We start from the raw sequence: 144,179 nt of genomic DNA, 5'->3' as shown, positions 1-144,179 counted from the left end.
CACTTACAAGGGATAGACTTTTCAGACTTACAGGTGAAAGTATTAATGGTGATAGCGGTGTACTGTGTAAACAGTGAGCTTGCTGCATTGTTTCTCAAAACTCGAGCTCTGGAGAAGAAGCTAATAAACAGATAGCAAGTGATTATTTCTGAGAAGTGGTTGGTAAAACAACGGTCATCATACAGTGGGTAAGGTCTTTGGATTCTCATTGCCTATCTGTCACTTAAGTCATGATCTAGGCATACTGTAGTTATTCATCAATTATCCTGTTAGTAACTGTGTACTGTGAGAAAATAACTCAACATTGTATGATCATTTAACAACAGTGTGACAAATTCTTTCTAGATTATTTTTTCATGCCACACATAAAATAATGTGTGTAAATAAATTATTAAAAGGTGACCATTTTCTACATATTAAAGCTAATTACTTAACTGTCAGTTGTAGTTGCACTAAAATTATTTCATAAAGCATTGACAGTAATGTCAGTAGGATCAGTACGGGACGTTGAACAGTCAATACAATTCGTGCCAATAAATTGAAATAAAAATGGTTCCTATTGTTCTACACTGATTCTCTCTGTATATGATGAAGTCCGGGGAAGCAATTAAAATATTTTATACTAACCTAAGGCACGTTACGTGTTTACCCCAAGCGTTACGTCGTGTAGCTGAAACAGTGCGTCTAAAATATGACAATGTGAATATTACAAACAAAGTTAACAGACGCACAGTGTAGAAACGTTTGATAACTCTGTCGTTTTTCCAATTGAAGGTATTCTTGACAGTATCTGTCCGCGTTGCCGCATTTAAAGATATACTGCCAGATTTAGCTTTGTCGCCACAGCCTAGACATTTTAACCAGATTCAGTAATGGATAAATGCTGCCATCTTTTACTGCGATAATTTTTATAAAGTAAGCCGGTAAGAGAGCGTAAATTCCCAAAAATTTACTGAATTTAACATCAGTTCCCTTACTTCTATTTTGAAAAGCCTTAAGCTACTGGCCAGTTTTTAGGTCGTACACATTTGTGAAGCCAGTAATGAAGCTCGCATTAAAGACATGAAAGCCTTACTCAAGAAATCATATTTGAAGAAAGACCTAATTTACATCAAATCAAATTTTCCGCGAAGATGGAAGCCATAGGTAACTTGTGGACTCTCTGAAAATTACTGAAGAAGTTGAAAAGTCTTTGCAATCGTATTATCGAGAAGGTCTGAAGATAGTCAGTCTGAGTTTATCTGTCTGATAAATACATGAAACTTATCACACAAATTTGGAGAAATTGGTTTTTGTGTATTGTTTTAGAATAAGACAGAAATAGATATTGAACTGAATTTTGATACTGTATATTTTTATTGTTTGCCGCCTCATTGTGCATGTTCAACATGATACTCCATGAATGCATGCCTGTTTTATGATATGATAGTGCTTGGAAATCTGGGCTGTACTGATTACGTACAGCCAGCGAAAATCAATGACCTGGATCTGAGTCACATCTAGTCACGTATTTTCATTTGGTCACGTATAATTATACATAATTCGCAAGGTATACAGTTTAGCCACGCAACCTATATCAATCCAGCTACGTACGTTTCTTTATTGTCCCAAAGTATTAAAGTAATGTTTATAAAGAAAAGTGATCGAGCATAAACCCTTGCCGAGATGTGGGAAAATGGCGACAAGAGGAGAAAAATAGTTTTGCAAAATTATGTTTCTTGTCGAACCGCAACGCAGCGTGACGTTCCAGGGTACGCAGTACCCAGGAAACTAAGTGACATGCGGTGGAGGGGCGACACAGTCGCCATGGAACTAGAGGCACTATGTAATCCGCAAGCATATGTTTTTGGATAAAGGGGAGCAATTCAGATTTTATCGTAAAATAGTTGTTCTTTGTTCTGCATTTACCTTAGACTGACGTTCCGGAGATTTACGCCGTACTAGGGATGGAAAGTAGCTACTACCTGTTTAACTATAAGCTGAGTGAAAAACCGTTACTATGTCGGTACTAATCCCCTGAAGATACTCCCGTCCTTATAGAACATTTTAATTCATGGACGAACAACAACGCCATCTGTCTTCTACGAATGAAATGTTTTTCAGTAGGCAACAATGACGTCACTAGAAAACATTCATTATGTTTTCTAGAATACTGCTTGCACCAACAACCAACCAACAGATACTAATAACTGTAAGTAATGCAAAAAAATCGATTTCACAATGTGAAAAATTCTCGCCACACTCAATGCTTACGTGTTTCGTTTATACATCTTGCCACTGCTACACGACTCCCACACTGCTGCAACCAATCAGCAAGTACATGCATTTGATGATGAATCGCTACGCGGTTCGATACGGGTAATGGTGTAATAAAAATTAAAGAACAAAACAAAAACCGACTGGTTCCAGTGATTTCAAGAATCCTTTACTCATCATTGTCGCAGTGATCCTCATTCATTTTGGATAAAAGTTTTATTACACATTTGTTGTGTAGCGGTATGCTTTTGTTCATAGAATAACGTGAACTACGAACAAAATCAGTCGTAACACAACAAATGTGTAGTAATGTAGCTGTAGTGGTTTTCATTAATGATTAAATTGTGCATCTCTCCTGGATAGTCCGTGTCATTTGTCCGATGTACGAACGGCCGCACTCAAAGCGGATCTTGTAAACCCCAGGCTTCCGAAGCACCAAATCATCTTTAATGGAACACAGAGCAGCGCAGGTACACCCGGCTCTTACAACCTAATAAATCTGCTGTGGCCGAGCACTGTGTTGACACTGGGAACTCTATGGTGTACGATGACGTCGAAATCTTAGCCTCCACTTCATCCTTCTGGGACTCAGTAGTGAAGGAAGCAATTGAAATTCGCTCGGCGACGAATTTAATTAATAGAGATAGCGGCTTCAGCTTCGAGAAATATTGGAATCCGACAATTTCTTTAATAAAATTACAAAGAAGTCGCAGGGATGCAGCTCGCAGTGATACATCGATATCACCGTGTGGATAGACTGCGCAGCCATACAGCTATTTCTATCCATATGCCATACGTCTTTCCCGCCGATTAACGTTTCTGTCGCCTTCTGTATCTGTGGCCGCATGCGCAGTGGTGCGGTCCACGGCTTTAAAAGGACGGAGCAAGTGCTGGAGCGTTAGTCACCTCGGCTCACTCTGAAGACGGCTGGACGGTATTCAGCCGAAATATTAGAAGAAGCCAAATTTATGCGGCTGTACGCCTGAAATTTGATGGAGCAGTATTTTGCCTATAAAATATGAAGATGCACACTCTCTTACACTATTTACTCATAAATATGTAAAATACTGCATGCGTTAATCTCTGTATTCAATACACAACTAAATAAACGCATGCAGCTTTTTATGTAAATACTGTATTGCCTCTAACAATTGATTTTGTTCAAATGGTTCAAGTGGCTCTGAGCACTGTGGGACGTAACTTCTTAGAACTGCTTAAACCTAACTAACCTCAGTACATCACACACATCCATGCCCGAGGCAGGATTCGAACCTGCGACAGTAGCAGTCGAGCGGTTCAAGACTGTAGCGCCTAGAACCGATCGTACACACCGGCCGGCCTAACAATTAATTCCCTTCCAAAGTAGTTTCTGATATTCCGACAGCACCTGTGGTGGGTTGGCAGGAGAGCCAACACCCTATTAGAGGAACCCGAAAGGCACGCGTTTCAGCTCACGCAGGCTGGCGTGAGGTATGGAACAGGACAAGGAAATTAGACTTTAGAAAAAACGGACGTAGCTGGTGGAATACTTGACTTTAATCCATTAATGGTGAACGTCGGTCTGACGGTACATGATTAACAAGATCAATAGCAACTGATAATGGCGCCTTGCTAGGTCGTAGCAAACGACGTAGCTGAAGGCTATGCTAAGTATCTTCTCGGCAAATGAGGATGTATTTTGTCAGTGAGCCATTGCTAGCGAAGTCGGTTGTACAACTGGGGCGAGTGCTAGGAAGTCTCTCTAGACCTGCCGTGTGGCGGCGCTCGGTCTGCAATCACTGATAGTGGCGACACGAGGGTCCGACGTATACTAACGGACCGCGGCCGATTTAAAGGCTACCACCTAGCAAGTGTGGTGTCTGGCGGTGACACCACATTCCTCCCCCGCAAATCGGCGTACGGTTGTGGCATAAGGCTTCCGCCCGCCGTGAGGAGGACCCCATGTTGACATATGCGACGAGGTGGGGAGACTAACAACAGGCGAGGCTGTGACACCCGCACCCTGCCATTCGGACCGCGGGGAGCTAGGAAACGCCTGAAAACCTGCTCCAGGGTGCACGCCAACATGTGGTGTATGCGCCCGCAGAGAGGCAGGAGGGGCCGAAGGGTCGACCTCTATCGGGTCGGGGCACCCGACGGGCGAAGACGACATATGATCCGGATCGGGCAAGAGTTCCACGTCGGAGGACAACTGGTCACGGGAAGCGATAGGCGGCGCGTGACCCAGGGAGGCGCCCGGCGGCTGCAGCGACGCGTCCACTGCGGGCGTCGCTGGCGGGAGAACAGGCGGCGGCGCGTCGCCAAGGGGCAAAATGGAAGGCAGCGTCGGTAACACCTGGGGCTGAGCCGAGCCAGTAGATGAGTCCCCAGGGCGCTGACCTGACTGCATCGTCGCTGAAAGCAGACGGCGAGCGGCAGATCCCATGCGACGACAGAGGCGCAGCTGGTTGAGACCTCACCAGAGGTCCCCAAAACCAGATACATAGAGCGTCCGAGGCAGCGAAGAATGCGCCCTTCGAGCCAACGCCGTGAACCTCGGTAGTGACGATAGTAGACAACGTCGCCTGGAGCAATAGCAAGTGTCTGCCGCTGCACAGGTACTTGATGCGGCGGATATAGCAAAGATATCAAGGTTCGATAATGACGACCGTGGAGCAACTCAGCCGGCGAGCGACCATCTCGGAGCTGAGAGCGAAACGAGGACAAAAAGAGCAATAACGCGTCCTCCCGAGAATGCGACTCTTTCAACTTCAACATCTGGGACTTTAAAGTCCTGACCAATCGTTCAGCGGCACCATTTGACTGTGGCGAAAACGGCGCGGACGTCAGATGTTGAATACCATTGGCCTCGCAGAACGACTGAAATTCTGCGGACATGAATTGTGGGCCATTGTCGGAAACAATAGTCTGTGGAAGGCCTTCAATGCAAAAGATAGCAGATAACGCTTGGATGGTAGCAGGTGACATCGTGGAAGACATCCGGACAACAAAAGGAAAATTACTGTATGAATCTACCACAACCAACCATCGAGCATTCCAGAATGGACCAGCAAAATCGATGTGCAAGCGTTGCCAAGGAGAAGTGGCTTTTGGCCATGCAAAGAATTTCCGCGGTGGGGCTGATTGTTGTTCGGCACACACCATGCAAAAAGAGCACATATTCGTAATCGCATCGATTCCGAACCAAGTACAGTGCTGACGAGCAAGTTGTTTCGTGCGCACTATACCCCAATGTCCTTGGTGGAGAAGCTGTAAGACAGAGGACTGTAACGAACGTGGGACCACGACCCTGGACTGATCATTATCAGAACACAACAGCAAAACACCACGTCGAACAAAAAGTCTCTCCTTGTGAGCAAAAAATCGGCGAACCAACGGATCCCCGATCCGTGACCTTGACAAGGGCCATTGCGTAGCAACAAAACGCAGAACAGTAGCAAGGACAGGGTCGGCAGCTGTGGCAGTAGCTACACGACGAAAATCAATCGGAAACGATTCGACCACGTCATCGGTTTCCGCATCAATGAACATGCAAGCAAGTTCGGAGGAATCGAATGCCCTATCCTCAGCAACAGGCAAACAGGACAACGCATCGGCGTTTCCGTGCTGAGCAGTGGACCGATACAAGATATCGTAGCGGTACTACGAGAGGAAAATAGACCAGCGAATGAATTCCTGCGCTGTACGTGGAGGTACAGGCTTGTTCGGATGAAAAAGCGATGTCAAAGGTTTGTGGTCTGTGATGATGGTAAAGTGACGACCATACAAGAAATCATGAAACTTTTAACACCAAATACGAGAGCTAATGCTTCTATATCGATCTGTGAATAATTTCTTTGCGCAGACGAGAGCAATTTGGACGCAAAGGCAATAGGGCAATCGTGCGATACATCTTTGTGCGCAAGCACAGCACCGATCCCGAAATCCGATGCATCCGCCATCAACAAAAGGGGTTTCTGGGGATCGAATGGCGTAAGGCAAGTATTGGAAAGCAACGCCGATTTCAACTGGCGAAAGGCGCGTTCGCATTCCGTCGTCCAGACGAACGGAACACCTTTACGGCGTAAGCGATGAACCGGAGCTGAAATGGAAGAGGCGTGGCGCACATATTTATGGTAATAGTTGATTTATCCCAGCACACTCTGTAGCTGCTTCAAATTCTGCGGCGAAGGCAAGTTTAGTATGGCACGGAGGTGCTCGGGACTGGGATGTATGCCTTGGGCATTGAGTACATGGCCCAGGTGGGGCAAGTCCCGAGCAAAAAACACACATTTGTCCTTCCGCAAACGAAGACCATTTTGTCGCAAGACCCGAAATAATGTTCTGAGATTGGCTAAATGTTCTTCTTCCGTCTTTCCGGAGATCACAATATCGTCCAGATAGTTTGCTGCAGTAGGGACCGACGCACAAACAGTTTGCAGACATTGCTGAAACAATGCAGGGGGGGATGCACACCCGAATGGCAGTCGTTTGAATCGATACAACCCAAGATGCGTGTTAACCACCAAAACGCGCTGGGATTCTTCGTCCACCGGTATTTGCAAATACGCATCTCCTAGGTCCAACTTCAAAAAATATTTACCCGTTCACAGTTTGTCAAAAAGATCTTCCGGGCAGGGTAAAGGAAAAGTTGCAATCACTAGTTGTGGATTCACTGTTGCCTTGAAGTCCACCCAAAGTCTCAATTTTCCGGAAGGTTTTGGCAAAATTACTAAGGGTGATGCCCAGAGAGAAGCCTGCACATGTTCAATCACACCTTGTGATTCCAAATCGTGTAATGGTTTTGCAACCTCATCATGCAATGCATAGGGAACATTGCACGCTCTGAAAAATTTCGGTTGCGCGTTTACTTTCAGTTCCAAATGTACTTTATAGTTCTTGGCGCAACCAAGACCCGGTGCAAAAATGTCTGCAAATTCTTCACATAGACGAGAAACACTGTCTGAAGGCACAGTCTGGTTCACTGATGGGACCTGATTTACTATAGACAAGTTAAACAACTGAAATAAATCGAAACCAAACAAGTTCACTGCAGAAGAAGAACGAAGGACGTAGAATGACACAAGTTTTGTTTGTCCTTTGTATGTTGCAAGAAGGCTGCACTTTCTTAATGCAGGGATAGCTTGTCCGGAGTAACTAGTTAACTTAACAGTTGCGGCACGCAACGGAGGTGTGCCCAGCAGTTTGTACGTGGCTTGATTGATCAGTGAAACTGCAGCTCCGGTATCGAGCTGGAACGGTATCACTTTGCCGTTAATGTCCAAATCTACAAAAAGTTTATTGTCGTGCTGACGACAAGAGCGACTGTCTCGTGCAATGTGAACTGACACTAGTACCGAATCACTTGCGTCTTGACGGGATTTCCGGCGATGTCGACGCACACTATTTGTGGGACGAACACAGTCACTGTTAGAGAGAGTGGCACTGAGCGGAGTGGAATGAACTACATGAATTTCCATGGGCGAAGTTTTGCTAGCCTGAGTATCCTTGGTTCGAATTCGGCGTGAAGCAAAGGGCCTGGAATGGTTGTGAATGTCCGATCTGAGCTTTTTCTTGCAAAAACTCTGAACATGTCCTTTTTTATTACAGAAAAACCAAATAGCATGGCGTGATGGGCAATTCTCACGCGAATGTCTAGTAGCACACCACGGGCATGATTTTAGCACTGCATTTGCTTGCCTGCGCGGTACACGTGGCTGAGAGCCTGGTGGCAGTGGCGCGACCGTGCGCGAGGGCTGTTTACTGTGCCGTGCAGCTCGCCCGGCAGGCTGGTTAACCTGACACACGGGTGGCGAAGTTTCAAATGATTCCTGAGCAAAGTCAAGTGTGTCCTGCCGATCCAATATGTCCATCACTTGTTGAAGGGAGGGATTGACTAGTTTCAAAATCTGTTCCCTTATACGAACATCAGAAATGTTCTGTGCAATTGCATCGCGTACCATAGTATCTGAACAAGGGAGTCCATTGACACTTAAAAGCACAATCCCTAGTAAGGCCTTGCAAGGTTGCAACCCATTCCCTATTAGTCTGACCTGCCGTACGTTTTGTACAAAAGAAGGTATACCTTTTCACAACTACATTAACTGATTCTTTGAAATATGCACCTAATGCAGACAAAATTTCGTCGTAGGACAGAGTTGCTACGTCACGTCGCGGAAATAATTTGACTATCACACGGTACGTGGTCACCACAACGGAGGAAAGGAGAAAAGGCTGCCGCTCATTACCTTGAATTCTGTAGGCGGCGAGATGGAATCCAAATTGGCGTGACCACTCCGTCCAGCTTTCCAGTGCATCATCAAAAGGTCGAAAAGTTGGTACAACTGCGTGTTGTGGCTGTGTTAGCGGTGGAGCGGCGGCTGCCGCGTCGTTTTGCATTGCACGTTGACCCTGGACGAGCTGTCCAAGGGCATCCAGTAAGGCCTGCGTCTGCTGATTCTGTAAGCGATAAAATTCAGACAGTACATCTGGAGATGGTGGCGAAGCCATTACACAAGTAAATCAGGGCAACAGAAACACGGGGGCCTCGTCGCCAAATGTTGTGGGTTGGCAGGAGAGCCAACACCCTATTAGAGGAACCCGAAAGGCACGCGTTTTAGCTCACGCAGGCTGGCGTGAGGTATGGAACAGGACAAGGAAATTAGACTTTAGAAAAAACGGACGTAGCTGGTGGAATACTTGATTTTAATCCATTAATGGTGAACGTCGGTCTGACGGTACATGATTAACAAGATCAATAGCAACTGATAATGGCGCCTTGCTAGGTCGTAGCAAACGACGTAGCTGAAGGCTATGCTAAGTATCTTCTCGGCAAATGAGGACGTATTTTGTCAGTGAGCCATTGCTAGCGAAGTCGGTTGTACAACTGGGGCGAGTGCTAGGAAGTCTCTCTAGACCTGCCGTGTGGCGGCGCTCGGTCTGCAATCACTGATAGTGGCGACACGCGGGTCCGACGTATACTAACGGACCGCGGCCGATTTAAAGGCTACCACCTAGCAAGTGTGGTGTCTGGCGGTGACGCCACAGCAACTATGCAAAATTTCACATTTGAAGTGTATGTGCCTGCATCCCCGTTATTATTATTATTATTTTGGCCTATTTCAACAGACTGTTATTGCAAGGTCCAGTCACATTAATTTGACCGCCTTTGAGAATCCGAATAGCCTCCTTTTGCAGCACAGACCTCTGCGAGACGTACAGGAAGAGACTCACTGAGGTTGCGGAAGGTACTGACAAGTTTCTGGAGCCATGGCGACCAGTGCCACGGCGGAATGCACTAGGTTTCTCGGTTGAGGACCCGTGACAAGGAAGGCCGATAGAGGTGGTCCCACAGATTCTCGGTTGGGCTTAAATCCGGGAGTGTGATGGCCAGGGGAGTATGGTAAACTCTTCCTGGTGCTCTTCGTAACACGCATGGTCACTGCGAGCTGTGTGACACGTTGCATTGTTCTGCTGGTAGGTGTCATCCTGTCGAGGAAAAACGAACTGCATTTAGGGACGGACATAGGTCCAAAGAATAGGTACATACTCGTGTTGATCCACAGTGCTTTCCACAGAGACAAGACTACCCAGGGAATGCCACAGAAAAATTTCCCAGACCGCAACGTTCCCTCCACCGACCTGGACCCTTCCGACGACTGTTGCAGGGTGCTGGCTTTCAGAAGCTTCAGGCTTCACACGTATAAAACGTGGTTCATCCGAAAAGGCCGCCTGTCACCATTCAGTGGACCTCCAGTTGTGATACTGACGTGCAAATTCCAACCTGCGTCGGTGATGAACAGCAGTCAGAATGGGTGCACGAACCAAGTGCCTGTCGTGGAGGCGCACATGCAACAACGTTCACTGAACGGTCGTTGAGGAGACATTTTAGGTAGCACTTGGTTCAGCTGGGCCTTGAACTGCTCAACAGTTGTACGTCTTCGGAGCCATCGCTCACCCCTGTCATCTATGGCCCGCGGTGAATCACTGTTCCCTCGACGCCGGTTTTGCATAGCGATGTTTTGCCATTCACGGTATGCTCTAACCATGGCGAGACGTCAACATTTCACAAACTTAGCGGTTTCGGAAATGCTTCTACCCTTCGCCTTCTAACAATACCACCACTTGCAAAGTAGGTTAGAAACCAGATTAATAATGTTGCTCACGCAGTATATGTTCGCTCTATCGGGCAACAACAAAGTTATTGACTGTGGATGGTATCGTCAGAATGGAAATAGTGAAGTCACTGTAAAAAAGTCATCAATTTTGGCACTTATCTTGAATGGATTCCCACGTAGATTTCGTCGAAGTTGTTATGGCTCAACTCGTTGATTCTAGGGTGATTCCACTTTGACTGCTAGAAGATCCAGATCTATATTTTAGCAGTATTTGAAGACCTAACAAATGCGTTTTTCAGGAAATTCTTAATGGTCAAACAATCCCGGATCAGAACAATAGAATGGTAGAAATAATTTTTGACTTGGTGTTCATGATCCAAATTTTTATCAAACTTCTTGTAAATTCACATATACTTCTTCTTAATTGTCACATCGTCAAGAAAACAGTTTTGTATCAAACTTCATATATTTAATTTCCACTTTAACCAAACACAAGACTTGACTGTTCTTTTAGAAAGTGAAATAACAACTTAACTTCTGCAAAGTGAAACAAAGACTGCTCTGTGCGCATTCGTGCCAAAACGGTTACAAGTAAGTCAAAGATTATGACAGTCTCACAGAAATGAATACACACAAGAACCATATCACTGTAATATATCGATATATCGGAGTACCTATACATTAATAAAACCAAATGTGAATACTGTCACAAAATATATGTCTGTTACTTCGCAGAAAAGTAGTACGATATTACTGGTATCGAAAACTGGGTTGGAGTGCCGTAATGGTCACGTAAATAGAGAACCATTACAGCCTGAAATTCAATGATGACGCCCTTTTTGACGCCACATAAGTAGCTCCGTTTCCGTATCACGGCAACGAGTGCACTTTTTTCCGCTTTATACACTGCACAGTCCTAGTTCTGCCACTAGCTGTCTGTGAGTGGTCACTGCACACTGACGCCGAAAGTAGGTGGTGGTCACATTGATGTTACTGGACCGTGTATAAACTTCTGCCTACGACATTATTTGGGAACAAATCTGAAATCATCAGCAGCCATCATTATCGTCTTAGGGACATGAAATCACTACTGAGCATTCAGCCCCTGCGAAATAATTTATATCTTACAGTAAGTAAATTGATTGGAACAAATACTTTATCTGTACTAGAAAACATGTATACGAGGGGTAGTCATATGTCTTAAATTATCACATTGGAAAACCAAAGACAAGACTATGAAACATGGCAACGTTCTCTACGTATTCACCATTCAACACTGGATGACTTGGTAAAGGCAGTGGTTGCAGAAGTCCACATTTTAGCTGTTTACGAGAAGTCTGACCTCGAAAATCACTTCCTAGTCATTCCGGAAATTCCATTACAGAGAGAATTAATATATTTAAAACACTATTGCATCACACGTCTCTTGTAGTGGCCGCTTTCGCAGCAGCTGTATATAAATTGCAGTTGTCTCAAAGAAAATGTCTTTTTATTTATGCACCCAGACGCGTTTCGCCTTTTTTACAAAACTACATCAGTGGCTGTCCTGAAATATTACATGATTTGTCCATTTTTACACATAGGTTATGGTTTTGCATCTAAGTTATAGATTTAAAAACAGTTCCTTAACATTTTTTTAATGAAATTGAAGGGTACTTACAGGTAACTTCTAATTCATTGCATCTAAGGAAACTGCTTTTTCTCATCTGGCAACCAGGTGGACATCTTACAGTTCATTTTCACTTCAGTGTTTACATTGCACATCACTGTAACTGCCATCTTTTTAACACCGAGATTCATTTGTTTTTCTAAGTGTTACCAACTATCTCACTTTTTTGCATTCAACTGCTTTGTGAATGTGTGTGTGTGTGTGTGTGTGTGTGTATTAGAGAGGGAGAGAGATTTTATTTAATAAAGTAAAAATTATTTATTTTATTTTATTACTATTTTTATTCATTTATTTATTCTTAAAAATAATAATAATTATTATTATTATACTTTTCAACTTTTGCACAACATTTGAGAGAAAATAACCACAAACCTACTACAAGAGAAAATGATATGAAAATAATCAGAATAAATAATGAAATACATCTCCAAACATTACAGGAAAATTATCATATATACAAAAAAATGGCTGAAATGAAAAAACTATTAAATGATGAAGTAAATATGACTAACAAGTCACTGTTTACACTGATCATATAATAGACAACAATCCCAACAAATGATTACACATCTGATTTATCTCATAACTATATACAGGAAAATATAATAATAATAATTATTATTATTATTAAGAATAAATAAATGAATAAAAAATAGCAATAAAAGTAAACTAAATAATTTTTATTCTATTAAAAAATCTCTCTCCCTCTCAAATACACACACACACACACACACACACACACACATACACACACACACACACACAAACACACATTCACAAAACAGTTGAATGCAGAAAACTGAGAATGTTGGTAACATTTAGAAAAACAAACGAATCTCTGTATTAAAAAGATGGCAGTTACAGTGATGTGTAACGTAAACAGTGAAGTGAAAGTGAGCTGTAAGATGTCCACATGGTTGTCAGATGAGAAAAAGCAGTTTGCTTAGATGCAATGAATTAGAAGTTACCTGTAAATACCTTTCCATTTCATAAAAAAATGTTAAAGAACTGTTTTTAAATCTATAACCTAGATGACAAACCATAACATACGTGTAAAAATGGACAAATCATGTAATATTTCAGGGCACCCACTGATGATGCCTTGTAAAGAAAGGCGAAACGCGACTGGTTACATAAATAAAAATAAAAATTTCGATGTGCAGCATGCAAAAAGGCATTTTCTTTTTAACAACTGCAATTTATTGCATAACCGATGAAATGTCATTAAACAGCTTTCGAAATTTTCTTTTGAGTTATAGAAACAATTGTTCGAAATATGATTAATACAAGAAACTGCATGTGCAATATCCTGCATACAGTCACACACACACACACACACACACACACACACACACACACACACACGCACGCACACACACACACACACACACACACACATACACGAACATATGCACATACACACACACAACATATTTAAATAGACCACCGTTAGAAAGAATAGTCAGTCAACTACATCGTGTATAGGTGATGTTGCCACGATACAGTTACATAGAATACCGTTAGGAAGAATAGAAAAAGTCACCTACATTCGTTTAGATGATGTTGAAGCGATACAATCTCTTTGATGACACTCTCATCACAGACGTATCGAATGAAGCTCACGTAAGTTTATTCTCCAAAATCTCGTAAGCTGACGAAGAACTTAAATGAAAAATATAAGATGAAATCTCCATACACACTCTATTACCATATCCGCCTGTTCCACCTCAAATAAAACTAATTAACCCAAATCCGAGCGGAGCTGAGCTGGGGAGCTCTTCTCTCGGCAAAGCGCAGCTAACAAGTCGGACGAACAGCTCGCTAGCAAAAATGTCATGGTTCGCCGGAACAGCCCTTGAAAACGAATGAAACGCTGTACCCAGCTTCTTCATTAAATTTTTAAATCAATAGTTCTCATATCTCGTCACCTTCTAAAGCGGCAGTTCCGATTTGCTCTACACTCCAATTCCTAGCGGCGTTGCAATTTGCGAATATCTGTCGCTTTTAGCTTTCACGAAACAACAGGAGAAAAACAAAGCCAGTGCAGGACGCAGTGTTTCAGTGTCCTGACAGTTAACTGGAGGTTGGACTTCATTCAAACAGCTCTTGAACCGACTCCATGATTGAGCAAGAGCCCTCACTTACTGTTGGCTCAAGGTAATTTTAAGAAATAATGTACGCCAATCAATTCCCTCGGTCAAAAGTTGATAAATTTCTACGTGTGTTCAAGAGCAAATTTGCATTGTCCTCTATCAGACTGAATTACAAATATTTATACAGTATGAGATGCTCCTCAGTATATCACTGTACATTTGTGACTGTTGTGACTGTAAATATAAATAATACAGTGAATACTGCGAACTTGAACTGTACTGGACTGAACTGGTTTCCTATCCTTAACTTTGTGTGTGTCTGTGTTGCAACGTTGAAGAATGAAAGTGGTGTAATCACCGATAGCTTTCTGATAGTAATGAGCAGCGAAACCTATCTCAAACTGTATAGCAGCATTTGAATTAACATTTACAAAGTTAATTATAGAACGTCAAACTGTCTAATAAGCTGTCCTGTAGAATTCTGTATTGCGCAGTACAGTGAGCAATGCTACACAGTGTGACGTCACAACATGTGACTTGCCATAACAATACACAAAACTATCAGACTAAGTGGGCTTCACGAAATTACAAAACGAATTTTGAAAGAACTAATAACCTAACTATTTCTATGCAACTCGCCCTGTAATTTTAAGTACGCAAACGTGACTAAACAGATTTCCAGTCACTGGATGACACACACGCAAATTTAACACTGCGCTGTAAGAATGAGTCTTTCTGAAACAGTCGGTGAACTCTGCACTGAACATTACCTAATCTCAACCTAATAGTAGTTTTGAAACGCAATGATTAACTGATTGATCTTTCCATGTTCTGACTATAATGTAAAACTGTCCCTAGCAAATTTTCATGGCTTCCCTGTGGCAACGGAAACTCTAAAATACTGGAAGAACATAAGAAATGCACCGCAGTAGTAGCTAAATAAAAGGAAAGAAAGCCTCACGTAGTGCAATACAAGGACGTGTAACTATTAGAGACAGATCGTGCTTCAGTTTTAACCACTGTGCACTGTGCAACGCGGCGACACATATTTTTAATAGAACCAAATTTTCGTGAGGAGACGGGAGAAGACATTGCACCTACTAAATGATTTTAAAGCCTTGCCGCAGTGGTGACATCCATTCCCATCAGATCACCGACGATAGGCGCTGTCGGTCTTGGCTGGCACTGGGATGGCTCACCGTCTGGGTCAAATCAAATGGTTCTGAGCACTATGGGACTTAACATCTGAGGTCATCAGTCCCCTAGAACTTAGAACTATTTAAACCTAACTAACCTAAGGACATCACACACGTCCATGCCCGAGGCCGGATTCGAACCTGCGACCGTAGCGGTCGCGCGGTTCGAGACTGAAGCACCTAGAACTGCTCGGCCACCCCGGCCGGCCGTCTGGGTCTGCTGAGTGCTGTTGGCTAGCGGAGTGCACTCAGCCCTTGTGAGGCTAGCAAGGAGCTACTTGACTGAGAAGTAGCAGTACCGGTCACAAAAACTCACAATGGCTGGGAGTGCAGTATGTTGACCACATGACCCTTCGTAACTGCATCTGGTGGCGCCTAAGGATGAGAATGACACGGCGGTCGGTCGGTACCACTGGGCCTTCACGGTCTGTTCGGACGGTGTTTGTTTTTTAAATGATGCTGAAGAGACTAGCATTCAGAAATATAACGAAACTCTGATACCTTAACAACTGTCATCATCATTACAAAAATCGCTTACAGAAGAATACACCTCTCTGCCAAGGGATTAGTTACAGAAACGCTAAAGGAGTGGTGCAAGCTTTGTGAACAGATGATTTTACTTAATCACGTCTCAGCAGTCAAAACTATCTAACACGAACCAAGAAAGAAAACTGCTATGCATCTTTACATATGCTCTCTTTCCAAAAGGGGAAATAGGAGTAATCCGCTGAATTACAGGCCCATATCACTAACGTCGATTTGCGGTAGGGTTTTGGAACATATACTGTGTTCGAACATTATGAATTACCTCGAAGAAAACGATTTATTCACACATAGTCATCACGGATTCAGGAAATACGGCTCTTGTGAAACACAACTAGCTCTTTATACTCATGATTTAATGAGTGCTATCGACAGGGGATGTCAAATTGTTTCCATATTTTTAGATTTCCTGAAGGCTTTCGACACCGTTCCTCACAAGCGTCTTTTAACCAAACTGTGTGACTATGGAATATCGCCTCAGTCGAGCGACTGGATTCGTGATTTCATGTCAGAAACACCGTCCGAACTGGCCGTGAAGACCCAAAGCGGCCGACCGACCGCCGTGTCAACCTTCTGTTCTTAGGCGTCACCAGATGCAGATACGGAGACCTGAATTGGAAGTAGTAATAGACGGAAACTCATCGAGTAAAACAGAAGTAATATCCGGCGTTCCCCAAGGAAGTGTTATAGGCCCTCTGTTGTTCCTGATCTATGTTAACGACATAGGAGACAATCTTAGTAGCCGTCTTAGATTGTTTGCAGATGATGCTGTCATTTACCGACTTGTAAAGTCATCACATGATCAAAACGACTTGCAAAATGACTTAGATGATATATCTGTATGGTGCGGAAAGTGGCAATTGACCCTGCATAAAGAAAAGTGTGAAGTTATTCACATTAGTACTAAAAGATATCAGCTAAATTTCGATTATGCGATGAGTCACACAAATCTGAAGGCTGTAAATTCAATTAAATACTTAGGAATATCAATTACAAATAACCTAAATTGGAATAATTATGAAAAATCCGCCTCGATTGCACAAATTACCTGGTGTTTACCTAGGTTTCAGCGTGAGTAACCACGCCTTCTTCAGAACAAATATAAAACAGCTTGCCTAAATAGGCATAGTTAAAGACTAAAATCAACACCTACGGTGGCAAGGCTCCATAAAAAATTTTTACAAATGCGCGGTACATATTCACATTTACTTTTTACATTGTCACCTTGATTTCTTCCCGGAAAATTTAGGAGCCGCAAGCGATGAGCATGGTGAACGCTTTACCAAGACATTCTTACCATGGAACACCGTTACCATAGCCATTGGAACCCTTCAATGATGGGTGACTACTGCTGGGCTCTTGTTAGGAAGAGTGATGCAACGGCAAGCAAAAGAAGAGCCCCGTCCTCGCATTTTTCACCAAATGTACCCTCCTCCAGCTTTGCCTCACTTAATTTGGGAAACTTTTCTTTCAATTGACTGATAAAAACGCTTTTAGAAGGTTATGTAGAAGGGAAAAGAAAGCGAGGAAGGAAGAGATTCCACATACTGGATGACATGATAGACGGTACAACATACAGCAGCCTTAAGAAGGAAGCAATCGATCGCAGAAAATGGAGAGGCAAAGGACCTGCTAATATAGTAGATAACTGATGATGATGAACAAGATTCATTTAAGTGATTGAAGGCCTCGCCTTCTTTATCCAGAGCTTTTACAGTGTTTTTGATAATGCCCAACTTGATACGAAGAGGAGGCAAAATGATTTTATCGAGCTCAATCAATGGGGTATTGTTAACATTTACGTTTCCAGGAACATATGACTTCCTTATAGGCCATTCCTTGACTATATAGCTGTTCTTGGTGTCGCGCCTGCCCCAAAGGCACAAAAAGCAGCAGTATTTCGTGAATCCAGCCTGTAAACCTGTAAGGACTGCAACAACTTTTGAATCACAGCAAAGCTGCCATTGATGATCCTTATCTACATCTACATCTATACTCCGCGAGCCACCTTACGGTATGTGGCGGAGGGTACTTATTGTACCACTATCTGATCCCCCCTTCCCTGTTCCATTCACGAATTGTGCGTGGGAAGAACGACTGCTTGTAAGTCTCCGTATTTGCTCTAATTTCTCGGATCTTTTCGTTGTGATCATTACGCGAGATATATGTGGGCGGTAGTAATATGTTGCCCATCTCTTCCCGGAATGTGCTCTCTCGTAATTTCGATAATAAACCTCTCCGTATTGCGTAACGCCTTTCTTGAAGTGTCCGCCACTGGAGCTTGTTCAGCATCTCCGTAACGCTCTCGCGCTGACTAAATGTCCCCATGACAAATCGCGCTGCTTTTCGCTGGATCATGTCTATCTCTTCTATTAATCCAACCTGGTAAGGGTCCCATACTGATGAGCAATACTCAAGAATCGGACGAACAAGCGTTTTGTAAGCTACTTCTTTCGTCGATGAGTCACATTTTCTTAGAATTCTTCCTATGAATCTCAACCTGGCGCCTGCTTTTCCCACTATTTGTTTTATGTGATCATTCCACTTCAGATCGCTCCGGATAGTAACTCCTAAGTATTTTACGGTCGTTACCGCTTCCAATGATTTACCACCTATGGCATAATCGTACTGGAATGGATTTCTACCCCTATGTATGCGCATTATATTACATTTATCTACGTTTAGGGAAAGCTGCCAGCTGTCGCACCATGCATTAATCCTCTGCAGGTCCTCCTGGAGTACGTACGAGTCTTCTGATGTTGCTACTTTCTTGTAGACAACCGTGTCATCTGCAAATAGCCTCACGGAGCTACCGATGTTGTCAACTAAGTCATTTACGTATATTGTAAACAATAAAGGTCCTATCACGCTTCCCTGCGGTACTCCCGAAATTACCTCTACATCTGCAGATTTTGAACCGTTAAGAATGACATGTTGTGTTCTTTCTTCTAGGAAATCCTGAATCCAATTACAAACCTGGTCCGATATTCCGTAAGCTCGTATTTTTTTCACTAAACGTAAGTGCGGAACCGTATCAAATGCCTTCCTGAAGTCCAGGAATACGGCATCAATCTGCTCGCCAGTGTCTACGGCACTGTGAATTTCTTGGGCAAATAGGGCGAGCTGAGTTTCACATGATCTCTGTTTGCGGAATCCATGTTGGTTATGATGAAGGAGATTTGTATTATCTAAGAACGTCATAATACGAGAACACAAAACATGTTCCATTATTCTACAACAGATTGACGTAAGCGAAATAGGCCTATAATTATTCGCATCTGATTTATGACCCTTCTTGAAAATGGGAACGACCTGCGCTTTCTTCCAGTCGCTAGGTACTTTACGTTCTTCCAGCGATCTACGATAAATTGCTGATAGAAAGGGGGCAAGTTCTTTAGCATAATCACTGTAGAATCTTAAGGGTATCTCGTCTGGTCCGGATGCTTTTCCGCTACTAAGTGATAGCAGTTGTTTTTCAATTCCGATATCGTTTATTTCAATATTTTCCATTTTGGCGTCCGTGCGACGGCTGAAGTCAGGGACCGTGTTACGATTTTCCGCAGTGAAACAGTTTCGGAACACTGAATTCAGTATTTCTGCCTTTCTTCGGTCGTCCTCTGTTTCGGTGCCATCGTGGTCAACGAGTGACTGAATAGGGGATTTAGATCCGCTTACCGATTTTACATATGACCAAAACTTTTTAGGGTTCTTGTTTAGATTGTTTGCCAATGTTTTATGTTCGAATTCGTTGAATGCTTCTCTCATTGCTCTCTTTACGCTCTTTTTCGCTTCGTTCAGCTTTTCCTTATCAGCTATGATTCGACTACTCTTAAACCTATGATGAAGCTTTCTTTGTTTCCGTAGTACCTTTCGTACATGATTGTTATACCACGGTGGATCTTTCCCCTCGCTTTGGACCTTAGTCGGTACGAACTTATCTAAGGCGTACTGGACGATGTTTCTGAATTTTTTCCATTTTTGTTCCACATCCTCTTCCTCAGAAATGAACGTTTGATGGTGGTCACTCAGATATTCTGCGATTTGTGCCCTATCACTCTTGTTAAGCAAATACATTTTCCTTCCTTTCTTGGCATTTCTTATTACACTTGTAGTCATTGATGCAACCACTTATATTTGATTGCCTCTAGCAGCATAGCCATGGTTTCATAAGTTTCTTTCATGCCTACTGCGTACGCCAAAGGTACCGATGGAAATGCATTGCCATTATGCAGTAGTACTGCTTTCAAGTTGGTTTTACTGGCATCATTAAATAATCGCCACTCCTGTGGATTATGTTGCACACCTAGCTGCATCATCAGACCATTGACATCTCTACATACATACACTGAATCCTGCATATCGAAATATTGATTGAGGGAAGCACCTCTTGATCTGAAACAGGAATTTTTTGTTGCTGGAGCTAGAAGGTTCCTTTGTTGCAGCCTCAACCACAAGAGTTCAACTTGCTAATCGTTCAGTTCCTTTTGATGAAAGAGCTGAGGTGAAGTGTCATGATGTTGAGGGCAGTATTCTTGCACAGGATAGAGTAGCAAGGAGAGCTGCATCAAATCAGACTCAGGACTGAAGACCACAACAACAACAAAATTCTTCTATATGTTCAATACTTTCTGATTCACTAGTCGCGGTGTCTGGTTCCGTTGCTTTCAAGTTACAGGCAGGAACGGGCAACCCCTCATCACGGGGCACAGGCAAATACCCTGAAGATACATTCGGATACTCTATTTTATGTCTAGTTTTGCTTGAATGTCCCCAAATATTTGTAAGACAGAAGTAACAGTCTGAACAAGGCTCACACCACACCATCGGGAACAGCGAATGGCATGGCTCGGCGTTTTCCTTTCAAACCACTGGCTTAAGGTTGCAGTACCGGTTATGCAGGTGGTGCAAAATTTTTGTCTTGATCACCAACAGGACAATCAAAATACAATTTATATGGCTTCTTAATCAAATCAGTGATTGGTTTACTCCGGGCTTTTGGAGTGAATTTCCCACACACACAATAAAAGTTGACGGGGTGGTTTAGACAGCAATGACATTTACTAGTTGCCATAGCGTAAGTTTTAAACACAAAATGTTTGCGCTGTTCTTCACAGGAAACACTCACTGAGGATCTCTTTCACACCACTGGATTACCACACCAACCATTTGCTGACGATTTGTAGATCTTCCAGCTCTCCTCTGCAAATCAAAAACAAACAATTAAACATCAAAATAGAAGAGCATCAAAAAGCGAAATACTGAATACAAAAAAATAAAAAACCTTTAGAAACTAGAACGTTGTAAGAGGTCCGAGCAGATGTAATTTCGATGTATTGCTCATGCGCTGCCTGCGATATGCAAGTTATAAGAGAATCTCCGACCAGAGAGCAGTGTTGACTGCAGTAGGAACTGTGTAGCTGTAGCAGTAAGTTGTTGCTAGTCTGCAGTCTGCTCTGGTCTGCTCTGGTGTATCGTGTTGGCTGGGCCGGTCGTGGTGCAGCGATACCGGAACCTGAGCATTATTTGTAAGGTAAAAAACAGCCTCGAGCATATGTAGTAATGTTATCTCAAGTCCCATGTAAATGTTTTAAAAATCTCGTAATAATAATCTTTCTCATAAAAAATAATTTTTAACAACCATTCATTTCAATTTAAAGAATTTCTAATTTCTTCAATCCATGATCATCCCGATTATTGCAAAAGTAAAATCAGTTGTTTCCTTTCATAAATTAAAAATCTATCGGCCAGCATTGCACAGGGCTATGCGAGAAAAATTTATTGTAGGAGCAGATATACATGCGTTATCCGGCGACTTCATTGAGGTAAGAATTTTTCCTTTTTTTTTCAGAATGATCTTTCAGGGCCATGACGCAGCAGTGCTGTCGTCCAAAACTTACCAGGTTAAATTCACAGTGAATTATTGAACAGTCATAAGTGAGCGACAATTTAATTGAGAGGTTAGTTACATTGTATTACTACTAGGTTACTGAATTTATTTATTTTTTATTGGGACGTTACACATGAATGTGAATGACATAATTATAATTTTTACTGTTGAGAGGTTTAGGAATTTTTCTGTTTTGAGGTTACTTTAAATGAGAAAGAATTTTGTGGGGAGGTTACAATGTGCTACAAAATTTTGAAAGATATATTCGGATTTTCTAGTTGACGTATAACATCCCAGTTGCAAAATAGCTGTTGACTAGTATGATCACCAAGAAAATGTAAAATACGGGAACGCAGCACAGTGAAGCTGAAAACCAAGCGGAAGGCAAGCACCAACCTGCTTCTAACAAACTGCAGACAACCAAGGGACGTTTCTGGCCAACATTATAATCGACGCTTATCCATAAACAGACGGAGGCAGGATGTGGCTCTGTCCTCGTCCAGAAAATCTAAAGCATCGTTGACCCGTTTCCGGCAAAATGCCATGATGAAGGCGATCCGAGCGACTAGGTCAGCCAGGGGCCCCAGAGAATCACGCTGACGAGTTCAGCAGGAACCCCGCACAGTCAGGACTGCACTGCACCGTGCAGTACTGTAAACGGCGGTTCCCGACTCTCACACCAGGAAATCCGTGCGCCAGCAGTCCTAGCTAACTGCTCCCCAAAAAGTACGCGTGCTCCACCAGATACCTCCTCTGATCGCCCACTTCGACCACCTCCTTCCTTCCTACCACCCAGAGAGACCAAAGACCTTCGAACCGCTTAAGAAAGTGTTCAACTGTCAGGGTCGAGCTATCGCCCTCTCAGCACGGCTCACCATGTAATAAATGATAAAAGGGTAATAACTTGAGACGTAATGGAGATATTTGTTGATGGTATGTTTCTAGAAGTATGGAGACTCAAAATGCATTTTTTATGTATCTAAGGTACCTTGACACGCGAAGCGCTAGTGGCGCGACGTCTAACCTTTAGTCCACTCCTCTCCAAGTCTTTTGGAGCGTTGCAGGCGTAACATTTGCGTTACCTACTTGAATGTGATGGTGCAGTTTTCTTAGTTCACACTCAATTCTTGATAAACCTCCACGGAAAAAAATCAAGTGGCGCAATGTTTGGCCCTCCAGGGGCCCAAGCAATCAGTGAACCACTTCTCCCGTGCCAGAGATCTGGAATCTCATGATCCAAGAAGCCCCTCACAATGTTCACAAAGTGCCATGGTGCGACACCATCATGCTGAAAGACGTCACGAGGAATTTTTGGTGCACCATATAGCTTCATTACTTGTGGGATATTATGGGGAAAGAGGTGACTCGTGCAACTCGTCAATCAACAGTCTTACAGAACTACGTAGATCGAGCAGGCGTGGCACAACGTATCCCAGGTCAGTCTTCGCCATCTGTACGATGGACTGAATGTCAGAGTCAGTGTCTGCGTTGCCGCCCGTGGAGGCTACACCACGTTCTAACATGGATGTTTCAGCACGGATCTATACCTGGTACCTCATAATTGTTTGTGCTATTGATCTGTAAATATTATCATTTCGTGACTCCATATGCATTGTTGCAACAATAAATCTTCAATAAACTGGAAACCGCTAAAAGTGTGTACAAAATCTTTTCCAAAGGTGTATTTATTGACGGCTTGCTACTACAACTACAGTAACTCAGAAAATTTCCTTTGTTTACTTGCGGCGGTTGTACCGCGTGCGCATGCCGGTAACTGATTTGCTTAGATGAACACGCGTCGTTATCTATGTGGACCCCATTGCAGAAAGTGCCCTGTGTGCTTTCTTTCGCGGAAACGGTCTGTTACACTGGTACAATGCCATTTTCGGTGTGAGTACGGACTGCGGCTAACTGGCGTTGTTTCCACTTTTCGTAATAAGTGGGACAAGCGGTTAGGAAAATTGGGAGTTTGCTTTCGATATCGGGCCGCCACGCCGGGCACGCTGTAGCAGAGTTACTGTTGAATTAATCGGTACAACCTTCCATCGGAGCCCTTGGTAAGTCAACCCGCCAAGCAAGTAAACAGTTACATCTACCTCATTCGACTGTACACAATGTTGCCCATAGAAGACGACAAGTCCGAACATCATGCTGACTAGCGAAGCTGCTGCACGTGTTACAGAGCATCTTAAATTCCTGTTGGGGAAAAACATCACCTTCATGTTGCGAGAACGGGTCTAACATTATTCCGTGCGTACCGAGCGCCGGCCGGAGTGACCGAGCGGTTCTAGTCGCTACAGTCTGGAACCGCGCGACCGCTACGGTCGCAGGTTCGAATCGTGCCTCGGGCTTGGATGTGTGTGATGTCCTTAGGTTAGTAAGGTTTAAGTAGTTCTAAGTTCTAGGGGACTGATGACCTCAGATGTTAAGTCCCATAGTGCTCAGAGCCATTTGAACGTACCGAGCGCTGGTTAGCGTCCCCTCCAGAGACACCAAAACTTGAACCAGAGTTGTAGCTCATCGCACCCCACGTCATAAGGCCTGGGATGGGGCAGTGTATCTTGGATGAATGCAGTCTATGGGCCAGCGCTCACTAGGTCTACGTCGTACACGCAAACGACCATCACTTGCACGCAGGCCGCATCTGTTTTCATCGCTCAAGACCACAATGCGCCATTCTGTTTCCCAAGTAATCCTGTGACGGTACCAGTTGAGACGCGCTGTGGCGTGAGTGAAAGGAGAGCTAGAGGTGTGCGTGCCCGTAGTCCCACTGATAATATGCGGTTCGCAACTGTGTTGACACACGTGGCTTCAAAACCCCTCTTACATGTCGTAAGTAGCCTGTTTAGGTTTTTATGTTGGTAACGCCACTCACTGTGCTGTGTGAAGTCTGTGGCTGGTTTGCATTATTGGAATATTTGCTATTGTAGTGTTGGGCATTTGGATGTGTTCAGCGTGTAGCGCAGGGTTGCGCAGTTGCAGGTGAGCCGCCAGCACTGGTGGATGTGGGGAGAGAGACGGCAGAATTTTGAGAGCGGACGATCTGGACGTGTGTCCATCAGAAAGAGTAAATTTGTAATACTGGATATCATGAACTGATATATATATATATATATATATATATATATATATATATATATATATATATATATATATATATATAATGACTTTTGAACACTATTAAGGTAAATACATTGTTTGTTCTCTATCAAAATCTTTCATTTGCTAACTACGCCTATCAGTAGTTAGTGCCTTCAGTAGTTAAAACCTTTTATTTAGCTGGCAGTATTGGCGCTCGCTGCATTGCAGTAGTTCGAGTAATGAAGATTTTTGTGAGGTAAGTGACTCATGAAAGGTGTAGGTTATTGTTAGTCAGGGCCATTCTTTTGTAGGATTTATTGAAAGTAACATTGCGTTGCGCTAAAAATATCGTGTGTCAGTTTAGTGTTGTTCGGAATAAGTAAAGAGAGAAATGTCTGAGTACGTTCAGTTCTGCTCAGCTGTTTGAAAATCAAATAACGTAAGAGGTTTTCCAACACTGTCATTTTTAAATTTTTCTAAGGGGTCGTTTCAATGTGCTGCAAGATCTGTCGCTGCTGCCCTGACAATACGTCGATCCTGGTAGGAGTCACTGCTGTGTGGACGTCCATAATCTCAATTATGGGTGTGATTATGTTCACGTGACCACTGATGGCAGCATCGTATTCTCAACTGACGCAGCACGTCCAACTTGTGTGGCAATTCTCCGAAAGGTCCATCCAGGCATTGGGAAGGCCACAATTTGACCCCTTTGAGACTCACTCAGTCGGTTGTAGCAAGCACGAATGCGTCTCCATCGCGTGTTGCATGCTTGTTTGACACGGCTGCACTACGCTGAGCTTTCTGGCTGTGAGCATTCACTGTTAAATGGTAGACACAAATAGCTAAGCTGCTACGCAACTTGCTGGCAGATGACGTTGAAATCATTATCAGTACATCTACTATCTATTAGGTGGCATATTCCGTCCTCTGATGAAAGTTGGTGTCGTCTTTCCAGGTGTACTAATTTTTCCGTTAGTGTGTGTCAATAAGGTCTCAAGTTATTTCATTTTTTATTATTGTACAGGGTGTTAGGAAATTCCCAAAGCAAACTTCTAGAACTTGTAGAGTGGAGTGAGTAACTAATATTGTGCATAGCAACCCATGTCTAGAAACGTACCGTTTCCGTTCGACGACGGTTCAGTTCAGAAGTGTAACGTGTCCACGTCTGCTGAGGTAAGGTGAAAAGTCTCGGAGTCGCTTAATGTTACTTAACGTCTACCTTGTAGCGACACCTATTCAATGGCTGTGCGTCTCCGATTTAGTAAACATGGTACGGTACAGGTTTCCCTCACACACAGACCTGCTCTTTCGATGCCCGAGGTAACAGAAGAGCTGCCAGTCGGCTGCAACACGAACGTTTCCCACGACGTAGCAAGTCATCACAGAAACATTTTTCCACGTTAGGCAGCGGCTCCAAGAAACAGGTTCCTTCACCTTGAGGAGGTAGGACTACGGTGTTCCACGGCAAGCCCGAATTTGAAGAAGGTTTGCTTCAACGCGTTGAAGAGAACCTGTCAATGAATATTAGATCAACTTCGTGTGTAATGGGCAATAATCACAGTATCGTCTGGGGCGTTCTGCGTAAGCAACAATTACATCCGTACCACTTGCAAACGACACACGCTATGGGTTCAGCTGATTTTCGACAACACGTTACCTACTGCACGTGATTCCTGCACGACTGCACCGACACACCCCTGTCTTCACGTCGTGTTCTGTTCACAGATGATTGTAAGTTAACTTGGAACAGTCTGAATTCGCGTAACAGATCTGTTTGAGCAGACGAAGAACCCTCGCGTCAGGCATTTTCAGGGATTCAGGACTGGTTTGATATTAATCTGTGGACAGGTATTTTGGGACCGTTGTGTGTCTGGACCATACCACTTTCCACTTAAGCTCTCTGGTCCTGCGTACTTAATCTTCTTACAAAACATATTGGAAGCTGTGCCACTGAGCGTCCGTCAGGAAATATCGTTTCATAATGATGGTACACCACCTCAAATAGAACCAGTCATGAGCACGATCAGGAAGAAACGCATCTCATTCTTTGGACATTTGATGAGAACTCCAGAAAACAGAATTAGTAAAAAAATAATACAAAAATTGTGGAATAGCAAGAGCGACATTAAATGGATCACAGAAATTAAGGAAAATATAAAAGAACTCCAAATTACAGTAGATGACCTAAAAAACAAGACAGAGAAAACCAGAATACTGCAAGACCCGCAAACCAGAATACAAATGAAAATCAATGAAAGGAGTACAGGAAGAGTGGTCTCAGATGAAGAAAGAAAGCAAATATCTGAAAGAATGAAGAAATATTGGGCAGACAGAAGAACAAAACACCTTTCATATAAGAATAAACGCTAATAATTATATTACTTAATTATCATATTAAGTTATTGTTGATCCAAATTGTATCCCTGCGTAACAACTTGTTTATAACTTCGTATTTATGACTAGAGTGGTCCAATGAAGGCCATAAAGTAAATAATAATAATAAAAAAACACCACCTCACTTCTCACGTGCGGTCCGGAGACATCTCAAAAGATGATATGTTGAAAGATGGAGAGACCGATGTGTTCCAACGGCGTGGCCGCCGCGATCGTCGGATTTAACTCCTGTGGACTACTTCTTGTGGAGCAGTACGCAAAGTTTAATTTTCAAGATCTCTGTACAGACAGAGGAACATGTGCTGGCACGAATTCTGGCCGCAACACTAGAAACTGGAGACACCAGGTGGGATGCTTCGTAAGCAACAACATTGGTGGTCACCATATCGAGCCGCTGTTTTAATGGATCAATACAGTTTTCCACGTACAGTATGTTGGGTTCTTTTTGTTTTGGAATAATGTAAACACGTAATGTTTAAGTGTTAATGCAAACAGATGTACTTAAACTGATGAGCCAAAACATAATGAGCACCTCATTAACGGGTTGTCTGTTCAACGAAATACATCAGTTATTGAGCGTATGAGGGATCTGACAGTTGTTTGGTAGGTTTGTTGATGTATATGGCATTAGATGTCTACACATAGGTCATGAAATTCGCGTAAATAACGGAGTTGCTGATTGGCGTACGCGGCGGTGGTGCCCGATAGCGACCTAGATGGGTTCCAGAGGATTTACATCAGGCGAATTTGGTCCCCGACGCATCAATGTGTGTTCACTATAATGCTCCTTAAACCACTGTAGCACGATTCTGGCTCCCAGACACGGAAAATTATGTTGCTTGGTTCTAGGCACTTCAGTCTGGAACCGCGCGATCGCTACGGTCGCAGGTTCGAATCCTGCCTCGGGCATGGATGTGTGTGATGTCCTTAGGTTAGTTAGGTTTAAGCAGTTCTAAGTTCTAGGGGACTGATGACCTCAGATGTTAAGTCCTATAGTGCTCAGACCCATTTGAACCAATCATGTTGCTGAAAAATGACGTCGCCGTTGGCTAAGACATCAAACTTGAAGGGATGCACCTCTCAGTGTGTCTTCAATTACGATCACAGGTCCTATGAAAGCGCAAGAGAGTGTCTCCCACAGCATGATACTGCTCCTACCAGCCTACATCCGTGGCGCGCTGCACGTTTCGAGCCGCCGTTCACCTCGATGACGGCTTCTGTGGAGACCACCATCGACCTAGTGTAGCAAAAATGTGACTCACCCGAAGAGCCGACACGTATCCATTCACCGACGTCGAATCTCGACGGTTCCGTTCGCACTGCAATCATAACTGGCGATGTTGTCGGGGCAACATGGGTACACGTAGGGATGGTCGGCTGCGGAGCCCCGTGTTCAACAATGTACGATGAACGTAATGCTCTGAAACACTTGCGCGTGCACGAGCATTGTTGTCTTTCGGCAGAAATGCCACACATCACATGTCCAACTTTACAGAGCAGGTAAGCCTCCGAACTCGACGTTGTGTGAAGAGTCGTGGACGCCGAAGCATTTAGCGGCCAGGAGTAGTTTCACTGTCCTTTCCGTAGCTACTCGCGACAGTAGCACGTGAACATTCGACCAGCTTCGCCGTTTTAAACACACTCGTTCAAAGGCTCTACGTAATAATAATCTGCCCTTTGCCATAGTCGCTTATCTCAGTGGATTTCACCATTCGCAGCCCATATCTTCGCTATGATGTTCCCTCGCCCGTTTCTGTTCCACTTACGTACTTATGTTACCGCGACAGCTACCAGCAACGCCACTACGCGGCTTCCAACGTTACGGTGGGCAGTGGTCATTATGTTTTGGATTATCAGTGTAAGTGCTAAATTGATGTTTCATTATGTTTCCTTTCTAATTGTTACCTAATAATTGTACTGCGACACGCTAAATTGAGTTCCTCAAGCAGGAGTGGATGGGTTAAACATCTGAACAGAAGCCGATGTAGAACGGAATGGTATGCTTCCGGACCTAGGTTCCTGCTCAAAATATTATGTACTCACTCCTTTCTAGAAGTCCTGTAAGTCTCTAACGGAAATTTCCAAACACCTTGCATATATACCCCGGAAACCCTGTATACGCCCAGCTTGAGCGCCACACGACGGCAGTAATAATTCACAAACCATTGTCAGCAGTCGATGATTACATTTAATGCTGGATGCGGCTTAACCAGCTATTGCTCCACGATTATCAATACTCAGTGTATGGTAAAACTGAACAACAAGTACAGAAAGTGCTACAAAGTAGTAAGACTTGTGAGAATATAGGGTGCTAACAAACAGATAGTTAGTTATAAGGTTTCAGTTATTACCTTGAAAAGGTGAAGTTACGTTACTAGCGCTTTGGTTGTTGGCAGACACGTAATATCAAGTGCGCCCCCTCTTCCCCCTCCCGTCCTCCCTTCGACCCCACTAGCTCTCAATAAAAGGATAAAATACAGAGTAGTCATGTGTTTTTCTTTCAAGAAAGTGATTTGAAAGTCGATATTACGGAGGTTTTTAACAGAGTCGGATCTTTTAATTAAAGTCGCCATTCATCTTCCAAAATATTAAAAATACTCCAGATCTACAGATCTAACATCCCCACCTCCTACAAACTGTCGTCGTTGTGTAACATGCAACCCTGGTGCACATTGAAATAACAGAACCGTATCATACCGCTAGAGGGACCAGAACAAAAAGGCTGGCTATTGTACCGTGGAACAAGGATTTCGATGTGTACGATACTACATATTATGTACCTGCCATCTTCCAAAACACTAACATTTTCATTAACAGTGGTACTGTGGTACTGTGGTACTGAGTCATAGTCTTTTCGCAAATTAAGAATTATAGCAGCAACCTCCTCATCGTGTTCCATGGTTCGCAGGATGTGTTCAGACTTCGTGGAGATAGGCAACCGAAATTATTCTAGCTGTTTTGGATAGCACATGTTGTCCTACATTCTAATGGGTGGTGTTCGTTCCACTTCGTGCAAAGGCTGTATCCAGGCATATAGGGTGAAAATTATTTAAACCGACATACTCTGGGAGGCTGCACGGACCATCAAAACAAAAGGTTTTTATCAATGTCATAATTACCTGTGAGCATTTTTTTTTTTTTTTGATCTGGTGCTACAGGTAATGAATACCATATGAGAGATGTTATACGTAATTCAATGATGTCAGTGTGTCATCACATTTTCAATCAACAGTGCCAAAAACCTCTGGTTAATCATAATAGCGGAAAACACACATATCCTACACTGCTGATAGTGCTTATATCAGTCTTCATAGAACAGATGTGAGATTTCGATGAAGTAGTTGAAACAAAGTGTGAGAGTACAACGTGCACACATCGCTAAGGCCACGTTTTTATCTTTAAAATCACTTTCGCATTCAAGCAGTCCACTATCAAAAGCCACACTAATTACGTTTTCAAATGATGATATGGATGTGTCATTGTCATAAGTTGACCTTTGCTAAACATATTGCAACAAAGGTGTATACGTTGGTGCAGAAAGTCTATTGTAAATCAGAGAGTGAAGTTTGCCCATGAAATAATGATCATGTATCTTCACTTGTGGGTAGGCACATTGTAGTCTTATAAAATCAGTAATCCTTTTGATATAGAGCTTATAATGCCGAAAAAAGTAAACATAAATGGTTGGCAATATTTTGTTGTTTTTAGTGGCAATATCTCCAGAATAACATCTTTGTTTGATACGATCTGCATGACCTGACCAGGAATCACAAAGCTATAGGCTCTTTTCTCTTGTTACATGTCTTCCAAGGACTGAAGTTAGAAAACGTGTCCTGTATTCTTCAGTCATTGTTCCACTTTTTCTTGACTCCACATGAATGTTTGTTGGGCAGATTTTTCAAGTTTCTTTGAAATATTTGGGCCAAAAGAGCCTTGTGCCTCTTGAAAACAGATGTTCAGTTTGTTTGCTAGTCTCACTGTCATTGATAAAGCCGCATAAATTGTGTAGCAGTGGGTAGAACCATGTACAGGCTGTAACACATTAGCTATAGCTTTGTCTCCTCTGTGAGACAGTGTTGGTGGTGAAGATATTTCAAACTGGAATGGACTCTGGTCAATGTTCCAAACATTTGCTTTCTCCCCACTCTGCTCTGTCGTAAACATGTTCACTTCCTCCACAAGCTGTTTTGCCCTCTGGAGTCTACTACCGTCGTTTTCTATGTCCTTAGCGTGAGTCAAGTGCCTAGAACCGTTCGGCCACGGCGGCCGACGACCTGGATGAAATGCAGTATTCAGCATTAAGATTATCGATAAAAGAAATCGAACCTTGGAAATTGACCAAGGCAATTTGCAGAGGCCAATAATGAACTGTAGATCAATACGACCTTGGTCTATCAAATTGTGATGGTACATGCTCTTTTATAGCTTGTAATTGCGACCTTCGGTTTCCTTTGAAAAGAGGTCCTGCTCACCTTTTTGCTAGCCACATAAATTAGAATTAATCTGCAATTTTATTTACTTTTAATGCGCTTGCAGTGCCTCATTAGTTTGCTATATGACTTGAACGTACGTGGTTGTGTAGTACACTGTCATCAATATCTTCTAACACACTGGGCCTCTACTGTTTGGGTGGAGGTAGCTCATACTCACATTGACTGGATAGTTCCTGTTGCTCTGGAGATTAACATCACATAGCGCTTGAACGGCCAGTTTCAGGTTCAGCTTCTTCCTGTCCAAAATCAGTATATCTGTCCAGCGTAACGTCATGTATTTCTGTGTCATTCCCATTATATTTCTGAATTATTATGTTACGTAATTTATCTGTGAACTCTCTATCGTCGAGACCGATTTCGTTTCCATATTCAGCACGTCGTAACTTTGTCCCTAATCTCTGGACCATATTCGTAGGATTAACAGTCTTCACGATATCACTGTACACAGTTTACACAGCAACTCGCATGCGAACGCTCCAAGGGATACGTTCGTACTGCTGCTATATCAGTCACGCAACTCAAGCACTTGTTGGTGCAGCTACAACATGCAACCGTTTCGTGGCGCTAGCAAAAAATGGTTCAGATGGCTCTGAGCACTATGGGACTTAACATCTGAGGTCATCAGTCCCCTATAACTTAGAACTACTTAAACCTAACTAACTTAAGGACATTACACACATCCATGCCCGAGGCAGGATTCGATCCTGCGACCGTTACACTCACGCGGTTCCGGACTGAAGTGCCTAGAACCGCTCGCCCACCGCGGCCGACGACCTAGCAGATAGATGTTGAATTTTACATGGATTTTTTGATCGAGTGTTATTCTACGCATGGCTTCGTGCGGTTCCGAGTGTTCCAAGCCAAAGTTGTCCTATGTAAGAGTACAGTTTACGCAATGGCAGCTGGAACAGTGTCAAATTTATCTCACACTTCTGTCCTACGGGCTGTTTACTGATGAAGCCCACTTTCGGGCGTGATCGGATCTTCATCATCCACAATTCGCTTGTCTTGAGTGCCGTTAATCCACATGCCGCATTTACTCGCGCTCATGATTGCGGTTCTACGTGAGTATGTGGGCAGATGTCGTTGGTGGGTGCTTAATTGGACCACATCACCTAGCTAGGCCATTAAATGGTACGCATTATTGCAATTTCCTCCCCATATCTCAATATTCACCGTGTCGCAGAGTTGTACGATAACGGCTGACAACTCGAGTGGTTCCCGCATGACGGGGCCCCAGCACGTTTCAGTCGTTCTCTGCGTCGAGTTTTAAACCGACAGCTACTAGAAAAGTGGATTGGCAGTAGTGGACCTATACCACGGCCTGCTCCATTCCGTATTTCACCCCTCTGGACTTTTTTGTGTGACAGGAGATGTGCAGTCTTGTTTAGAAAAACCCTGTTGAATCAGAAAAGGATCTGTTTGCCCCGATAATAGCAGCAACAGTAGAAATTAAGGACACTCCTGCAGTCTTTGATTGCATTAGGCAGAACATGACTCACCGGTGTAGCCTCTGTTTGCGAGTCAATGAAGGCATTTTTGCACCGCTACCGTAATACACTGGAGAACCAAAGAAAGTGGTTCACCTGCCTAATGTCGTGTAGGCCCCCGCGAAAATGCAGAAGTGCCACAACACTACGTGGCATGGACTCGACTAATGACTGAAGTATTGCTGGAGGGATCTGGCACCATGAATTCTGCAGGGCTGCCCATAAATCCGCAGCCGGCCGCTGTGACCGAGCGGTTCTAGGCGCTTCAGTCCGGAACCGCGCTGCTGCTGTGGTCGCAGGTTCGAATCCTGCCTCCGGCATGGATGTGTGTGATGGCCGTAAGTTAGTTGGATTTCAGTAGTTCTAGGTTCTAGGGGACTGATGACCTCAGATGTTAAGTCCCATAGCGCTCAGAGCCATATGAACCATAAATCCGCAAGAGTAAGAGGGGGTGGAGATCTATTATGAACAGCACGTTGGAAGGCATCCCAGATATTCTCAATAATGCTCACGTCTGGGAAGTTTGGTGGCCAGCGAAACTGTTTAAACTTAGAAGAGTGTTCCTGGAGCCACTCTGTAGCAGTTCGGGACGTTTTTTGCTGTCGCATTGTCCTGCTGAAATTGCACAATGCACATGAAGGGATGCAGGCGATCAGATGCTTGCGTACTTGTAACCTGTCAGAGTCGTAGCTGCGTACACCCCACTCCACTGCAGATCCTCCACCAGCTTGAACAGTCCCCTGCTGACACACAGGGTCCATGGATCATGAGGCTGTCGCGATACCCATACACGTCCACCTGCTGGATAAAATTTGAAACGAGACTCGTCCGACTAGGCTACATGTTTCCAGTCATCAACAGTCCAATGTCGGCATTAACAGGCCCAGGTGAGGCGTAAAGCTTTGTGTTATGCAGTCGTCAGTAGTAAATGAGTGGGCCTTCGGCTCCGAAAGCCCGTATCGATGATGTTTCATTGAATAGTTCGCCTGTTGACTCTTGTTGATGGCCCACCACTGAAGTCTACAGCAATATGCTGAAGTGTTGCACATCTCATGTTGAACGATTCTCTTTAGTCGTCGTTGGTCACGTTCTTGCAGGATTTTTTCCGGCTACAGCGATGTCGGAGAGTTGATGTTTTACCAAATTCCTGATATTCACGGTACACTCGTGAAATTGTCGTACAGGAAAACCCCACTTCATCGCTACCTCAGAGATGCTGTGTCCCAGCCGGCCGCTGTGGTCGAGTGGTTCTAGGAGCTTTAGTCCGGAACCGCGCTCCTGCTGCGGTCGCAGGTTCGAATCCTGCCTCGGGCATGGATGTGTGTCATGTTCTTAGGTTAGTTAGGTTTAAGTAGTTCTAAGTCTAGGGGACTTATGACTTCAGACGTTAAGTCCCATAGTGCTTAGAGCCATTGGAACCATTGAAATAATAAAAAAAAAACAAAGAATAAAAATAAATTTTGCTGTGTCCCATCGCTCGTGCGCCGACTATAACACGACGTTCAGACTCACTCAAAGATAGATAACCTGCCACTGTATCAGAAGTAACCGATCTAACAACTGCGCCAGGCACTTGTCTTACACAGGGTGGTCCATTGATCGTGACCGGGAAAATATCTCACGAAGTAAGCCTCAAACGAAAAAGCTGCAAAGAACGAAACTCGTCTAGCTTGAAGGGGAAAACCAGATGGCGCTATGGTTGGCCCGCTAGATGGCGCTGCCATAGGTCAAACGGATATCAACTGCGTTTTTTAAAATAGGAACCCCCATTTTTTATTACATATTCGTGTAGTACGTAAAGAAATATGAATGTTTTAGTTGGACCACTTTTTTCGCTTTGTGACAGATGGCGCTGTAATAGTCACAAACGTATAAGTACGTGGCATCAAGTAACATTCCGCCAGTGCGGACGGTATTTGCTTCGTGATAAAATGTTAAAATGGACCGTTTACCAATTGCGGAAAAGGTCGATATCGTGTTGATGTATGGCTGTTGTGGTCAAAATGCCCAACGGGCGTGTGCTATGTATGCTGCTCGGTATCCTGGACGACATCATCCAAGTGTCAGGACCGTTCACCGGATTGTTACGTTATTTAAGGAAACAGGAAGTGTTCAGCCACATGTGAAACGTCAACCATGACCTGCAACAAATGATGATGCCCAAGTAGGTGTTTTAGCTGCTGTCGCGGCTAATCCGCACATCAGTAGCAGACAAACTGCGCGAGAATCTGGAATCTCAAAAAACGTCGGTGATGAGAATGCTACATCAACATCGATTGCACCCGTACCACATTTCTATGCTCCACGAATTGCATGGCGACGAATCTGAACGTCGTGTACAGTTCTGCCACTGGGCACAAGAGAAATTACGGGACGATGACAGATTTTTTGCACTCGTTCTATTTAGCGACGAAGCGTCATTCACCAACAGCGCTAACTTAAACCGACATAATATGCAGTATTGGGCAACGGAAATTCCACGATGGCTGCGACGAGTGGAACGTCAGCCACCTTGGTAGATTAATGTATGGTGCGGCATTATGGGAGGAAGGATAATTGGCCCCCATTTTATCGATGGCAATCTAAATGGTGCAATGTATGCTGATTTCCTGCGTAATGTTCTACCGATGCTACTACAAGATGTTTCACTGCATGACAGAATGGCAATGTACTTCCAACATGATGGATGTCCGGCACATAGCTCGCTTGCGGTTGAAGCGGTATTGAATAGCATATTTCATGACAGGTTGAAACGTCCCCTTAGAAAAATTTATGAATTACTGTGCTGATAAACCTCTTACGTTATTTGATTTTCAAACAGCTGAGCAGAACTGAACGTACTCAGACATTTCTCTCTTTACTTATTCTGATCAACACTAAACTGACACACAATATTTTTAGCGCAACCCAGTTTCAGCTTTACATTACGCCATCTTCAGGCACCCTGACCAACGTGTAGGAAGAATCCCATATCTGGTGCAATCAAAATTGGTGTCAGCATTCAGTGACTGATATCGTTAGATTATTGACGCAGCGATCCCTGCAGTCACCACTTGCCTAATGATCGAAGCGGCGGATACCATTCACTGAATGCTGGCCACTATTTTGACTTAACCTGAGTGGTGTTCTTCCTACAAGTCAGTCAGGGGATCTGAAGATGATGTCCTGTAGCGCTGAAACTGGTTGTTCAAATAAAATAACAACTGTAATTGTTGACGGCTGAACGTGTTTTCGTTAGAAAAAGTGTTTTCAGACCTAGAGTCTGTGAGTTTAATCAACTGTCATCCGGAAAAAACTCCCTGTATCTGTTTAAAAAATCCTGGCAGGAAAATATGAAATTAGGGAAAAAATATTAGTTTCGGTATCCCGTGCACCCTCCCAGAGTTTGTCGGTATAAATAATTTTCACCCCTATAGCAAGGACGTGGCAGCGCGCGACGTCTTCAGATGCCGTGGCGGCGCTACGGAGCCATCTGGCGAGTGGCAGGCGAACCGCAGCGCCCGCGGCGACGGGCGCGACAGCTTGTATCACGCGCCGCAAACTTGTGCTGGCACGCTGAGGCGCAGCCGCCAGCGGCCGCGCCAGATTGGATGCTGGCTAATTCATAGCGCTGCCGCCCGTTGCCGGCCCCAAGGACAAAACCGCCGCGTCGCGCGAAATGAGATGTCGCCTAAGGCTCTTTTGTTATTATTATTGTTGTGCCTGGCGCCGTCGCTTAGCAGTCGAGCGACGAGTATTTCTCTGTAGCGATGAAGTTCTCACTTCCGCCGATAAAGGTGCTGTCCAGTCGAACAGACTACCACTCGCGAGAATATCGATTTTGCTAAACTGGTCACGTCAGGGCTTCTTTAAGTCGCCTGGGACCCGCAGCACTGATGAACAGTGGATCCGTACTAACTTAGCAGTTGTACTGTTTTCCCGGGTGGACTTCGGTTTTAAAAAAAGTAAACTAAATATTACCATAAATTTTGTAAATAATCGACAAGTACGCCAAAGAAGAAGAAGAGAGAACTACAATGGACATGTTATTCCATGGACTCTTGCGCTTCTATGCATGAACTATCTTTCCTTTGTCATTCGCTTATCTGATCTGAGCCGGCCGGAGTGGCCGTGCGGTTCTAGGCGCTACAGTTTGGAGCCGAGCGACCGCTACGGTTGCAGCTTCGAATCCTGTCTCGGCCATGGATGTGTGTAATGTCCTTAGATTAGTTAGGTTTAATTAGTTCTAAGTTCCAGGCGACTGATGACCTTAGAAGTTGAGTCGCATAGTGCTCAGAACCATTTGAACCATTTTTTATCTGATCTGCTTGGATTCGGACCTGAGAGGACGTTCTTGTGTAAAGCTAATCTTGCTGTACCAGCTGATAATGCAAGTTGTACTTAAAATCCGAAAAATATAATGGTTATTTTGTCAAAAGAATTTGTGTATGTGCTCAATCTATTGCTATTGCCTTAAGTAGATGTGGGCCTTAACAAAGAATTTTCATTGTTAGACGCCATCTTAGAAAAATCTTTAACATTTTTCTTTTAGCCCAACTACGAGACGTGCCGTTGGTTAGGACATTTACCTTTATTTCAGATCCCACGAGACCAGAGACAGCTACTAATAATTTAACAATTTTATTTACAGATTTTCATTATACAACGAGATAACATCCCAGGCAGAAAATTTCTTGTCACAGGATTCCAGTTCCATTGTAGGATTTCTTCTGTAGATGCTACTCTTGTTATCTTATATTGGGGGATCGAGACGAAACCACCATTTTGAGTTACGGAATTTATCACTGTACAGTGAACAGACTTGGCAAATATTCTCTGGTGCAATAAGCACACGACTTCTCAGGGGCCTGGAATAGTATCCGTAGTGTTGGTAAATAAGAAAAGGACAATTAATTATCGACGATTATGTAACTACACTGAGAACTGAGCTAGTTCACTGAGTGCTTATACACGTCGGGCTAAATTAAACAACATATTATACATCATCATCATCATCATCATCATCATTTAACACTGATTATGCCTTTCAGCGTTCAGTCTGGAGCATAGTCCCCCTTATAAACTTCCTCCATGATCCCCTATTCAGTGCTAACATCGGTGCCTCTTCTGATGTTAAGCCTATTACTTCCAAATCATTCTTAACCGAATCCAGGTACCTTCTCCTTGGTCTACCCAGACTCCTCTTACGCTCTACTGCTGAACCCATGAGTCTCTTAGGTAACATTGCTTCTCCCATGCGTGTAACATGACCCCCACCATCTAAGCCTGTTCGCCCTGACTGCTACATCTATAGGCCGGACGGAGTGGCCGTGCGGTTCTAGGCGCTACAGTCTGGAGCCGAGACGCCGCTACGGTCGCAGGTTCGAATCCTGCGTCGGGCATGGACGTGTGTGATGTCCTTAGGTTAATTAGGTTTAATTAGTTCTAAGTTCTAGGCGACTGATGACCTCATAAGTTAAGTCGCACAGTGCTAGAGCCATTTGAACCATTTGCTACATCTATAGAGTTCATTCCCAGTTTTTCTTTGATTTCCTCATTGTGGACACCCTCCTGCCATTGTTCCCATCTACTAGTACCTGCAATCATCCTAGCTACTTTCATATCCGTAACCTCAACCTTATTGATAAGGTAACCTGAATCCATCCAGCTTTCGCTCCCATACAACAAAGTTGGTCGAAAGATTGAACGGTGCACAGATAACTTAGTCTTGGTACTGACTTCCATCTTGCAGAAGAGAGTAGATCGTAGCTGAGCGTTCACTGCATTAGCTTTGCTACACCTCGCTTCCAGTTCTTTCACTATGTTGCCATCCTGTGAGAATATGCATCCTAAGTACTTGAAACCGTCCACCTGTTCTAACTTTGTTCCTCCTATTTGTTAATAATATTCCTACATTAGTTATTTATCTTTTATGCTGAGCCATTGCATTAATGTGCGTTTCTTTTCTATATAAGTCACGGCTCATATTCATTCTATTACATTACACTAATAGTAAAGAAAAAGAGTCACAAATAATTTTTTCATTTTATTACATTTTACAGTGTGTGATCATCCATACATACGTGTGTGTGTGTGTGTGTGTGTGTGTGTGTGTGTGTGTGTGTGTGTGTGTGTATGTGTGTTCCATATCTCCTCCTAGACCACTTGAACGATTTCAACCAAACTTGCTACACATATTCGTGTCAGGCAACAGTCGCCGTCGGGGTAAGAACCACCTCCTATTATAGTTCAGAAGATACGGTGTCACTAACATTAAGATGTGTGAGAAAATGCCGCACTCTGCATGACGTTTAAATTTATTACTTCTGAGGTACTAAATCCACTCCCACATAATATCCACATATGTTGCTAAAAAGTATCTAAAAATTATATCATTGTACTACATATGGTACAGAGGATATGATGTAATAAACACCGCGATGCATAAAAAAATGCTGCATCATGCATGAAGTTTTAATACATCTATTATTTACTACTAAGAGACGCCAAGAGTTGAGTCAACTTAAGAAAACCTCTGCCTGGCTGCGCTTTTGACAGCTTTCGATATGAAGCGCAAACGGCTGTAGGCGATAACAGTCGCATGTCTATGGAGCTCTGAAGAGGCGTTGCGACAGAGATATTTACAAAACTGCGTTTTAGACATGCGGAAAGCTGTGTCCAGCGTACAGAAAGGTCCCGAGTTCGAGTCTCGGTCGGGCACACAGTTTTAATCTGCCAGGAAGTTTCATAACTACGTTTCTTAATTTGAAGCTATATTATACATCTCTACATTATGCGTATTTCTTTGTACCGACTGCAGTGTGGTGCAAGAGCAAGTGATTCGGAGCGACCATGTTCAGCGCACATTGTTGAGCATGGGCTTCCATAGCACGTAACTCATACTTGTTCCCACATTGATACAACGACATCGTAAATTACAGTAGCATTGCCCATGATATCATCCAGAGTGGTCCATGGATCATTGTACATGCTTAGCCTGATCTGATAAATAATGTTTCTTGTTACAGCGTATCGATGATAGTCCAGCTAAACGACTGCTTGATTCGTGCAGTGTCCCACGGCCTCAAGCTGGTGGGGGCAGTATTACACTAATGTGACGAAATTCCTCCTAATACCGTGACGGACTTCCTTTTGCCAGGGCAGTGCAGTAATTCGGCTGAGCAAGAAGCTGGATAACCAAGCTAGTAAAATCTATGCGCAAGTGAATGAAACGACCTCGATTAAAAGTTAAATACCCACGACATTTGAGAAGATTAAGTTATATTCAATACGAAATTATAACAGTAAATACTAACATAAGTATAAACAATAATCGATTTGATTCTGATACAGGAAGGATACAGGAAGACATCAAGAGTTGCACACAACGAGACAATCAACGCCATTCTGACCACTGAAATATTAATGATGTGAATTTTGAACAAAAGTAACAGATTATATCGGAATTATTCGTTGACTGGCTTCTAAATATGAGATCATAATTGACTGCAAACTACGAATACTAATTTGAAATTCTGAAGATAGGAAAGTAGAAATAGACTTTTTGTGTACGTCTAGATACTTCAACATTTTTGTTCTTAAAATAGTCGGTATCTGTCCACCTGAGCCACCCTCAAGTCTGATTACGACGGTTACAGGGCTAATTCACCCAGATTTTCTGGAAATACGTCACAGCATAAAACACTTATTCCTGTGACGTAACATGTAAATTTGCCTGATAGTGTGGACGTCTTACTCTTGTCACCAAACAATCAGATCTCAGGATGTTTCAGGTGAACGGAAATTATTCATCACAAAAATAAAAAGTAAAGTAATCTAGTTGGACAAGAAAATCTTTATGTTTGTGTAATTCCTCCGAAAACAATTTTTGCAATGCAGAAGTAGGTTTTGATGAAATAAGTAGAACAGGGAGTCAGCTTTATCTACCTGTTCGAATTATAGTGATATCAACCGAAGATGGTTCAGGAAATGATGTGTAAAAAGGCTGAATGTTGCAAACCCCATGGACGATGAATTTCTCCCGAATTGTACACAATGATAAAGACATTATATCTGAGTAAAGATTTAACTTGTATCAAATAGCAGTAAAAACAGCTACGCATTCTCAAACAAACGTGGACCGATCACAGCGCGAAGTAAACAGCTTGATTTTAAAAAAAGTAAAAGATAAATGGAAGCAAATTTATTATGTTCGCAACCCTTGCATCTGCCAGGTGGTCAGCTCCTCTTGGCTATTGACTACGATGCGGGGGTCATTGCTTTATTCCCAGCCGGGTCATATATTTTTATCAAAAAATGGCTCTGAGTACTATGGGACTTAACGTCTGAGGTCATCAGTCCCCTAGAACTTAGAATTACTTAAACCTAACTAACCTAAGGACATCACACACATCCATGCCTGAAGCAGGATTCGAACCTGCGACCGTAGCGGCCGCGCGGTTCCAGAATGAAGCGCCTAGAATCGCTCGGCCACACTGGCCGGCTATATTTTTATCCCCTCGGGCATGGGTATATGTGTTGTCCTTAGCGTAAGTTAGTTTAATTAGTGTGTAAGCCTAGGGACCGAGGACCTCAGCACTTTGGTCCCATAGAACCTTACCACAAATTTACCAGAAATACTAAGCCATGCTGTCTCTGCAGCCGCACCATACTTGCGAACGTGTTGCCGATGCAGGATTTTGTGCAAGCACCGACCTCTCGATTGTTCCATAAATGTTGAAAGTGATCGATGCTGGGCGGTTTTAGTTCCCATATCATTCGCTAGGACTGTTCAGAATGTTCTTAAAACCAATCACGAACAGTTGTGGCCCGATGACATGGTGCACTGTCATCCGTAAAAATTCCATCGTTATTTGGGAACATGAAGCCCATGCACGTCTGCAGATGGTCTCCAGGTAGCCGAACGTAGCCATTTGCAGTCAGTTTAGTTGGACCATAGGATCAAGTCTATTCCATGTAAACACAGCCAACGTTATTATGCACCCACTACCGACCTGCGTGGTGCGTTGTTGAGAACCTGTGTCCACGGATTCTTGGGGTCTGCGCCACACTCGAACACTACCATCAGTTCTTATCAACTGAAACCGGGACTTATCTGTCCAGGCCACTGTTTTCCACACGTCTAGCGTCATCCGATATGGTCACGATTGCAGGTGAGCGCGGCAAGCGATGTCGTGTTGTGAGCAAAGGCACTCGAGTCGGTGGTCTGCTGTCATAAGCCCATTAACGCCAAATTTCGCCGCACTGTCCTAACAGATACATTCATCGTACTTCACACATTGACTGCAGCCTTTATTTCAAGCAGTGTTGCTTATCTGTTAGTACTGACAAATCTACGCTAACGCCGACCGGGGTGGCCGAGCGGTTCTAGGCGCTACAGTCGGGAACCGCGCGACCGCTACGGTCGCAGGTTCTAATCCCGCCTCGGGCATTGATGTGTGTGATGTCCTTAGATTAATTAGGTTTAAGTAGTTCTAAGTTCTAGGGGACTGTTGACCTCAGATGTGAAGTCCATAGTGCTCAGAGCCATTTGAACCATTCTTCTCCAACGACGGTGGTATCTTTCAGCAGGATAACTCTCCGTATCGCAAGTTTAGAACCGTGAACCCTAGTTAGGGGACACGGTACTGAACTCACGATGGTCTGACGGCAATCCAAATGTGTGGGACGCTATTGGGAGCCTACTCCGTGTCCACACACTACCGACCCGTAATTTAAGGGAATTGTGTGACGTGGGCGTGGAGACATGGTGCCTCATGCCCCTGGAAGCCTACCAATGACTTGTCGAATCCATGTCACGCAGACTAGGTGCTGTATTGCTTTCGAAAGGTGGATCAAAACGCTCTCAAGCAGGCTGTCCAGATCCTCCTGTTCATCAGTATACGTGTCTCCATAGGAAAACTGAACGTTTTTTCAATACAACCTACTGATGACATTTGTACACTCACACTCGCCAAGTGAACAAACTACTCTTACTCTTACTTTCAAGAAGTGAAAATAGTACGATAAATAGTGTTGCATAGTTTTAGGAACAGAAGGTAAATTACACTCTGTTATGGCAGTCCCAGTCTCTGTTATGGAGTGCTACACTATACTTCAGAGAGACACAGGAACCTGACGACTATCTTTCAACATTGTAAGAAGGCTGTTTAGGTTTTTATGTTGGTAACGCCACGTAGTGCTGTGTATGAAAATCGCTGACTGCAATGTGTGCAGGCTGTGGCTGGTTGGACTCATTGTTGGAATATTCGCTTGTGTAGTGTTGGGCAGTTGGATGTGAACAGCGCGTAGCGTTGGGCAGTTGGAGGTGAGCCGCCAGCAGTGGTGGATGTGGGGATATATATAATGACTTTTGAACACTATTAAAGTAAGTACATTGTTTGTTCTCTATCAAAATCTTTCATTTGCTAACTATGCCTATCAGTAGTTAGTGCCTTCAGTAGTCAGAATCTTTTATTTAGCTGGCAGTATTGGCGCTCGCTGTATTGCAGTAGTTCGAAAAAAAAATGGCTCTGAGCACTATGGGACTTAACTTCTGAGGTCATCAGTCCTTTAGAAGTTATAACTACTTAAGCCTAACTAACCTAAGGACATCACTCAGATCGCAGGATTCGAATCTGCGACCGTAGCGGTCTCTTGGTTCCAGACTGTAGGGCCTAGAACCGCTCGGCCACTCCGGCCGGCGGAGTAGTTCGAGTAACGAAGATTTTTGTGAGGTAAGTGATTCATGAAAGGTATAGGTTATTGATAGTCACGGCCATTCTTTTGTAGGGATTATTGAAAATCAGATTGCGTTGCGCTAAAAAATATTGTGTGTCAGTTTAGTGATGATCAGAATAAGTAAAGAGAGAACTGTCTGAGTACGTTCAGTTTTACTCAGCTGTTTCTGTATCACATAACGTAAGAGTTATTCCAGCACTTTCATTCATAATTTTTCAAAGGGGACATTTCAACATACCCACCGAGTCTCTGTCAATTTTTCAGTTTCCCGGCGATTGAAATCAGCACCTTGGACGCGGAGCCATTCAAGAGCCGCTGTGTGAACGTCCTCATCGTTGTAAAACCTGTGACTGCTACGAATCAGTTCGGAGACTGCGTGGACGTCGTCATCTGTGTTCTATGTCGATTTTCTTCCTTACCGACCTGCGTCACCCACGTCTTTGCGGCCGTGGTCAAATTGCTGGCACCATTTTACTACGCCTGGAACGTCACTTAGCATTTTGGCCACATACCGCCACATTTTCACAGTTAATCGGTGCACAACTTAGAGACATGGACAAGAAGAAACATATGACCATGGAGAATGTTTTAGTTGCCGTGCAATTTTCCTCCCACAGTGCGATACACCTGTTAACCGTACCGCAGCAGAAAAGTGTCTTTTATATGAATGTGTGCTGAACGTTCTTTCGGACATATCCGAAAGAACAGACCAATGCGGATTCCGCAGCTATGATACATTATACGAGGGTTGACTGAAAAGTCATGCCTGCACCTTCGTAACTCTTCAACAGTTGGCAGCATTGGTATGCGGCAGGTACTGGCTTGTTCGGTACCCACTTCTCTACAACTCCAGTTGGCGGGAAGCCTTGGCATTGAACGTTTGTGTTGTTACAGTGTAAATTATGGAACCCTGCACAGACGGTCGGTCAATGTGATTTAAGCAACGTGCAGTCATTGAATTCTTGACAGCAGAAGGTGTCACCCCAAAGTAGATTCATCAGAGGCTGAAATCAGTTTCTAATGATTGTGTTGATGTGAGTACTGTGCGTCGTTGGGCGAGTAAGTTTAAAGCTGTTGAGACCGGAAGTTCTGACCTGCGTGGCAAACAAATAGTTGGACGGCCTGTGACAGCAAGCACAGAGTTTCCCAAGCAAAAAGTTGACAGATTGATTCAGGACGATCGTCGTATAACTGAGAGAGAAATTGGAAGCACAATCGGCATTTCACAAGAAAGTGTGGGTCACATTATTGCTTTGTTTGGCTATCGGAAGACCTGTGAACGATGGGTACCCTGGATGCTGCCTCAAAAATGTTCAAGTGTGTGTGAAATCTTATGGGACTAAGGTCATCAGTCCCTAAGTTTACACACTACTTAACCTAAATTATCCTAAGGACAAACACACACACCCATGCCCGAGGGAGGACTCGAACCTCCGCCGGGACCAGCTGCACAGACCACGACTGTAGCGCCTAAGACCGCTCGGCTAATCCCGCGCGGCGGATGCTGACTCCTGAAATAAAAGCGCACAGACTTGAAATAAGCCAGGAACATGTCTCGCGTAACGAGAATGAAGGTGACGCCTTTCTCCATTCTTTTGTGACAGGAGACGAAACAAGGGTACACCATTACGATACGGAAACGAAACGTCGGTCTATGGATATCAACACGAAGACTCGGCAAAGAAAAAGAAATTCAAGACGCAGCCCTCAGCTGGACAAATCATGGACACAGTGTTCTGGGAGGCAGATGGTGTTATCCACGTTGATTTCCTTGATCGTGGAACAACAATAAATTCAGGGCGGTACATCACAACGCTGCGAACTCTGAAACGACGGCTGAAAAGGGTCCGAAAGGAAAAGGGAAATGTTTTCCTGCAGTGTGACAATACTAAACCACACAGTTCACGTGCCACCACAGCAGAACTTCAGAGCCTGAATCCCACCACCGTAAGGTATCCTCCATACAATCTAGATTTTGGCATCGTCTCACTTCCACCTGTTCCCGACAATAAAAGACGATCTGCGGGGACATCATTATGCTTCCGATGAAGACGTTGAGAGAACTGTGAGACAATGGTTGCGGAAACAGAGTGTCGACTCCTTCCGTGTCGGCTTCAGAAAACTTGTTCATCGTTGGCAGACATGTATCCAGTTGGCTGGTGATGATGTGGGAAAGCGAATATTGGTAATTAAAGATCACATTCTAAGGATTATTTGTGCGTTTGATTTATTAAAATATTCCCTTCCAAACCCAGTTAACGGAGGTGGAGGCATTACCTTTTCACTCCACCCTCGTATAAATTGAAAGAGGAGGGCGGAGAAAGGAAAGGGAAGAGCTTACTGATGTAAGCTGCATCGGGTCATCATGCCGAATCATCGTCGACGAGTGAAAATGTGTGCTAGACTGAGATTCGAACCCGCAGTCTCCTGCTTACTAGACAGGTGCGTCAACCACTGCACCACCCGGGAGACAGAGTTTATCGCTACCCATATTCCCACTGAGGGCCACCTGTCCGCAGGTCCTAATCATTTCCTTATGCTCGCTACTCTGAGATTCCTGCAGGAAGTGGGATGTAATTGTGCACCTGGACTGATGAAGGTGGATCCTTTGCCCATCTAGGCGAATCAGTTACATGAATGCGCAGTGTATGTTCTTTCGGACATGCCTGAAACAATTATATGACTGGAGAGTGTCCGAAAGAATGTACGAGTCCACTGTGCATTCATATAATTGATTCCTCTGGATGGGCAATGGATCCACCTTCGTCAATGCAGACGCATGACTATGTTCAACCTTCAGCAGGAATCTCAGAGCAGCGAGCATGGAGGAATGGACAGGAACTGTGATTAGGTGGCGCTCGGTGGGCATGAGGGTTGGCGGTGAAGCATGCCCAGAAGCGATGAACACTGTCTCTCATCAGGTGTCGCAGTGGTTAAGGCACCTGCCTAGTAAGCAGCAGATCCCAAGTTAGAATCCCAAAGTGGAACACATTTTCACTCATCGCCGCTGACATCAGTAATCCCTTTCCTTTCCTTGCTCCTTTCCCCTCCTTTAAAAAGTTTTGCATCACCCCATTCCCAGAACTCTTGAAGATAGACGTTGACTGTGGTTGTTGTATCACAGACACAGTCCCTTTGACTGTTCAGAGATGTCACTAGACCCGCCGAAAGATGTAAACAGCCCTGCATGAGCAGCGCCTATTAGACGAAAGGGGTCCGTCAGCCGAACAGGTCCAGTCATTCCACCAGGAAGGAGGTACAAGGCTCGTGTTGTCTGTAGTTCAATCATCCCTAGATCGTCAATATCGCGGTTCGATCGCGTCCGCATTGTTTGTGTCAGGAAGGGCTTTCAACAAGGGAAGTGTGCAGCCGTCTCTGAGTGAACCAAAGCAATGTATTTTCGGACATGGAGGAGATACAGAGAGACAGGAACTGTCGATGACATGTCTCACTCAGGCCGCCCAAAGGATAGTTTTGTAGTGGATGTCCGCTACCTACGGATTATGGCTCGGAGGGACCCTGACAGCAGCGCCACCATATTCAATAATGCTTTTCGTGCAGCCACAGGACGTCGTGTTACGACTCAAACTGTACACAATAGGCTGTATGATGCGCAACTTCATTCCCGATGTCCATGGCGAGGTCCATTTTTGCAACCACGACGTAGATGGGCCCAGCAACATGCCGAATGGTCCTCTCAGGATTGGCATTACGTTCTCTTCACCGATGAGTGTCACATATGCCTTCAACCAGACAATCGTCCGAGACGTGTTTGGAGGCAATCCGGCCAGGCTGAACGTCTTAGACAAACTGTCGAGCGACTGCAGCAACGTGGATGTTCCCTGCTGTTCTGGGGCGGCATTACGTGTGGCCGACGTACGCCGCTGGTGGTCATGGAAGGCGCCGTAACTGCTGTACGATACGTGAATCCCATCCCCCAACCGATAGTGCAACCATATCGGTAGAATGTTGGCGAGGCATTCGTCAATTCGCGCCCCTATCGTGCACATCTTGTGAATGACTTCCTTCAGGATAACGACATTGCTCGACTAGAGTGGCCTGCATGTTCTCGAGGCATGAACCCTATCGAACATGCCTCGGATAGATTGAAAAGGGCTGTTTATGGACGACGTGATGCACCAGCCACTCTGAGGGATCTACGCCGAATCGCCATTGAGGACTGGGACAATGTGGACCAACAGTGCCTTGATGAACTTGTGGATAGTATTCCACGACGAATAAAGGCATGCATCAATGCAAGATGTCGTGCTGCTGGGTATTAGAGGTACCGTTGTGTACAGAAATTTGGACCACCACCTCTCGCTGTATGGTGATACAACATGCAGTGTGTGGTTTTCATGAGCAACAAAAAGGGCGGAAATGATGTTTATGTTGATCTCTATTCCAGTTTTCTGTACACGTTCCGGAACTCTCGGAACCGAGGTGATGCAAAACTTTTTTTGATGTGTGTATGATGTATCATAGCTGCGAACTCCGCATTGTGTCTGTTCTTTCGGACATGTTCGAAAGAACATTGACCACTCATTCATATAAAAGTCACTGATCAGCTACGGTACGGTTAACAGGTGTATCGCAGTGTCGGAGCAAAACTGCGGTAGAACTGAAAAAACTTACTCCGTAGTTATACGTTCCTTCTTGGTAATACCTCTAAATTGTACACCGATTAACCGAAATAAATCAAACAGAATACAGTTACTCTGTATGGAGCCACCGCAGACCGTTGGTTCTTCACACCAAAACACTCACGTAACATCGCTGGAGTTCGGGTTCACACTGTAAATGAACCGTTAAGGATATGTGAACAATGCACAACGCCGCTCGCCGCTCTCAAAAATTCAGTCACCTGCGAGGTGTCAGCGAACGCATAGTGCAGAATTTTTGCGTGTATAATTCGTGTTCCATGAAAAAGAATGACGTTACGTGCAGTAAGTAGTAGCTATGTGGAAGTAGAAACTGTAGCATGTTCTACGGATGTGGTAGTCAGAAGGGTGTAAACAAAATGTTAAGCCCGACTTATAGATCCTGTTGATATTCTAAGCCGTGTCTTCCATTTATTCTTAATTTGTTCTTTAGACAGTTGCCTTACGTTTTCGCTATTTCCATCGACAGCGGGGTATGCCTGCCGGTTACGTCGTTGAAGAAAGAGCTGCAGGGGAGGAGCACAGAAAGACGAGGGCTTGCGGGTACCCACAAAGTAACGCCTGGCTCTAATTATGGGATAATTCCCGACGTTACCACTTAATTCTGAGTGACGAGTCGTCCCTCAGAACAATTGATTACTGCTTAAGAGCAACTGCACAAAGGGAACTGCCACCCTCCTCTCGCACCTAACCGAGGTGCAAACATTAACATTACAGAAGGCACAAAGATATTTCCCTCTTAATTGAAGAACAAAATCTAACAGACGGCACAGAAAGATGGTTTCCTCTTCCATCGGCACAATTAAGTAATTTTTTCCGTCAGTTGGGGTGACAGGAATGCCACAACGAAGTACTAAATTATCTGTTTTACCTCACTTCATTTCTGTTGTACAAAATCTGAAGGGAAGGTGTTCATTATGGTATGGTAACTCGGTGATTTTAGCACCTTGTGAAATTAAAGACATGAATGAAGTGGAACGAAATTAAATGGTGGTAGGGCTTTATTGGTCGGGAGACACCATCCGGGTTTGTCGGCCGCCTAGTGCAAGTCTTTTTATTTGACACTGCTTCGACAACTTGTGCATCGATAATGATGAAATTGTCAAGAGGACAACGCAACACCCAGGCACCGAGCGGATAAAAATCTCTGACCCGGCTGGGAATCAAGCAAGGACACCCCTCAAGGTAGTCAACAGCCACGACCAGCTAACCACCTGGCACATGCAGGGATTGCGAACATGATGAAATCGCTTTCATTTATCTTTCACTTTTTTTAAAAAATCAAGCTGTTTACTTAGAGCTGTGATCGGTCTCCGTTTTTTTGAGAATGCGTCGCTGCTTCAAAATGGCTCTAAGCACTATGGGACTTAACAGCTGAGGTCATCAGTACCTTAGAACTACTTAACCCGATCTAACCTAAGGACACAAGCCCGAGGTAGGATTCGAACCTGCGACCGTAGCAGCCGCGTGGTTCCGGACTGAAGCGCCTAGATCCGCTCGGCCACCACGGCTGACAATGCGTCGTTGTTTTTACTACTATTTGATACAAGTTAACTCTTTACTCAGATATAATGTCTTGATGATTGTATACAATCTGGAGAAATGGTTCCTCCATGTTGTTTGCAACATTCAGGCTTTTAACACATCATTACTTGAACCATCTTTGGTTGACACCACTATAATTCTAACAGGTAGATAAAGCTGACTTCCTATTCTAATTATCTCATCAAAACCTACTTCTGCTTTGTAAAAAATGTTTTCGGAGGAATTCCACAAACACAACGATTTTTTTGTCCCTCTAGATTGCTTTACTTTTTATTTCTGTAATGAATAATTTCGGTTCACCTGAAACATCCTGAGATCTGATTGTTCGGCGACAAGAGTAACGTGTCCAAACTATCAGGGAAATTTACATGTTACGTCACAGGAATAAGTATTTTATCCTGTGATGTATCATGTAAATTCTCCGGAAAATCTGGGTGAATTAGCCTTGTAGATCGTGTAATTAGGCCTGAGGGTGGTTCAGGTGAACAGAAACCGACTATTTTAAGAACAGAAATGTTGAAGAATCTAGACGTACAACAAAATCTTTATTTCTACTTTCCTATCTTCAGACCTTCAAATTAGTATTCGTTGTTTGCAGTCTATTATAATCTCATATTTAGAAGTCAATCAACGAACAATTCCGACATAATCTGTTATTTTTGTTCAAAATTCGCATCGTTAATATTTCTGTGGCCCGAATGACGTAGCTTATCTCTTTGTCTGCAGCTCTTGATGTCTTCCTGTATCCTTCCTATATCAGAATCAAATCGATTCGGGGCCTACCACTGTTACTGTTTATACATATGTTAATATTAACTGTCATAGTTTCGTATTGAATATAATTTACCCTAGTCGCCGAGCGGTTCTAGGCGCTACAGTCTGGAACCGCGCGACCGCTACGGTCGCAGGTTTGAATCCTGCCTCGGGCATGGATGTGTGTGCTGTCCTTAGGTTAGTTAGGTTTAAGTAGTTCTAAGTTCTAGGGGACTGATGACCTCAGAAGTTAAGTCCCATAGTGCTCAGAGCCATTTTCTTGAATATAATTTAATTTTCTCATATGTCGTGGCTATTTAACTTGTAACGCAGGTCGTTTCATTTACTTGCGCATAGATTTTACTAGCTTGTTTATCCAGCTTATCGCTCAGCTATTGACTTAAGCATTGAGAATACCAAGTAAATCATTCCGAGTTATTTTCAATTCTGATTCTGAATTAATTAATTAACTGATGCCATATGCTATACCCTGCCAACGGCCTTACCACAGTGGTAACACCGGCTGCCGTCAGATCACCGAAGTTAAGCGCTGTCGGGCTCGGCTAGCACTTGGATCGGTGACCATCCGGTTTGCCAAGCGCTGTTGGCAAGCGGTGTGCACTCAGCCCCTGTGAGGCAAACTGAGGAGCTACTTGACTGAGAAGTAGCGGCTCCGGGAGAGCGGTGTGCTGACCACATGCCCCTCCATATCCACATCCAGTGACTCCGGTGGTCTGAGCATGACACGGCGGCCGGTCGGTACCGTTGGGCCTTCATGGCCTGTTCTGGAGGAGTTTAGTTTAGTTTATATGCCATACCCTATGAGAACACTCTGTACATTGCTGTAGTGGCGTAATATTGCTCGCAATCACTTCCAGTTAACCCGTTCCCTGCTGACACTCGAAAATCGCCTCTGCAATGACGTAAAGAGCTGCTAATGGAGCCTCCTTCGTGTGGCACGCTTTGATCGAAACCTGACTTTTCATACAGAGACCAAACAGTTTCAAAATTATCTTTATTTTCTATCTTCTTGCTTATTAAAAATCTATTTCCTGTTTTTGTTAGTTCAAAAATGGTTCAAATGGCTCTGAGCACTATGGGACTTAACGTCTGTGGTCATCAGCCCCCTAGAACTTAGAACTACTTAAACCTAACTAACCTAAGGACATCACACACATCCATGTCCGAGGCAGGATTCGAACCTGCGACCGTAGCAGTCGCGCGGTTCCGGACTGAGCGCCTAGAACCGCTAGACCACCGCGGCCGGCTTTTGTTAGTTCGTGCCACTTGCAACCACTGACTAATATTCAGGTAGCATGAATTCGTTTTGGTCGGGTGATTTTTTCGTACGAAATGTGCACTAAATTCCTAGGTTTGAGTTGCTGAACGTTCCCGCCTGTCGCACTGAGTCACGAGTAATACTAGTCACCTTGACTGGCTGAATCACAGTGACCATGTAGACTTGAGAGTTTGTAAATGAAACAATCAATTTCGAAGGACAACCAAAACTGCTAAAAACTGCAAACTCCTCTCATATTCAACTTCAAATGAAACTATATGTTAACATCAATAAACGTTTTTCAAATCACTATGAATCTCTATTGGTAAAAGTGTTCACTCATCAAAATTAAAAAGAATAAAACAACAAATGTTAAACAATACGGTCGCCATACTACTTCCATTGTGTAAGTAATTAGTCACCCCAGCAGTTGTTTTTATAATTTGGACATTCTCGTGCCTTTACTATTAAGAAAATACACTGAGAACAGAAAGTATAACATTCCCCATTGAATTCAAATTTAAATCACTCTGACTTATAGAAACATATTTGTGCCAAATTTAGGAGAAAGGCAAGTACCAAAAATTTATTCTGTAATCAGTGTGACGTAAGAATACATACACGACATTTCAAAACGTGTCTTGAGAAAAAAAAAAAAACGCTCACCAGTGATGATTTGCACTCTCTAATCTGATCAAAAATCCCGGGCGGCTTTAACTAAATTTTCCGAATTTAACACGTTATTACACGAAAACTAATTACCGAACGAGGACCAAAATTCGTAGCATTAACGTCAAGGACATGGAGAAGAGAAATAATGCAGGATCAATACAACTGAAACACTTTTAATGTGTTGCTACGATACAGCATACCATTAGATACTGGTACCATTACTGCTACAATAGGAGCTCAGTATGGCGCCTATCACTGTTCAGAAGAGTCTGAAAGTGCAGGACTGCATTCTGCACACCAGAACGAAGCAAGTCCGTAGGTATACTTGCTACCTCTGTCGATATGCTGCGCACCAGATCAGCACATGTGTGAAGGTTTCCCAGGTGAATCATGTCCTTCAGGTAGCCCCACAACCAGAAATCACATGAAGTGAGAGCATGTGATCGTGCTGGCCAATCATTAGGAAACGATCGGCTGACAACTTGATCGCTCGCATATGTGTTTCGGAGAATCAGGTGAACTTCAGGAGCGATGTGCAGTGGGGCCCCGTCTTGGATGAAAACTGTTAAGTTAAAGTGTCTGTCTCCTATAGGGCAGGTATGACATGTTGGGAATGCATTTCGCAGTAACGCCGGCCAGTCCTACTGCACGTCTTTCGTTGAGCTCCAACCTGTTGAAAAAAGAATGGGCCAGTGCTGAACGTAGCCGTGAAACCATACCGTAGGGTGACACGTTCACCATACAGAGGAACTTTATGCACAGTGACTAGAGGTGAAGCCGGCCGCTGTGGCCGAGTGGTTCTAGACGCTTCAGTGTGGAACCGCGCTGCTGCTACGGTCGCAGGTTCGAATCCTGCCTCGGGCATGGATGTGTGTGATGTCCTTAGGTTAGTTAGGTTTAAGTAGTTCTAAGGGACTGATGACCTCTGATGTTAAGTCCCATAGTGCTCAGAGCCATTTGAACCATTCCTTTAGCAAACACTTTAATTGGTCAGCCACTTTAATGAGGTAACGTTTGAATTGCAAACAAATTTATTTATGTTCAAATAACCTACGGGAATGTAGCCGAGTGACGTAGTCATGAACCGCTGATATTTCGCTGCGAAGGACGCTGAGATGCCGTGTTCCGCCCAGCAGGTCGAACAGTGCAATATCCAAATTTGTGAAACTTCCTGGCAGATTAAAACTGTGTGCCCGACCGAGACTCGAACTCGGGACCTTTGCCTTTCGCGGGCAAGTGGTCTACCATATGAGCTACCCAAGCACGACTTGCGCCCCGTCGTCGCAGCTTTACTTACACCGGTACCTCGTCTCCTACCTTCCAGACTTTACAGAAGCTCTCCTGCGAACCTTGCAGAACTAGCACTCCTGAAAGAAAGGATATTGCGGAGACATGGCTTAGCCACAGCCTGGGGGATGTTTCCAGAATGAGATTTTCGTTCTGCAGCGGAGTGTGCGCTGATATGAAACTTCCCGGCAGATTAAAACTGTGTGCCGGGCCGAGACTCGAACTCGGGACCTTTGCCTTTCGCGGACAAGTGCTCTACCATATGAGCTACCCAAGCACGACTTGCGCCCCGTCCTCACAGCTTTACTTACACAGGTACCTCGTCTCCTACCTTCCAAACTTTACAGAAGCTCTCCTGCGAACCTTGCAGGACTAGCACTCCTGAAAGAAAGGATATTGCGGAGACAGGGCTTAGCCACAGACTGGGGGATGTTTCCAGAATGAGATTTTCATTCTGCAGCGGAGTGTGCGCTGATATGAAACTTCCCGGCAGATTAAAACTGTGTGTCGGACCGAGACTCGAACTCGGGACCTTTGCCTTTCGCGGGAAAGTGCTCTTCCATCTGTCTTACCATTCCCTAGATGATCGTCATGGATCAACACAAGCATGCAGGTCTGTTAGGGACCTGTCCATCTTTACATGCAGCTTGTTTTTTCTCGGATGATACCATCTACCAGAAAGACAATGCAACGTGCCACGTGTATTACAGTGTACCTGGGTGCTTTCAAGGGCACCACGATGAGTTTACCGTTCTCCCCTGGCCATCAAACCCCCCAGATTTAAACCCAACCGAGAATCTGTGGGACCGCCTCCGTTGAGCTGTTCGAACCGTGGATCTTCATCCGAGATATCTGGAGCAGCTGGCGAAAGCACTGGAATCGACATGACTCCGCATCCGTGTCGGTACCTTCCAGAATCTCATTAACTCTCTTCATGCACGTCTCACAGTGGTTCACGCCGCGAAAGGTTGTTATTCACACTTTTGACAGGTTGTCACATTAATGTGACTAGACAGTGTATACGGTCTGTTGGGTAGTTTTAATGGAGATGATGGTAGGTGTTCTGGTGGACAGGAGGAAGGCAGAAAGTGAAGAAGAGTGTGACGTGTGAGCAGAACCATAATATCAAGAGGAGATGGGTTGGTGATAGATGGAGAGGGAAGAGGTAACGAGGATCCCTGATGTGGAGTGGAATAGGTGGGGAAGGGTTATAGTTGGTAACACGTATAAATTTCGGGATGAATTTTTTTTGTCTGGGGAGAGGCACTAGGTTGAAGCTGCGTTAGAAGAGAGTATGGAGTGTCAGAAATTCGTGGTCCTGTGGATAGCGTTGCTGACTCTTGGTTGCCCGCATCTCGTGGTCGTGCGGTAGCGTTCTCGCTTCCCACGCCCGGGTTCCCGGGTTCGATTCCCGGCGGGGTCAGGGATTTTCTCTGCCTCGTGATGGCTGGGTGTTGTGTGATGTCCTTAGGTTAGTTAGGTTTAAGTAGTTCTAAGTTCTAGGGGACTGATGACCATAGATGTTAAGTCCCATAGCGCTCAGAGCCATTTGATTTGACTCTTGGTCACAGAATCGCTGATTCGATTCTCGGCCAGTTGGGGGACTTTATCTTCTCAGGACTCGACGTGTATGTTGTGTCCATCATCATCCTCTTGCAGGTCGCCGAAGTGACGTCAAATAAAGAGACTTACAACAACTGGTCAAAATCCGCAGAAGGGGACTCTTGGCCAACATTGCTGTATGCTCACTTTTAGGGTGTACAGGTTTAGAAACCTTGAGATGTGTTGGTATAGACGTGGCAGCAAACCAGGATTGGTGATCAGACGGGACAAAGTGAGGTTATCAGAATATAATTTTCAGATAGCTTAGGACCTATGTAAGGGACGGTAAGCAGATGTACATAAAACTTGGATGCAGCGGATATTTTTTTAAGGGTCAGCAGTGTAGATTATAATGATACAAGTATCATTACGACTATGAACAATAAATAACCATCCGCGCGGAGTGGCCGTGTGGTTTGAGGCGTCCTGTCACGGACTGCGCGGGCTCTCCCGCCGGAGGTTCGGGTCCTCCCTCTGGCGTGGCTGTGTGTGTGTTGTTCTTAGCATAAGTTAGTTTGGGTTAGTTTAAGTAACGTGTAAGTCTTGGGACTGATGACCTATGCAGTTTGGTCCCTTAGGAATTCGCAAACATTTGACATTTTGAATAAATAGCCAACCACATAATTTTTCCGTAATGACATAGCATTATAATCGTTGACAACGCTTAAGCAGTAGTTTGTTCTCAAGAGTAAGTATGTGCGGCACAGCGCATGTATAACTATAGGCATATGTCATGTAGCGTGTGTATCGAGGACCAATGTTGAGTGACGGTAACATAGGAAGTCACAGTAACATGCTACTTCCTCATGCCTAAAATAGCAACTAACCATGCTGTAGACGTTCATAAAATGTGTCTGTGAAATATGCAATTGTATATTGTTTTATTTATTCTGTTAAAAAGGATTATTTATTAAGAATATTCTAAAATTAGGTATTTCTCATTATAAGGAGACATGGCTATAGTTTTAAGAAATATTCTGCAGGGAAATCCACGCTGATGGATTAGCGCAGCTATATCCCGCGTTTTTCAGTAACAATAGTTCCAGAAAGTGCAATATGGAGAGCGCTAGTTCAGACCCATTGTCGTGAAGCCGTATCTTGTGTGTCTATGTGTGTATGTATGTGTGCGTGCGTGTGTGTGGTGTTAATTGAGCTAATTATCAACGAGAGCCTCGAAAGACAAAGGTAAAATGCTACATTTCTACAAGATGAGCAGCTAAACAAATACAAGGGTTGGAACTTTAATAGTGGCAACTATTTATTTACAGATCGTACAAAATAGATACGCGATTCAAAGTTTTACTGACCTTCAAAGTAGTCACCAGCATTGTGTATAACCCGTTGCCAGCGATGTGGAAGTAGTAGGATACTCTTAGCAGTGCCAGTTTTGTTGACAGTTTGAGCGGCGCGGTATATGGCCCGACGAATTTTTAGCAGTTCTGAAGCGAATGCCGTGAAGTGTTTCCTTCAGTTTAGAAAACGAGTTGAACTCACGAGGGCTTAAGTCAGGAAAGTGTAGTACGTGGTATAGCACTTAGCAGCCCCATCAGTCAAGCAAATCAGTAACAGCTTGCACTGTACTTGCTTAAGCATTATTATTGTTGTTTTTGTTGTGGTCTTCAGTCCTGAGACTAGTTTGATGCAGCTCCCCATGCTACTCTATCCTGTACAAGGTTCTTCATCTCCCAATACTTACTGCAACCTACATCCTTCTGATTCTGCTTAGTGTATCCAACTCTTGGACTTCCTCTACGATTTTTACCCTCCACGCTGCCCTCTAATGCTAAATTTGTGATCCCCTGATGCCTCAGAACATGTCCTACAAACCGGTCCCTTCTTCTTGTCAAGTTCTGCCACAAACTTCTGTTCTCCCCAATTCTATTCAATACCTCCCCATTAGTTATGTGATCTACCCATCTAATCTTCAACATTCTTCTGTAGCACCACATTTCGAAAGCTTCTACTCTCTTCTTGTCCAAACTATTTATCGTCCATGTTTCACTTCCATACATGGCTACACTCCACACAAATACTTTTAGAAACGACTTCCTGGCACTTAAATCTATACTCGATGTTTACAACTTTCTCTTCTTCAGAAACGCTTTCCTTGCCATTGTCCGGCAAAATGATGGTCAGGTCCTGCAGAAAGTGGCGTCACCTCTGTTTCTATGCCGTTCATTGTTGGAACACAACCTACGACCAGCGTAGAGACTGAAGTGCTGACACTTTCTGCAGGACCTGACCATCATTTTGCGGGACAATGCTCAAGCACGTACAGTGCAAGCTGTTACTGATTTGTTTGACTGATGGGGCTGCTAAGTGCTATACCACCTAATGCACTCGATTTACTGAAGGAAATACTTCACGGCATTCGCTTCATAACTGCTACAAATTCATCCGACAATACACCGCGCCGCTCGAACTGTCAACTGCTAAGAGTATCCTACGACTTCCACATCTCTGGCAAAGGGTTATACACAATGCTGGTGACTACTTTGAGTAAAACTTTGAAACACGTATCCATTTTGTACGAGCTGTAAATAAATAGTTGCCACTATTAAAATTCCAACCCTAGTATATGCAATTATCTACGAAGAAGTGTGCTCTTATTTATTACAAAATATATGTGCCAGGTATGTTGTTGAGTCATGAGCTCTGCAGAACTTCAGGGTACATTGCCCTAGCTATTAGTACAAAGGAGGAAGCAATATTATTGAAAGCCATAAGAGTGTAGCTGCGAAGTGCATTTTATAGTAGCATTTTCGAAGGAGGCTTGGATGTAACTCACCACAGATGTAGAAGACTTAAGTTTATTTTTGTATGTGCTTTGGGTAATTCGGGCTTCATAACGGCAAACCATTCTGAGTAGCGGAATCCATGCTCGATTCTGATCTTCAAGTTACGTAATAATTGTTTGCGTTATTCAAAAAGCCAACGCTTTTAGAATATTATTATTTGCGTAGGTCAGAAATGATCCTTTTTTTCTCTTAAGAGTGTCTGTTGAACTGACTACGGTTTTCAGTGATAAAAGCTGGTAGGAAACTGAATATAAGTACTGGCCATTAAAATTGCTGCACCACGAAGATGACGTGCTACAGACGCGAAATTTAACCGACAGGAAGAAGATGCTGTGATATGCAAATGATTAGCTTTTAAGAGCATTCACACAAGGTTGACGCTGGTGGCGATCACACAAGGTTGACGCCGGTGGCGACACCTACAACGTGCTGACATGAGGAAAGTTTCCAATCGATTTCTCATATACAAACAGCAGTTGGCCGGCGTTGTCTGATGAAACGATGTTCTGATGCCTCGTGCAAGGGCCGGCCGGAGTGGCCGAGCAGTTCTAGGCGCTACAGACTGGAACAGCGCTGCCGCTACGGTCGCAGGTATGAATCCTCCCTCGGGCATGGACGTGTGTGATGTCCTTAGGTTAGTTAGGTTTAAGTAGTTCTAAGTTCTAGAGGACTGATTACCTCAAACGTTCAGTCCCATAGCGCTCAGAGACATTTGAACCATTTTTTGAACCTCGTGTAAGGAGGAGAAATGCGTACCACCACGTTTCCGACTTTGATAAAGGTCGGATTGTAGCCTATCGCGATTGCGGTTTATCGTATCGCTACATTGTTGCTCGCGTTGGTCGAGATTCAATGACTGTTAGCAGAATATGGAATCGGTGGGTTCAGGAGGGTAATACGAAACACCGTACTAGATCCCAACGGCCTCTTACCACAAGCAGTCGAGATGACAGACATCTTATCCGCATGGCTGTAACGCATCGTGCAGTCACGTCTCGATCCCTGAGTCAACAGATGCAAGACAACAACCATCTGCACGAACAGTTCGACGCCGTTTGCAGCAGCATGGCCTATCAGCTCGGAGACCATGGCTGCGGTTACCCTTGACGCTGCATCACACACAGGAGCGCCTGCTATGGTGTACTCAACGACGAATCTGGGTGCACGAATGGCAAAACGTCATTTTTTCGGATGAATCCGTTTACAGGACCATGATGTTCGCATCCGTGTTTGGCGACATTGCGGTGAACGCACATTGGAAGCCTGTGTTCGTCATCGCCATACTGGCGTATCACCTGGCGTTATGGTATGGGGTGCCATTGGTTACACGTCTCGGTCACCTCTTGTTCGCATTGACGGCACTTTGAACAGTGGACGTTTCATTTCAGATGTGTTACGACCCGTGGCTCTACCCTTCATTCGATCCCTGCGAAACCCTACATTTCAGCAGGATAATGCACGACCGCGTGTTGCAGGTCCTCTACGGGCCTTTCTGGATACAGAAAATTTTCGAGTGCTACCCTGGCCAGTACATTCTCGAGATCTCTCACCAATTAAAAACGTCTGGTAAACGGTGGCCGAACAACACGCCAGTCAGTACTCTTGATGAACTGTAGTATCGTGTGCTGCACGGGCAGCTGTACTTGTACACGCCGTACAAGCTCTGTTTGACTCAATGCCCAGGTGTATCAAGGCCGTTATTACGGCCAGAGGTGGTTGTTCTGGGTACTGATTTCTCAGGATCTATGCACCCACATTGCGTGAAAATGTAATCACATGTCAGTTCTAGTATAATATATTTGTCCAATGAATACCCGTTTATCATATGCTTTCTTATTGGTGTAGCAATTTTAATGTCCAGTACTGTATGTAGAGTCTGGACAGTTGGGAATGTGCGTCTCATGAGAAGCTTGCAAGGGGTAAGTCTCTGCATTCGTGCTATTCATCTGTGTCCTCGGTGGCTCAGATGGATAGAGCGTCTGCCACATAAGCAGGAGATCCCTAGTTCGTGTCCCGGTCGGGGCACACATTTTCAGCTGTCCCGATCAAGGTATGTCAACAACACCTGTCGGCAGCTGAGGGTTTCAGTTAATTATCAAACAATTAACACTGCTAATGAGGACGGAACTGAAACGAACGGGGACATCGCAAGATGTAGATGTGGAAGTTTCAGGAACGATACGGGGTGTCTCAACATTTCTACCGGGTACTTTCTGTGCCTGGTCGAGTGCACAACTGGACGTAGACCGGTGTGCATGTTGTGGGTGAGTACCGCACGAGGCGACGCAGAGCGCGGTGGCTCCACCTGCCGGCTGGCGGGGGCCCGCGACAGCCCGCCCAGGAGTCGCGCCGACCCCTGACATTAATTGGTCCGGTCGCCGCGTTTATTTGTCGCCCCGCGCGGTAAATCCAGGGCCCCCTGCTGCGGCCGCGGCCCACGCGCATTCCACGCGTCGAGCTGCAGTCGTCCGGGCCGAGGGCTCCCTCACACCTCGACCGAGGTCTTCGAGTGCCAAACGCGGCACACTGGGTCATTACAGTGCGGCTACAGTGTCGTTACCTGTCTGACCGAATTCATCTAGGAAGAAGTTCTGATGGATCGTGTTATTATCGGAGCCCTTGTATTTTGAGTCGTCTCAAGTCGTTCACACTCCAGAGCACTTCGGGGCAACTGGTTACGGGTGATGTTCAGATGGGTGGACGAACTGTTCTCAAGCTCACCGGACAAAAAATTGTTTACCTACTTAAAGGAGCAAGCCGGTCCCTTTGGAGCACTACATATGACGTTCAGCTGGTACCGGCAGTCATGGGAGCTGGTCCATTCGAGCACAGACTAAATAAAATAAAATAAACGAAAAGACACCGCTGCAAAATATATAGTTGCCAATGCACTAAAGAACGAAACCAAATTCGTGTGTAACATTCCACGGTCTATTGACTTTCACACCCTCAAGTCCTTAAAACAGAAATTACAACGCCAAGGTATCGTTGCCACAAAATCTGATAAAGGCAACAGTATTGTGCTTTTGAACAAATATGATTATGTGGATAAAGTTCATGATTTTCTGATACCACAGGCTTCCAAGTCCTTCCTAAAGACCCTACTAAATTGTTCAAAGAGGATGTTAAATATGCAATCATTTCATGCAAAAGCATATTCCCTGAATTTGAAGTAAAACTGTTAACTAATATGTACCCAGTGCCTCCTAGAATGTACGGGCTTCCTAAACTGCATAAACAAGATGTTCCTATTCGTCCAGTTGTATCATCATTCACTGCTCCATCTTACAAACTAGCCAGTAAACTTGATGTCCTAATTAAGAGCAAGGCTAAATTCAAACCAAAGCATGGTATTTCAAACTCTGTGGACCTAGTAAACAAGTTAAAAGGTATATCTGTCTCACACAGTGATAAATTAGTATCCTTTGATGTCAGCAGTTTGTTTTCTAACATATGACAGAGCTGATACACAAGTCTAATGTCAATCCTGTGGAATTGAATGACTTGAGACTGGCCACACAGACCTGCCTTGCACAGAACTATTTCCACTTCCAAGGCACTCTTTATAAACAATTAGATGGCTTAGCTATGAGTTCCCCTCTTAGTCCACTGTTGGCTGAAATATTTATGGACCATTTTGAACAAAATTTTCTAAAAACAGAACCTTTGAGTGCAAACATCAAATACTGGTTTAGATATGTAGATGATGTCCTGTGTATGTGGACTGGTACTACAAGACAACTCAACACATTCTTGAAAAACCTAAACAGTCAACATAAAAATATCCAATTCACTATGGAAATGGGCAACAAATCCATAAACTTCTTAGATCTCACCATTGACATCAGTACACACACACAGTGTTTCAAAATTTACAGAAGAACAACAACTACAGACACAGTAATACCTTCTTGCTCTCAACACCCCATAGCTCACAAACATGCAGCTTTCCACTCAATGGTACACCGTCTCATATCCATCCCCATGTCCAAAGATGATTTTAAAGCAGAGTTAGAAAGAATAAAATTTATTGCCTCAGCCAATGGCTACAATCCAGTTCTTATTGACCACATCTTGCACAGAAAACAAAAACGGAAAATTATACCCCTCCTCTATGCCCCACCTCCTTCCCCATCCACTGTCTGCGAGGAATGATGTACTCTACCATTTCTAGGTCAGGTATCACAGACTGTAACCAAAGCACTGAAATCCAGCAAGTATAGGGTTTCCTACTATGTCGGGAACACTACAGCCCAGTGTGTTTTTAATAGCAAAGACAAGATCCAGTTATTAGCCAACAGTGGGGTATACAAAATCATCTGTTCTGGTTGTGACAAATTTTACATTGGTCAGTCAGGCAGAGACATATCAACTAGGCTGGCTGAACATGAACGCAGCTGGAGGTTGCATAATTCAGACTCTGCATTTGCTGAGCATGTACTGAGTGAGAGTCACAACTACCAGCCAGTGTCCCATGTACTTCACTTAGCAAACAAAGGCCATAAACTCAACCTGCTGGAAGGCCTGGAAATTAACAAACATCTTGCTCACAGTCCAGATCTCATCCTAAATGACCAGACACAACTCAACACTTCCCCTCTCCTAAACTTCATATAATCATCTTTGTTGTTCATTACTTCCCACACTCTCTCTTCCTACATATTCCCATTTTCCTGTAGTCATTAAGTTGTTTTTATTTGTTGCAGTTGTCTTTGTATTCCACATATGCTGAAGTTTCAATAGTTAAGGGTTTGCTTTTAACTTGTACTTGTATTACTGTCCATGTTTAACTCCCCTTGTAGTTGTCTCATCAAGTACTATTCATATTTTACTTCGCTCATTTATTTAATGTAAACTGATATACAGCCACTGCTTTGATTATAATGTTAATGTTAAAATGCAGTACCATCACACTCTCAAACTGCAGGTTCCCTCAAACACCTCAATTTTCCTGCATTTACTAATTTCTGTTTATCTTATTGATATTGCTTAAGTTCCTCGTGTATTCTGTATTTACATTGACAACTGTCTCTTCTTTTTTAATTGGTTGCGTATCACTCTCCATGTTTCATACCTCTTGATTCAGCCTTGTCTAGTACTAATTTTATCTTATCTTATTAGTTTTGTTTATTAATAAAAACTGTTATGTAGGCATGCTATTCCTATTTTGTGCTAAAGGTTTTCCTGTCAACTCCATTGTTATTTATGTACTGTTCAGTTTTTACTATTTCATTGCAAAGATGTTACTCACTGTATGTTTCTACTTCACTCTAGATGTGTTACTTCTCTTCCAATGTTGTCTGCTAACACTTAACTTCTTTGGCCTGAAGATGGCCTTGTAAGCTGAAAACCGGTTAGCAATAAAAATAATATTGTAGAACAAAAGCAAACTGGTGCTTTTCATTCATTATTGAAAAGGAACCTACGCATCACAAACGAATGATCCGAATGGGACGGATAGATCTCGCTACTGGTGATGTACATGTACAGACAAACAAATGATTACAATTTCACAAAATTTGGACGATTTATTCAAGAGCAAGAGTTTCACAAAGTCAGCAAGTCAATAACTCGTTGGCCCACATCTGACCCTTACGCAAGGAGGCAGAGCTGTTGGACGTCCTGCTGAGTGACATCGCGCGAAATTTTGTCTAATTGGCATGTTATCTCTTGAAAATTCCGAGCTGGTCGGAGGGCCCTGCGCATAATGTTTCAAACGTTCTCAACTGGGCAGAGACCTGGCGATCTTGCTGACCAAAGTAGGGTCTGGCAAGCACGAACACGAGCCGTAGAAGCCCTCGCCGTTTGTGGGCGGAAATTATATTGACAAACCTTGGGAAGCTGGCCACGGTATTCCAGACGGAAATACCTCCTATGACGTTGTGGCAGGAGGACAATTTGCGTTGGCGCTACAATAGACTGTAGTATCTAAATTTGTTCAGGCAGCCAGGCAGCTCTGAAATCTCAGTGAGCCTCTGCAATGAGATCAAACAACGTTGCAGAACGCCAGAAAGACCTTGTGAGACTAGGGCAAAGCAACAGGACACCCCTGCTGCGTGTCCCTCGTCAGTCGGGAATCACTGGCAATGAACAAGCCGACAGGCTGGCTAGGATAGGTGCGATGACTCCATTTATTGGACCAGAACCTAATCTAAGCATCAGTAAGGCGATGGTTAAATCGAAACCACGAAATGGATCAGCGGGCAGAATCTAGAATATTGGACAACGACAAAAAGGAGACAATGACAAGCTAACGTTGCCAGAGTCATGTTTTAAGAGAAGCAACCCCGAGCCTGAACAGTAGACAGACTAAATTTGTGGTAGGATTAATGACAGGCAGTGGGAATCTTAAGAAACACCTACACACGATGGATATAAAGAAAGAAGCCCCTATGAGTAGGCTGGGATGTTATGACGATGAAACGACACCAGACGTAATGTTCCACTGCGAAGCGTTGCAGATCAAAAGACACAGGTCTTGAAGGAATTGTGTCTAGTACACAACTAGTAAATGGCCTTCTCTACTTTTTATGGGTACAATCGCGGTTTACTGGAATCCCACGGAGTAAAATCGATTAATAAATCCTGTTTCGGTATTTGCAATAGTGGGCTAGGAACGCTGTTGATTTTACCTCGATGTTCATATCAGATCAAGTCATACGTAGATCCAGAAACGAGCTGTTTGTGAAATAATTGCTACTGTGTCACTGTGTTCAGAATTAAGTATTCTCATGGTCAGTATAAATGTATTCGGAATGTAAACTTTTCGATGGGCCCCATCTAACTGCGCTAAAAATTTCACTACACCTTGCCACATTTAACTGCTGATGCAAGACAACGCCTAAGGTCCCATTATTGAGCAAGGTGGATTGGTGGAGCAGGGTCTGAACCTTGCCTTATAAGGTCACCTGACCTCAGTCCTTTTGCTGTTTCTGTTTGAACTCATCTCGGAAGGAAAGTAAAGAGTAACCCCGCTGATACCATTGAAGAACTGCAGCAGAGACATGTACAGCACTGTCGAGATTTACGAGATGATCCGGGGGCTGTTTGAAAAAAAAGGTAAAGATAGTATCCCACTGCAGAGACCAGTGCACTGCTGCATCACATGCGAGGACGGCGCGTGGAACACCTCAACGAAAAGGTGCGATCGCATAATGATGATGATGATGTCTCCTCGCCGTGTCCGGCGACAGCGACTCCGTCAGTCTTCTCTGTCCTTGTTGTGGTAGGCTCGGATGTGGCTCGCGAATCCGAATTTCGCTTTGAATATCCTGTTGCATGAAGCACAGTGAAGTTGACCAGCAGAGTTGTAAGTATACGTGTAGACAGGCTTGAGCTGAGATTTTCGGAGCTCTCTTTTAGCATCCAGGTTCATTAGACGCTTTTGCTCGAATTGTTCGATGCTCTTATGTACAGTTGATCGCCACTCCGATCGGCGCAATGCTAGCTCCTCCCAACGGTTGCTTGGAATGCCACAGGCTGCAAGGTGGCGTTTAATGGTGTCTTTATATCGCAGGTGTTGACCACCTTTCCTCCTCTTCCCGCACGAGAGCTGCGAGTAGAACACCGCTTTAGGTAGCCTACTGTCATCCATGCGTACTATGTGACCACTCCATCTCAGTTGATGTTTGATTATTAAAGCTTCAGTACCAGCCAGTTTCACGCGGCGCAAAATCTCCGTGTTTGGGCCACGGTCTTCCCATTCGATGCGCAGAATTGATCTCAGACATCGAAGATGAAATTTATCTAGCTTCTTAATGTCAGCTTTGTAACAGCACCAGGTTTCCGAGGCATAGAGTAAGGTGGATAATACTACTGCTTTGTAGACTGCAATTTTTGTTTGTAGTTTGAGATCATGTGATTTCCATACTCGGTCATTAAGCTTAGCGAAGGCTGAGGCTGCGCTGGCTATACGCGCTGCGATTTCCGTTGTCAGGCTGTTGTCACTTCTAATTTGGCTTCGCAGGTATTTGAAATTTGACACATTTTGCAAGGGTTTGTTATTTATCTCAATACTGGAGTCATCTGCATTAAGACCTCTAAGTGGCTGTTTGAGAACTTGCGTCTTAGTGATGCTAATGGCTAAGCCAAATCTTCTGCAGGAGGCATTTAGCAGATTTATGTAAGTCTGAAGAGTTTCCCAAGAATTAGCCATCATGCACACATCATCCGCGTAGAGAATCTCTAAGATGGATAGTTTGGTTACGCGACTTTTTGTTCTGAGGCGAGAGATGTTGAAGACACTTTTGTCTGTCCTTGTGTCGAGACTAATTTGATTACTACAGGCTTTGGTCGCGTCTCTCATAACAACTGCGAAGTAAAGTGAGAAGAGTGTGGGAGCCAGAACACAGCCTTGTTTTACACCACATGTCACGGGAAACTGTTCTGAAAGCTTGTCCTCATGGCGGATTTTTGCCATCATGTTTTCATGAAACTGCCGAATCAAACTGACAATTTTGTCAGGGCACCCAGTTTTCTTTAGTATGATCCAGAGAGCTTCCCGTGGGACACGATCAAAAGCTTTTTCCAGGTCTACAAAGCACATGAACAAAGGCCGATGTTGCTCTAAGCTTTTCTCTTGCATTTGTTTGACATCAAATATGGCATCCACTGTGCCTCTGTTTGGGCGAAAGCCACACTGGGTCTCTGGTAGCAGTTTTTCTGCAAAGTGTGTTAACCGGGTGTTAATTATGTGGGCAAGGACTTTTCCCGCTGCTGAGAGAAGAGAAATGCCCCTGTGGGAGCTGCAGTCTGATATGTCACCCTTGCCTTTATAGATCTTGGAAATACAAGCATCTTTCCAGTCTTGTGGAATCGTTTCATACTCCCAAATCCTTAAGATCAGAGCAAACAATGGTTTCTTGATGTTTGGCCCCCATATTTATATAGCTCTGATGGTAAGTTATCTAATCCTGCTGTTTTGTCATTTTTCAGCTTAGCCAGAGCTGAAATGAATTCATCGTAGGAATGGGCATCTGCAAGTTGTTCCTCAACTGGCAGGTCTTCAAGTGCTTCTATGTATGGAATATCGGTTGTCTGATGGTCGGGATTAAGAACGTCATTAAAATGTTCCGCCCACCGAGACAGGATGTCACTCTGTTGCGTCAGCCGACAACTTTTATCTTTGTTATAGACTGGTACTATCTTCCCAACTCTTGGACCAAAGATAGTTTTCAGGGACTCAAAGAATCTGCCCGTTTGGTGTGTGTCGGCATATAACTGTATTTCATTTGCTTTATTTGCCCACCAACTGTCTTTGAGAGCACGTACCTTCACTTTCAGATTGTAATGCGCTGCTCTACGCTTGTTATCATCAAGGGTGCGAAGAGAGGTTCTGAAATCATTAATTAGCTTTCTGATCTCTGGATCTGAGTCGTCAAACCAGTCCTGGTGCTTCGTCTGAGGCTTTCCCAAGACTTCTGAAGCACAGCCACGCAGTCTGCTAGCGTATGCACTCCACTGTTCATCTACAGGGGCAGATTCAGATATCAAAAGGCCATCGACACCAAATTTTTCATCCAGTCTTGCTCTCATAGTCTGATCATTGGCCAAGATTTTGCAGGACAATTTTGTTGGTAATTTGGACCTCACGAGTCGATGATCTGTCCAACCCTGAGCGCCTCTCATTGCACGTGTGACCAGTACGTCACCAAGATCTTTTTTCCGTACTATCACATAATCCAGAAGGTGCCAGTGTTTAGATCGCGGATGCATCCATGTCGTTTTATGTTTTTCAGGCAGAAGAAAATATGTATTTGTCAGACAGAGTTCAAACTCGGCACATAGAGTTAGAAGATCCAAACCATTCGAGGTGCATTTTCCAATCCCATGGCGACCGAGGACTCCATTCCAAGCACTGAAATCATTCCCAACACGAGCATTAAAATCACCAAGTAACAGAAGTTTATGTGCAGAAGGAATATCCCTAAGGACACGTCGGAGGTCTTGGTAGAACTTGTTCTTCTCTTCATCCGGAGATGGCAATGTAGGTGCGTATACATTGATCAAGTGAAGATATTTCTTGGATGCCAGGTGAAGTCTGAGTGTTATTATTCTGTCACTGATACCTTTTGGGAGTTCTGTTAGTGAACATGCCAATTTATTGCGTGTGGCAAAGCCTACTCCACTTTCCGCCCTTTCAGTGGATGATTTTCCACTCCAGTAGTAGGTATAACCTCCGAGCGGTTCACATAACTGTCCAGAGTCACTAAGATGTGTTTCACTTACGGCGGTAATGTCGATGTTATATCTAGCCAATTCCCTTGCGATAAGTCCTGTCTTTCTCTCTGGGCACTGATTATGGTCGTTATCCTGTAAAGTACGGACGTTCCAGACTCCAATCATTAAATATTTAAGGTAACTGTTTATTTTATTATTTTTTTGACCGCATATGTTAGTGAACAAGTGACCGCAGTTTGCCACTTGTGCTGGGTTGAGACGGGCTATGTTTAGGCCACCTTTTCTAGGCCCCTCCCTGGATTAGGGAAAGCAGAGCGATCCTAAGTAGGGCTGCTTTGTCGTCTGACGAGCTGCCGAACCAGTCCTCCCGTCTCTCACGAGTACCAGAACGACCATCACCGTCTGACCGCCTAACGTGCAGACCACCAACTAAGGTTCAGGTACACCAAACCCTTGCCTCACCATCAGTACTCCATCGCCGCAGGACTTTCAAAGCTCATAGTCCATTGAAACTTTGCCGGAGTCATCTGTGCGTGAAGGTATTTAAAGTGGACAAGCAGTTGCGCAGATGCAGATCCACTCTCTCGTCCTCCGCCTCTGGTTGGCAGTGGATCGTAGGGCCGATACGACTGGCAAGAGGCAGGGAATGCAGCGAATGGCCATATGCCACTGGAAGTATCCTGACATACGCCCTTAAGGCACATCACAGGTGCCTTGCTTCGTCGGTACAGAAGCCGTGAGTGTTTACCTATCGATATTACCCGCCTCCTACACCGATGAAGAGACTGACAGAAGGGAAGAAGGAAAAGGAAGGGACTGGAAGGGAAAGGGAGGAAAGGACGGTAGGTCGTTGTGAGGCACACTTCGTCTGGCTCCTCTGCTGAGACCTGACCGGCTAGGTTGAACCTGCCAGTAGCTACGCTACCACCGGTATAGCTCTCAGCATCACAGGAACACGCAAACTCTCCCACCCGCACGGACAGTGCTACGATAATTGCAACACGTGTGAAGCAGTGTAGTCCACTGATGTGCAATACTTGAGAACAAAAGTAAGTTCCACATTGTGCGTCACTGCCGTGTAACGTAGCTCCATGAAACTTGGACCACACACAGAATGGACTGCTACAGTATAGTTCAGTAGGTAACAGAAGCAAAATATCCAATGAAACAAAGAGAAACGACAGTTTTATCCAAAGATAAAAAAAGTACCCTGAAGTGTCCGTGATTTATATTCGTCCCCTGGACATTACAAACTGCGGGACGTGGTTCTTAATAGGGTGTGTGACCAGAACCGACGGGATCTACATCTACATCTACGTGGATACTCTGTAAATCACATGTAAGTGCCTGGCAGAGGGTTCAGCGAACCACCTTCACAATTCTGTATTATTCCAATCGCGTATAGAAGAATGAACACCTATATCTTTCCGTACGAGCTCTGATTTCCATTATTTTATTGTGGTGATCGTTCCTCCTAATGTAGGTGGGTGTCAAAAAAATATGTTCGCATTCGGAGGAGAAAGTTGGTGATTGCAATTTCGTGAGAAGATTCCGGAGCAACGAAAAACGCCTTTCCTTTAATGATTTCCAGCCTAAATCCTGTATCATTTCTGTGAAACTCTCCCCAAATTTCGCGATAATACAAAACGTGCTGCCTTTCTTTGAACTTTTTCGATGTACTCCGTCAGTCCTGTCTGGTAAGGATCCCGCACCGAACAGCAGTATTCTAAAAGAGGACGGACAAGCGTAGTGTAGGCAGTCTCCTTAGTAGGTCTGTTACATTTTTGTAAGTGTTGTGCCAAAAAACGCAGTCTTTGGTTAGCCTTCCCCACAACATTTTCTATGTGTTCCTTCCAATTTGAGTTGTTTGTAATTGTAATACTTAGGTATTTAGTTGAATTTACGGCTTTTAGATTACACTGATTTATCGTGTAACCGAAGTTTAACGAGTTCCTTTTAGCACTCATGTGGATGACCTCACACTTTTCGTTATTTAGGGTCAACTGCCACTTTTCGCACCATTCAAATATATTTTATAAATCATTTTGCAGTTTGTTTTGATCTTCTGATGACTGTATTAGTCGATAAACGACAGCGACGTCTGCAAACAACCGAAGACGGCTGCTAAGATTGTCCCCGAAATCGTTTATATAGATAAGGAACAGCAAAGGGCCTATAACACCACCTTCGAGAACGCCAGAAATAACTTCTGTTTTACTCGATGACTTTCTGTCACTTACTACGGACTATGACCTCTCTAACAGGAAATCACAAATCCAGTCACACATCTGAGACGATATTCCATTAGCACGCAATTTCACAACGAGGCGCTTGTGTGGTACAGAGTCAAAAGCCTTCCGGAAATCCAGAAATACGGAATCGATCTGAAATCCTTTGTCAATAGCACTCAGCACTTCATGTGAATAAAGAGTTAGTTGTGTTTCACATGAACGATGTTTTCTAAACCCATGTTGACTGTGTGTCAATAGACCGTTTGCTTCGAGGTAATTCATAATGTTCGAACACAATATATGTTCTAAAATCACGGCCGGCCGCGGTGGCCGAGCGGTTCTAGGCGCTTCAGTGCGGAATCGCGCGTCTGCTACGGTCTCAGGAATGCTGCCTCGGGCATGGATGTATGTGATGTGCTTAGGTTGGTTAGGTTTAAGTAGTTCTAAGTTCTAGGGGACTGACGACCTCAGATGTTAAGTCCCATAGTGCTCAAAGCCATTTGAACTATTTGTTTTTCTAAAGCCCTGCTGCATATCGACGGTAACGTATATGGACCTGTAATTTAGTGGATTACTCCTAGTACTTTTCTTGAATATTGGTGTGACCTGTACAACTTTCCGGCCTTTGGGTACGGATCTTTCGTCGAGCGAACGGTTGTATATGATTGCTAAGTATGGAGCTAATGCATCAGAATACCCCGAAAGGAACCTAATTGGTATATAGTCTGGACCAGAAGACTTCATTTTATTAAGTGATTTAAGTTGCTTCACTACTCCAACGATATTTTCTTCTACGTTACTCATGTTGGCAACTGTTCTCGATTCGAATTCTGGAGTATTTAGTCCGTCTTCTTTTGTGAAGGCATTTCGGAGGGCTGTGTTTAGTAACTCTGCTTTGGCAGCACTGTCTTCGGTAGTATTTCCATTGCTATCGCGCAGAGAAGGCATTTATTGTTTCTTGCCGCTAACATACTTCACATACGACCAGAATCTCTTTGGATTTTCTGCCTGATTTTGAGACGAAGTTTCGTTGTGGAAACTGTTGTAGGCATCTCGCATTGAAGTCCGCGCTACATTTCGAGCTTCTGTAAAAGATCGCCAATTTTGGGGATTTTGCGTCTGTTTAAATTTGGCATGTTTGTTTCATTGTTTGTGCAACAGTGTTCTAACCCGTTTTGTGTACCAAGAAGGATCAGCTCCGCAGTTTGTTAATTTATTTGGTATAAGTCTCTCAATCGCTGCCGATAATATTTCTTTGAATTTAAGCCACTTCTGGTCTACAGTGCATGTCCCGCAGCGTTCTCTCATACTGGCCGCCATGTTGGTAAGTTCTTGTGGTAGAGCATTCCATTGGTCCATCAGCGTTGTTGACAACTGCTGGGTGGTCTTTGGTGCACGTGGACGTGCTGCAAAACGCCTCCCCATCACATCCCACGTGTGCTCTGTGGAATTTGAGTCGGGACGGTCAGGCCAGCCCATTAGCAGAATAACCCTTCGCTCCAAGATCTCCTCCAACGATCGCGTATTGTCATCCATACAAATGAAGTATGGGCCTAATCACACCTGAACAGACACCCGTAGTGAAGGAGTACTGTGTTACAATAATATTGACTGCCGAGCGTACCGTGTTCAAAGATTTGGTCGTCAGTATGCCCATGCAACATCATACCTCCTCAAACGATAACACGTGGACCAACAAATCTATAACGTTCGACAGTGTTCCTAGGTGTATTACATGTTTCCACCTCTCTCCATATGACAGTGTGGTATTGATAGCTATGATGCCACGGCGTAGGTACAAGTTCTTAGGTTGGCACTACGACACCGACACCGACGACAGCTCCCTCTAGCCGGAGCTGTGCAGCTCTACGAGCGCCGCTCCAGATTCTACCCATTTGATTCCGAGCAGACGACCAAGCAACATTGTTTCGTTTTCATAGTGGGCGAGCAACTACAGATTTGCCTTTGTAACTGCTAGTAGCTGTTAGCTTTGATACATGAACGGCTTCGCACCTACCTGCTCATCTGTACGCCAAGTTAAGTAACATTATAATTTGTATATATTCATACACCAGTAAAAGAGCTTTAACCTGTACGCAGTACCGATGTACTTCACCTTTTCCTGCTCCTACTCGCGTCCTTCACTCTCGGCCTATTTTGCAGAAGCAGTTCACAGGAGCAGATCTACGCGCCGCCTATCCAGGCGGGATACAAAACGGACAGTATGCAGTAAACAACAAGCTCTTTTATACGAAAAAGGTATCTAGCCAGAAGAAGATTTTAAAAAATCCCCACATTGAATGGATGAATATATTGACCTAGTTTACAAGGGATTACATTGATCGCAGGTGAGATGACACAGTTTGTTATCGTAAGGATACCCACAGATGCCTGATGCCCCACCCCCCCTCCACACACACACACACACACACACACACACACACACACCAAGGTGTTTTGTGTTCTAGTGGCAACATGACTTGCGTAATGGCAGAGCTCGCGCTGTCCTTGTGCATGTTTACGTCGTTCGCAGCCACACGGCAGCATCTACGTGCAGTAGGTAAAGAGGCGCCGTAGATGGCCTACAAACACGCAACACGTCCTTCCAAAAGAAGCGAAACTCTTAGGCCTGTTTTGCTTACTAAATGAACATGTTACACCTTCAAATTTTGCTGTAGACAAATGCGACGAGGCAAATTTTAGGAGTCAGTGTGTAAATAGAGTATTTATTCTGTCTTTTTTCCTGAACAGAATGCAGGGGAAAGTGTCATACTTTGGAACACTTCTCAGACTTCCGCCTCTAGGCCATCTTATAATAAAAGCTTAATACATTTTGTCATTGCATTTTGAAATGACGGCAGTTATTTGATGAGTGCTGCAATCTTTTTCTACAATTACTAAAATTACTCCGGGAGAGATAGGTTTTTCCAAATATGAAAAGCAGTTCAATGCTACAATGTGGTCATGTATCTGCTCAGATTTAAAAGTGTTGCAGTCGAGAAAATCTTGTCAGTAGTCTATGTGTTACACTATTACTCTACTACACACCAGTAAACACTAAGTGAAATCAAATTAAGAAGAACTCCATCCAGAAAAAAACAAAAACGTTGAGGTTTTCCGATGACATCGTAATTCTGTCAGAGATAGCAAGGGAGTTGGAAGAGCAGTTGAACGGAGTGGACAGTGCCCTGAAAGGAGAATATAAGATGAACATCAACAAAAGCAAGACAAGAATAATGGTACGTAGCCTAATTAAATCAGGTGATGTCAAGGAGTTAGACTGGGAAACGAGGCTTTTGAAGGAGAAGATGAGTTTTGCTATTTGGGCATCAAAGTAACTGATGCTGGCCAAAGTAGAGGGCATATAACGTGTAGACTGGCAATGGGGAGAAAAGAGTTTCTGAAGAAGAGAAACTTGTTAACATCAAATATAGATTTAATTGTACGCAGTCTTTCCTGGAAGTATTTGTATGGAGTGTAGCCATGTATGCAGGCGAGTCATGGACGATAAACAGTTTAGATAAGAAGACAATAGAAGCTTTTGAAACGAGGTGCTACAGAAGAATGCTGAAGATTAGAAGGGCAGATCACGTACCTTTTGAGAGGTAGGGAACAGAATTGGAGGAAAAATAAATCTGTGGCACAACTTTATCGGTTGATTGGACACGTTCTGAGACATCAAGGGATCACAGATTTAGTACTGGACGGAAGTGTGGGGAGTAAAAATAGTAGACGGAGACGGAGGGATGAATGCAGTAAGCAGATTCAGAAAGATGTAAGTTGCCATAGTTATTCGAAGATGAAGGTATTGCATTGGATAGAGTAGCATGGAGAACTGCATCAAACAGTCTTCAGACTGAAGATGACAACAATAACATTTTGAAAAACCAATTACAACTCAAAAACATTTTTAAGTTGAAGCTGTTGGTAACAAACACTAATTTCCTTTTTCGAGAGAGGGGAAATTGTTAAGGCGGTAAAGAAATGCAGTTATTTTGCAAATATCACGTGTTCCAAGGAAAAAAGCCCTTTTGTTTCGAGATACAATACTGTTCACGACTGATCAAGTACGGATAAACGTCCACACGTTATGTACCTAGTTTCAAAATTGTACAACATTTTACTCACGACAAATTTACTAAAGAATTAAATCTACTAAAGAATTAACAATAACCGCATAATAGCTGTAATACATCATACAGCACTTAAATATGTAGAACACGCAATATTTACAAACACTGCACAAAACACAACCTCATGTCTCACAACAACAAAAACAGAAGAAAATCTCGGAATCTGCTTATGGTTGTCTCTCGCGCCTTCCTACATGTGATTCTACAATTGGTCACTACATATAATCAATGACCAGTAAACATCATCTGCACCTAGCTACACTATCCTTCAGATACAACGCTCTCGGCCACTGTTTTATTGTGTGACCCTTAGCTATACTAATCAAAGAGAACCTTCCTGACTATCACACTCGCTATGAGACGTTTAGAGACGTCCGTGTGGTATACTCGAACCTCGCAATTCCTGTCTCAGTGGCTGCGAAAGCCAGGGATTCAGGTTCAAGTGACGGTGTTGTGATTAGTTTCAATTTGTTACTCATAATCAATGAAACATGTACTCTGTAAACAGTACAGATACATTTCCTTTAACACTGAAGTAATCAAAGAGGGCTTGATTGTTTTGCTGTTTACTACGAGCATTTGTTGTTACGCGTGTTGTGACACGACGGAAAAGGAGTCTATGACCACTGGAGACAGTGTCAAAGGTTGCCCAAACGTTCTGCACACATTAATTCACATATTTCCACTTGATGATGTAAGGTATAAGCTTCTAGACGCATAGTCAAAATAAAATAAATTGTGGCAGGTAACAGCAGCCTTGTAGTTTCAATCGAAATCAGTAACAGTCTCGGTAAAGTTAATTTAAAACGTTGGCATTCAATCAGTAGCTTGTAATGGTTCTTTATTTATGTGACCATTACGGCACTCCAATCCCAGTTCTCGATACCATTAATATCGTACTACTTTTCTGCCAAATAACAAACATATTTTTGTGACAATGTTCACATTTGGTTTTATTAATGTATAGGTACTCCGATGTATCGATATATTACAGTGATATGGTTCTTGTGTGTATTCATTTCTGTGAGACTGTCATAAGCTTTGACTTACTTGTAACCGTTTTGGCGCGAATGCGCACAGAGCAGTCTCTGTTTCACTTTGGAGACGTTAAGTTGTTATTTCGCTTTGTAAAAGAACAGTCAAGTCTTATGTTTGGTTAAAGTGGAAATTAAATATATGAAGATTGATACAAAATTGTTTTCTTGATGATGTGACAATGAAGAAGAAGTGTATGTGAATTTACAAGAAGTTTAATAAAAATGTGGATCGTGAACACCAAGTCAAAAATTTTTTCTACCATACCATTGTTCTGATCTGGGATTGTTTCATCATTAAGAATTTCCTGAAAAACGCATTTGTTAGGTCTTCAAATATTGCTAAAATACAGATATGGACCTTCTAGCAGTCAAAGTGGAATCACTCTAGAATCAACAAGATGAGCCATAACAACTTCGACGAAATCTACATGGGAATCCATTCAAGATAAGTGCCAAAATTAATGGCTTTTTTACAGTGACTTCATTATTTCAATTCTGACGATACCATCCACAGTCAATAACTTTGTTGCTGCCCGATAAAGCGAACATATGCTGCGGTACCAACATTATTGATCTGATTTCTAACCTACTTTGCAAGTGGTGGTATTGTTAGACGCTCCATTACGGTGAGAATCATGGACCATGAAAGATGCAGTTGAGGAGCAACTTTCAGCTTCACTACGTCTATTTCCCATTGATAACTGACTAGTTGCTGGCAAATTCACACCAGACACAAAAAAACTTTGACATTGCCCAACTCAGACTCACAGTGTCAAAATTTGCATCTTTTAAAATGCATTCCCACTTTCATGTTCCAACAACGAAGACAGAGTTGCATTTTTTTTGTTTTGATACCTCCTGCGCACGACAGCTGCCACTTCACAATCACACAGTTTCGCTGTGAGTTGGCTTAAGACTAGACTGCACAACCTTAGCGACGAGCCAGTGGTTAACCAGGCTAGCTCGGAGAAAGACCCCGCTGCCGTCTCCCGCATCCCTAGCGGTAACTGCCACCGCCCGTCAGCAGTTAAACGTAACTTATGGTCACGGGAGCGAGCCATTCATGGGTATAAAAACATTTCCGTGATAGCGGCGCTGGCTGCTTTACTGAAATTGACGTCCATTTTCACATTAGTTCCGACGCTCTGCCATCATTTTCCTGCGGCTTTAGAGTCGTCGTTAAACAAGGCTAATATAGTCTGCTTTATAGCGGATATCGTAAGTAAGAATCTCGTTAAAATGACCGCACCATTGCACGTGAAATACAAGCAACGATTGTCTCGTTGGAGAAATATTTCATCGTTCAGTGACAGCGACGACTTCTCATCCATTCATCCGTTGTTGAGGAATTCAGGTGACTCCGGGTTCCAGCGATTCTGCCAGGATTACTTTGCTGATGTTATAAGGATATAAAGAGCTTCGGCTCCTTTTGCAAGGACGCCTCCTTTCTTGCACCTTACTCGGAAACTGATAATCGTCTATTTTATGTAAACTGGACGATATAAAAATTGATGTTAAAGAAAAGGAGAAAGATCGAGGTTTAAGGGGCCGTCAACGACAAGGTAATTGAAGATGGAGCACGGGCTCGGTTTAAGAAAGGATTGGGGAGGAGATCGATTGTGTCCATTCCAGAGAAACCTTCACGACATTTACCTTAAATGATTTGGGGAAAAGGTGGAAAAAAGAAGATACATTCTTGACGTGGATTTTCCAGCCGCTACATCTTCATAGGCCTACTACCGACTTCAAAATATCACGATACCTCACAAAGGTAAGCGAAAGTGTAATAATGAAACGTGTAAGGTATAAAAATAGTGTGCCGGATTTTTCTCTTTGGATTCTGGTCAGCCTACTTATCATTGAACCTCCTCGCTTGGCTAAAATTTCTGTTAAAACCTTTTCTATGAAGGAGAAAGTCACATCAGTAACATTCCATGTCGGTAGCCAGTCTACGTAGTATTCAGCAAAGACAGTCCCGTTTTCGGCCGCATCGGGAATTAACTGTGTCACCTTACAGTCTTCTGCATTGTTCCTACTGAAAACGGGGTGTTTTATTATCTATAACGCTGAAAATGGAAAGTGATTTTTAAGGCAGTCTAGTCTCCAGAAGTAACGCGGTTACTTAGTACTAGCTTCATTGCATATGGTAAAGTTGATTAATAATACGTTACGTCTTTTCAAATTCCGTTACCAATGGACACTTCGAGGCACAACTTCATCATCAGAGTTTCAGTAGGTTATCGAAGGACATGCACGGAAATACAAGTAATCCGCTGAATCTTATACCCAAGTCTTTGATATCCATTTATATCAAGATTTTGGAACACATTCTGTGTTCTAACATAATCAAATACCTCTGCTGATACACAACCAGCACGGACACACGAGCATCGTCTTTGTGAAACACGACTGGCTCTTTATTCACACGAAGTAATGAGTGCTTGGATAGGAGATCTCAAGCTGATTCCATGTTTCTAGGTTTTCTCAAAGATTTTGATACCGTTCCGCACAAAAGGCATCTAATCAAATTTGGGTGCATATGAACTATCGTCTCAGCTGTGCAAGTGGATTCGTTATTTCCTATCAGAAAGGTTACAACTCGTAATAACTGACGGGAAGTTATCTAGTGAAACCGAAATTATTATATCTGTTGTTCCCCAAGGAACCGCCAAACACCACACTCGCTAGGTGGTAGCCTTTAAATCGCTCGCGGTCCGTTAGTATACGTCGGACCCGTGTGTCGCCACTATCAGTGATTGCAGACCGAGCGCCGCCACACGGCATGTCTAGTCTAGAGAGACTCCATAGCACTCGCCCCAGTTGTACAGCCAACTTTGCTAGCGATGGTTCACTGACTACACACGCTCTCATTTGCAGAGACGACAGTTTAGCATAGTCTTCAGCTACGTCATTTACTACGACCTAGCAAGATGCCACATTCAGTTACTACTAATGTATTCTGAACAAATAAATTGCGAATCATGTACCGTCAAGAGTGACATTCATCATTAATGGATTTAAGTTAAGTATCAAACCAATTACCTCCGCTTTCTGAATTCTCATTCCTTGTCATGTTCCAGACCTCACGTCAGTATGGTTCTTCCCTCCTCACGCTAGCCTGCTTGACCTAAAACGCGTGCATTTCGGCCTCCACGAGTAAAACGGTGTTGGCTCTTCTGCCAACACAACAATTTTACAGGCCCTCTGCTTTTCGAAATCCACATTAACAATTTAGGCCACAATCTGAGGTGATGCTTTCGTTTATAATCTAGTAAAACCATCAGAAGGTCAAAATGAATTTAAAATTGTTTGTAGAAGACAACTGCATGGTGAAAAAAGTAACAATTCACATTAAACAATAAAAACTGTGGTGTTCTCCAAGCGGGTGTAAGAACAGTTCCTTAAAATTTCGTTTCGGTTCTACGAGAGATAATATAAATTTAAAGGTTGTAGATTCTATTAAATTCTTGGAGATCGCAATTTCAGTCAACTTAAATTGGCGTATTGCTTGTTGGCTGACGTCTAACATAGGAAAGTTGGGGAGAAAGCGAAACAAATGCTGCGTTTTATTCACAGAGCATTTAGAAGATGCAATAGATTTACTAAAGAGTCTGCCATCACCCTTCTCCGCTCTGGTTTGAAGTACTGCTGCGCAGTATGGGTTCATTAACGGGTAGGATTGACAGAGAACATCGAAACAGATCATAGAAGGGCAGTTTATTTTATATTGTCGCCAAATTGAGCGAATGACAGGCCATGTCTTTTAATGTTTTGTGTTTACTTACTAATTTTAATAGAAAAGATGTCCTATAATAGAACTCTTGATGTGTAAATCTGTCCGATACGTGTAGAAATATTCTGAAGTAACTGTTGTTTATTTTTTAATTTATTTTTTAGGTAATTCAGTCCGTACAAGTGCGGCCATTTTAATCTTAAACCGACAAATGTTTCAGTGGCTGTTTCCTTGTTTTTCTGTCCCTTGCTGTCTACTGCCAGTTGTGTCCTGCAACTTTCTTCAGTTCTTTATGCCAGCGGACGGGTGGTCTACCTTGTGATCAACATATTTCCTTGGAACTCCACTCTGGTACTACCTTTGTCCATCTTCCGTCATTTCTTTGTGCGATATATCCTACCCTTTCCATTTTAGAGCCCTGAACCTTTTCACAATAAGCTGAAAGCCTGTTATTGTTACGTCTTCACTTGTTTTCCTATCTTTCTTAGTGGAACCGAGTAGTGAGCTTTCTCCACTTCTCTGAGTTGTTTTAGCTTCATTTTGAAAAACTCGTTTAAATCCAATTTTGCATCCCTATTGCTACAGGAGGAACATGCTGTTCGAAAACAATCTTTCTTTTAAAGTGTGTTGGCATATTACATTTAAAGGCGGTTGTGTTTCTTCCATAAGTCCCACAACATAGATCGATTTGGCGAAAAATTTCCGGTTTTAAGTCCCCTCGGATATCAATTAACTGACCCAGACAAACATTTTCGTTGACATTTTTAGACAGTCATTGTTCAGTATTATCTGTCTTGTAGTTACCCACTTGTGCATCGTATTTGTTTTGAACATAAGGCTTATTTTTTCACAACTCGCAGACAAATTCTTTATAGAGGATGCAATTCTGACATATTGTTAGCTAGGACTACTATATCGTCTGCCAATATCAAGTTAGTTATTTTTTTCCAATTTTTTCAAATTCCTCGTTCCTTCCAAATAATTTTAGACGTAGCCATCTCAAGGACTTATGTAAACAATTTTGGGGATGTAGGATCACCATGGTTTACTCATCTTCCAATGGAAAATACACTCATGGGTTTTCCTATGCTGACAGAAGCCATCGAGGTATCACAGATGTCACACAATTTAGTTAGGTATATTGTTTCCACACCTTGTTCGTACAGTGTCTGTACAACTGTAGTGTGTCTGACAGAATCAAAATTATTAAAGTCTGAAAAGCTGTTCATAGTGGTATTTCATATTAATTGGCTCGAGTAATTAGCTCACGGAGGGTGTGTGTATGGTCAGTCGTAGTATAACCACGGCTTTTTCTATGAATTGTGCGTTTTCCTCAATAGTTTGGATGTGTGGCTCGTCAAGGTTTCAGTGAAAGTTTTGTGGATAACAGCCAGAAAATTGACGAGGCTGTAAGTTTTCAAATCGTGAACACTTCCTTTTTTGTGTAAAAGGAGTATCTCTACTTCTCTCCAGGAGACGGGGATGCTGTCTTATCATTTACAAGCAGTAAAGATTTTAGTCAGGTGTTTTTCTGTTTCTTCTTCAGTCTTTCAATCGTCAGACCATCATGATCACATGCTTTATCATTCTGTATTTGATTTATAGCTTTTATAATTTCTTTTGGGACTGGGACTTTGTTATTTTCATTTGCATAAAGTGTTCTCAGTCGTTCATGTGTTCTGTCATATAGTTTGCTGAATAAATTCCTTATATGCTCTTGAATTTCTTCCTGTTCTGCTATGCACCTAATAAGCTTTTCTTTAGCTTTCTTACGGTTCCCTTTATTCTCCAGTGCTAATTTTATGTCATTTCTATTGCATGTTTTCACAATCTGCTTTTATTTTATGCCCTGAATATTGACATAGATCTGAGTTTCTGTCTTGTGAACAGCTATTTTAATTTTCATTTCTCGTCTCCTTAACAGTGAGGCCCTGATTGTTCAGTAACTTTCATTGATCCTACTATTTCTCTTGCGGTTCTCATTGTTGTTTCCGCTAGTGCTTCTGTTTTTATTCTGGACTGGATTGTTGTGAGTTGGACTCAGGACGACGATGACTTCTTTTCGTGGACAAAACATTGTCTCCATACATTCTGTTCTTGCAAGACGTTTCTCTGCAGTTCTCAAGTTGCTAGTGTTCCTAGCCATTAGCCATGGCTGTTTAGAGTCTTCTGGAGAGGACTTCCGTAATTATTGTCTCACATCTAAGTGAAGATGTGCTAGTTTAAGTAAGTTTTTACATTATTCTGTTCTGCCATTATATTTTTTTCATCATGCTGATGGTTTCGTATTTCGATTTACTGTGGCTACTTAGTTAGACTTTTAAGTATAATTTCTGCAGTCTTTCCGAATAATAACGTCAAGAGTAATGGTAAAATCATAATAAATGGTCCCTGAGGGATTGGCGTTGTCGAATTTCTATTCTATTATACACAGAGGTGACAAAAGTCATGGGACAGCGATATGCACATGTACAGAGGCGGTAATATCACGTACACAAAGTATAAAACGGCAGTGTATTGGCGGAGCTATCATTTGTAATTATGCGATTCGCGTGAAAAGTTTTCAGACGTGATTATGGCGGCACGACAGGAACTTACATTCTCTGAACGTGGAATGGTAGTTGGAGCTAGACGCATAGGACATTCCATTTCGGAAATTCAATATTCCGAGATCCACATTGTCAATAGTGTCCCGAGAGTACCAAATTCAAGGCAATACCTCTCAGTACGGGCAACGCAGTGTTCAATGGCCTTCACTTAACGACTGAGAGCAGCGTAGTTTGCGCAGAGTTATCAGTGCTAACAGACAAGCAACACTGCTTGAACTAACCGTAGAAATCAGTATGATATGTACAATGAACACGTCCCATACGGAAATTTGGCGTTACTGGCCAATGGCAGCAGACGAAAGACGTTAGTGCTTTTGCTAACAGCACAATATCGCCAGTAGCATCTGTCCTGGACTCTGACGTTATCGGTTCGACCCTAGACTACCGGAAACCGTGGCCTTGTCAGGTGAGTCCCAATTTCATTTAGTAAGAGCTGATGGTAGCGTTCGAGAGTGGCGCTGACACCACCAAGGAATGGACCCAGGATGTCAACAAGGGACTGTGCAAACTAGCGGTAGCTTAATGATGATGTGGGCTGTGTTTACGTGGAATGGACTAGGTCCTCCGGTCTAAATGAGCCCTCCATTGGCTGGAAATGGTTATGTTCGCCTACTTGGAGACGATTTTCAGCCATTGATGGACTTCATGTAGGCAAACAACGACTGAATTTTTTATGGATGACAGTACACCATGTCACCGGGCCACAATTGTTCACGATTGGTTTGAAGAACATTCTGGACTGTTCGAGATAATGATTTGGCCTTCCAAATCACTCGAAATAAGTCCCATCAAACATTTAACGGACATGATCGAGAGGGCACAACATCCTGCACTGGGAACATTTTCGTAATTATGGACGGCTACAGAGGCAGCATGGGCCCGCCAGGGTAGCCGAGAGCGCTAACGCGCTGCTTCCTGGATTTGGGTAAGCGCGCCGGCCGCAGATCGAACCCGCCCGGCGGATTAATGACGAGGGCCTGTATGCTGGCCAGCCTGGATGTGGTTTATAGGCAGTTTTCCACATCCTGCTAGGTGAATACTGGGCTGGTCCCCAAGTTCCGCCTCAGTTACACGACTCACAGACATTTGCAAACGTTCGCACTATTTCATGCCTTACACTAGACGCAGACAGATGGGGTACACTACTTCCATCCCGGGGGTTCGGGGTGGCGGCAGGAAGGGAATCCGACCACCCTCTGCAATTAACACTGCCAAATCCGTCATAACAAAGCCGACCCCGCGTTGGAGCGGGACAAAGGCCCGAGAAAGAAAGAAAGAAAAAGGCAGCATGGCTCAATATTTTTTCAGGGGACTTCCAACGACTTTCTGTGACCATGCCTTGTCGACCTGCTGCACTATGCCAGGCAAAAGGAGGTTCAAATGGTTCAAATGGCTCTGAGCACTATGGGACATAACATCTGAGGTCATCAATCCCCTAGAATTAGAACTACTTAGTCCTAACTAACCTAAGGACATCGCACACATCCATGCCCTAGGCAGGATTCGAACCTGTGACCGTAGCGGTCGCGTGGTTCCAGACTGAAGCGCCTAGAACCGCTTGGCCACACCGGCCGGCCAAAAGGAGGTCCGACACGATATTATGAGGTATCCCGAGACTTTTGTCACCTCAGTGCACTAGTCCACAGCGCTACGTGAAGTAAGTTGTTAATAGATACTTACCTTATTTACCGATGCCATGTGAATAAATGTGTACTAGGTGATCTTCATGTTAGTGTCTCTACATAAAACTGATATAACTAAATCCCATCAAGGGCGAACTGCCCGTCGAAAGTCGCTGGCTGCCAAAATTTTAATGAACATATAGAAGTGAGTTCTAAATTCTACCTGTCGTGTTGTAGTACTGTCATTTCCGCAAACAAGGGCCAACAGATTGCAGCAATTTATGTTCAAAAATGTTCAAATGTGTGTGGAATCTTATGGGACATAACTGCTAAGGTCAGCAGTCCCTAAGCTTACACACTAATTAACCTAAATTATCTTAAGACAAAAACACACACCCATGCCCGAGGTAGGACTCGAACCTCCGCAGGGACCAGCAATTTATGGTTGCGGAGCGTAGGACTATTAAATTCTGACGGGAACGTTATGTCACTGGACGTGACGGAAAAGAACTTCAAAATATCCCACAATAGTTTTCAATAGGTGGCATTCATAATGATCGACAACGAAATGGTACGTCACAGTCAACAATTCTCAGAATTGAAGTTTTGACGCTGTTATCATCAGCTATCATCCGAAGTTAACCAATCCCCACCGCGCTTGTTCATATGTACGTTGGAACTTAAATAGTGGCAACACTGCTGTGGAGACACTATGCAATTGAATCTACTATTGTCGCTGATAGCACCCGTTGTTGACATACCTACCTTACTTCCGAGCAAATTGACTCCCCCTTCCCACGTCACCGGCGTGCGCACAGTCGAGGAAAACAGTCACTTGTGAGCGAGCGGTCTAACGTAACGGTGTCACTATGTTTTCGAAACAGGAACAACGGAGTTGGATCAAGATTGAATGTGCCAGAGGTCGTACAGCAGTACAGTGTCATCAAAATCTTCAAGAGGCGTGCGGGGAATCGGCATTGCCATACAGAACAGTGGCACGTTGGGTAAAAGCCTTCAACGAAGGTCGGCAAACTGTGGCAGACATGCTTCGGGCAGGTCGTCCTAGCGTCTCTGAAGAAGAAGTGCATGCTGTTGCCGCGTTAGTGGACAGTGATCGACGCCATACGATTCGTGAGCTCGCCCACGAAACCGGATTAGCACATACGACTGTGCTACGTATCATGAAGGAACGCCTGGGCACGCGAAAAATTGCATCACTACGGGTGCATGACTTTACGGAAATGCAGATACGGATGCGTTACGACGCTGCTCAGACGCACTTGGAGCGCTATGAGCACGAAGGAGAGGCTTTCTTACGCCGCATCGTAACACTGGATGAGACATGGGCCACATCGTATGAGCCAAAACTGAAACGCCAATCCAACGAATGGCGTCATTATGGGCCGCCGCGAAAGTCGAAAGTGCGTCAGAGCCCCAGTATGGTGAAAGTCATGGTGATTATCGCTTACAACTGTGATTGTGTTATCCTAATACATTATGTTCATCCACGGCAGACCGTCAATGCACAGTATTAATGTTCGTTTTTGGAGCATCACCTGCGACCAGCTTTGCGAATGAAGTGGTGACATTTTCTGCACAACCCACCCATCATTTTGCACGACCATGCGCGGGCGCATACAGCTCAAGCTGTGGCTGCTCTGTTCGGTCGATGGGACTGGGAAGTACTGTACCATCCACCATACTCCCCGGACTTAAGTCCCTGTGACTTTGATTTGATTCCGAAGAGGAAGGAACCACTTCGTGGCATTCACTTCACAACTGTTCCAGAGATTCGACAGACAATAGACCGCACTATTCGCACCATCAACAGAACAGGCTCTGCTAACGGTATACTACACCTTCCACTCCGCTGACAACGGGTTCTATAAAACGCTGGTGACTACTTTGAAGGACAGCAACAGGTGCAAACATGTAACTCTTTTGTATCGGTTGTGAATAAATAGTTGCCACTACTTAAGTTCCACCTCTCTTATTAAAGAGACGGATATTGTGCTTTTGTGACTTCCCAATCTTTATTCTTTTCCTTGCTCCGTTTTCGTTGCTTGAGCACACGATGTTTTCGTTCCTGTTTTCTCCCGCAGAGGGCACCCAGTATTTGAAAGTGAAGTGCGAGTGCGTGCTGAAAAGTAATGCCTCCGAGGTTTTAATCCTGTTCTCAATATCAGTTGAGGTACTGCATGTCATTACTCGGTCGATTTTCCCGCTTCGCTGACACAATTGGAACCCAGTGTCGCTAGAGGGCTCCGATTTGTAGTGTGTAAGAGGGCGATGCGTAACGTAATTATATCGGTGTTTGAGAAACAACGTTCAGTAATTGAATTTCTAACTGCAGAACACTTCGTCCAGACTTGGGGCACCCTTCCTTGAGCTTGACACTGCCAGAACACACACTAGCGCTGCGACATCTACAAAAATCCGACGTCTTGCGTCCACTGTCGTCAATAATCCTCCATACAGTCGTGATTTGGCCCCATCCGATTTTCATCTGTTTCCACAGCTTAAAGAACAGCTTCGAGGACTTCACTTTGATAATGATGAATCGGGAGATGCAGAGGTGAGGCTGTGGCGGTGTCAACTAAGTCAGCCGGCCGCGGTGGTCTCGCGGTTCTAGGCGCGCAGTCCAGAACCGTGCGACTGCTACGGTCGCAGGTTCGAATCCTGCCTCGGGCATGGATGTGTGTGATGTCCTTAGGTTAGTTAGGTTTAAGTAGTTCTAAGCTCTAGGGGACTGATGACCACAGCAGTTGAGTCGCATAGTGCTCAGAGCCATTTGAACCATCAACTAAGTCAAACATTCTATAGAGAAGGCGTCGACAAACTGGTCTGTCGTTGGGACGAATGTGTTCGTCGCCAGGGTGGCTATGTTGAGAAATATATATGTATACATGGAGAATAAAGATGTAGAATATTAGTATAGTTTTGTTTTATTCAAAAAACATTAAGCGTTTTCAAATAAAAAATTCTGAGGCATTACTTTTCAGTACGCCCCCATATTATATACCTATAAGTATTACATTAACTGAACAAACAAAGAACTATACGTAGCATGAATAAATACATAAAAAAATTAAATGAAATGGGGTTTTAAATTGTAATTGTTTCAAAATTGAAATTTCCAGTTTCATTGGCGACAAAAATATAGTTTTTTTGTCGTTTTCTAACAGTTACAATGACAAGAAGACACGAAGAATAAACCAATAAGGCGATGTGTGCTGATTTTTTTAAATATCGTGTGTTATTTTCCAAGCAAAGTAAATGCTATCTGCAAGATATAATTTCTTTTCTCCAGTTTATCAGCCGTGTACATAATTTACCCCACTCAAAAGTGTCCACTAGGAATTGTAACATCACCATTACTGAACTGTAATACACAACGGGATAATTGACCTGGATGGAATGGAATGTGTGACAGCCATTTCCACCTGATTCGGAGTGCTACTTATAAGTGAATGGCTGTCGTTCGTATTTCCAGTTGTGTTTTTGTAAAGATTGCTGTTAACCTAAAATGTGCTCTTGGGCCGGTACGGAACGAGCGTGAATGGGGTAGTGTCCTATTTGCTCATTTACTTTTTAATGCAAGTGTATTTCATGCTTATATCTATTTTTTTCCATTGCTTTTCCAGATGGTGTGAACTTACATTAGAAAGACTCATATAGAGCAATGAGATACTAAATCAATGAAAATTGCAGTTTCAGCTATTTTACCTTCGGAAATGGGAGTTTTAAAAGCATCTCAGGGGTTTAACGTATCAAAATCAACGCTGGAAAAATGCTTTCTTAAAGCTAAGAATAATACCAACTACATAGCTGACGAATCAGATGGGAAACTTAAAAATGTGTTCACTGCGTAACAACACGCGCCGGTAACATAACTCAGGTCAATGGAGAACAGACTTTTAGTCCAACGATAAAATATCTCATTGTCAGATCATTAGCCTATGAAGTAGCAGAAATAAATGAGTTACGACACAGATTTGACAAACAGATTTGGCAAAGAAACTTGTCTAGCTGGGCTGGACTGGACTATAGGATTTATGTTCGCAAGCCAGAAAATACATCTGGTGCAAGAATGATGGGTTTCAATAAAGTAACAGTAACAGTAGCAGTAATAGTAAGTTGGTATTAAGTACTAAAAATGGTTATACGTTTTTCAAAATGACGGTGAAATGTATTTTTATTGTAAACGAAAGTTTTCCAGATTCCATATTCCTTAGTCTAAAGTTTTCATTCAAGAACTCTATATTTTAGTTTTAGGGTGGCATTCCAAATAGTTTCAACGTTTACACCATAATTTCACAAAACATTGCCTTACCCCATTCTGTCCCATGGGTGGTGCAGAATGGGAAATATGCAAGCATTTCTTTGAAAACAATGTAAAAAATACACAACATACAGTTTTAAGTGATTCTCAAGTAAGGTACGATACGCTATACTAAGAGGTAACCATTTTATACCATGTCTTCCTTTATTTTACTGGTCCACCACGAGTTCCCCGAATTTCAGCTGCCAGTTCCTGAATGCTGACACACTTTTCATATCACGTTCCGATCCGCTGACATTCAGTGTCAGTCGACCTTACGGGAGAGATAGCGATTTTCTTCAAGAATTACTGATATTTCGCAAACTAGTTTTCGACATTAACTTTGTGCGAAACAGTGTGAATCCTTCTGCGAATTTTCCATTACTCGAATGCTGGGATGCCATCGGTCACCTCGAGGAGCGTTCGTTCTTCATACCAGCCCCGTAAGTCTGCTACTGAACTACTGTGTAACAACAACTGTAGTCTGCATACTCATATTTCAGCGTTTGAAGCAGTTGGTTTATTAATGTTGATCGGGAAAGAGTGAAATAAAGACATACAGGTACTACAGTGAAAGAAGTTGATCCAATCCATAGAGCAAGATGAAAGCATAGTCGTTTCTTTGTTATCTTCAGAGAAGTTTACTCTTCCAACAAAATAACGAAAGAAAGAAACTGTTTCTGACATTTTGTTTATGCAGTCTCTCCCAAGCCTTACTGCTATGAGCAGTCAGAATGTGTGGGTTTTTCAAATTGATTTGTGAAATAGTGTGATTATTACAAACGTAATATTTGCTTATGGAATGCAGAGGCTGTAGGCATTAGGAAAATCCATTTAATGTTATTTTATACTTACAAATAATGAAGTAAGCAAATATTTTATTTCTGCAGGTTCTCACTGTCCTTATTCTAGTGAATAATCAGAATGTGTGGGTTTTTCAAACAGATTTCCGAAATATTGTGTTTATTAAGAGAGTAACATTTGAATATGGAACGCAGAGATTGTAGGCATATGGAAAGGCCGTTTGAATAATATTTACACTTGTAGAAATGCAGTATGAAAAACAAAACCTCATTAGTATTACTCACACTTTGGAACGAGTAACCAAAATTTGCTAGGGTTCAAATGGCTCTGAGCACTATAGGACTTAACTTCTGAGGTCACCAGTCCCATAGAACTTAGAACTACTTAAACGTAACTAACCTAAGGACATCACACACATCCATGCCCGAGGCACGAGTCGAACCTGCGACCGTAGCGGTCGCGCAGTTCCAGACTGTAGCGCCTAGAACCGCTCGGCTGGCTCGGCTGACTAATTTACTAGGGATATCCATAAAGTTTTATGGCTAGGTTGCTATCGATGGGACAGCTAAAGAAAATGTGTAATACAATCCTCAGAATTTGTAATAAATACCTTATTTTCAGTGTGGCTTGTAGATTATTGATTTTCTTCATTTCACTATAGTAGGTCTACAGAAGTCATAAATATTCATTGTTAACGAAACAATTGAGAAAGAGAGACGTGTATTATCGGCCCATACAAGGAGGCTGGTTTCTTTCGTTGGGTCAGGTAGTATCTGTGAATGAGCTATTGTGTAGTAACTTTTAAGTACTACTATCAACTAAATAAGTGTCAATACATTTCATTTTTTTGTTTGGTATAAAAATATACTATCAGAACACTTATAAAATCTCGGAAAACGTATAATCAAAACCATTACTTAAATTTTGTTCATAGTGGCCTATTTAGGCCTAATATCAGAGAAAATTAGAGGTAACTCATTCAAGGCACCTCACACTGCAAGCTTATCAACACTTTTCTCCGTCCACAGCACGTAACTTCACATAATGGTCTGAGGTGCTCTACTTTCCAATGATGGCTGCAGAGATTTCATCACTATTACCATAACACTACGACGTATTGATCATTAATAATAGTCAGTTACAAGAACACAAAGCAAATCCTACCTTTGTTCACTGTTAGTTTGTGTCTTCCAAGAACAGCTCACCAATAAGACCGGGAATCTTTGGCAACATGGGGTACACTTAATGTCCAATAACATGTGTCTACTGTTAGTATTCACGGAGAAATAGAGCCAGCCTATCGACAGATCGATAGCAACCTTTCACTAATTATAACATCCAAAAAATACAGGGCTATTACAAATGATTGAAGCGATTTCATAAATTCACTGTAGCTCCATTCATTGACATATGGTCACGACACACTACAGATACGTAGAAAAACTCATAAAGTTTTGTTCGGCTGAAGCCGCACTTCAGTTTTCTGCCGCAAGAGCGCTCGAGAGCGCAGTGAGACAAAATGGCGACAGGAGCCGAGAAAGCGTATGTCGTGCTTGAAATGCACTCACATCAGTCAGTCATAACAGTGCAACGACACTTCAGGACGAAGTTCAACAAAGATCCACCAACTGCTAACTCCATTCGGCGATGGTATGCGCAGTTTAAAGCTTCTGGATGCCTCTGTAAGTGGAAATCAACGGGTCGGCCTGCAGTGAGCGAAGAAACGGTTGAACGCGTGCGGGCAAGTTTCACGCATAGTGATGTGAAAGATTCAGTGTTTAAACCTCCTCTACCACGAAACGTGCCAGAACTGCGAGCTCGCATCAACAATGCTTTCGAACTCATTGATGGGGAGATGCTGCGCCGAGTGTGGGAGGAACTTTATTATCGGCTTGATGTCTGCCGAATCACTAAAGGGGCACATATCGAACATTTGTGAATTCCTAAAACAACTTTTTGAGTTTTTGTAAGTGTGTGCAAAGCATTGTGAAAATATCTCAAATAATAAAGTTATTGTGGAGCTGTGAAATCGCTTCAATCATTTGTAATAACCCTGTAAAGTTATATAATTACTTTTTATTTGTTTGCAGGTACATACGTGATGTCGTTGTACTCCCGCCCAAGTCGGCACTCGGCGGAAACGAAATGGAGCAGTTCGTTGCCAACTTGCAGCTAACCCTCACCATTTTGTTACTACCTAAATAAAATTTTAACAGTCCAAAACGATTACATTGGTGCCTCATATACAACGATTAATTTCCAACACCAGCGCTACTGTTGCTGCATTTCGAACCATTACAGTTCAATATTCCATGAAGTTAAAAATTTAAGTGTTTGCAGAGTCGTGGCGACAAGTGGCTTGTGTTGGGGCCAATACGGTATTGCTAAAAATGAATGAAGAAGTTAAAATACTAAGAGCTACCAATATTACCCTTAGGCATTCCATTCTATATCGACGCCTGCATAGGTACTCTGCAGTTCATACTTTAATGTTTGACAGAGGCTACATGGAACCACATTGCACCCACTTCTCAATTGTTCCATCCTCGAATGGCAGGTGGGAAATTTGAAAAGTTAAATCTTTCCGTGCGATCTCTGATTTCTCATTTTGTCACGATAGTCGCTTCTCCCTACTTTGGCAGGAATCAACAATTTGGCGTTCGGAAGGCGAAGTAGGTGGTTGAAATGCCTTGAAAAGATGTGCCGCAGCGAGATAAGCATTTGTTATAATGATTGCCACTCCAACTCGCTTATCATATCCGTGACACTAGCAATTCGATAATAATGTTTTTTATGTCCTCCTTCAGTCCTATCCATTAATGACCCCGTAGTGCACAACAACACAGCAGAAGGTGACGGAGAAGTGCAGTATATGTAACCTCTTTAGTATATTTAGTTGCACCTTCTAAGTGTTCTGCCAATAAAATGCAGTCTTCGGTTCGCCTTCATCACTAAATTTTCTGTATGATGGTTCAAATTTCAGTAGTTCGTATTTGTGATCCCTAGATATTTAGTTGCATCTACAACATTTTCATTTATGTGATTTATCGTATTGTAAGAGGGCCATAATTTCGCACCTTACAAGCACTCATCCAGATACTTTGCCATGATCTGCAACCAGAATTAGGTATCATTTGACAGGTTGTACATCGTATATATGAATGTTTAAAAAAGACTGACATTGTTCACGTGCATCTTGTAAATAGTTGTTAATGCTTATTGCATGAAAGGTGAATGAGTGTCTTTATTATCAAAACGACGAAATAAATGATTGCCTATACTAGTAGAGGTTGGAACAGCAGTGGAAATGAAACGGCAGGCGTAACTCAAGCCCTGGGTGGAAAAGCCGACACGGTGTGTCGGTCCTGTTTAACACAGGAAGTAGCCAAGGCGGACGCTGGGGCCACCTGAGTGCTGAAGCACAATACAGCGGCGGCCAGCCCGTGGTGTAGCGGAGCTGGATGGATAACCGGATAATGCTTCGGAAACTCTGAATATTCCGTGGTTTCGAGAATATGATTCGCCTTCTGCAGTTATGGGGAGGGGAGATGAGCCTACTGGAAAGCCAGCGGTGGAGAGAAGAGGTCTTCCGTTAAGATCACCCATGTGTGACGGTTGCTCAGTGTCAGCTTGTTGCTACAGATGGACTTGCTGTCTGCTCTCAGGAGATTTTATGGTTAGAACAGTTAGGCACTGTACTGTTGCGAACTTATATGATCCTGGACTTCGCCTCCAGGTTGGGAGTCGTCATTGAGTATGCAGCGTTCAATGATTGAGAGCACTTCTGCCTGTATTCACATTGAGACGTTATCTGAACTTCGTCCTTGTATCTGGGAGTTCGCGTTTCTCGTCTGTAGAACACAGAAAGGAGAAGACAGTATTAGATTATACTAGTCAGAGGATTGTCTTCTGCCGCCCTAGTGTTTGAATGAGGGTTTTTTTTTATATTTTGTGGCTGGAGTTCTTCCTTCGTCGCAGACGTGTACGAGAAGCATCACTCGGACGCACCAGACGCAGTACATACGGCTAATTGCTTCGGACTATTAGCGCTATCAAGCTAATAAACTGTGATCACATAAAGTTTATTTCCACTGAGGTTGCACACCACTGTAGATCATCTCTGAAAGTAGCGTCTTCTAGTGTTTGGTACGTAGATGATGTCAGTCATGACATACTTCCCCTTCTCAAGTGGTGCCCGATGGTTGTTGCCTCTTTCTCGAGAGTCCCAGCTGAACATAACGTGACAGTCTACCCGTCAAATAGGTGGATGTTGCTATCCGACGTGATTTTTTACCCGTCGTTTCGCCTTTTGTTAGCAAGAAATACAGGTAAGCGTTTCTTCACCATCCTACACGATCTCGTCAATATAGTTTACATTCTACTCGTTTTTCCATCTTTTTCAGTACATGTTCACCGTAAGAGCTGGAGTTTATTGGTCGAAAAAAGTACTGTATTCTCCTGTTCTTATACCTTCGTTCCGTCTCTACCAAATCAGGGGAACAGCCGCTGATCCAATAAACTCAGGTCACTTTGCAACTATTGTCACCGTTAGTCGATATGTTGTCGAGCATTTATTCCACTCAAAAAACCTGAAGCTTTGTATGCTGATTTCCAATCCCAGTACGGAAAGAATCGCTCATATTTTGTTATTATTTTCAGCCAAAAACAATGTAAATGGAGGACGAAAATGGTGACGATGAATTGACCCTGACGGTGTTGATAGAATCACTCACACACTGGCGGAATTCAGTGATCAGGAAGAGGACAATACTGATAGTGATGCTTCATATAAAACTGAAGATGACGATCGAGCTGTTGCTGAAGATGAAAATATCAGTTGAGGGCAGACAGTAGTAAACGCTATTCACGCGCTCTACGCTTCACCCTCTGCAGAGAAACGCTGTAGCTCTTTTTAAAAAAAAAAAAAAAAAAAAAAAAAAAAAAAAAAAAAAAAAAAAAAAAAAAAAAAAAAAAAAAAAAAAGAACACCAAGAAAAGGAGCAGTCTGGAAGAACCCCAATCGCCAACCTCTTCGGATCAGTCAGATGTATCACAACAGAATAGGCAAGAAGAGGAAGTACCCTCGTTGATATCGGCCAAGACGTTCAGGCTGAAGCACAAAAAGTACTGGAGGAATCTCCTTCCGCCTCATCAGATTTGTTTTGCAAAAATGGATACAAGTGGACGACGACGACGACTCGTTCCATCAGGACTGCTGCCCGAAACATAGAGCCTGGTCAACGCCCATTACCAGCTACACCTGTCATCCAAAGGAATGTTCTGCTCTGTTCCTTTCACATTCCACCACGGAAAAATTGTCCTTCATACGAATGAACGAATAGAGGGAACCAGGGTGAACTATAGAAATGAAAAATCTTGCAATTTGAAGAATATGACCTTTAAATGGATGCAGGCTTTGTTTGGGCTACTGATTCTATCAGCTGCTCTAAAGAGTAACCGTTTGAATGCTGATGTGTTATTTGGTATCAAATATTTTGGCTCATCATTCCGCTCTTCCATGTTAATTGTTCACTTTAGTTTCCTCCTGGAATATCTGAGATTCGATGATAAGTCTAATGGCACAGAGAGAGTTGAACAAATAAAACTCGCACCAGTGACCGCAATATGGGAAGAATTTTTGAAACTCTGCAGAGAAAATTACAAACCCAGCCCATATCTAACTATCGATGAGCAGCTTGTACATTTCAGAGGGAGGTGTGGTTTCAGAATGTGTATTCCAAGTAAGCCAGGGAAATGTTGCCTGAGAATCTTTATAATGTGTGACGGCAGCACATTATATATGACTGATGCCTATCCCTACGCCGGAAAATATTCTGTCCCCAGTGGAATTGACTGCGACTGTTGAGGGGACGAATCGTAAACAACTGGCTCGCCAGCGTCCCTCTCGCTACCAGACTTCTCGATAAAAAGGTAACTATGGTGGGAACAGTAACAAAATAAAAGGGATTAGACCCACAACTTTGTAAATGGGAATTGCAAAGTACACAAAACAGGATGTTGGTTTTCCTCGTCTCACTATCAAATCACAAGTGTATCCCACAAACCAATACCAGATCAGCTGGTTCTGCTTGTCTCCACTATGCACCCGTAAGGCTCAGTCAACAATCCAGTTAAAAAGACAGCGATACTAATGATATACACTACTGGCCATTAAAATTGCTTCACCAAGAAGAAATGCAGATGATAAACGGGTGTTCATTGGAGAAATATATTATACTAGAACCGACATGTGATTATATTTTCATGCAATTTGGGTGCATATATCCTGAGAAATCAGACCCAGAACAACCACCTCTGACCGTAATAACGGCCTAGATACGCCTGGGCATTGAGTCAAACAGAGATTGGATGGCGTACACAGGTACAGCTGCCCAGGCAGCTTCAAAACCGTACCACAGTTCATCAAGAGTAGTGACTGGCGTATTGTGACGAGCCAGTTGCTCGGACATCATTGAACATACATTTTCAATTGGTGAGAGATCAGGAAAATGTGTTGGTCAGGGCAGCAGTCGAACATTTTCTGTATCCAGAAGGGCCCGTACAGGACCTGCAACATGCGGTCGAGCATTATCCTGCTGAAATGTAGGGCTTCGCAGGGATCGAATGAAGGGTAGAGCCATGGGTCGTAACACATCTGAAATGTAACGTCCACTGTTCAAAGTGCCGTCAATGTGAACAAGAGGTTACCGAGACGGATAACCAATGGCACCCCATACCATCTCGCCGGGTGATACGCCAGTATGGCGATGATGAATACACGCTTCCAGTGTGCTTTCATTGCGATGTCGCCAAACACGGATGCGACCATCATGATGCTGTAAATACAACCTGGATTCATCCGAAAAAATGACGTTTTCCCATTCGTGCACGCAGGTTCGTCGTCGAGTACACCATCGCAGTCGCTCCTGTCTGTGATGCAGCGTCAAGGGTAACTGCAGCCATGGTCTCCGAGCTGATAGTCCATGCTGCTGCAAACGTCGTCGAACTGTTCGTGCAGATGGTTGTTGTCTTTCAAACGTCCCCATCTGTTGACTCAGGGATCGAGACGTGGCTGCATGATCCGTTACAGCCATGCGGATAAGATGCCTGTCATCTCGACTACTAGCGATACGAGGCCGTTGGGCTCCAGCACGGCGTTCCGTATTACCCTCCTGAACCCACCGATTCCATATTCTGCTAACAGTCATTGAATCTCGACCAACGCGAGAACCAATGTCGCGATACGATAAACCGCAACCTCGATAGGCTACAATCCGACCTTTAACAAAGTCGGAAACGTGATGGTACGCATTTCTCCTCCTTACACGAAGCATCACAAGAACGTTTCACCAGGCAACGCCAGTCAACCGCTATTTGTGTATGAGAAATCGGTTGGAAACTTTCCTCATGTCAGCACGTTGTAGGTGTCGCCACCGGCGCCAACATTGTGTGAATGTTCTGAAAAGCATCTTCTTCCTGTTGGTTAAATTTCGCGTTCGTAGCACGTCATCTTCGTGGTGTAGCAATTTTCATGGCCAGTAATGTAGAAATCAACCAAAGGCGAAGTAGACACTATCGATCAGATGTGCAGAGCAGCAGAAAAAGGAAAGATGGCTATTAAGTTTCGATTACAATATGTACAGTTTTGTGCCTGCGAATTTCTTCGTAATCTATGAGTGAAATTTCATAACAAGTCAAAAAATCAATTACTCTCATAAAAACCAATGTCTCGTTTTGAGTTTGCCACAGCTTTGCATTCTCCGCTTGTGCAAGACTGATTGAGACACAGGCCGATTATTACCAACATTCCTAATGAATTGAAGCTTGCTGTAGTGAATTATCTCTCTGAAAATGAAAATTATCGGGCTCAAGGAGACCAAAATTTTTCTAAAGATTCGTCTGGCAGCATTACTCAGAAGACGTCTCGGAAAACTATAAAAAGAAACAAATGATTGCCCAATGATGCTGCAAATGCTCAACAGCGGTTTGCTGTGAGCACACTACAGAAGTCTGTACTGCCCGCTATAAAGAATTTTTTTGATTCAGGTTCCTTTCTTTCGTGTTTCTTGTTTGTTATTTCTTCTAGTCTTACGTATTTTTCGAACTATAAATAGGCACAGTTTGAAGATAGGTTTCTTGAGCTTATTATTTTACATGTCTCGTTGTCTTTTGATTTTGAAAAAAAAATAAAGAGACTGTACATGCAACTAACAAGCCTTACGGCAGTATATAATAAATAGTCACTGGTGCTGCAAGCATAGTACTAATTCACGCTGTGATAGGAGTAATATGATGCTAAATTAAAGAGAATAGTAAGCGTAAGAACTGTATTAATTTGTTTAATGTAAAAGATAGACGTGACTTCTTATTTGAGGTGGCCGAGCGGTTCTAGGCACCTCAGTCCGGAACCGCGCAACTGCTACGGTCGCAGGTTCGAATCCTGCCTCGGGCATGGATGTGTGTGGTGTCCTTAGGTTAGTTAGGTTTAAGCAGTTCTACGTTTTAGGGGACTGATGGCCTCCAATGTTAAGTCCCATAGTGCTCAGAGCCATTTGAACCATTTTGAACTTCTTATTTGCTGAAACACCCCTGTTTGTTGAAATATTTTTTCTAGCCGTATGGATATACGCCTTGGTATGTATGACCAACGGATGAGAAAAACATGTTTTCAATACGTATTGTCAACAATTTTTTTTTCTTTATGAAGAACAATTGATGAACACTGGGATTTGCTTTGGACTCACAACCGTCGAGTTGTCGGATGTAACTAGCACAAGTTCTCAATCGCCTAAAAGACGGTTGTTAGTAATGAGCTTCAAAAATAGATGTTACTAGTGCGGGCTTCAACCTCTCTTCAATTATTCCGTTGCGTTTTGCAACAGTTCATACCACTGAGACACTTAATACAAAGTTAGTCAGAACGCGTTTATCCACATATCGGTCAAATTATATACGTAGGAGTAATGTTTCAGGGTATAAGACCAGGGGTCAAATTTCTTTTGAACGCAGAGGTTAATGTAAACAGTAGTTGCAGGCTTTCAGTGTGCCAGTGTAAATGTAGCAAGTGGTCGTTAAAACTGTCTCTATTGACAGTGTGATTTCTTAGTATTAACGACATAACATTTGGAAAAACTGGAAATTTGTGCTAAGTTCTATGGAACCAAACTGCTGAGGTTATCGGTCCCTAGGCTTACACACTACTTAAACTGACTTACGCTAAGGACAATACACACACCCATGCCCAAGGGAGGACTCGAGCCTCCGACCAACGGGGGCAGCCTCGCGAACCGTTCAAGGCGCCTCAGGCCACACGGCTACCCCGCGCGGCGACATAACATTTGGTAAATCTACTGGTTAAGTACACCTACTCTCTTTTTGACAGCGTTTTCACATAGTAGCACGACTTCACTATCAGGGCTTCAATTTGGTATCCAAGGACACTCACAATGTAAGTTCATCCAACAGCTTAAACAACATAGGAAGTTAGTTCACTGCGATGTAAGGGCATATAACAGAAATCAGAAAAATCATTGTTAGGCATTTATGATGTTCTGACATCGCAATGAAGGTTCTTCGAAAAGCAACTCAGGCTCTGATGATGAAGACGTGCTTCGAAATGTACGCTGACGAAGTAAAATTGGAAAATCTTTATTATTAAGTTCTCCATTCATTTCACTTTCTCGGTTTCGACAAGATCAGCCTGTGTACGCCTTCCGAGTAAGCTGCACACTGCGCTTGCGCCAAAAGAGGGAGTGTGGTGGCGTTAGTTAACATAGGAAGTGAACCTTTTCTGGCCCACCTCACTCCTATTATAGAGATAGATTTTGTGCTCACGTGTCATCTTAATTCTTGTTGGGTTGCTTGTTTTGTTTTCGTTGACGAAAGAAATAAGTCTCGATGTTATATGAATGAATGGTCTCACAGCGATCTGAATTAATAAAATCTTCTCGGGCTTCCTGCAGCATCAGGTAGTTAAATTCCCGCGACCTTCCAGCCGAGTTCTCCTCGGCTACTGTCAAGCGGTAAATTACTGCCGTGTCGTCTTGGCCCCGTTGCCGTGTCGTCTTGGTGTTGGCTGTGACGTTATTGGTGCTCTCGTCCTCGCCAAATTTGGCGATGTTTTCGCCCCGTGTCCGTCTCACCCACTTCAGCCTCGCGATGGCGGGTTCCCAGGTTTTGCTGATCAGTCACTTTTTTATTTTATGTTTCATCTAACACAATACAACGCGTTTCGAAGACGTTCTGTTTATACTCAGGCGTTTATACATACATACATACAGAGAAATATTACTTAAAAATAAACAGTCTTAAACTAGATTAATCTAGAACTCTTTGTCCAATATTTCAATATTTGTTACTGTAGCGGCTGGTGTGGCATCTGGCGGGGGGGTGGGGGGGGGGGGGGGCAGGCAGCAGATGGTTAGAAATCGAAATCAGGCAGGGATGTCTTCTGCTGGCTTTCTTCCTTGTGGTTGACTATGTATGATATCACAGCGATTTCATCATCTTACTGCTTCACTTACACTTTTCACTGGTGTAACGGTGGAGCTGTTGATTAACATTACACTACTACACACTGTATTTTGTCACTGATTGTCAACGTAATTCACTGTACAGATCGTTTCACCATGTTGTGTCTCTTGAGGAGTCGGCTAATCTTTCCCACCCCTGTGCGCTGATTGTAGCCGTTTCCCCGAAACACGTTACGGAGGTGGCGTAGTTCTAACGGCAGATTTTTGGCGTCTGAGACGACTTTAGCACGCCAGATGAAGGTGTTCAGAACGCCACGATTTTATGCCGGATAGTAGTGACAGATAGTGTTCAGACACAGATCAGTGCGTGTAGGTTTCCTGAAGACGCTGTGGTTGAGGTGACCATTGGTTATCCGGCGAAGGAGGACGTCTGTGACACAGTGTCGTGAAAGATTAGCAGGCCCCTCAAGAGACACAAAGTTTCGTCAGTATTCAGAACCCCAGCAGTAATGCAACTCATAAGGCCTCTGAAGGGATTTTGGGACAGCGTTATAAGAGAAACTGTAGAAAGAAAAATACCTGAAAACACCATCAATAAGGACGGCGGTTCGGTTTGTAGCTCAGCTCTGCCGCCTGGGACCCGACCATCGCGAGGTTGAAGCGGGTGCAAGGAACGCAGAACCAAAACATTACCGTCTTCTGGGAGCAAGAGCTCACAAGTGACATCACAGCAAGCAGCGCGGCAGAGGAAGCTCTGTCGAAAGCTCGTGGGATTTTTAACCGCCTGACGCGGCTGGAAGCTCGAGAAGATTTTATTAATTCTCCATGTTATTTGGCACCTTGCGAAAATGATAAAGCAAAAAGGCGGTGTTCATTGCGTTTCAGATATTGTTTGTTGTGTTTGCAAGTATATATTTTCTTGACTGAATAAATGTGTATATTCTGAAGCGTCTGAATGACATTTTTCCCCTTGTTTCAATTCTAAGGAGTATAAAGAATTTACCACACGATGTTCTACAAGAACTTCCACATGGATTTTGCTCTGGTCATTAATAAACTTCATTATCATTAGTTATTCCAACATTCTGTTACTACATTGCTATTTTTTCGTAAAAGGGGTAATTCTTCGTAACCACACTTTCACATTTCACATTCCGAACTGAACAACAGGCAGCTCTCACATCACACGCAGCTTCGGCGCTGAGATGTACATCTGCATCTACATCTACATTCAGAAGTGTACACCTCATCTACATGGTTACTCTGCAGTTCACAATTAAATGGATGGCAGAGGGTTCATCGAACCACTTTCAAGCTATTTCTCTACGGTTCCACTCTCTAACAGTGCGCGGAAAAAACGAGCTCTTAAATCTCTCTGCGCGGTCTCTGATTTCTCTTATTTTATCATGATGATCATTTCTCGCTATGTTGTTGGGATACTCTTACTGGAGCAAAAAAATATGCTCCTGTTTAAAAGACTGACTGAAAACTGGGGTACCAGCGGCCTCTTTCTTCATTCCTCAGCGCCTTTGAAAATTTTCCCAATACTTTCGGCAGGCGAAAATATTGGCGCTCTTTTTACCATGCAACTCACCTCTCGCTTCCACAAGCTCCCCTACTGTAACTCGCTCAGACCCACTAGTCCGTCCTGTTAGTCGCTCATACCCATCCACTCCCAGCTGCCCTTTCTCACTCACTCATTCAGCCTATCTCATTGTCAATATCTTATTATGTCTCTCTGCCATTGTCTCCTGTCTCATAACCACAGTCTCCCTCGTACTGTGCTACTCCTACTGTCTCCTCTAACTGTCGCTCTATGCCTCTTGCTCTTACCGCTAATATGTCATTAATTCCTTGCCACTTCTACTGTCTCTTCTGACTGCCACGATCTCTCTCTACCTCATTGTCATTGTCATATACTCTGCCTCTCTTTACCACTGGCTCGCACCCACTTCCATTTTCTCTTCTTTATTCCTCTCGTATTGACACCGTCACCTTCATTCTTTTCCTAGCACTGTCATGTCACTGTCAAGTATGTTTCAGTGCCACAGTCGCCCTCTCTTTCTGTCACACTGTCATTGTTTCCTTCGCTTTTTCTATACCACAACTACTGTCTGTTATCATCCAGTGTTTATTACTTTCCCGTCTCTCACCTACTGCCTCAGACTCCTTCTCTCTCAGAATAAAAAGTGCGAATATGCTCGCAAGCCAGAATTTTTGAAAAATTTTAAAGGTACTGAGGAAGATGGAATGAGATAGCTGGTACTCCACTTTTCAGTCAGAGTCTGTCAAATAGCAGCTTATAGCCTTTTTTGTGCTCCGATAGAAGCATTTCTCTGTTGGTTCCCTTCTTTTCCTTGCCACAGCAGGACATGTCAGCCATATGAAAGAAACTTGATGGGTCAGTATACTCTGTCAGTCCACTTACATGAAATTGGAACAACGTAAAACTTTTATGTGCGCAAAATTTTTCCATGTGCTTCATGCTTTCTAGCGTATTTCTCCGTGCTACGACGTGTTGAACTACGTTTTTCCCTCACGACACGTTTTACGTTCGTTGGATGGTGACACTACGAAGATCCTTCTGTTCGGTATACGAATACTCTCTCTAGCCCAAGACCTCTTCGAAAACACTTGGCAGTTCTGTCACCAACAGAACTCGAGGCATGAGCCCCGCAAGAAACCTGGTTTATGCGCGGCGTTCTGGAGGATAATAGGTAGTGCACGCTCTCGTATTCCTAGCGATAAATGGCGGGAGCGCTACAGTAGGTTGATTTGTCTCGAGTAGTCAATTGACACAGCCCTCGTGAGGCAAACGGAGGAGCTCCTTGACTGAGAAGTAGCGGCTCCGGTCTCGGTAACTGACCTACGGCCGGGAGAGCGGTGTGCTGACCACATGCCCCTCCTTATCCGCATCCATTGACACCTGTGGGCTGGGGACTAAGAAAAGGGAGAGAAGGAAACATAGTAGGTGAATATGGATTGGGGGTAAGAAATGATAGAGGAAGTCGTCTGGTAGAATTTTGCGCAGAGCACAATTTAATCATAGCTAACACTTGGTTCAAGAATCATGAAAGAAGGTTGTATACATGGAAGAATCCTGGAGATACTAGTAGGTATCAGACAGATTATATAATGGTAAAACAGAGATTTAGGAACCAGGTTTTAAATTGTAAGACATTTCAAGGGGCAGATGTGGACTCTGACCATAATCTATTGGTTATGAACTGTAGATTAAAACTGAAGAAACTGCAAAAAGGTGGGAATTTAAGGAGATGGGACCTAGATAAACTGACTAAACCAGAGGTTGTACAGAGTTTCAGGGAGAGCATAAGGGAACAATTGACAGGAATGGGGGAAAGAAATACAGTAGGAGAAGAATGGGTAGCTCTGAGGAATGAAGTAGTGAAGGCAGTAGAGGACCAAGTGGGTAAAAATACGAGGGCTAGTAGAAATCCTTGGGTAACAGAAGAAATATTGAATTTAATTGATGAAAGGAGAAAACATAAAAATGCAGTAAATGAAGCAGGCAAAAAGGAATACAAACGTCTCAAAAATGAGATTGACAGAAAGTGCAAAATGGCTAAGCAGACATGGCTAGAGGACAAATGTAAGGATGTAGAGGCTTATCTCACTAGGGGCAAGATAGATACTGCCTACAGTAAAATTATGAGACCTTTGGAGAAAAGAGAGCCACTTGTATGAATATCAAGAGCTCAGATGGATACCCAGTTCAAAGCAAAGAAGAGAAAGCAGAAAGGTGGAAGGAGTATATAGAGGGTCTATACAAGAGTGATGTACTTGAGGGCAATATTATGGAAATGGAAGAGGATGTAGATGAAGATGAAATGGGAGATACGATACTGCGTGAAGAGTTTGACAGAGCACTGAAAGACCTGAGTCGAGTAGACAACATTCCATTAGAACTACTGAGGGCCTTGGCAGAGCCAATCCTAACAAAACTCTACCATCTCGTGAGCGAGATGTATAAGACAGGCGAAATAGCCTCAGACTTCAAGAAGAATACTATCATTCCAATCCCAAAGAAAGCAGGTGTTGACAGATGTGAAAATTACCGAACTATTAGTTTAATAAGTCACAGCTGCAAAATACCAACGCGGATTCTTTACAGGCGAATGGAAAAACTGGTAGAAGCCGACCTCGGGGAAGATCAGTTTGGATTCCGTAGAAATATTGGAACACGTAAGGCAATACTGACCCTACGACTTATCTTACAAAATAGATTAAGGAAAGGCAAACCTACGTTTCTAGCATTTGTAGACTTAGAGAAAGTTTTTGAAAATGTTGATTGGAATACTCTCTTTCAAATTCTAAACGTGGCAGGGGTAAAATACAGGGAGCGAAAGGGTATTTACAATTTGTACAGAAAACAGATGGCAGTTATAAGAGTCGAGGGGCATGAAAGGGAAGCAGTGGTTGGGAAGGGAGTGAGACAGGGTTGTAGCCTCTCCCCGATGTTATTCAATCTGTGTATTGAGCAAGCAGTAAAGGAAACAGAAGAAAAATTCGGAGTAGGTATTAAAATTCATGGAGAAGAAATAAAAACTTTGAGGTTCGCCGATGACATCGTAATTCTGTCAGAAACAGCAAAGGTCTTGGAAGAGCAGTTGAAAGCAGCAAAAGGAAAACGAGGATAGTGGAATGTAGTCGAATTAAGTCGGGTGATGGTGAGGGAATTAGATTAGGAAATGAGACACTTAAAGTAGTAAAGGAGTTTTGCTATTTGGGGAGCAAAATAACTGATGATGGTCGAAGTAGAGAGGATATAAAATGTAGACTGGCGATGGCAAGGAAAGCGTTACTGAAGAAGAGAAATTTGTCAACATCGAGTATAGATTTAAGTGCCCGGAAGTCGTTTCTGAAAGTATTTGTATGGAGTGTAGCCATGTATGGAAGTGAAACATGAATGATAAATAGTTTGGACAAGAAGAGAATAGAAGCTTTTGAAATGTGGTGCTACAGAAGAATGCTGAAGATTAGATGGATGGATCACATAACTAATGAGGAGGTATTTAACAGACATGGGGAGGAGAGGAGTTCGTGGCACAACTTGACAAGAAGATGTTCTGACGCATCAGGGGATCACAAATTTAGCATTGGAGGGCAGCGTGGAGGGTAAAAATCGTAGAGGGAGACCAAGAGATGAATACACTAAGCAGATTCAGAAGTATGTAGATTGCAGTAAGTACTGGGAGATGAAGAAGCTTGCACAAGATAGAGCAGCATGGAGAGCTGCATCAAACCAGTCTCAGGACTGAAGACCACAACAACAACAACGGGCTGAGGACGACACGGCGGCCAGTCGGTATCTTTGGGCCTTCTTGGCCCGTGCGGGAGGAGGAGTCAAAAGACACAAGAAAGTCGACCGTGTAAAACGGGCTTTATGGAGACGTTTAACTTGTGAAGTCGAGCTTTCCTGCAGAGTGGAAAATGCCTAGTAGCCCCACCAGGACGGTGCACAGGGGGTTGGTCTGGAGTGTCACACGTGCGGAGCGCAACCAGAGCGGCACGCGCCTGCCTGCCTATACAGACGCGACCCTGAGGCTGCCGCTTGCGGTGCCGTGACACTTGCCGAGGTGACGCGCTCTCCGCCGGCCGCCGGCCGCCTGCAGCGCCACAGCCTGCGCCACGGAGCGTCGTCATGCGCGACGCGCTGCGGCGAGGCGTTTCTTGCCCCCGCCTGTGCCGGAGACGCGCCGGCCCGTGCTCTGCCCTCGTTAGCGCAGCACGACGCCGCTCGCGGACGGCGGCCAAAGCGGCCGTGACGTACAAGGTTACCCCGCTGCTCAAGCCGGCTGCTCCTAGCTACTTATGAAAAACAAATCTCTGCAACGACTTCAAATTAAATACAGTAACCAGCCACAAGTATGGTTTGAAATGTTCATTCAAATTTAAACATTATGGGTTTAGGACTTTTCTTTTCTTTTAATCTTTCGTCAGATGGCTTCCAAGCTGGGACCTCGTTTTCAGCTCGTTAATCTTTGATGCTTTAAGATAAACAACTTTTTTGTGCATGATTCAATGATCCAAGGGTAAATATTTACGTTTTGAGAAATCATGTAGTAAATGTTCTTTAAGTTGATTAATATACACTCTAGCACGAAAAACGCAACGGCCTTGCCGCAGTGGCTACACCGGTTCCCGTGAGATCACTGAAGTTAAGCGGTGTCGGGCGTGGCCGGCACTTGGATGGGTGACCATCCAGCCGCCATGCGCTGTTGCCATTTTTTCGAGGTGCACTCAGCCTCGTCATACCAATAGAGGAGCTACTCGGCCGAATAGTAGCGGCTTCGGTCAAAAACACCATTATAACGGCCGGGAGAGCGGTGTGCTGACCCCACGCCCCTCCTATCCCCATCCTCCTTTGAGGATGACACCGCGGTCCGATGGTCCCGGTAGGCCACTCGTGGCCTGAAGACGGAATGTTAACACAAAAAAAAGATACTTGCAGTAACTTGAACATTATTGTTTTTTTTTATTTCACTACAATGCGAACACAGAAGTGGCACATATTGATTGTTAATGAAATATTTGAAAATAAGATCACCTGTCATCGGCCCAATCATGGAGGCTGGGTTCTTTCATTGGGCCAGGCAGTTTCCAAGAATGGACTACAAAGTAATAACTTCCGAATACCACGAACATCTAAATAAGTGTCAATAAATTTCATTTTTTATTTTTTATTTTTAGAAGATTGTTGTTGGTTTCTGAAAATGAATAAAACGTATTAGAAACCAAGGAGACTGAAAGTTGCATTCGAAGGTAAGACAAAAGACACAACCTGAAGGAATTGTTGAATGGGGCGGAAAATGGTAGGTGTAAAAGTATAGACAAACAGTTTACTACAATTTCACGAAAGCTGGCTGATTTATTCAAGTGAAACAGATTCACAAATTCAGGAAGTCAATAACGCGTTGGTCCATCTCTGCCCTTATGCAGGCAGTTATTCGGCTTGGTCTCGATTGATAGAGTTACTGGATGTCCTCCTGCGGTCGCGTTGGAGCGTCAAAATCCGGTGCTGGTTGCAGGGCCCTGCCCATACTGCTCAGTTGGGAAGACATCTGGCACCTTGCTGGCCAAGGTAGAATTTTCTCAAGCACGAAGATAAACAGTAGATACACTCGCCGTGTGCGAGGGGGCGTTACCTTGCTGAATTGTGAGCCCGGGATGGCTTGCATGACCGGCGACGAAAAAGAGGGTGTAGAATGTAGCTAACGTATCGCTGTGCTGTAAGCGTGCTGCGGATGACAACCAAAGGGGTTCTGCTGTGAAGGGAAATGGGACCCAAGACCACCATTCCTGCCTGTTGGACCATATGGTGGGCGATAGTCAGGTTGGTATCCCAAAGCTGACCAGGGTGTCTCCAGACACGTCTCCGGTCTGGAATCCCACTGACTGGAGTAGAATTGTCTTCAGTGATGAGTCCCGCTCCGAACTCAGTCCCGATGAACAGCGGAGACGTGACTGAACACATTTCAGCAGGATAATACCCACCCGCACACGGCGGGATTCTACTGCCTGTCTTCGTGCTTGGTATAACACGCTTTGCCAGCAAGGTCGCTGAATCTCTTCCCAGTTGAGACCGTTTGGAGCATTGTGGGCAGGGTCTTCCAACCAGTTGGGGTTCTGACGATCTATAGAGCCATTTGGACAAAATTTGTCACGGTATCCTTCAGAAGGATATCAAATCACCATGTCAATCAATGCCAAGCCGAATAACTGCTTGCATAAGGAACACGGGTGAACCAAAGCGTTATTAAATTGCTCTTGCGTGGTGTATGTTCCTGAGCAACTAATTCATCGAATAAATTAAATTGAAATTGAAATTTTTCTGTATTCTGCACTTACTACGGTTTGTACAATTAACTAATAAGTATTTCAATTCACACCTTTGTATCTATTTTAATTTACCACACACCATGTTCAACATTCGCAAAATATGACTCAGCTTCACAAGACTAATGAGCCAAAAATATTGCTTCGAAAGTTGCTGAAGTACTGAAGAACATTAACTTTAGGACGCTGAGTATAATAAATGAGTATACTAAAGTACTTGTTTGCTGCAGTTGTAAAAATGATTTTAAAGGTATAATTAAAAGTTATATTACATAGAATAAGTATCAGTATGACAGCAATCGCATCACCAATAACTGTATGAGAGATATCTATACCTCAAGTACAAAAAACTAATAAATGTGGAGACTACAATGAAATCTTTGTTGCATTACATTCCAGAAGGTAAACATTGAATGAAAACAGGGTTGAACAAGAATATTAGATAACTTGACACTGTCTAGAGAGCAGGAGCATAACAACATGTGCCTCTACTATGGTGATGCAAATGAGTTTAAACATCTAACACGAAATTGCATTGTGCAGGATAAATAGTAATACGACATATTCTATTAAGTGGCCAGCTATAATGTAACAGACAAATAGCAATTTTTTATAAGAGACTAAGAGCAGCGTTAATGTGATTAGAGGCTGGACGTAGGAAATAGTTTAGTCATTTGCCCGATATATATATATATATATATATATAGGGTGAGAGAGGGTGAAATGTGACACGGAGATATGGGTGCCATCAGTCAGTGGGGCGCCCGCCCGCTGGAGTACGAGAGTAAAGCCACACGCATAAGCCATACGCAGACGTCAACCTACAAGGCTGTCTTTTCTGAGACTCCAGCTCACGAGTGAGTGCAACTGGGGCTACAAGGACTACAATTATTAGGTGGCTGCTAGTCTCGGAAATAGAAATGGACTACATTACGTAGAAAAACTTATAAAGTGCTTTTTCACTGCTTGAAGAACTGTAAAATTGGTTCAGAGTTCCATTTCAGTACCTTGTAATGGTTGTCTACAGCCTCTCTTCGCGCGAGGGCATGTGACGCTATTAATAGTGATAGCTCCCTAGAACGAGGACGTTAAGAACTGCGGGCCCTTTGACGTAATTCTGTCAGCTGGCACCTGACTTCGTTCTCTCCTGTCTCTCGTCGTCATCAAAGACATAAACGGGGCGCTAGATTGGCTTAAACGTCTGTCAAGGTCACCTAGCCAAGGCAGCTATACAGGGCGGCGCATGAAATGTGTTACTAATTGTTTCTTTCACAATATACGACACACATTGGATATACCGCTGGGATCTCTACAGCAGTACCAGCATAACTTGGAAAAACAAATGAGTTACGAAATGACGTGTAATTCACGATACTGCTGCTAGGAGACTAGTAAGCAGCAATGGCTGACAATGGAAGACTGACGACACAGCAACGATCGGCAATTATGTTACTTTTTCATGAAACGAAAAGCCTTGTTGTGACTCAGAGGCGTTTTCGACGATAGTTTAACACACGATGGGTCCCTTGCAAGAAGACCATCCACAGGTTGTACGATAAATTTGTACAGGAAGGAACAGTATTGGAAACGAAGCGACCTCGGCCTAAGCCTGTTTGTTCGTCGGAGAATACTGAAGCGGTACGAGTTGCTGTACAGAGAAGTCCCGGGAAATCGTGTAGAAAGGCAGCAGTGCAACTGGGAATATCCAGACGCTCCGTTCAACGCATTGTTAAAAGTGACCTCCATATGTACCCATAGAGTAAATATCTTTGGATTCAGCATTCACATCCGCAGAACAGATTTAGTGTTGTCAACATGCGCTGCCGGCCTGGTCACGTGTTCTCGGGACGTCGTGTGTGTGTCCGTATATCCCCCTGTATATTTCGAATGTCATTACATCCCTAGTACAGACGGATTCTTTTCGTACGTATCGTGGATTATTTATATATGTTGCGCAGACATTTTAACAGTATCCATTTGATACCGGGAATAAACCAGCTACGTAACTTTTAAGAGCAAGTGGTATTGCATTCTGCTTCTTTGCGATAGGTGTCACATTTCAGATGCACTCGATTTTTGGTAGTTTTCGGTATGATACGGCACTTTATAGTATTACAGGGCCTGACGTACATTTTTGCAGTGATAGTCTTGCAAAACGGCATGACAGTACGCTAGTACTTTTGCAAGTGTCCGAAAAACACAGAATCGGCCACACATTAGCGATTATATCCCTGCTAATTCGTCCTTTTTTCTGCTATTTATGCGTATTTATTTTCTCGTTTATGCGACCTAAAGCACAATTTTTCTTACTGGTGACACTTTGAAGTATTTATTTAACGCATTTTACGTACTTGCTCCCAGTTTATTAAGTAAATAGTAGACTGAGTAAGAAGGGACGGGGGGGGGGGGGAGGGGAGAAGGCGATCGGAGAATAAATGTACTGTAAAGCAAATACAGTTGGTCATGTAACAGTCAACCCATATAACACCATTAAGGGAAGTGGAAAGTGACACAAATGAAAGAGTTTGGGGACATTTTTAATAATATTTTACGCTTCTTAATCAAATGGTGAAGAAAATAAATTGGAGGCAAAATACACCAAAGAAGATGAATGTGTACTTTGATTAGCTACACTATTGTGTTTTTTATTTGATTTGTGCAGAAAATGTGTTGAAGCTGAATGCAGAAATTGGTAGTAGGTGCTGTGGAAATTTAAAAATAGTTGGTATAGAATCTATCTTCGGCCACACACGTCCAAATTTTCTTTGTCTAAACATTCCTCTTCAAAGTGCTTTGAACATACTTTGGAATATTTTGTGGGGACAAAATTACTCCTCCTTATTTTCTGGTGCCACATCTTTACTCGTTGTTCATCCTTCGGGGAACTAAAATATAAATCACACATAATCATTCTCCATGTCCTAGACGACTTAACATGGTCTCCTACTGCAACTTCATAGTAAACAAAAAGGTTTGGACACACATATTATTCGAAGACAATTACAGACTCCCACTCTATTGAATTTATCTGTCTCCCGTCTTTCAAAATCTATATACATAATCGATAAGTCACTGATAAATGCATGGAGGATAGTATTTAATGAAACAACTAACCATTCCCTTTCCTGTTCCACTAGCAAATTTACGAGAGGAAGCGATTGTTTGTAAGCTTTTGTACGAGCCGTTACATATATATTATGTATTCATAAAATCGTAGAAAAATAGGTCTACAGAATCAAGCCTTAATTATAATGCATCTCGAAATTTTTGAACATAGTACCCATGAAAAATTACTATCCCTCCTTTCACATATTTTTCTTTGCATCCGTAGTAACAACAATAATTCACCATCGCTTTTACACTATCAACAAACGGCGAAAACACAACAAAAACTCTTGATGATATAAAATTCAAACTCTGCGGAAAGCACACACGCACAGCGAAGTCCCGAAAACACGTGACAATCCTGGTTTAATGTTGACAACATGCGCAGAACGCAATGCTCACTCCAGAGATATTTACTCTATGTATGTACCCATACAAGATGACCTCTGCACGGAAGCTCACTGAAGAACGCAAGCAGCAGAGACTACTGTTTGCTCAGTGGGCGGAAGATAGGGAAGAAACTCTCAACAACGTTTGGTTTTCAGACGAGGCGCATTTTCATTTAAACGGTGTGGTTAACAAAATGTACGCTTTTGGCCCACTGAAAACCCACAAGTGCTTCATGAACGACAGCATTATGCTCCGAGGATTACAGCGTGGGCAGCAGTTTCCAGTCACGGACTTATTGGACCCTTTTTCTTTGAAGAAACTGTGAATAGCGAGCGTTATTTGAGCATGCTTCGCAATAGCTTCATTCCACAGCTTCTCGCCACTGCCTTGCCCTTCAACAAGCAGTGGTTCAGGCAAGATGGAGCAAGGCCACATACTGCAAACACTGTGTTGGAGATTTACACGAGCATTTCGACATGCGGATCATTTCACTCAGGTTTCCAGGTCGCTTCAATGACGGACAAAATTGGCCCCCCAATAGTCCAGACCTCAATCCATGTGAGTTTTTTCTTTGGGGGTACCTAAAGGAAAAAATTTTCCCGAAACGTCCACGTGATTTAATGGAGCTCAGAAGACTTATTCTTCAAGCTTGCAGTGAAATTACGGAAGACATGTGCCGTAGGCTAATCACTAACTTCAGTGTTCGTTTGAAGGAAGTTAGGAAGCGAAATGGTAGACATATTGAGCATTTGTTGAGTTAGAACTAATCTCCATGGACGGCTCTTCATTGTAGTATATGTTCCTTTCAGATTATATTGACAATAAAGTTTATGTTCAAAAACAAAATGGTAACTGTTGAGGATTGGCACTAGAGCCAACCCACTAATGGTAGAGGAAGCCGAAAGACACGCGTTTAGCTCACGCAGGCTGGCTTGAGGTCTGGAACAGGACAAGGATATTAGAATTTAGAAAAAGAGGTGGTAACTGGTGGAATACTTAACTTTAATCCATTAATGTTGAACGTAGCTCTCGTCTGTACATTATTTACAATATCAATAGCAACTGAATAATGGCGCCTTGCTAGGTCGTAGCAAATGACGTAGTTAAAGGCTGTGCTAACTATCGTCTCGGCAAATGAGAGCGTATTTTGTCAGTGAACCATCGCTAGCAAAGTCGGTTGTACAACTGGGGCGAGTGCTAGGAAGTCTCTCTAGACCTGCCGTGTGGCGGCGCTCGGTCTGCAATCACTGATAGTGGCGACACGCGGGTCCGACGTATACTAACGGACCGCGTCCGATTTAAAGGCTACCACCTGGCAAGTGTGATGTCTGGCGGTGACACCACAGTAACGCATTTCGTGCGCAACCCTGTACGTAACACACTTCACGAATAATGGCGCCACGGTGTCAGAAGAAGGAAATCGTTTGTCATTAGACATCTGAATCTTCAACTCGGTGTCTTCCAGCCAACAGTCTCCTGTCATTTCATTATTTGTTTTATCAAGGATTCTGAGAAATATTTTGTTATTAACACTGTTCGTGAGTACTCCTTCTTCAACCCCCCCCCCCCCCCCCCCCCCCGCCAGAAACAAAACTATGACACTGAAATGGAACAGCGTCCACAATACTAACACGTCCTACGTTACTGCTTGCGTGCAGTTTACTTTTTTTCTCAGTTGCGCCAACCCACAGGTTAGAGAGAGAAAGTGGGAGGACGGGGGATGGGCAGGGGATAAAGAAACGATCGGAAGGTGACGAGGGGCGGTGTACGGTGGGCTGCGCCGGTGCTTGGCTTATTTGCAGCCGAGCTGAGCCGGAGTGGCGTGTGAGGGACGGCGCGACCAGCCGGCGCTGCCGCTGACATTCGGCCGTTCCCTGAGAGCTGCGCAAACAACGCCGCGCGACCGCCGCCTGCGTCCAGTATTACAGCCGACTGGGGGAGGGCGCCACTGACTGCAGGCCGCGCTGGCGACAAAGCCTTTAAGGACACCCTGACGAAACTAGCGTCTCGTTTTCTTTTTGGTTATCCTTAAAAGGCTTTTTTTTCCTAATTTTAACCACGGCAAGTGCCATGCCCTGAATTCTCAGAAACTTCGCTCATTGATAGACGGGTCAAAATAAGCGAACACATTTCTCGGCTCATACGTAGATACTCGACCGTTTCTGAAACAATGAAGGTCGAAGTTTTCGAGGTACTTATGTGCCTTTTACCGCACGCCAACGTCAGACGCCATTGTGGGTCAGTGGTTAGCGTAGCGGTTTCATAATTTTGCACCTCGTGTTCGAAACCCGATTATCATTTTACTTTTCTTTAGTTTTTCATCTCTATATTCATGTCTGTGGAAGGCTTCTGGACGAATATTTTCCGATGTATATTGACATAATGTTGTCCTTATTCGTCTACTAACAGTATGTCAGATGAACTAATTAAAACAAGGAGAATGAGAAAATTATTTGAAACTGTTTTCGGAGAAATTTCTCTACCTTATTCATAATCAACAGCAAGCGCCAGCTTTCCGAAAAGTGATCCGTTATGCATGGTTTGCCAGAGACTATTGCCAAAGCGCGAAATCTTTACCAATGTTAATGGTATTTCTTCTCCGCGTAAGATTGATACGAAGAAATGTCACTGTGGATACCGACCTCTACACAATGCTAGTGATGTTCGGAATATCTGTGTGTCGAATGTTTCTATGAATGGTACCATCCACCGGAATACAACAAATCTTCCGGAGAATCAATATAAGAATTGATAAGAGAATGAAATATCAGAATATAAGAATTTGAAAAAGATTTAAAGATTTTAACCCGCCAACAAACCATATACACATAAATTATGTAAAAATGTGTGAGAGTTATTTTGAAATTCAACTCTAACTTTAGAACTGATTTTTTTAGGCAGTTGCGCTAACCATTGCGTCATTTTGTGTTATTTCTCCCTCACCTTCCTCATTATAATGGAAACCACAAAAAAGGGGTCTATTTGCCACCGCCACTTTGATCCTACAGCATTTCAGGCGTTGGTCACTAATTACGCCTATCACAACACTTGTGATATCGGTGGTGCGACATCTCCTACCGGAGTCTGAATCAGGCGTCTGTGGTGGCAATCAGACACTACTTGGCTTTCCTGGGCACAACCCGAACTAGTTACTAGCTACCATCATACATTACGATCGCCTACACGCCAAAAATCATCAAATAAGAAGGCACGTGCTTCATCGGCACAAGTTTGATCTGACAAAGACCATTTAAGACGTGGTAGGTATCGAAGGACTGCCATTTATCTGCGTTGTGACTGATGTCATTGCGGTAAGGTGGAAAGGCAGATACGAACACGTCTTGTGCTACCTTAAAAGAAAGTTCGAAAACATGCAGGATGCGGAGGCCGAAACCTGATCAATCGAAACAGCTCCGACGTGGTCGTCAGGGTGCTTGAATTTCAGTCTCTGTGTGAAATGTCGCACAACATCAGCACAAACTCCTTCATTCCGCAGTTTGATGCACACGTCGCTGCTCGTAATGGAGAAGTGAATTCCTGCAACATCTAGAGGTGCGAGATGAAGTTCATCACTTTCAAACTGTTCCTATTCGGGTGCTCGAGGTTCTGATTGAAAGGTGGTCCCTTTAGTCACATGGCGGTAAGATAACGCCATTTCAGGTCAGAACTTAAAGGAAGATAGCGACGTGGCCTTGTGTCACGGTCATGAGCTGACTGCCACTGAGCCACCATTTCACCTACGTTACCACCCCGTAAAAGGCACGTAAAGTACCTCGAAAATACCTTTAAACTTTGACTGTCTTTTTTTTTTCATTAACATACGAGCATCTACGGATAAGCCGAGACACGTGTTCGCTTCTTTTGACTTCTCCTCCATTGAGCGAAGTTCCTGGGAAACGTGGTTGCGATGGCGCTTGCCGTGTTGTCCTAGTAAGTAAGGGTCGCCGGCCTCGGTTTGACTTACGAGTCAGAGTTAAACTTATGACTACTCCAACGGCAATAATCAAAGCCCTGTAGCAAAGTAACCACTTTCAGAAATATTCTAAAGTTCTGAGACTGGACTAGAATATGTACACCTCGAACTATCTCCTGGCAACTTCCACCAATAATCTCCACGTAACAGAACAGAAATACTGTACAATGTCGATAAAACAAGAAGTATCAAAATATACACAATCAGAATTGCCATAGAACCTTAATGTCACCACTAATGTCACCACCGCCTGTTTTCGATGTCAACGTGCAGCAACCCACTCACAGACGCCAGGTGGCAGCACTGGCAGTGGACGATACACATGAGAGTCTGTTGGGGGACGCGGAAGACCGTTCACTAATTGCCGTAATGTGGAAGCAGAACAATTTATTTGAGGACCAAAACGGCAAAGTTTGTAAACTGTTCGTGTCTCACCGTTATTAGTATATTGTGCATGGCAAAACGCCGCATTCCAGTTCCATTGTGCACCACGAGCCATAGATGGCACCACTGAACGACGGCTGTGGAAATTATGCTCGAATAGATGCCCAACTGGAATGAGATTTTCACTCTGCAGCGGAGTGTGCGCTGATATGAAACTTCCTGGCAGATTAAAACTGTGTGCCGGACCGATACTCGAACTCGGGACCTTTGCCTTTCGCGGGCAAGTGCTCTACCAACTGAGCAAAGGTCCCGAGTTCGAGTCTCGGTCCAGCACACAGTTTTAATCTGCCAGGAAGTTTCATATCAGCGCACACTCCGCTGCAGAGTAAAAATCTCATCCTGGAAACATCCCCCTGGCTGTGGCTAAGCCATTTCTCCGCAATATCCTTTCTTTCAGGAGTGCTAGTTCTGCAAGGTTCGCAGGAGAGCTTCTGTAAAGTTTGCAAGGTAGGAGACGAGGTACTGGCAGAAGTAGGGCTGTGAGGACGGGGCGTGAGTCGTGCTTGGGTAGCTCAGCTGGTAGAGCACTTGCCCGCGAAGGGCGAACGTCCCGATTTCGAGTCACGGTCCGGCACACAGTTTTAATCTGCCAGGAAGTTTCAGATGCCCAACTGTTGAGCATCTGACCGCTTCTATGAACCAAAGGCCTACCGACAGTGTCTCCTCGATGATAGATTAGCGAACGATGTTGTGTATGGTCCTTCGCAGCAGACGTCTGGTTCATGGAACCATGATGATTGCTGCTTATCGGCGACGAAAGCTTGAATTCGCAAGCCGGTAACGTAGCTAGACGTCCATCTAGTGGCCACAGGTGAACTTTTCACACGAATCACATTTAATACTCCATCAGACAGATGACCGTTTGCTTGTACATCGTGAAACGTCTGCAAGCTAACATATGGCAACAATCGTTGGAAGGCTCCAAGCCGGAGGAGGGAACGTTGAGGTCTGAGAAATGTTTCGTTGACGTTTCCTGAGCCATTTTTTCGTCCTTATGGAAGACACAACAACACAGTTACCCATATTTCCTTGGGGACTATGTCCACCCGTACATGCAGTTTGATTTTCCTTGGTATGATGGCATCTACCAGCAGTACAATGGAACCTGTCACACAGTTCACATTCTACATTCGTGGTCCGAAAAGCACCAGGATCAGTTTACCTTACTCTCCTGGCCACCAAACTACCCGGATTTAAACTCAGTTGAGAATCAGTGGGACCATCTTCCCCGAGCTCTTTGTGTCATGGATACTCCACTAAGACACCTAGTGCAGCTGGCCACGACACTGGAGCCGGAATGGCTGTACGTCCCTGCCGGTATCTTCCTGAACCTCTTTTCCTGCACGCCTCGCTGCTCTGCTGTGGAAAAGGTAGTTACTTTACTGAGACTCGACAATTAAACCGAGCCGAGTCTGTTTCGTTCAACTAAACGCAATAGTCGCGCTAACTATGGGCTTCGTGATCTGGTATAAGGGCTCTGCTTACTGAATATATACGCTTTCACTTAAAGACAACACTCCTCTAGTAAATCTAAAAGTGGTCACACAGAATTCCACACTGACACGCTGGAACGTACTTTCGATTCTAGTAGATTCTCCATACTGAAAGAGCAATATGGCTGATTAATTCAAGATCACCAACTGCTGACTTCAGAACCACACTTCAGAATACTACCTCCACCCAGAGGGTACATGACACCGTCTACACGTGAGAGTTGCCAGTCAGCTCCAGACCACTCCCTGAAATTACATAACATTTAGGCTTTTCAGCCACACAGTCTCAGTATCCGCATGCAGCTAATTTCATTGGCTGTTCCTCAGTTGGGCTAATTCCTACAGTGCAAAATACTGCCTGCTGCCAGGGATTTCTGAACGTTAATTTCTCAGCAAGTACTTCGAATCACTTGCCATCCTAGGAAAGTCACTCGCCTTTCAGGCCTCCTCCACGTTTAAGAGGATTAAAGAAAGACCGGCCTTTCACTAGAAATCAGAAACCGAGCAAGTGTGAATCTAGTGTTGCGGGTTGCGTACTTTACAAATCAAGTCGCCGCAGTCACATCAATGGTAATGCACTTCCTTCCTTCCCTCTGCGCTTGCGGGGGTGGCCGAGCGGTTCTAGGCGCTACAGTCTGGAACCGCGCGACCGCTACACTCGCAGGTTCGAATCCTGCCTCGGGCATGGATGTGTGTGATGTCCTTAGGTTAGTTAGGTTTAAGTAGTTCTAACTTCTAGGGGACTGATGACCTCAGAAGTTAAGTCTCATAGTGCTCAGAGCCATATGAACCATTTAAACCTTCCCTGTGGAGTTGTGCGAAACTATGTTGTGTGAAAACTATGGACCTGCTGTCGCCTCATAGTCATCGAATCGTTTTTTCTTACTAAAGCATGGAGGAGTTAAGGCTAGTTGTTACTTATTTTTAGTACGGAAGAGAGTGCCGGCCGCTTTGGCCGAGCGGTTCTAGGCGCTTCAGTCCGGAATCACGCGTCTGCTACGGTCGCAGGTTCGAATCCTGCCTCGGGCACGGACGTATGTGATGTCCATAGGTTAGTTGTAAGTAGTTCTAAGTGTAGCGGACTGGTGCCCTCAGATGTTAAAGTTCCATAGTGCTCAGAGCCATTTGAACCATTTTGTTGGAAGATGGGTATGCGATATCTCTGTTGTGAAGCAGCATTGACAAGTTGAAATGACCGACTGTCGGGAACAAATGGCTTAACAAAGCTATGTTTTGTGACACTGTGAAGGGTGTAAGACAAAAATTAGTTGATGCAGTGTACTTGAAAGCACTTTGCATACTAGGAACGTTACTGCCTCCTCTACGTTCCTGTTGAGAAGGAGTTATGTCCGGAGTAGGTTTCAAGCTGTAACACATGCTCCAGAAGAAAAACGTAGAAATTTCGTTAAGCGCAAACAAAACAGTGGTATTCTTGTTTATTCCAGCTCTACCATAGGAAAACTAATGTACTGCTTCAAAGGAAAAACTGGGTATACAGCAGCGTCAGTGTTATATCCATGCGACCAAAAAGTGCGCTACTTCTGTATTCCTTTCATGACGGCAAATTGTCTTTATGAGCTAATAGCGAGTTGTGTAGCTTCGTTTCTGTAAATTTTTCAAAGAATGTTATAAATTATTTTAATAATTAATCACCATTTTGGCAATTTAGTGGAATAAGCATTAAAAATAAAAAGAAATTTAGAGCAGTTTTCGAAAAGTGTGACTACAAAGCAGAAATAAATGAATAAAAATTTACAGAGTAATGGCTAAGTTAGCTTTATAAAGGTTGAGTATGCAGCCGCAATGTCATGAGTCCGCTGTTATACTTATGAACTCGTGTACTCGCATCCTCTCTGGGCGAGTCGAGTCTACTAACACCTGACAACAGACTCAAATGAGAAGTGGACAGCGGCAGAGCGCACGAGCCTGCGAGCACACGCAGACTACCAGTTAGGAAACGACGTCACAGGTCTCGCTGGTGAGTTTAAAGCGAGTATACCGAGCTCCTTTCTGATCTCTACCGGCGGTATACAGCTAAGGAAACCTGTATATGAAGATGGCATCCGTTCTTTCGGCCATGTCCGAAAGAACCGACACCATCTTCATATAGTTAAGGCTAACGGTCCATTGACCTTCTCCTTCTGTGTTGGATTCACACGCATTGCCCGAGCTCTTGCGGGAGTCGGTAAGATTTTCTGCCGCAAGTAATGAGTGTAACGGGCAGGGGCACTACGAATGTAGTGTGTGGACATAAAGTTGGGAACGTGGGTCTCACGGGAAGCGTGCAAGGGATAAATCCCTGCCGTCGCACTGTCCTCTGTGCCATCGGTGGCTCAGATGTATAGAGGGTCTGCCATGTAAGCAGGAGATCCCGGGTTCGAGTCCCGATGGGGACACACATTTTCAACTGTCCCCGTTGATGTATATCAAGGCGTGTCGACAGCTTAGGGTCTTGATTTAATTGTTATTTCAAGGAAACTTCTTTCCTATGGTTACTGACTCTGGTGCAGACATAGGTCACAGGAAGAGCACGTGGGCGGGGTAAGTTGCTCTCGAGATCACTGGCTTTAAGTGTAGGTGGCACAGACTTCGAGACGCAGCGATACGCTAGTAATCGTGGCGGGAAGAGCGCCCAGAGAGTGAAATCCACTGGCAACTGCAGCGCTCGCTACCCCTGAGACACGGCGGGACCTCTGGGTGGGCGCTGTGACGGCTCGGACGGACTGGTCTCGGTGCGGTGCTGCCTCGGGTTAATTACGGGCGACGCGACGGCGGTGATTCAGCAGAGGCGCGTGGGAGGAGGCGCCGTGATACTGCGCATTCCGACGCCTCGCGCCGCATCTGCAGGCCAACCTCGCGGCGTACCCGATAACGTCAACGCCCCCACGCTCCTGCCGTTCGCAACGGTGGATACCTCATCGAAAGTGTAGAGAGCTGCATTACGAAAGCCTCAATAACGGATGAGTCTCTAAGCCGTCAGTCACACTGAGGCAAACATTATAATACGTCGCCGGACATTAAGATTGCAAGCATCGTGACGGTGGCATGTGAGAAACGTCAGATATGCATGGAGTGTACTACATTCTTCCATCATTTCAGCACAGCGGCACAAAGTAACGCCATCTAATTTGAGTCTATAAGAAAACATTGGAATAGCATAATGGGAAATGAATTGTTTCTATATGGACAATGAGGAGACCAAAGTTATGGGATATCTCCTAACGTCCTGTCAGACCTCCCTTTGCCAGATGCAGTGCCGCAGCAGGACGTGTAGCATAGACTCAACAAGTCGTTGGAAGTCCCCTCCGAAAATATTGAGCCATTCTGCGTCTACAGCCGTCCAAAACTGAGAACATGTAGCCGCTGCAGGATTCTGTGCAATAGGATTCATGTCAGGCGAAATGTGTGGCCAAATCATTCGCTCGAATCGTCCACAATGTTTTTCAAAAATGGTTCAAATGGCTCTGAGCACTATGGGACTTAACATCTGAGGTCATCAGTCCCCTAGAACTTAGAACTACTTAAACCTAACTAACCTAAGGACATCACACACATCCATGCCCGAGGCAGGATTCGAACCTGCTACCGTAGCGGTCTCGCGGTTCCAGACTGAAGCGCCTAGGACCGCTCGGCCACCCCGGGCGGGGAATGTTTTTCAAACCAGTATAATCATCTTCAAAAATTTCATCGTTGGTTGGGCGTATGAAGTCCATGGACGGCTGCGAATGGTCTCCAAGTAGCCAAGCATAACCATATCCAGTAAATGATCGGTTCTGTTGGACCAGAGGACCAATTGCATTCCATGTAAACACAACCCACACCATTACGGAGCCACCATCAGCATACACTGTGCCTTGTTGCCAACTAGGGTCCGTGGCTTCGTGGGGTCAGCGCTGCACCCGAGCACTATCATCAGCTCTTACCGGCTGAAACCGAGTCTCATCGAACCAGGCCACTGCTTTCCATTCGACTAGGATCCAACCGATATGGTTGCAGGAAGATCTGCAGCGGATAGGCACTTGGTGCAGAGAGTGGCAACTGACCCTTAACATGGACAAATGTAATGTATTGCGAATACATAGAAAGAAGGATCCCTTATTGTATGATTATATGATAGCGGAACAAACACTGGTAGCAGTTACTTCTGTAAAATATCTGGGAGTATGCGTACTGAACGATTTGAAGTGGAATGATCATATAAAATTAATTGTTGGTAAGGCGGGTGCCACGTTGAGATTCATTGGGAGAGTCCTTAGAAAATGTAGTCCATCAACAAAGGAGGTGGCTTGCAAAACACTCGTCCGACGTTCTAACAGCCGTGTACCGCAAGTCTCTAGAGGAACGGGAGGTTCCAAATGATTGGAAAAGAGCACAGGTAGTCCCAGTCTTCAAGAAGGGTCGTCGAGCAGATGCGCAAAACTATAGACCTATATCTCTTACGTCGATCTGTTGTAGAATTTTAGAATATGTTTTATGCTCGCGTATCATGTCGTTTTTGGAAACCCAGAATCTACTCTGTAGGAATCAACATGGATTCCGGAAACAGCGATCGTTTGAGACCCAACTCGCTTTATTTGTTCATGAGACCCAGAAAATATTAGATACAGGCACCCAGGTAAATACTATTTTCCTTGACTTCCGGAAGGCGTTCGATACAGTTCCGCACTGTCGCCTGATAAACAAAGTAAGAGCCTACGGAACATCAGACCGGCTGTGTGGCTGGATTGAAGAGCTTTTAGCAAACAGAACACAGCATGTTGTTATCAGTGGAGAGACATCTACAGACGTTAAAGTAAGCTCTGGCGTGCCACAGGGGAGTGTTATGGGACCATTGCTTTTCACAATATATATAAATGACCTAGTAGATAATGTCGGAAGTTCCATGCGGCTTTTCGCGGATGATGCTGTAGTATACAGAGAAGTTGCAGCATTAGAAAATTGTAGCGAAATGCAGGAAGATCTGCAGCACTTGGTGCAGGGAGTGGCAACCGACCCTTAACATAGACAAATGTAATGTATTGCGAATACATAGAAAGAAGGATCTTTTATTGTATGATTATATGATAGCGGAACAAACACTGGTGGCAGTTATTTCTGTAAAATATCTGGGAGTATGCGTGCAGAACGAACTGGAGTGGAATGATCATATAAAATTAATTGTTGGTAAGGCGGGTACCAGGTTGAGATTCATTGGGAGAGTCCTTAGAAAATGTAGTCCATAAACAAAGGAGGTGGCTTACAAAACACTCATTCGACCTATACTTGAGTATTGCTCATCAGTGTGGGATCCGTACCAGGTCGGGTTGACAGAAGAGATAGAGAAGATCCAAAGAAGAGCGGCGCGTTTCGTCACAGGGTTATTTGGTAAGCGTGATGGCGTTACGGAGATGTTTAGCAAACTTAAGTGGCAGACTCTGCAAGAGAGGCGCTCTGCATCGCGGTGTAGCTTGCTGTCCAGGATTCGAGAGGGTGCGTTTCTGGTTCAAATGGTTCAAATAGCTCTGAGCACTATGGGACTTAACATCTGTGGTCATCAGTCCCCTAGAACTTAGAACTACTTAAACCTAACTAACCTAAGGACATCACACACATCCATGCCCGAGGCAGGATTCGAAGCTGCGACCGTAGCAGTCGCGCTGTTCCGGACTGAGCGCCTAGAACCGCGAGACCACCGCGGCCGGCGTGCGTTTCTGGATGAGGTATCGAATATATTGCTTCCCCCTACTTATACCTCCCGAGGAGATCACGAATGTAAAATTAGAGAGATTCGAGGGCGCACGGAGGCTTTCTGGTAGTCTTTCTTCCCGCGAACCACACGCGACTGGAACAGGAAAGGGAGGTGTCATAGCGGCACGTAAAGTGCCCTCCGCCACACACTGTTGGGTGGCTTGCGGAGTATAAATGTAGATGTAGATGGCCACGAACCCAGGAGAGGCACTGCAAGTGATGTGCTGTTAGCAAACGCACTCGCTTCGGTCGCCTACTAGCCCAGGCCATTAACGCCAAATTCCGCAGCACTGTCCTAGCGGATGTGTTGGTCGTACGTCCCACATTAATTTCTACGATTATTTGACGGAATGTTACTTGTCTGTTAGCATGGCAGTTCTACGTGAACGCCGCCGCTCTCGGTCGTTAAGTGTACGCCATCGGCCACTGCGTTGTCCGTGGTGAGATGTAATGCCTGAAAGTTGGTATTCTCGGCACAGTATTGACTCTGTGGACTTCGGAATACTAAATTCCCTAATGTAATGTACCACGTGTCTAGCTCCGACTACGATTCCGCGTTCAAATTCTGTTAATTCTTGCTGTGCGACCATTATCACGTCGGAAACCGTTTCACACGAATCGCCTCGGTACAAATGACGGCTCCGCCAGTGCACTGCCCTTTTATAACTTGTGTACGCGATACTGTAGCTCTTTGTACATGTGCGCATTGCTATCCCATGACTCTCGTCACCTCAGTGAAATTAGAATCATTGAGAAAAGATTTTATTTAGATGTATTTTCAGAAGGAGAAAAGTACACAGGAAAGCATGCGTCGCACATTCATACTGCAGCAAGCGAGATCAAAACAATATGACTATAAATCGTTACTGTCGACTCTCGACAGCCGGCCGGAGTGGCCATGTGGTTCTAGGCGCTACAGTCTGGAGCCGAGCGACCGCTACGGTCGCAGGTTCGAATCCTGCCTCGGGCATGGATGTGTGTGATGTCCTTAGGTTAGTTAGGTTTAATTAGTTCTAAGTTCTAGGCGACTGATAACCTCAGAAGTTAAGTCGCATAGTGCTCAGAGCCATTGGACAATTTTTTGGACTCTCGATAATCTGTAGTTTAAGGGTCCTCCGAAAACGTGCAATTACGGACAATATTTGTGATGACTTCCCCTCTTTTGGAGTCACTGATGAAATCGACTGCACTTCTCCTTCTTCTTCTTCTTCTTCTTCAGCCTCCTGTTTCTTATCGTCTTCGCTCTTGTCACCTGTAACAGCCAATATCTGAACGTCAGTCAGCGTACCAGACTTACACACGATGAGTTCGATTTAGCGAAAGAATGACCGATCAAGATGAAATCCAGAAAAGTTGAAGCAAGGGTAATCCTCCTAAAATAAAGTTAAAACATATTACTATAGTGCTACCAACATTCGAATTTCCTTAGGAAGCAACAGCCAGAACCCGAACGAAAGTTATTTTTTTGAAGCAGTTTCATTAATTTTTAATATTCCTCGCAAGAAGACACCAATTTTACAATGCTGAGGAAACAGTGATTTCTTTCAGCTTTTCTGACGTCCAGTAAGCTTGGTTTGGTGCATTTTATATTGGTCCAAAGCCGAAAATACATCATTTTCTGCATCCTTTCTAATGGTGCACATGCACAGTGTTTCTAATGCCGACTTTGCCTCTTTTGCGGTCACATACCGGATCGGCTCTGCTTCGCTTCTTCTTCTTTCTCTTAGTCTTCCCTCTCGTCACTTGTAACACTCAAAATTACAACGTCAGTTCCAGGATTGTCGATTGTAGATGCCAGAGTCTCGGAAGTCTCCGTTTTCGCTACATACTCCCTTTCTTTTTCGCCTCCATGTCTACGACCTCGACAGCTTGCTTCTTTCCGTGACATTCAACCGATGTATGTGCAGTAGTACTTTATTGCGGTGTTGAGTAAACAGGGGAGTGAACTAGGAACTGAAGGTTTCCTGTAAATTGTGCATAGGGTTCACTTATTCACTTATCTCCGTCTGCGAGCTTCACAACTTTCCCGGGAAGTAGAAGGGTCAAGAGCACTTTCGTGATGTTCGGGAGACGCTCGAACAAGAACTGTAATGCCTAAATGTTTACAGTTGGAAGCGAGAGTAGTTTATTTTATTTTCTGTCGGACGCAATCACAAAATTTTTACTTATGACTGGATCTTCAGAAACTACAGTGAAAAAGCTGAAAGCAAAATTACCACTATGGAATATATCTTTTACTCGTACCTGAAAAAAGATACTGTAAATCAGAAAATAGAATACTGGATCAGCATATGGTACAAGTAATATACATATGATGAGTTGTCATACTAAGTAAAAGACCAAGATTATGGACATTAACTGACGAGCCAAAGAAACTGGTACACTTGCCTAATATCGTGTAGGTCCCCCGCGAACACGCAGATGTGCTGCAACACGACGTGGCATTGACTCGAGTAACGTCTGAAGTAGTGCTGGAGGGAACTGACACCATGAATCTTGCAGGGCTATCCATAAATCCGTAAAAGTACGAAGGCGTGGAGATCTCTTCTGAACAGCACGTTGCAAGGCATCTCACATATGCTCAATAATGTCCATGTCTGGGGAGTTGGTGGCCAGCAGAATTCTTAAACTCAGAAGAGTTTTCCTGGAGCCACTCTGTTGCAATTCTGGACGTGTGGGATGTAGCATTGTCCTACTGGAATTTCCCAAGTCCGTCGGAATGTACAATGGACAAGAATGGATGCAGGTGATCAGATAGGAAGTTTACGTACGTGTAACCTGTCAGAGTCCTATCTGGACGTATCATGGGTCCCATATCACTCCAACTGCACACGACCCACACCATTACAGAGCCTCCACTAGCTACAACAGTACCCTGCTGAGATGCAGAGTCCATGGATTCAGGAAGCTGTTTCCATACCTGTACATGTTGATCGGCACGATACAATCTGAAACGAGACTCGTCCGACCAGGCAACATGTTTCCAGTCATCAACAGTCTAATATTGATGTTCACGGGCCCAGGCGAGACATAAAGGTTTGTGTCGTGCAGTTATCAAGGGTACACGAGTGGGCTATCGGCTCCGAAAGCCCATGTTTCATTAAATGGTTCGCACGCTGACACCTGTTGATGGCCCGGCACTGAAATCTCCAGAAATATGCGGAAGGGTTACACTTCTGTCACGTTGAAAGATTCTCTTCAGTTGTCGTTGGTCGTGTTCTTGCAGCGATGTCGGAGATTTGATGTTAAACTGGATTCCTGATATTCACGGAACACTCACGAAATGGTCATACGTGAAGATCCTCACTTCATAGCTACCTCGGAGACGTGTCCCACCGTTCATGCGCCGACTATAGCACCACATTAAAACTCACTTAAATCTTGATAACCTGCCATTGTAGCAGCAGTAACCGATCAAACAACTGCGCCAGACATTTGACTTACATATTTGTTGCCGACCGCAGCGCGGTATTCTGCCTGTGTACATATCTCTGTATTTGTATATGCATGCGTATACCAGTTTCTTTGGCCCTTTAGTGTATATAGGTGACATAAGTTGTATGTACCTCTTGTTAGCACTCTTACAGCTATGTTATCAGGTCTTCTGTATGACCTCAAATCACAAAAGTAGTTTTCTTCATAAATATAATTCCGCATGTCGTTGTCATGGTTGCAAACTGAAAGATGTAAGAGTATTATAAAATTGTGTATTAAGTAAGATATACTTTAAGAGGGCGGTGTGGGCATCATGAAACAATTTAATGTAGTAACAAAAACATTTTAAGGCGATAATGCCCACCATTTTTTTTTATTTGGACAGAGTATACACCATGAGAAAGGAACAGTAGGGTTTGAACGTTATAGCAACTACAAACAGCGCAAAATATGTATGTAAGAGGGCATATCGTAGAAATTTATTTCGACCATTAGAGGAGCGCTTCTTCTAGTAGCAAGATGTTTACTTTGCTGGTCGTTTGCATTGCGTCGTCGGGGTGGCTTGGACAGGGCGGCACACCACCTTATTGCGGGCAAAGGTAGCATTCAGTGGAGGAGGACTCACGGACTGCAGTTAGACTGTGATCTAGGGAGCAGGAATACTGGGCACAAGTTTCACAGACTTTTGTATGGGCGCAAATTTCACTGGCTGTTTTTTTCATGTATCCAAACCGAGTCACCAAACTGACGTGGAAAGAATAGACGAAGCAACTCAAACAGCCAAAGCTACCAGCTTAGATTCGTAACACCTTTGGGAACAGTTTATCGTGTTAATCATTTCTATTTATCGAGTGTGACGAAACATAAGATATCTTTGATTTATCGAAGTTTTTTCAAGAGCTCGGATAACTGTTTCAATTTGTCAAGAAATTCAATTTATTAAGGTTATAACTAACAAGGGTCGACCATGTGGATTGCTGGCTACACTGGGTTTATGAGAAAAAGAGAGAGAGAAGAAGGATTCACCATTTCATGTTCATCCATAGTCTTTAAGCTTTCATTCGAAAAAGAAGCAGTCGTAATTTTAGCAGAAATGTAACCGATTTTTTTTTTCGTGTAACCAGTATAATGTTATAATAAAAAATTTTGGTCACTTTGGTTTGCACATAATTAATCTTTGCTCCTAGCCTTATTCACTACCCGAAACTCTTTTCATCTGTTGTGTATTCTTAGTGGAAACAAATTTTCGAAGGTAATCATTTATGACTACGACTCTAAAACTAAGCAGCAATTCATGAAGTGTTTATTATACTTATACATCTGTCACAGTAGCAGTACATATATTTTGGCGACTAGTATCGAACCTAGTGGTTCATTCTCAAGCCTGACTTAGTGAGGTTACACTGAAAGTGATAATCTAAATGGCTTCAAATGGCTCTGAGCACTATGGGACTTAACATCTGTGGTCATCAGTGCACTAGAACTTAGAACTACTTAAACCTAACTAACCTAAGGACATCACACACATCCATGCCCGAGGCAGGATTCGAACCTGCGACCGTAGCGGTCACGCGGTTCCAGACTGAAGCGCCTACAACCGCACGGCCACACCGGCCGGCTGATAATCTTAATGACAATCATGTATCACACACTGACAGAAATAAATGTCTCAGTATACATATGCTCACTGTGCAAGTAAGAATCAAGCTGATTTGATCTGCTAGGATCTTTTGCAGTGCAGACAGTTGTTGCAGTCTGCATACCATCGAAAAGCGAGTGGCAAAAACTGTGTAAAGGGCTACAGTTCGGTATTAATCTATTCCATGTTAGATGACCCAGGGATTATCACCTGTAGAGAGTGAATTGTTATGTCAGGACGACAATAGATTTGTTAAATTAACTTCTTTATTCTGGCCTTCAGCCATAGTACATAAGGAATAGCTTGTAGTTGCCTCTCATGCAAAACAATAGATGTTCAGCGTTGCTGGCAGTGCATAGAGCGGCGGCAGAGTGTATCGTCACTAGAACACTGCTGTCAGTGATGTCTCCGGCTACAACTGTGACGACAGCATGGCAGTGCAGCTGACAATTCCGCGGAGGTATCCGCGACCTCCATCCAGCGACTGGGCAGCTCTCTGCTCTGGCGGAATTTCCTTTCGTGACTGAGGGCAGGCTGCTCTGTCCCGTGGTCGAACAGTGGACTCTGTACTGCATTCCAGGGTGTCATTTTTGGCCTCACAGAGCCATGGGGTAGGCTGTGATACTGAGACGAGAACATTTTAGTACACAAACGGTTGAGTACTTGTACGCTCCAGACTATGTTCATTTAAGGCTTCCACGATGGTAAGTGAGGAAAGGGTTTCGTCCTGCCACTAGTGTATTGCAGTATTGGCTGTTGCTAAACGGTGCGCAGCTGGCTCTGTTTCGCAAAGCCTGTCGGCCGTGTTTTGCTTCACAATGCATAAAACTTTTCCGCTCTGGTGTGCTCTTTGACTGAATATGGTCGACACGCTACATTACCTTCCTTTTCATCAAGAGCTGGTCTCTTGGTTCGACCAAACTCGATTATCTTTTACACTATAGCTCCTGCCGACTGGCCTCTCTGGGGCTGTTTCACCTCGAACCCTGTCACTTAATGTTACCCATTTCTATAGGGTCTCTTGCCATGCTCCTTAACTCGAACACCATGGAACTTGTTTCATTACTAGGCTTCTTGCACAATAACTCTAACTCACTATTCGAAACTTACAATCTAAAATGGATCTGTTATTCTTAATGCTACTCCCCTTGACCGTCCATCTTCCTTCCGCTGCTTTTGTGCTTAGAGTATGCTTTGTGCGAACCCAGTCTTTTGCTTTGTCTTTCACATACCAAAACAAGAACTGCGCCCAGCAGAACAAGTTCCACTGTGGTGGTTCGTATACCACTAGTCAATGCTGTCTCTTTCCATTACTGCTTTTCCTGATGTAAATTTACATGCGACAATAAGGTGTACCCGGTGGTGGTGGTGGTGGTGGTTAGTGTTTAACGTCCCGTCGACAACGTGGTCATTAGAGACGGAGCGCAAGCTCGGGTTAGGGAAGGATTGGGAAGGAAATCGGCCGTGCCCTTTCAAAGGAACCATCCCGGCATTTGCCTGAAACGATTTAGGGAAATCACGGAAAACCTAAATCAGGATGGCCTGAGACGGGATTGAACCGTCGTCCTCCCGAATGCGAGTCCAGTGTGCTAACCACTGCGCCACCTCGCTCGGTGGTGTCCCGGGAGACATGTATTTATAGACTGCATCAGTTCCGGCCCTGGTGTTTGATTTAAGCTGGTTAGATTTGTAGTAGGTAGCACTTCCATGGGCTTCTCTGGCGAATACAAACGAGGCTGCGAAACATTCAGGTAAGTTACCCCTGAAATTGCGTCGGGCAGATGGAAAGTAGGCCGCATTATCTCGAATGCTGTTCCATTTAATAACAAATCACTCCTGTTTAATTCTAGCCTCTTTGCTGACGCTGAAACATCCCCTTAGAAAAATTTATAAATGATTGTGCTGGTAAACCCCTTACGTTATTTGATTTTCAAACAGCTGAGCAGAATTGAACGTACTCAGACATTTCTCTCTTTACTTATTTTGATCAACACTAAACTGACACACAACATTTTTAGCGCAACGCAATCTGACTTTCAATAATCCCTACAAAAGAATGGCCCTGACTAACAATAACCTATATCTTTCATGAATCACTTACCTCACAAAAATCTTCGTTACCCGAACTACTGTAATACAGCGAGCGCCAATACTGCCAGCAAAATAAAAGATTCTTACTACTGAAGGCACTAACTACTGATAGGCATAGTTAGCAAATGAAAGATTTTGATAGAGAACAAACAATGCATTTACCTTAATAGTGTTCAAAAGTCATCATATGACATCCAGTCTTACAAATTTATTCTCTCTGATGGACACTCGTACAGATCATCCACTCTCAAAACTCCGCCATCTCTCTCCCCACATCCACCACTGCTGGCGGCTCACCTCCAACTGCGCAATGCTACGCGCTGTACACATCCAACTGCCCAACACTACAATAGCGAATATTCCAACAATGCAAACCAGCCACAGATTGCACACAGCACAGTCAGTGATTTTCATACAGAGCGCTACGTGGCGTTTTCCAACATAGAAACCTAAACAGCCTACTTACAACCTAAGATTCCTCTGCTCGAAAGAGCTAGACACTACTACCATCTCGTCAAAGGCAGAGTGCAAGCAATGCGCCTCGACCTGTTGAAAGCACAATTCCAACTCGATCACTTCATTATTTCATTCTCTTACCTCCTTTTGTGCCTTAGTAGTTTTACTATGCAGGAATCCTGCCCCATCCCTTATTACCATATTGAAACTTACTGTCATTCCCCCTCTATAGCATTTTTGTAACTTCGTTGCCTCCATTTCTGCACATTTTCCCTTGCCTTTTGCAATTAATAATAGTTGCTGCGTTTTTACTCTTGAAAATTTCTTCCGTATCCCTCACTTGACAGGATACACATGAAATAAGTAGCACTTGTAACGTGCTTGTTTCCATAGAACGGGTATGGAAACAGAAACGTAAGCTTTCGCTCCCTCAGGATTCACCGATACTGTATCTACTTTGAAATAAAAAGCGAATTTTTTTGTGCTTGGGTTCTAAAACCAACGCCAATCCGGCGGTAGTTCCTTTCATACTTTCCTTAGAGCATCTAAATACTGCCCTAGCTGACCTCTGATAGCCAGCTGCACAGCCTGCCATAGTTCTTTTGCTTTCCCTCATGCTCCCCAAACACTATCTTCTACGAACTGCAACCCTTTTGTCATTACTACTTCTACATCTAAGACTTCTACTTCGGTTTGCAGTTGCCTGACATTTAATTACCTGCCTCTTCTGTAGTTCTGGCATACCACATTACTTCTCTAGTCCGTTCTCGTAGTGGTCGTATGTTATTCAATACGTCCTTCTCGAAACTCGCAGTCTGCCTAGTGAGCCAGTCACTCAGTCACTCATGGCTTCGTTCCCTTTTGCCCACTGCTTAGTCTGTTGTCGTTCAACCTTCGAATATCTTCCTCACCAGCAGTGCCAAGTATTGTTTTCATAAGCCGACCTCCAGTATCGATCCAACCCCTCTCCCTTCACGTATGTGGAATAACCCCCGGTACCTGGGTCATCTCACTCCTCAGTTTCTTGTACGTGCGCTGTACTCTCTCACATACCCTGGCCCTTCCTTTGGCTATCCGCTGCCTTTCCATTACCTTAAGGACTTTGTCGAATGCTTTCTCCAATTTTCTCATCTCATTACGCATCTCCCATGCGTTGAAAACCACCTGTATCACCATGCGATGACTGTTTATCACTACGTCTTCCTTCTTGGCGAACAGAACGCCTCCTTCCAGCTGCTGGTTCCTTGACACCTCCACCCGACGAAGATCGGTAGTCCTACTATGGACCACATCATCCCGCTTTCTCTACCCGTCACTTACAGGCGGGAATACCTATCTCTGTCCTCCCTCGTAAATTCGTTGCTGCTCCGCAGCTGCTTCTATTAATTACACTAAATCTATAACCTATACAAAAAATATTAAAGGACTATCTCCTAGGCGCTAATCCATACGGATTCCTCATTACCGTTTCATTCACAATCTCGTGTTTGTCTTCCAATACCTTTGTCCTCATTGTCCCTTCCGCTCCGCATCTCCTATCCCTGGAACAACAAGCTATCATACGTACATTTCGGCTTTAGAAGTCATTTAACGACTGAAAATGCTATATTCTCTTTTCTCTATGAGGTAAGCATACTTTTTGATTTAACTAAGGCGTTTGATTGTGTTGATCACAAAATATTGCTCCAGATGTTGGACTATTACGGAATACGAGGAGTAGGTCACTGTTGGTTCACCTCTTACTTTAGCAACAGACAGCAAAAAGTTCTTATTCACTATGTTGAGAATGGCTGTGAAGTTGGGTCTAAGTGGGGTATAGTCAAGTAGGGGGGGGGGGGGGGGGGGTTGCCCCAGGGATCAGTGTTGGAGCCACTCCTGTTGCTTATTTATATAAACTATATGTCCTTTAGCATTACAAGTAACTCTAAAATATTTCTGTTTGCTGATGACACTAACTTGGTAATAAAGGATGTTGTGTCCAACATTGGAGCGGTTTCAAATAGTGCAGTTCATGATCTAAGTTCATGACTTGTAGAAAATAAACCAACTCTAAATCACATTAAGACTCAGTTTTTACAGTTTCTAACACACAATTCAACAAAACCTGACGTTTTAATTTCACGGAATGGGCATATGATTAGTGAAACTGAGCAGTTCAGATTTCTAGGTGTTCAGATAGATAGCAAGCTGTCGTGGAAAGCCCACGTGCAGGATCTTGTTCAAAGACTTAATGCTACTTTTTTTCTATTCGATCGGTATCGAAGTGAGAGATCGTTCGACACTAAAATTAGTCTATTTTGATCATTTTCATTCGCTTATGTCGTATGGTATTATATTTTAGGGTAACTCTTCCCTTTCTAAAAGGATATTTTTGGCTCAGAAACGGGGGGGTTCAGGTAATAAGTGGTATAAGTTCACGAACCTCTTGTCGATCCCTGTTCACGAGTCTGGGTATTTTGACATTGGTCTTTCAATATATATATTCCTTACTGTCATTTCTTGTTAACAATATTAGCTTATTCCCAAGAATAAGCAACTTGCACTCAGTTAATACTCGGCAGAAATCAAACCTGCATTTGGATCCGACTTCCTTAACTCTCGTGCAGAAAGGTGTGCAGTATACAGCTGCATCCATTTTCATTAAGCTACCACTCGATTTAAAAAACCTTAGCAGTAATAAAAGCGCTTTCAAATCAAAACTGAAGAGTTTCCTCATGGGTCACTCCTTCTATTCTGCTGAGGAGTTCCTTGAAAAATTAAGCTGTTTCTTGTTGTATAACTGATTGCGTATACTTAAGCTTATGGATTGAATTTTTCGGTTTCGCAAACATTTTATTTTTATCTGTTATTACTTTTATGTCGTAATTTCATGTACTGACATGTTCCTTGGAGATTTTCTCCTCAATTTGGTCCACACAACTTGACGTGTAAATAAATAAAAATAAGTAAACTCCATTAAAAAGGTTTTCAGCCGCCCTGTGTGCACAGTCATCGTTCTCATCGGCAATTGCATCTTAACATTTACTGGCGATGTATTGCCTACCACTTGGTATGGCCTCTGACACTGCAGAAAACTTCTTTGCCTTTCCCTTCGGCGTATATGAAGTTGATAGCATTACATACTGACCAACATTATATTGTGCCATTCTTCCAGTATGGCCCACTGCTTTTTCCGGTTTCTCCGGTGCTCATGTATTTGTCCTCCATACTCTATTCCAAATTCCCGCGATCACTCTGGCAAATTCTTTAACAGACTCTTCAGTCTCCCCTTTCTTCGTTTCCAACATGTCTAACGGTGACGGCACTTTACGACCACATACCACTTCACATGGCGATAATCCTGTACTCGTATGCTGTTTCGAAATGTAGGTGGAGACAACGTAATTCAAATAGACATCCCAGTTGATGTCATGTAAATCGATATAGTATCCAGTCGTCTTCCCGATTGTCCTGTGCACTCTTTCAGGCATTCCATTGCCTTCTGAATGGAGAGGACACGTCCTCAACTCTGGCCTTCACGTTCTAACTAAGTTACCCAGCTAATACCTTCTAACGTTACACCACACACAGAATTCCTACCAGCAGGCTGGGCTCAACATTGACCCAAAGTGATTTCCCAGTACTCTTTGGTAAACAATCGCGCGAATCAAGTTTGAGTGTGATCGGTCGCAGTTTAATCGGCTTTTCTTTCGCAACGGACTCCTCTCATCGCATTGTTACATTGGCAATGGCTTCACTTAACTGAAACATTTTTCTGTCAAGCTCCACCATACATTGCCAAAGATCGATGATGGCACCTTGCTATATACTAAAACCTAATACTAGAATTATGTCACAGCTTCACTCTTGTGTTGCACAATCTCTACGCATTGTTTAAATTGAACCGTATCCAGGTGAAAGTCTATGTCCTCCGATCCTAACTGTGTGACATCTTTATTCCCCACTCCAATCAATTTGGCTCCCATTGCTTAAGTTTCACCAGATCATTACCGGTGACTGACACATGCACCCCTGTGTCCAACAACATCCTGCAACCTTTTTTTCTTACTATTTCTCTTATCGCACAATCCACGTCTGCATACAATTCGTAGCAGCCAGTCTTACTGGGAACGACAGTAGGTGGACGTGGGCTTCCCGCTGGAGTTTAATACCTTATTCTTCTCGGATACTTTACTTCTAAAACTATTACTTCCTCTTACGAGTACTTTGTTTACACCGCCCTGAGCCTGGCAACACTGCCTCCTTATGTGCCACGTTCTTCCACACCTGAAACATTTTACACTAGCTGCAAAACACTGTCCAGTTACCCTGCATTCCAGTAGACAAATTGATCTCCTCACACACTATATCACACCGTACTGCTGTGCGCAAATCCATCGAACCTCCTGTCTGGACACGTCTTGACATTTCCGCATGCAACCCTCTTCAAAAAGCATCGAGCGGCCCCTACTCACCTTCTTGCAAAATAACTTCATCGACTAGCATCGTGTACTAATTCATAGGTACAGCCATTAATTTTCCTTATCCTACCCGCAAATTGCACTACAGTTACCGTATTTCTCATAGTTATTACCGCTAATTGTTCTGTGTATGTCTGCCACTATTTTGTTTCGTATATCTTTGAATTAACCCTTCTTTAAATTTTTCTAATGCTGTTACTCCCTTGAGAGATTCTGTATACACTACATTCGTTTTAGCTTCTCCTGTTTGCGTCAGTTTTGCAGCACTCAATAACTTCTTATCCGACCAACCTTCCATTTGAACCTGATTTCCAACGTCTCTCACAAAGGCCTGCACATCTTCGGTTGCCTTGCCAGATAAAGGAGCAATTAAATTTGTGACTGACAGATCTACATCCCATTCTGACAGTCGCAATTCTACCATCCCACGTAGTTCTGTATTGACTGCTGTTAATTGTGCTACACTTTGTAACAATATGCGTACTGTTTCCGGCTCTGATACACCTTGACAACACTCATTTTGAGAACTAACACTCGCAACACAAGAAAACAAAATACAACTGAATTCTTACATCTAATCATGACTTCCAGCATTGCCTAGCCATTACCCCAACGATTACATGTATAACTTTTTACTGGAATGGATTCCGTATGTGGCGCTGAGTGACCGTCATGATTACACTGTGCATATCTAACAGGCACTAACGAATCGTGACTCCATTATCACTAAAACTCTGAAAAACATCTACGAGGGAGATTTTGATGTTTGACATAGGCCGACAAGAGCATATTTTAATCGGAAAGTGTGCAGTTCGTTAGTTGATACAGACATGACATTCATCGTTGACGATAGTCTTTTCATCAATTGACGAAGGTTTTTTATCAACTGATCAGGGCTGCAAACTTTACCTAACAGCGCCAATTGTTAATTTGCGGCTTTCTGTAACTATGGCATAGCATTTATATTTGCACCAGAAGATGCAACTTAAAAATTGCGAAATTGTGTGGGTGACCTTGTAAGGGGTTCACCACCCTGCTGGAGCAAATGTAATCTTGAAGTATTGCTCACTTGCTAGAACTACAATTCACAGGCGCTGCCTGAGACATAAAATATCTTTGCCCCTGTTAAAAGAGAGCTGCAATAGAGTCGCAGGTGAGAGCAGTCCCTGCCGCAGTTGCAGTCGCTCGCAGCTACAGTGTAGTTGTATTCTGTCGCTGGTACAGCGCAGTTTATAGTTAGTAGTTGTTAAGGTCACAGTGCAGAACAAATTGTAAAATTTTATTATATAGATCTGAATAATAACTGTGATCAGCTGCAGAGCTAAATGATACCATGGAATGAGATGATGATGAACAAATGAATAATTGCTAATATAATGAAAAATCAACAGTGTAATCAAGTTAACCATCTATTGTGAGGTAAATTTTATAATTTTTATTGGTATGCCCGTAGTTAAGTCCTTGTCTGTGATGTTAATATGAATTTGTTTCAATCTTTTCTTTTGTGATTCGTCACCACCAGTTGACACAGATTTGGTCACTTGTCTGTGATGTTAATATGAATTTGTTTCAATCTTTTCTTTTGTGATTCGTCACCACCAGTTGACCCAGATTTGTAATATATTCAATTTTCCCGTGTAATGGGTTTTAGATCTTTATCAATAACGTAAAAGATTTTCAGAATATTATTGTTTTTACCAGTCAACTATAAAAGTATAATTTCCCCTTAAGTCATTGCCACTCTCGATCCAGTCATTTACCTAAATTAAAATATTCCAGAATTTTTGTCAGATCATAGTCATGTGCTCTTTAGTAATCAGACGACCAGCTCTGCAGCTGTGTCACTAAGTAAAGTCGGTTTTTCTAGTAATTCAGATCTCAGACAAATGTTTTCCAGTATTAGTACATAGGCCAGCATTGCACTAGGCTGTGCCATTTACGAGCAGATATATAGACAGCGTTATCCGGCGACACCATCACGAGGTAACAATTTTTCGGTTTATTTCTCACGGACAGATTCAGATTGATTTGACAGGGCGCTGCTTACGTCAAAATTTATCAGTTTTTCATGACTTAAGATTTGTCAGTTTTCATACGTCAGAATTAAATTATCCAAATTTAATTATTTTTTATTTTCTGTTCGGGAAAGTTACACAATATTATTTAATATTTTATTTTTTATTTTTACGGGAAGGTTACAACCTGGACAAATACAGCAACAGTGGACCACTGTACATTTCATTCAATTTCATTTTAATAGTTTTATGCCCTGCATTAAGAAAAAAGTTAACTGTATGAACTGTCAAGCAGTCACGTATAACTCTAAAACTAGACAGATCCATTGGTTCTCTACTCTCAATAAAATCTATTTTATAAAATGCATGACCGTCAAACATTTTCTCCATGACCAAAATACAATCAAAATTTTTGTACTCACTGTACCATAGGCTGTAGATTCATACGTTGCTCTAAGACGGCGACGTCAGTGATCTGGCACCAGTGTTAGAAGACCCAGGGATTATCACCCATGGAGAGTGAAATGAGATATCAGAACTGCAGTAAATTTGTTGAATTGACTTCTTTATTTTGGCCCTCGTCTGTAGTACATCAGGAACAGCTTGATGGAGGCGTCCAGTTGTCTCTCATGCAAAACAATAAATGTCCAGCATGCCGACAGCAGAAAGAACTGGACTGGTCGTGTTGTCACTCGAATGCCATTGTCAGCGACAGCAACTTCTCTGCCTGTGACGGTGATGACAGCATGGCAGTGGATCTGACAATTCCTCAGGGGCGTCCGTGACCTCCTACCAACGAGCAAGCGGTTCTCTGTTCTGGAAGCAGCTGCTGTCATGACTTACTGCAGGCTGCCCTGTCCTGTGATCAGAGGGCAGACCCCATACTGCAATCCACGATGTCACTCCGGGTGTCATAGACTTGTAGCGTAGATTTAGATACTGAGACAAGGATATTTTAGTACACAAGGGGCTGATTACTTATACTCTCCAGACCACGTTCGTTTAGGGCTTAAGACATGCACTCTAAGCAGTTCCATCCTTCCGCCAGTGTATTGCAGCGTCGGCAGTTCCTATACCATGCCCAGCTGGCTCTGCTTCGCAATACCTGTCGGCCTTGTTTTGCTTCACGACATATACGGGGTGTTTCAAAAATGACCGGTATATTTGAAACGGCAATACAAACTAAACGAGCAGCGATAGAAATACACCGTTTGTTGCAATATGCTTGGGACAACAGTACATTTTCAGGCAGACAAACTTTCGAAATTACAGTAGTTACAATTTTCAACAACAGATGGCGCTGCGGTCTGGGAAACTCTATAGTACGATATTTTCCACATATCCACCATGCGTAGCAATAATATGGCGTAGTCTCTGAATGAAATTACCCGAAACCTTTGACAACGTGTTTGGCGGAATGGCTTCACATGCAGATGAGATGTACTGCTTCAGCTGTTCAATTGTTTCTGGATTCTGGCGGTACACCTGGTCTTTCAAGTGTCCCCACAGAAAGAAGTCACAGGGGTTCATGTCTGGCGAATAGGGAGGCCAATCCACGCCGCCTCCTGTATGATTCGGATAGCCCAAAGCAATCACACGATCATCGAAATATTCATTCAGGAAATTAAAGACGTCGGCCGTGCGATGTGGCCGGGCACCGTCTTGCATAAACCACGAGGTGTTCGCAGTGTCGTCTAAGGCAGTTTGTACCGCCACAAATTCACGAAGAATGTCCAGATAGCGAGATGCAGTAATCGTTTCGTATCTGAAAAATGGGCCAATGATTCCTTTGGAAGAAATGGCGGCCCAGACCAGTACTTTTTGAGGATGCAGGGACGATGGGACTGCAACATGGGGCTTTTCGGTTCCCCATATGCGCCAGTTCTGTTTATTGACGAAGCCGTCCAGGTAAAAATAAGCTTCGTCAGTAAACCAAATGCTGCCCACGTGCATATCGCCGTCATCAATCCTGTGCACTATATTATTAGCGAATGTCTCTCGTGCAGCAATGGTAGCGGCGCTGAGGGGTTGCCGCGATTGAATTTTGTATGGATAAAGGTGTAAACTCTGGCGCATGAGACGATACGTGGACGTTGGCGTCATTTGGACCGCAGCTGCAACATGGCGAACGGAAACCCGAGGCCGCTGTTGGATCACCTGCTGCACTAGCTGCGGGTTGCCCTCTGTGGTTGCCGTATGCGGTCGCCCTACCTTTCCAGCACGTTCATCCGTCACGTTCCCAGTCCGTTGAAATTTTTCAAACAGATCCTTTATTGTATCGCTTTTCGGTCCTTTGGTTACATTAAACCTCCGTTGAAAACTTCGTCTTGTTGCAACAACACTGTGTTCTAGGCGGTAGAATTCCAACACCAGAAAAATCCTCTGCTCTAAGGAATAAACCATGTTGTCCACAGCACACTTGCACGTTGTGAACAGCACACGCTTACAGCAGAAAGACGACGTACAGAATGGCGCACCCACAGACTGCGTTGTCTTCTATATCTTTCACATCACTTGCAGCGCCATCTGTTGTTGAAAATTGTAACTACTGTAATTTCGAAAGTTTGTCCGCCTGAAAATGTACTGTTGTCCCAAGCATATTGCAACAAACGGTGTATTTCTATCGCTGCTCGTTTAGTTTTTATTGCCGTTTCAAATATACCGGTCATTTTTGAAACACCCTCTAACACACATGCCTGCCAATAGCTGGCTCTGTTGCTACTCACTTCTGTTTTGGCTTACTTTCCGACTGAATCAAGTACATACTCATGTGCTGAAGGCACGCTGCAAGCTTTGCTGTATTTTTGTTGTAAGTGATACAGATATATCTGCAGATATGTTGTGAACATTGACTTATGCTCTTGTTGTTGTTGCTATAATCTTCAGTCCAGAGACTGGTGTGATGCAGCTCTCCATGCTACTCTATCCTGTGCAAGCTTCTTCATCTACCAGTACCTACTGTAACCTACATCCTTCTGAATCTATTTAGTGTATTCACCTCTTGGTCTCCCTCTACAATTTTTACTCTCCACGCTGCCCTTCAATACTAAATTGGTGATCCCTTGATGCCTCAGAACATGTCCCACCAACCGATCCCTTCTTCTAGTCAATTGTGCCACAAATTTCTCTTCTCCCCAATTCTATTCAATACCTCCTCATTAGTTATGTAATCTACCCATCTGATATTCAGCCTTCTTCTGTGGCACCAATTTCGAAAGCTTCTATTCTCTTCTTGTCTAAACTACTTATCGTCCATGTTTCACTTCCATACATGGCTACACTCCATACAAATACTCGATCTTAACAAATTTCTCTTCTTCAGAAACGCTTTCCTTGCATTGCCAGTCTACATTTTGAGGAATATATATTAACATAGGACTTGACATGACAGTCAGATCTGAAAATAATCTTGTGTAATCACTTAAGCTGAGGAAAAGCATAACTTATTGTGGAATTTATCCTAAAATAAGTAGCTGGAATTTTCTATTTATCAATGCATCCCACATCACAATCCAGCCTGCATCTGGCTTGCGTGAGATGTAATTTTTAATCAACTTGGGCAAGAGAACTCAGGGAGGTGTGTGACAGCTAAGGCAGCTACCACTATTGGAAGATAATTTCCATTACTTTATTTGGCTGTGCCCACCTCCCTTTTATTTTTGCCTTCATAACTTTTTCCCTGCGCTTATCATTTTATGATTATACACTCGATTGTGTTCCAGGTATCTTATTTGATGGTTCTTTCTTTAGATGTTCGAGTATAATCACTTTCCTGGAGACTATATATCTACTCTGTAAGAATCAGCATGTGTTTCGAAAAAGACGATCCTGTGAAAACCAGCTCGCGCTATTCGACCACGAGACTCAGAGGGCCATAGACTCGGGTTCCCAGGTAGGTGCCGAATTTCTTGAGTTCTGCAAGGCGTTTGATACAGTTCCACACAGTCGTTTAATGAACAAAGTAAGAGCATATGGGCTATCAGACTAATTGTGCGATTGGATTGAAGAGTTCCTGTGTAACAGAACGCAGCATGTCATTCTCAATGGAGAGAAGTCTTCCGGAGTAAGAGTGATTTCAGATGTGCCGCACGGGAGTGTCGTAGGACCGTTGCTATTCACAATATGTATAAATGACCTTGTGGATAACATCGGAAGTTCACTGAGGCTTTTTGCGGATGATGCTGTAGTATATCGAGAGGTTGTAACAATGGAAAATTGTACTGAAATGCAGGAGGATCTGCAACGAATTGACGCATGGTGCAGGGAATGGCAATTGAATCTCAACGTGGACAAGTGTAATGTGCTGCGAATACATACAAAGAAAGATCCTGTATCATTTAGTTACAATATAGGAGGCCAGTAACTGGAAGTTGTTAATTCCATAAATTATATGGGAGTAGTCATTAGAAGTCATTTAAAATGGAATGACCATATAAAATTAATCGTCGGTAAAGCAGATGCCAGACAGAGATTAATTGGAAGAATCCTACGGAAATGCAGTCCGAAAACAAAGGAAGTAGGTTACAGTACACTTGTTCGCCCACTGCTTGAATACTGCTCACCGGTTTGGGATCCGTACCAGATAGGGTTGATAGAAGAGATAGAGAAGATCCAACGGAGAGCAGCGCGCCTCGTTACAGGATCATTCAGTAATCGCGAAAGCGTTACGGAGATGATAGATAAACTCCAGTAGAAGACTCTGCAAGAGAGACGCTCAGTAGCTCGGTACGGGCTTTTGTTGAAGTTTCGAGAACATACCTTCACTGAGGAGTCAAGCAGTATATTACTCCCTCCTACGTATATCTCGCGGAGAGACCATGAGGATAAAATCAGAGAGATCAGAGCCCACACAGAGGCATACCGACAATCTTTCTTTCCACGAACAATGCGAGACTGGAATAGAAGGAAGAACCGATAGAGGAACTCAAGGTACCCTCCGCCACACACCGTCAGGTGGCTTGCGAAGTATGGATGTAGGCGTAAATGGTTGTTACCTTCATTGTGATTAACCGCCCTACTAGCTAGCCAAATACATTGCTTTGACAGCCTTTCCTGAATGTTAATTTTCGCCGGCCGGTGTGGTCGTGCGGTTCGAAGCGCGTCAGTTTGGAACCGCGTGACCGCTACGGTCGCAGGTTTGAATCCTGCCTCGGGCATGGATGTGTGTGATGTCCTTAGGTTAGTTAGGTTTAAGTAGTTCTAAGTTCTAGGGGACTGATGATCTCAGTAGTTAAGTCCCATAGTGCTCAGAGCCATTTGAACCATTTTTTGTTAATTTTCATTCGATGTTTAAAATTTAGTTCAGCTTAGAATCTTCATTATTGTTGTTGTTGTTGTTGTTGTTGTGGTGGTGGTCTTCAGTCCTGAGTCTGTTTTGATGCAGCTCTCCATGCTGCTCTATCTTGTGCAAGCTTCTTCATCTCCCAGTACCTACTGCAACCTACATACTTCTGAATCTGCTTAGTGTAGTCATCTCTTGGTCTCTGTCTACGATTTTTACCCTCCACGATGCCCTCCAGTAACAAATTGGTTATTCCTTGATGCCTCAGAATATGCCCTACCAACCGATCGCTTCTTCTAGTCAAGTTGTGCCACAAACTCCTCTTCTCCCCTATTCTATTCAATACCTCCTCATTAGTTATGTGATCTACCCATCTAATCTTCAGCATTCTTCTGTAGCACCACATTTCGAAAGCTTCTATTCTCTCCTTGTCCAAACTATTTATCATCCATATTTCACTTCCATACATGGCTACAGTCCAGACAAATACTTTCAGAAACGACTTCCCGATACTTAAATCAATACTCGATCTTAACAAATTTCTCTTCTTCAGAAACGCTTTCTTTGCCATTGCCAGTCTACATTTTATATGCTCTCTACTTCGACCATCATCAGTTATTTTGCTCCCCAAATAGCAAAACTCCTTTACTACTTTAAGTGTCTCATTTCCTATCTAATTCCCTCAGCATCACCCGATTTAATTCGACCACATTCCATTATCCTCGTTTTGCTTTTGTTGATGTTCATCTTATATCCTCCTTTCAAGACAAGAATCTCCATAATTAATTTGAATTTTTTTATAATTACATCCTTGCTTTCCTTTTCTTTTAGAAAATTCTGAGGAAATCTTAACCAGCCGGTCGGAGTGGCCGTGCGGTTCTAGGCGCTCCAGTCCGGAACCGGGCAACCGCTACGATCGCAGGTTCGAATCCTGCCTCGGGCATGGATATGTGTGATGTCCTTATGTTAGTTACGTTTAACTAGTTCTAAGTTCTAGGTGACTGATGACCTCAGAAGCTAAGTCGTATAGTACTCAGAGCCATTTTCTTAACCAGGTGAAACGCGTTATTTGTAAAGAAAGAGTGTCTCTTTAAATAATGTACACGTGACTCTATTGTCTTACACTTTTTAATCAATATTTGTAGACTCATACCATAGGCCCAAATGAAGAACGATTCTGCCAACAGTTTTAACAGAGATTTTGCTTGCCCGGTGGCCATACACTGTGGGAGGGGAATCTTTTTCCGTGTTTGGGGGAACCCCCGCACAGCGGGGAAGTCCCGCCCAGCGCAGCTCAGCACCGCATGGCGTCTCGTCACCCCCACCCCTCCACCACCCCCGCAGTGCCGGGCGCCCGCGTCGGTGGCGCGCCGCGCAAACAAACAGTCCAGGCCGGCAGGCAGCCCGAGCTACCCGCGGAATGAAGTTATGAATTTTTAAGTCTCGCTCTCGGCGAGGCAAGCCAAGTCTGGGCAGGGTACGCTCTACAATGAGGCTCTCGCCGGGACCTGCTGCAGCGGCAATGGGGCCGGCAGCAGCGGCTGCGGAGGCGTGGGCGGCGCAGAGGGTGGCCGGGGAAATGGAAAACAAACTTGCTCTCTCTCTCTCTCTCTCTCTCTCTCTCTCCTTCCACGTCTCACACGACCCCCGGCCGTCTTCTTGTTATTTAGCTTGCCACCGAGCTAGGGTCGCACAGCGTGCGCTCAGAGGAATTTGGGTGCCCGGATTCACATATACCCATGTATGGGGCTGTGTGTGAGTGTGTGGGTGTGTGTGTGTGTGGGTGTGTGTGGAGAGAGGTGCCCGAGCGCCTCGCGTCCCTGTCGTTGCCGCTACGGCTCCTGCCTCTACCAGTGGCGGCTCCTACGCTGCGTGTTTAAAATTAATGACGGCGTCGGCGAAAGAAGAGGAAGAAGGAGCGAGCGGAGGCAGGGCTGGAGGACTTGGGAGGGCAGAGAGACGCCAAGTTTCGCCATGAAAGATGGCTGAGATTGCGCGCGCGATGCCCTGCTTACAAAGGTGGTGGCGGCCACGGCCGATCCCGGGGAGACATGAAACATGCATGCGCCACGCCTGCCTTGCGGTTCCCTGCACGACCTGTTGGTGCGTCCTGTGACCAACATCGGTACGACCAGTATCGACTTTGGTGCTCTGATTCA

Source organism: Schistocerca americana, chromosome 2 (genome assembly GCF_021461395.2).
Source record: "Schistocerca americana isolate TAMUIC-IGC-003095 chromosome 2, iqSchAmer2.1, whole genome shotgun sequence".
Lineage (NCBI taxonomy): Eukaryota > Metazoa > Arthropoda > Insecta > Orthoptera > Acrididae > Schistocerca > Schistocerca americana.
Note: the sequence above shows the minus strand (reverse complement) of the source record.